The sequence below is a fragment of the Oncorhynchus clarkii genome, chromosome 18, assembly GCF_045791955.1.
Source record: "Oncorhynchus clarkii lewisi isolate Uvic-CL-2024 chromosome 18, UVic_Ocla_1.0, whole genome shotgun sequence".
NCBI lineage: Eukaryota > Metazoa > Chordata > Actinopteri > Salmoniformes > Salmonidae > Oncorhynchus > Oncorhynchus clarkii.
In genome coordinates, this window is record NC_092164.1 from 48,395,365 (window position 1) to 48,539,543 (window position 144,179).

At 43.5% G+C, this 144,179-nt stretch overlaps 5 protein-coding genes across 5 annotated transcripts; 3 read left to right on the plus strand and 2 right to left on the minus strand.

Annotated features, from left to right (window-relative positions):
- Positions 1-7,471: 7,471 nt before the first annotated feature.
- Positions 7,472-35,703, plus strand: LOC139372685 (endonuclease/exonuclease/phosphatase family domain-containing protein 1-like). The gene is made up of 7 exons (XM_071112470.1): positions 7,472-8,720; positions 22,471-22,522; positions 32,008-32,118; positions 34,216-34,344; positions 34,517-34,661; positions 34,814-35,008; positions 35,248-35,703. Exons 1-7 carry the CDS (start codon positions 7,870-7,872, stop codon positions 35,433-35,435), a joined length of 1,671 nt encoding a protein of 556 aa, XP_070968571.1. The 5' UTR covers positions 7,472-7,869; the 3' UTR covers positions 35,436-35,703.
- Positions 35,704-40,840: 5,137 nt separating this feature from the next.
- LOC139372686 (putative tyrosine carboxypeptidase MATCAP2) lies at positions 40,841-51,381 on the minus strand. Its single transcript, XM_071112471.1, has 7 exons — positions 51,110-51,381; positions 48,939-49,699; positions 45,125-45,268; positions 44,350-44,482; positions 43,614-43,919; positions 43,288-43,385; positions 40,841-42,528 (listed from the first exon to the last, which is right to left on the minus strand). The coding sequence occupies exons 1-7, from the start codon at positions 51,132-51,134 to the stop codon at positions 42,370-42,372; spliced, it is 1,626 nt and encodes a 541-aa protein (XP_070968572.1). The 5' UTR covers positions 51,135-51,381; the 3' UTR covers positions 40,841-42,369.
- Positions 51,382-52,244: 863 nt separating this feature from the next.
- On the plus strand, positions 52,245-70,968 carry LOC139373591 (anillin-like). The gene is made up of 23 exons (XM_071114270.1): positions 52,245-52,381; positions 57,150-57,303; positions 57,736-58,227; positions 58,421-58,782; positions 59,676-60,174; positions 60,384-60,628; positions 60,821-60,928; positions 61,051-61,183; positions 61,373-61,593; positions 61,798-61,949; positions 62,195-62,339; positions 63,780-63,915; positions 64,092-64,271; positions 64,532-64,658; positions 64,751-64,799; positions 64,909-64,962; positions 65,457-65,483; positions 65,724-65,742; positions 65,901-66,013; positions 66,934-67,020; positions 67,167-67,274; positions 67,505-67,677; positions 68,002-70,968. The coding sequence occupies exons 1-23, from the start codon at positions 52,364-52,366 to the stop codon at positions 68,114-68,116; spliced, it is 3,717 nt and encodes a 1,238-aa protein (XP_070970371.1). The 5' UTR covers positions 52,245-52,363; the 3' UTR covers positions 68,117-70,968.
- Positions 70,969-75,934: 4,966 nt separating this feature from the next.
- Positions 75,935-90,817, plus strand: LOC139373592 (asparagine synthetase [glutamine-hydrolyzing]-like). The gene is made up of 12 exons (XM_071114271.1): positions 75,935-76,044; positions 77,108-77,363; positions 85,569-85,809; positions 86,127-86,312; positions 86,705-86,806; positions 87,033-87,160; positions 87,955-88,081; positions 88,384-88,490; positions 88,732-88,832; positions 88,997-89,078; positions 89,326-89,481; positions 89,593-90,817. The coding sequence occupies exons 2-12, from the start codon at positions 77,115-77,117 to the stop codon at positions 89,800-89,802; spliced, it is 1,689 nt and encodes a 562-aa protein (XP_070970372.1). The 5' UTR covers positions 75,935-76,044; positions 77,108-77,114; the 3' UTR covers positions 89,803-90,817.
- A 1,298-nt stretch (positions 90,818-92,115) lies between these two features.
- Positions 92,116-100,680, minus strand: LOC139372687 (protachykinin-like). Its single transcript, XM_071112472.1, has 5 exons — positions 100,135-100,680; positions 99,114-99,216; positions 98,861-98,884; positions 93,124-93,180; positions 92,116-92,953 (listed from the first exon to the last, which is right to left on the minus strand). Exons 1-5 carry the CDS (start codon positions 100,243-100,245, stop codon positions 92,907-92,909), a joined length of 342 nt encoding a protein of 113 aa, XP_070968573.1. The 5' UTR covers positions 100,246-100,680; the 3' UTR covers positions 92,116-92,906.
- Between the last annotated feature and the right edge of the window lie 43,499 nt (positions 100,681-144,179).

A 144,179-nucleotide genomic window follows, 5' to 3' on the forward strand; every position in this document is an offset into this window, starting at 1 on the left:
AAACTTCGGAACCGTCCTGTTGGGATGGATGATTTTGAGACAAAATAATGAATCGTTGGTAAGGTTTGACCTAAAATGGAGCAAAAGACAATGGTGATCTAGGAATTAGCTGATCGTAATAGTTCATCAGTAAAAGCCTGTCAATTGATATTGGGTCAACTGCAGACCGACACCCTTTGACACAGAAAGCTGTGTTGGCGTCGGTCCTTGGTGTCTGTCTGACCACATCATCCTAGCCAAGTCAAACTGGACAATGGTCAAGGTTCATTTCCTCGCTCTGTGCTCAGCACCCCTAGAGCCATGCGGTCCAGACTGAACATCCCTACTAACCAGGTTTTAGTAATGGCCATTGCACTAAGGGTACCGCCCAATTACTCCACTCAAAGTCATGGATATAAGTTCAGTTGTGCCATAGTGCATTTTGATCACATACTGTATTGACCTGCTAGGGAGCTATGAAGAAACTGACAGATCTTCCTCAAACTTTCTATCATCTCTATTTATTGTCACCTTGAGGTCCATTTAGTATAAGGCTCCCTAACTATTTACAGTGCCCCCATTCAGCTCTATGCCTCAGTGGAGTGGTTACTAATGCTAAACCACTCTCATCAGCAGTCTCTTGCTGCCTGGTCCATGGGAAACTGGATCCAATCTTTCTTACATAACACTACGACGCTTCAATTTATTTTCGCTGTCCACACCGCTCAGTGCTTTTCTCTAGTCTATCACCCCTGAGACCTCCTTCCTGCCAAATACTGTTCCATAGCTGGTGAAACACAGGAGGCTCTTGCTAAATTCAGTCCTCTGACTTGGCTTGCAGTGTTTGTTCTGCTAAATTGCTCATTTTGACGATGACCTTTGTGTTTTTGGAGCTCTGTGTGTGTGGTGTGCTGGAGTGGGTCCAAGTAGACAGCCTGCGGAGGGAGAAGATTTCACACTGTGGCTGTCAACGTGTTTGAGCTTTTTTCTCTGTGTGGCTTGGACAAGGCAACACAAACACACACTGTGTGACACACACGCACAGTACACACATTTTTACATATTACATTTTAGTAATTTAACAGACGCTCTTATACAGAGCGACTTACAGTTAGTGCATTCATCTTAAGATAGCTAGGTGAGACCCACATCACAGGCATAGTAGGTCATTTTTTCCTCGAAGTAGTAGCTATCAGTGCTTGTGGGGGGGGGGGGGTGATGTGTGGATTATTTAACCCCCTAAAGTTGATGTCTGTGCCACAGTGGAAATCTAAATAGCATTTATTTTAATTCCCCATAAAAATCTGTCAATTTAAGCTAGAGATGTTTTTTTGTTGTTGCTTTGTATGCAAAAGTGCGACATCAGCCTACAGTATGTTGCACTTCCGCACCTGTGGTGAAAGGTGACCGAGCTAGAGTGGTGTTTGTCAAACCATGGGACATGCCAAAAATGTGGTCTTCTCATAAAATCGTATGTAGCGTCCGAACGGTTTGGCCTACAAACTACACTGAACAACAATATAAACACATGGAAAGTGTTGGGCCCATGTTTTATGAGCTGGAATAAAATAGCCCAGAAATTGACCATACCAACAAAAGCTTATTTCTGTCAAAGGTTTGTGCACAAATTTGTTTGCATCCATGTTAGTGAGCATTTCTCCTTTGCCAAGACAATCAATCCACCTGACTGGTGTGGCATATCAAGAAGCTGATTTAAACAGTATGATCATTACACAGGTGCCCCTTGTGCTGGGGACAATAAAAGGCCAATTTAAAATATGCAGTTTTGTCACACAACATAATGCCACAGATGTCAATTATGAGGGAGTGTGCAATTGGCATGCTGACTGCAGAAATGTCCACTGAAGCGGTTGCCTCCAACATAATTTTAGAGAATTTGGCAGTACGTCCAACCGATCTCACAACTGCAGACCACGTGTAACCACGCCAGCCCAGGACCTCCACATCAGGCTTCTTCACCTCGGGATCGTCTGAGACCAGCCACCCAGACGGATGATGAAACTGTGGATTTGCACAACCTGATGAATTTCTGCTCAAACTGTCAGAAACTGTCTCGGGGAAGCTCATCTGCGTGCTCGTCGTCCTCACTAGGGTCTTGACCTGACTGCAGTTTGTCGTCATAACCAATTTCAGTGGGAAAATACTCACCTTCGATGACCATTGGCAAGCTGGAGAAGTATGCTCTACCCAGATGAATTGTGGTTTCGTGTGGGTGAGCGGTTTGCTGATGTCAATGTTGTGAACAGAGTGCCCCATGGTGGTGGTGGGGTTATGGTATGGATAGGCATAAACTGCAGACAGGGAACACAATTGCATTTGACAATTTGATTACTGTGTTGAGATCCCGAGGCCCATTGTCGTGCCCTTCATCCGCCACCATCACCTCAGGTCTTCCATGCCCTGCATACTCACCAGACATGTCACCCATTGAACATGTTTGGGATGCTCTGGATCGACATGTACGACAGCGTGTTCCAGTTCCCGACAATATCCAGCAACTTCTCTTAGCCATTGAAGAGGAGTGGGACAATATTCCTCAGGCAACAATCAACAGCCTGATCAACTCTATGTGAAGGAGATGTCGCGCTGCATGAGGCAAATGGTGGTCATATCAAATACTGACTGTTTTGCTCTAGGACACCCACAGGCCTCACAATACTCGTCTGAAGGTCCCCCGGTACCATTTGAAAAAATGAATGGAAACTGTTTAGTGCCAAAAATAAGGGTTCAAATACGTCAAGATGTTTTAATGTTTCCTCATCTTTCTTATATCTATCAGATATTGGACATATGCTTCAGAACAAACTTCCTTTAGACGTTTTTGGGGGGGACTATCTGTTGTTCCATGTAGGGAATATGTTATTCAATGTGTTTGGATGGGCTAGCAGAAGTAAGGCCAAAAAACATTTTTCATAAAATATTAGTATTATATTTTCGGGATACTTCAAGGGGTATTACAATTCTAAATCAAATAGCTAAATGATCATTGGTCTGATCTCCTTAAAACAATCCCAATCCCAATCCCTTCCAGTGCTGGTGGCTTGTCATTCAGTACAGAGGGAAGATTAGGGTTCTGCTCAAACACTAGCTGGCATGGGCAGTGACTCTGCTGTCCTAGCTTCAGGGGGAAGCTGGTTCCACCATTGAGGTGCCAGGACAGAGAAGAGCTTTGACTGGGCTGAGCGGGAGCTGCCCTCTCGTAGGTGTGGGAGGGCCAAGAGACCAGAGGTGGCAGAACGGAGGTGCTCGGGTTGGGTTGTCAGGTTTTAGCATAGCCAGAAGGTAGGGAGGGACAGTTCCTCTTGCTGCTCCGTGTGCAAGAACAGTGGTCTTGTAGTGGATGCGAGATTGGAAGCCGGTGGAGTGTGTGGAAGAGTGGGGTGACATGGGAGAACTTTGGAAGGTTGAAAACCAAGCGGGCTGCAGTGTTCTGGGTAAGTGCAGGGGTTTGATGGTACAAGCAGGGAGCCCAGAAAACACACACAGTGCACTCGCTAGGTGTGCCACACTCTCGTTGTGTCATACAATAGGGTAACACAGCAGTACGTTAGTCTAACGGGCCTCTCAGCTTTGGACCCACTAAGGGATCAGGGGCCAGATTCTATTTTGTATGTGGGTCTGCACTGTTTCACCGCCTGTGGTCTCTGCCACCATGGAGACGGGCCTTTTGTTAGCCAGAATCCCATTACGTCATTGGACCAGACAATGATTGTGTCTGTGTATCTTTGTGCATCTATGGCTACATTTACACATGCATCCCAATTCTGATATTTTTTTCTGAAAAAGATCTTATGTGAAAAGATCTGATGTGATTGGTCAAAATACCTATTGGTGGGACAAAGATCAGAAATGGACTGCCTGTGTAAACAGCCTATGTGTGTACCTGTCTCCAAAGCCACTTAGTTGGTGAGTGCGTACATTTTTATTATGTTGACCCCTGCGGGAATTGAACCCACTACCTTGGCAGTGCTAGCACCAGTCTTGCCTACTAAGACAGACTTCGTATACGTGTCTGTGTCCACATGGGCAAGTTAGTTTATGTGGTGATATGATCAGAGTAATTGAGAGAAGTTGGATAGGGGCCAAGAAGAGAAAATGTTGGTTGTGATCTGGTCATGCTACAGCTCCATGCTCGACAGGTCAGACAGAGCCTTGGCAGCCACAGCTAGAGTGAGTCAATATTGGCAAAGAAGTGGCATGGAATAGAGCACAGGGTTACTGGTAGGGGAAACAGGATCCTCGACATGACTGTCATCACTGCGTGATAGCTACATCTTTACAGCTGTTTTTGGCTGTGATCACTTTATTATGTTATCCTTTTGTGAATTCATGCTGTTTTGGTACATCTTGTTTTGTGTTTTTTATCCATCTGTAGACATCAGACAGCTTTATTACCTGTTGGTGTTTTCTCAGTGATTACGACCTCCTCGGTATTGCGAAATAAGAACAGGGTTCAAGTAAAGGTGGAAGTGTTTTGACTTTGAGCCATGCCATGAAACACTCTGATGCTATATAAAGAGGTGTGATGGGAACAGCGCATGCATGGCTTTCCCCATCAGTACTGGTGGTGGAACCATACCGGTGTATGCTGCATGGCACTCAGACATCTTCCTGTCTACAGCTTCCAGGGGAGGCCTACATTTGCTGAATAAGGTGTGCTTAGAGCAGGGCTAGAGCAAAAGCCTGCATACACAGTTCCAAACGGGAATTTCACTGCTTTGTTATGCTGAACCCTCACAGCATAACATCCACATTGCTTTTTATTAAGACTTCTAACATTCTAACAAAACACTAAGTGTTGTACAGCTCTGTTACATAGTTCAGAACTTGTTATACAGTTTGACAGCTTATCTGTCACCACCTTTATGTAGCCAGAGATGAAATCCAACATAATCCCCTTTTGGCTAATCTAAAATGCTAATGAGATGCTAATGAAATCAGAGGAGAAAAAAACCTGCCGTGGAGAGAACCAGACTGGTATTACTTAGCCTGGTTGTCCATTTAAACTGGCCACAATGCATCATGTTATGTAAAACTCTGACCACCTTCAGCACCTCTCTCTCATTGGTTGTTCTGTTGTCTGCATATTTCTATTTGACCAGAGAGGGAAGAAATGGGGCCTAGCTAATTTATTTCAGTTTTAGAGAGAATGAGAGAGCGAGAGAGACTGGAAGCTGTGGGCTATTTTAACCTTTGAAATACACATTTATATTCTATCCCTGCTTGCAGTGCACCCATACAGTGGGGAGAACAAGTTTGCAGGTTTTCCTACTTACAAAGCACATAGAGGTCTGTAATTTTTATCATATATAAAAATCCAGAAAATCACATTGTACGATTTTTAAGTAATTAATTAGCATTTTATTGCATGACATAACTATTTGATCACCTACCAACCAGTAAGAATTCCAGCTCTCACAGACCTGTTAGTTTTTCTTTAAGAAGCCCTCCTGTTTTCCACTCATTACCTGTATTAACTGCACCTGTTTGAACTCGTTACCTGTATAAAAGACACCTGTCCACACACTCAATCAAACAGACTCCAACCTCTCCACAATGGCCAAAACCAGAGAGCTGTGTAAGGACATCAGGGTTAAAATTGTAGACCTGCACAAGGCTGGGATGGGCTACAGGACAATAGGCAAGCAGCTTGGTGAGAAAGCAACAACTGTTGCCGCAATTATTAGAAAATGGAAGAAGTTCAAGATGACGGTCAATCACCCTCAGTCTGGGGCTCCATGCAAGATCTCACCTCGTGGGGCATCAATGATCATGAGGAAGGTGAGGGATCAGCCCAGAACTACACGGCAGGACCTGGTCAATGACCTGAAGAGAGCTGGGACCACAGTCTCAAAGAAAACCATTAGTAACACATTATGTCGTCATGCATTAAAATCCTGCAGCGCACGCAAGGTCCCCCTGCTCAAGCCAGCGCATGTCCTGGCCCGTCTGAAGTTTGCCAATGACCATCTGGATGATCCAGAGAGAAGGTCATGTGGTCTGATAAGACAAAAATAGAGCTTTTTGGTCTAAATTCCACTCGCCGTGTTTGGAGGAAGAAGAAGGATGAGTACAACCCCAAGAACACCATCCCAACCGTGAAGCATGGAGGTGGAAACTTCATTCTTTGGGGATGCTTTTCTGCAAAGGGGACAGGACAACTGCACCGTATTGAGGGGAGGATGGAAGCGGCCATGTATCGCGAGATCTTGGCCAACAACCTCCTTCCCTCATGTAAGAGCAATGAAGATGGGTCGTGGCTGGGTATTCCAGCATGACAATGACCCGAAACACACAGCCAGGGCAACTAAGGAGTGGCTCCGTAAAAAGCATCTCAAGGTCCTGGAGTGGCCTAGCCAGTCTCCAGACCTGAACCCAATAGAAAATCGTTGGAGGGAGCTGAAAGTCCCAAAACCTGAAGGATCTGGAGAAGGTCTGTATGGAGGAGTGTACCAAAATCCCTGCTTCAGTGTGTGCAAACCTGGTCAAGAACTACAGGAAACGTATGATCTCTCTAATTGCAAACAAAGGTTTCTGTACCAAATATTAAGTTCTGCTTTTCTGATGTATCAAATACTTATGTCATGCAATATAATGCAAATTAATTACTTAAAAATCATACATATGTGATTTTCTGGATTTTTGTTTTAGATTCCGTCTCTCACAGTAGAAGTGTACCTATGATAAAAAAATGACAGACCTCTACATGCTTTGTAAGTAGGAAAACCTGCAAAATCGGCAGTGTATCAAATACTTGTTCTCCCCACTGTATCTGTGTATTATATTTACTGAAAATAAATTAAGTGTTGTAACACTATTTGAAATGCAAAACTGAGAACACATAGGGCCCTCTGTGACCAAGATGGAGACAGGTTTGAGTATTATTTGTTGAAGTGTCTGTGTAAAAAAATGATATTGCACATATTGTTTTATATTATTATAGTCATCTATTACATCTTATATCTCAACTTTAGTTTTAATAATAGCTTATTTTGTAGAAGAGAAAAGAGAAACCTCATCATCATGCACACTTCTCCTTTTCATAAAGAGCACCTACATGTGAGTTGCTACCTTGTTTGAGTTTTTTCACCAACTCAATGAAAATAAATCCTGTGTACCACTTGTGTAACCAGAGGTGTCAAACATAAACCAATAGATCAGGAGTTTTAATAGGGTTTTGATGTGGATTAAGTGTTTTATAACCCGTTGTAATATTCCTTATAACACAAAGGGATTATATTAGTCTGCATTTTACATGTGAAAGGCTGTATTGAGAGCTCTTCTCTCTTTAGATTGTAACCATTTTAAGCATGTATTATAATGTAAAGTAGATCAATTGAGTCAGATCTGAAGTCCTCTTCAAGGACACAGTAAAACATGTGGACTGAAAAAAGGTTAGCGCCACGCCCCCCTGGTGTGATGACGAGACCAGCTGGCGTTTAACGCGAACACTGTGCTGCAGCACCAGCACGCCACCGGCTAGTTCCTCTAGGCAAGCTGACCGGTGTGGACGGTACCTGAATATTCAGCAAGGACAGGCTTCATGATAAAAATGGAGTGAGACAGACCGCTAAACGACTAAAGAATTGGACCTGCAGTTTTGTGCGTATTTTCTGACTATTTTAATCCCGAAAAAACAAACACACGGTACAACATACTACGGCTCATATGTCTGTAAATTAGTAGAACTGTCACATCTACAACTGTTTTGCATGTCTGAGCAGGAGTCAATCAATCACACTGTAGGCTACTTTTACACGTTGTACGCCTGCTGTTGTGGTGCTGCTGCCTTCGCCGCTCTGTCCGGTCTACCCGTGGTCTAGACTGTTCCAAGCCCCGGTGGATTGACCTGCCAACTGAGCCGCAGCCATGGGAGGGAATTTGGGGTGCCACCGTTCGATCCCCAAAGACCCGACGGATTTCAACAACAGCAAGCGCAAGTTTAGCGCCGCGTGTAACTTCAGCCACATCCTCGTGAACCAAGAGCGGTTGAATATCAACACGGCCACCGAGGAGGAGCTGATGACTCTACCAGGAGTGAACCGCACGGTAGCGCAGAATATCGTGGAGTACCGGAACTGCATTGCGGGGTTTAAAAAGGTAGAGGACTTGGCTCTCGTGAGCGGAGTCGGTGCCGGCAAACTGGAGATCATCAGACTGGAAATATGCGTCTCGAGCAGGACAAGTTCGTCCCAACACTCGCCGTCGTCTCTGCGTAAAGACTTCGAGCCCCATCTGTCATGCACAGGTATGAACATCAACACCGCCACACCAGCGCAGTTCATGAGCATCCGTGGCATCACGGATAAAATAGCGAAGAACATAGTAGAATACCGGATGGAAAACGGTCCGTTTAAAAGCATCGAAGACTTGGTGAGGGTCAATCACATAAACTCATCTTTATTGGACAAAATTCGCTTTCAAGTGTTCGTAGAGCGTTCCACAACACCTTCCACCAATACCAACGGGGGGTTGGCATACACTACCAAGTCTCACCCGAGCCCCACATCATTCAGTCTCCGGAGTGAAGACATGGAGCTTCCACCCGGGGGGCCGACTCTGATCACGTCTGTGCGGCCCAACGTGGAGCCTCCGTCGGGGATGCGGGACGGGAAAGCGGTGGTCAGGGTGGCTACCTGGAACCTCCAGAACTGCTCTTGTGAAAAGGCCAACAACCCGGGCGTCAAAGAGGTCGTGTGTATGACATTGCTTGAAAACGAGTAAGTATTGATCTGGACCCTACTGACAAACGGTCCACTTTATAGACGTAAATTGTCCATTATACATTGTAGATTATATGCCAATGTATGGTGATCAAATCATTTCACTTCCACCGAATACAACAGGTGTGTGTACCTTACTGTGAAATGTTTAGGCCCTGAACGCAGTTCAGGAAATAGTTTTATTTTGTCAATATTTTCTTAACACAATAACAGTAAAGAGGCTATGTACAGGTTAGTTAAGGTCATTTGTACATTGTAGGTAGGGGTAAAGGGACTGTGCATAGATATTAAACAAAGAGTAGCAGCAGTGTAAAAACGTGTTGTGGGGTGGGTGTCAATGTAACTAGTCCGAGTGGCCATTTGATTAATTGTTCAGCAGTCTTATGGCTTGGTGGTAGGAGACTTTTGGACCTAGACTTGGCACGTCGGTACCTAGACTTGGCACGTCGGTACCTAGACTTGGCACGTCGGTACCTAGACTTGGCACGTCGGTACCTAGACTTGGCACGTCGGTACCTGGACTTGGCACGTCGGTACCTGGACTTAGACTTGGCACGTCGGTAGCGCTTGCCATGCGGTAGCAGAGAGAAGTCTGACTTGGATGTTCCATCTGTGCTAAAAAAAGTGGACATGCGAAACATGGCCTGTGCATGACATGACACCTGTAATCCAAATAGATTTGTTAGATAAGGGAAGTGCTTGTCACTTGTTTTGTGTCCCTGGGGGAAAACACATCTGCAGGTGGTAGAGAACAATCACACTGTTGGATTAACTAATGTAGCCTGTCTGGACACTCAGGATGGTTCCTAAATGAGGTCCTGCCAGGTGAACACCTATCACAGACCAGGTAAACTGTGTTAAGGGATAGAGCAGTCTGATCAGTAGTCTCGTTAGAAAGCCAGACCCTTAACTCACCACTGGGTTCAGCTTTATTTATAGATCGGAGACGATCAATCGTTGAGTGTTTGGTCTTCGGTGGCTTTGATTGTCCCCAAGGCTACTCACAGAGACGTTCATGAACTCTCACTCTCTCCCTCTGTGGGCAGTGGGTGTGACTTCCCCAGTCGACTCAGTGCCTTAGCACTGTGTGTGTTTAACACTGAACACAAATATTAACGCAACATATAAAGTGTTGGTTTCATGAGCTGAAATAAAAGATCAGATATTCCATATGTACAAAAATATTATCTGTCAAATTTTGTGCACAAATTTGTTTACATCCCTGTTAGTGAGCATTTCTCATTTGCCAAGATAATCCATCCACCTGACAGGTGTGGCATATCAAGAAGCTGATTAAACAGCATGATCATTACACAGGTTCACCTTGTGCTGGGGACAGTAAAAGACCACTCTAAAAATTAGCAGTTTTGTCACACAACACAATGCCACTTTTTAAAGTAATTTGTGACGACAGATACATGTCTGTATTCCCAGTCATGTGAAATCCATAGATTAGGGCCTTGTTTATTTATTTCAATGGACTGATTTCTGATTTCACATGAACTGTAACACAGTAAAATCAATGAAAATGTTGCATTTATATTTTTGTTCAATATAGTTCAGTGGTTGTTTTATATAATCCCCAGACCAGGACAGTGTGATGCAGCAGTGAGTCTAGAATGTCTTTCTGGGCCTCCTCATTGAGAGGGGGGACACACATTCCGCCTGGTGGTGTTAGGACACAGACACAAACACACACTGTGTGTTACAGATTGAAACTATCCCTGGTGTTAAGACTGAAACGCAGTGGCGGCTTCTGATTGGCTGAATACCCGCGGTGCAAGGTGGTTGCAGTTAATAACAAAGCAGCATGACAGAAATATCATGCCAAGTTTTCAAACTACTGCTAGTTTCTCTGAGAAGATGTGTGTGTATGAAGTGATCTGTGCATTTGAACAACACCATATAATCACCTATTTAACTTTTTCATGTCAAACCAAATGACCACTGCAGCAGATGGTGACACTGTTTTGAACAGATTAGATTATACTATTATGAACGAACAACCAGTTTACGAATGAGTGCACCAGGGAGAAAGCAATAAGCATGCAGATGCAATAAGTGAAAACACATGCTCTAACTGGGGATAGCGAGCTAACATTTTACAGTGCATGATGCGCTAGCCAGTTAACTTTCATTCTGAAATAACTTCAAATTCCCGAGTTAGCCAGATATTAGATTAGGAAGCTCCCATGCCAATTTCAAGTCGAACTAGCAAGTAAGCTACCAGCTAGCTACACTGAGTGTACACAACATTAAGAACGTTTTCCTAATATTGAGTTGCACCCCCCCTTTTGCCCTCAGAACAGCCTCAATTCTTCAGGGCATGGACTCTATTGAAAGCGTTCCACATGGATGCTGGCCCTTATTGACTCCCAATGCTAACCACAGTTGTATCAATTTGTCTGGATGTCCTTTGGGTGGTGGGCCATTCTTGATACACACGGGAAGCTGTTGAGTGTGTGAACCCAACTGGTGCGCCTGGCACCTACTACCATACCCAATTCAAAGGCACCTACAAATTTTGTCTTGCCCATTCACCCTCTGAATGGCACACATACACAATCCAGGTGGCATCAATAAGGGGTAATCGCATTCACCTGGTCTGTCAAAGAAAGAATTCCTCAGTGTGTCTATTTTTTTTAAATAAAAATCTGTTTACAATTGGTAAAAAAACAATCACAGGTGGGGCGCCGCCCCTTGTGTGCAGGTTGCCGCTACTGAAGCTACTTCGATCAGTCGAGCATGTTATGGTAATTTTGGCACCTAGAGTCAAATCTTCCGCGTGGTCCCAAATCCAGTCTCACGAGAGTACTGTCATCATGCATACAGCACATGATCCTCGTGTCTGTCACTTAATGCAAGAAAGAACACCAAATATAATACTGCCCCACCCTAGTCTCAAACAGTACAGTCTCTCTCTCACACACGCACACACACACACACAGTTGTGTTTTACTCACTTTGTGGGGAGACAATTGTTTCCCATTAAAAATCATTTTTTGTGACCTTAACACCAAACCCTTAAATTTACCCCTAATTCTAAACCAAAACACAACCCCTAAGCCTAAAAATAGCAAATTAGTTTGATTACTATTCTTGAGGACTTCTGGTCCCCACAAGTATAGTTAAACGTGTGTGTGTGTGTACACATATATATGTAAAAGTCCTACAGGCACAGCAATCAGAGAAAACAAAGCCCTTTCCAATGATTGACCAGCTTTAGCACAGTACTTTGACCCCAGGTACTTCTCTTCCTCTTCTGTACTGTTTGTATGTGCATGCTCTTTCTAAAGCGGTGATACTTCCCCTGGCTGTCTCTCCCTCTTCCTGTGTTCTGTCAGACTATAGGTGAGTGTTATGGCTGGGGACATTGAGGCACAGGGCGGGAGGAAGGTGGAGGGAGAGGGATAATAAGGGGAGAGGAGGTGGAGGGGAATGGAGAGAAATGGAGTTGAAGGGGAGGGGTGTTGTCTGTTTGCTTAGCGCTCAGCTGTGGAGAAAAATATCAAATGCAATCACATACTTGAGTTTACAATACAAGCTGGGGCGTGTTGTTTTGGCCTGCCTCCAGCTAGCACAGGGAGCGAGTTACTGGAGTTCAATGAACTCCGCTCTGCACCACACGAAATCAAAGGTCAAACCGACAGACCATTGGCTACCAGTCCCACCAGCCAGCCTGACACAGTCTTGGGGGAAAGGACCCCCCCCCTCCAATTATTTGTACTCAGTTGAGTACTGCCACTCCCATCCCCTGGCTGAGGGAACAAGGAAGCGGTTTCACCACGCTGACTAGCTAGCTAGCTGCGAGAGGGAAGTTACTCTTGGCGAGCAGGGAGTATGGTTATAACAGTTCAACAGTACAGGGAATGTGTAGACTGGAGCTGCTGACACACAGTTGACTAACATCTCTGGAAGAAAAACAAATGAACAGCTCTATTACTGACAGACTCCAGGGATAACCTCTGTGTACTATGTTGTCTGTGAACGGTAGGAAAGGGAACGATAGGCCACTTTCTATAATGTCGGTTTTGCAAGATCAGTAGTGTGCCATACTACGCAATATCTATTGTGCAATTGTTTAACCTTGGCTTTCACGAGCGGCAACTTCAGGGACATAGACCGACGCTAAGTGAACAAGGAAGGCTGACTAGCTAGCAGGGAGTAAGGTTAATACAGGATTTTGTCTTGTTCAGTGTTGTGTAAAACCTACTGTACTGTGGAAATAAGATTTGGATGTAAATGAGTCAAACCTGTTGAGAAACCACAGGTTAACCGTGGATGTGCAGTGCTAACGAAAACCCACCAACCCACCAACCCACCTGCCACCCTAAACACATTCTCTCACCCCAGGTCAACCTCTACAGGGTTAGTGGAAAAGGGCTTCCACGGTTTAAATGGGTCTGAACTGACTTGATCTACCGAGTAAACCACTCTTGTTCTCCCCCCCCCCCCCCCCAAAAAAAAACCTCCCCCCACCCCAAGACATATTTGACACACTCAAGACGGGCGTGGATTAGAGACCTGTTGTAATGTGTTCTAATCTTCATCATTAATGAGGTTCGCCATTAGAACCCTGACAGTATTTCTAATCTAAATCGATTTGACCAGACTGACCCGATAACAGAAACAATGTGTTCTGTGTTGATCTGTAGCTAGTTGGCTATTCCAAGGTCAATCGATCAATTTGGTAATGCAATCATCCAATGATTCCCATCACCACAGTCTATGGACAAGATCTTCTCGACTTCTAAACAGATTACCGGTATTACAGATCAACTGGGTTTTCTCGCTTCTAATGTTGAAGAAGCATGTTCTGTATTGAGTCATTCCATTTGATTTTGAATCACTTTTTGACTGTACCCCTTTTTGGATTTGAACAACTTTCCATATGTATTTGCCCATGGGGGAAGTGATCAGAAAGGGATTTGTTTTGGACCTGAATGCCAAAATGTTTTGGAGATGGAGGTGCTCAAAGTTGACCCATTTTGCATACCCATACCATGAGACCTCCATGTCTTCATCACGGTAAAAGTTAAATGGTTGCGTTTGACATCATTTTAAAGCTTACAAACAGGGTTGCCAAACTATATATATTTTTAAACCTTTTAACCAATGGCGGTCAGTGCCATTTAAGATGAGGGAGAACTTTTTTTTTTTTCATGAGCATGGCCTAATTTCTATTACAGCATATTGGATAACTCTCATTCATATTCAATTAACCCAGTTCAATGTAACAGCGATAGGTTTAGGCTACTACATGATACTCTAATTTTCTGTTATTGTACAGTCAGTAAGCAGTTACACCGGAGGGCCCCGGTGGCAATAAATTAGTAAAACCAGAAGCTTACCTTGACTTGGAAGAGTTCCAGTGTTATGTTGGAAAGCGATAGCCAGCTAGCTAACATCGCATCCCTCTTTTTGAGCAGGGTGTTTCAGTAGGCTAAACTAGCTCGCTGCATTTGCTAACTACAGTGGGGCAAGAAAGTATTTAGTCAGCCACCAATTGTGTAAGTTCTCCCACTTAAAAAGATGAGAGGCCTGTAATTTTCATCATTGGTACACTTCAACTATGACAGACAAAATGAGAAAAACAAATCCAGAAAATCACATTGTAGGATTTTTAATGAATTTATTTGCAAATTATGGTGGAAAATAAGTATTTGGTCACCTACAAACAAGCAAGATTTCTGGCTCTCACAGACCTGTAACTTCTTCTTTAAGAGGCTCCTCTGTCCTCCACTCGTTACCTGTATTAATGGCACCTGTTTGAACTTGTTATCAGTATAAAATACACCTGACCACAACCTCAAACAGTCACACTCCAAACTCCACTATGGCCAAGACCAAAGAGCTGTCAAAGGACACCAGAAACTAAATTGTAGACCTGCACCAGGCTGGGAAGACTGAATCTGCAATAGGTAAGCAGCTTGGTTTGAAGAAATCAATTGTGGGAGCAATTATTAGGAAATGGAAGACATACAAGACCACTGATAATCTCCCTCGATCTGGGGCTCCATGCAAGATTTCACCCCGTGGGGTCAAAATGATCACAAGAACGGTGAGCAAAAATCCCAGAACCACGTGGGGGAACCTAGTGAATGACCTGCAGAGAGCTGGGACCAAAGTAACAAAGCCTACCATCAGTAACACACTACGCCGCCAGGGACTCAAATCCTGCAGTGCCAGACGTGTCCCCCTGCTTAAGCCAGTACATGTCCAGGCCTGTCTGAAGTTTGCTAGAGAGCATTTGGATGATCCAGAAGAAGATTGGGAGAATGTCATATGGTCAGATGAAACCAAAATGGAAAATCTCAACTCGTCATGTTTGGAGGACAAAGAATGCTGAGTTGCATCCAAAGAACACCATACCTACTGTGAAGCATGGGGGTGGAAACATCATACTTTGCGGCTGTTTTTCTGCAAAGGGACCAGGACGACTGATCCGTGTAAAGGAAAGAATGAATGGGGCCATGTATCGTGAGATTTTGAGTGAAAACCTCCTTTCATCAGCAAGGGCATTGAAGATGAAACCTGGCTGGGTCTTTCAGCATGACAATGATCCCAAACACACCGCTTGGGCAACGAAGGAGTGGTTTCGTAAGAAGCATTTCAAGGTCCTGGAGTGGCCTAGCCAGTCTCCAGATCTCAACCCCATAGAAAATCTTTGGAGGGAGTTGAAAGTCCGTGTTGCCCAGCAACAGCCCCAAAACATCACGGCTCTAGAGGAGATCTGCATGGAGGAATGGGCCAAAATACCAGCAACAGTGTGAAAACATTGTGAAGACTTACAGAAAACATTTGACCTCTGTCATTGCCAACAAAGGGTATTTAACAAAGTATTGAGATAAACTTTTGTTATTGACCAAATACTTATTTTCCACGATAATTTGCAAATAAATTCATTAAAAATCCTACAATGTGATTTTCTGGATTTTTTTCTTCTCATTTTGTCTGTCATAGTTGAAGTCTACCTATGATGAAAATTACAGGCCTCCTCTTTTTAAGTGGGAGAACTTGCACAATTGGTGGCTGACTAAATACTTTCTTGCCCCACTGTATCTCTCTTTTCTATTTCTCTCTTGCTTCATTTTGGAAGAAATGTATTTGTTCAACTATTGTCTTTTTCTCTTTGAGTCAATTACTCACCACATTTTACACACTGCAGTGCTAGCTAGCTCTAGCTTCTGCTTCCTGCAATCAGAATAAGAGAATGACATGTCAGTTCATGCTGCAAGAGCTCTGATAGGTTGGAGAATGTCCTCCGGAAGTTCTCACAATTACTGTAAGTCTCTGGAAGGGGGTGAGAACCGTAAGCCTCCTAGGTTTTGTATTGTAATCAATGTACCCAGAGGAAGATGGAAGCTAGCTGTCCTCAGGCTACACCATGGTGCTACCCTACAGAGTGCTGTTGAGGCTACTGTAGACCTTTGCATAATAGTGTGTTTTAATCAATTATTTGGTGACGTGATTATATTTAGTTTTATATAAAAAGGGTAACTTTTAATGCTTAAATATTCATATTTTTATGAAATTCACTGAGGATGGTCCTCCCCTTCCTCCTCTGAGGAGCCTCCACTGCTTTTAACGTCAATTATCTATCTGTTTCAATTTCGCGTATGTTGTAGTTGAGACCCTATTTGACATATTCTGAGGTGTTTGTTGTTCCCACCATCTGTTTAGACACAGCATGCTCTTAAATACAGGGTGGGTGTCATTTCAATCATAGAAATATAATTCATAGAATGGACATGACCATTGAAATTTTAATTGACTAAAAATGCTCACTTCTAATTACTATCACAAAGACGCCGGACCACCCACCGTCAAATGTCAATTTAAATGTGAATATCTCTATTTCAGTAGATTTCCTATGGAAGATTGATGGTATTTAAAGCAACTGATATTCCCATTCAAGTTAACATTCTCTAATGTGTGGTCCTCCAACTGTTTTTGTGCTACCATTTTGAAAGTTGAAATATCAACTTTCTCATTTTAGTACAGCCAAAACATGACACCCACCCTGTGTTCAAGAGCATGCTGTGTCTCAACTGTTGGTGGGAACAACACGAACCCCTCAATGTAAAATAGGGTCTAAGCTACAACATATGCAGAGTTTACGTGTTTTTAGATAATTTACATAAAAAGTTCAAAAATGTATTTTCTCTCAAGAAATATAGAATAGTTTGATAAGCCTTTTTAAAGGATATCATTCTCAACCATTTATATTTTCCAGTTATTAAGACATGGAGGTCTCGTGGTAGGGTGGGTAATGGATAATTGGTCAACTTTTAAGACTTCTATTTCCTAATTGCTTTGGCATTCAGGTCCAAAAAGTCATTTTCTAATCTTCTCCCATGGGCATGGCAAGTTTTGTTTGAAACAAAAGGGATTCTGTCAAGTGATTGAAATCAAATGGAATGACCCCATTTAGCAGGCCTGTTCTAGCTGACAGGCCCTTAACCCAGACGATAAGGGTATGATGTTGGTAAATGTGTGCATGCCTGAATGACATGGCTAGTATAGATCTCACCTACTGAAGCTCCTTTGTTAACTGTCACAACACTCACATGTCTCTCTCTACCAATCTAGCTGTCCAGCTTTTCCAGGTATGTGTGTGTGTGAGAACACTTACAACTTCCAGCCAGCTGCAGTAGTTGAGATTTTACCTCCCCAACCCACACCTCAGTCCTGACCCAGCAGGTCTGAATTCCAAGCAGGGAGGCGGGTGTTCAGCACCCGGGGGTTGGGTGTTGTTGGCGCTGCCTACCTGCCACTAACCATGTTAATCCCTGTCATAGTGCATGATGGGAAGGTCTGCTACATCTCACCTGCAACAGCAGGTCTGTTCCCCCGACTCACAGAACTGCCAGAACGGAGCAGACTGACTGCCAGAACAGACATCATGACTATGTGCTGGACTCTGCTGCTATGGTAACACCCTCTGTGTATCCCAATGAAATCCAGAGCTATCAGAGAGGCACAGTTTCTCTCTCAGCCCTGTCAGCGTATTATGTGATTGTGTGTGTGTGTGTGAGAGTGACTCGGGATTGATGCTGAGGTTGTGTGTGTTGTTGGGAAGGTTGTGCTCTGTGTGTGTGTGGCTGACGCGGAGTGTTAAGAGCACAGAGGGAGAAGGCGCTCATGTGGAAAATTCCATTAGGACAGCAGTTTGTGACCAACAGAAGGACAGACCGTGAGTGAGAGGCATTACCCAGAAAACACTGCTATTGTCAGTGCCAGTCCCTCTAACTGTAACCAGTTAGCCATTTTACACTGGAACACACTAACCTGATTCTCAATTGATCCAAAACCAGTCTACACTGATACACCATCTCACAAACCAGATTGCACTCATACACCACGATCTAGTACAGTACCCTCTGAGACAGGATTAGTCCAAGGTGACTTTGGTGCTGGAGCTCATTACTTTTAGTTTACACAATTTATAGTATGTCCTATCAGATTTACTATAAGTACAGACTTAATTTCCTTCATTGTGTATGTGTAGTTTTCCTCACCTGGTAAATCATTCTAAGTGTCTGCCTGACATTGGTTATTTTCTTCATTGTAATGATGACATTGAGGGATTCCAGTTTCTCTGAGTTGCATATAGTGTGGCTCTGCTATCTCTCTGTTTCTCTGCGGCAGTGTGGATTAGAGGTCGACCGATTATGATTTGTCAACGCCGATACCGATTTATTGGAGGACCAAAAAAAGCCGATACCGATTAATCTTCCGCTTTTATTTATGTATTTAATAATCTTTTTACATTTATTTATTTGTTATAATGACAATTAAAACAATACTGAATGAACACTTTTATTTTAACTTAATATAATACATCAATCAAATCAATTTAGTCTCAAATAAATAATGAAACAAGTTCAATTTGGTATAAATAATGCAAAAACAAAGTGTTGGAGAAGAAAGTAAAAGTGCAATATGTGCCATGTAAGAAAGCTAACGTTTAAGTTCCTTGCTCAGAACATATGAAAGCTGGTGGTTCCTTTTAACATGAGTCTTCAATATTCCCAGGTAAGAAGTTTTAGGTTGCAGTTATTATAGGAATTATAGGACTATTTCTCTCTATACCATTTGTATTTCGTATACCTTTGACTATTGGATGTTCTTATAGGCACTTTGTTATTGCCAGTGTAACAATATAGCTTCCGTCCCTCTCCTCGCCCCTACCTGGGCTCGAACCAGGAACACATGGACAACAGCCACCCTCGAAGCATCGTTACCCATGCAGAGCAAGGAGAACAACCACTCCAAGTCTCAGAGCGAGTGACGTTTGAAACGCTATTAGCGCGCGCTAACTAGCTAGCCATTTCACATCGGTTACACCAGTCTAATCTCGGGAGTTGATAGGCTTGAAGTCATAAACGGATCAATGCTTGAAGCACAGCGAAGAGCTGCTGGAAAAACGCATCAAAGTGCTGTTTGAATAAATGCTTACAAGCCTGCTGCTGCCTACCATCGCTCAGTCAGACTGCTCTATCAAATATCAAATCATAGACTTTACTATATTATAATTAACACATAGAAATATGAGCCTTTGGTCATAATGGTCAAATACAGAAACTATCATTTTGAAAATAAAACGTTTATTATTTCAGTGAAATACGGAACCGTTCCGTATTTTATCTAACGGGTGGCATCCGTAAGTCTAAATATTTCTGTTACATTGTACAACCTTCAATGTTATGTCATAATTACGGAAAATTCTGGCAAATTAGGCAGCCCAAACTGTTGCATAAACCCTGACTCCATACCAAGTGACAAATTCCCTAGTTTAATATTGCCTGCTAACATGAATTTATTTTAACTAAATATGCAGGTTTAAAAATATATACTTCTGTGTATTGTTTTTAAGAAAGGCATTGATGTTTATGGTTAGGTACATTTGTGCAACAATTATGCTTTTTTCGCAAATGCGCTTTCGTTAAATCATCCCCTGTTGGCTGTCTTTGTTAGGAAGAAATGGTCTTCACAGTTCACAACGAGCCAGGCGGCCCAAACTGCTGCATATACCCTGACCCTGAAGAAAGGCGTTGATGTTTATGGTTAGGTACACATTGGTGCAACGACAGTGCTTTTTTCGCAAATGCGCTTGTTAAATCACCTGTTTGGCGAAGTAGGCTATGATTCAATGATAAATTAACAGGTATCACATCGATTATATGCAACGCAGGACAAGCTAGATAAACTGGTAATATCATCAACTATGTGTAGTTAACTAGTCATCAAATCAAATTTATTTATATAGCCCTTCGTACATCAGCTGATATCTCAAAGTGCTGTACATAAACCCAGCCTAAAACCCCAAACAGCAAGCAATGCAGGTGTAGAAGCAAGTAGTGATTATGTTGAGATTGTTTTTTTTACAAGATACATTTAATGCTAGCAAGCACCTTACCTTGGCTCCTTGCTGCACTCGCGTAACAGGTAGTCAAGCCTGCCATGCAGTCTCCTCGTGGTTTGCAATGTAATCGGCTATAATCTGTTTCCAAAATTACCGATTTGTTATGAAAACTTGAAATCGGCCCTAATTAATCGGCCATTCCGATTAATCGGTCGACCTCTAGTGTGGATTTTTGTATGACCTTTGCTGCAACCCTTCTCCATCCTTTTACGTGTGTGTGTGTGTGTGTGTGTGTGCTTGTGGTCTCTCACTTTGTACATTTGCAGTAGAGCTTTTCTTTCTGTCATTCTTTATATTTTTTCAGTGCCTGCCTTCGTTTGTTACCCTGCCCATCCTGTCGGGCTGTGGGGAGGATTTGAGGAGTTTGAACAGGCTATCATGTCTCACACACACACTCTCCTGTATGGTCACATCAGGCCCTTTCCCTGCACTGCGGCCAGGTCACCTGTGGTCAGTGCAAGGGAGGCAGTGGAGCCTCTGTGTGATCACACCTACAGTGGGGAAGGGGTGTCGTCACCCTCCTACAGAGCTCTGGCTCCAGACCTGTTTCTATTCACAATCACTGATTCCACACTTCCTGTTTTGATAAGAGACCACAAACATCTATCTCTCACAATCTATTATGAAAGAATTTGTGTGTTAGGGCAGGGTGGAAAACGATTGTGGTGGGTAAACAAAAGCATCAAACCATTTTGAAGATGGCAACAAAAGCATCTATTTGTAGGATAAAATAAATGCTTCTGAAGTGCTGGATTTGGAGTGTTACTTTTTGCAAATGGGTCCATTGTACATTGTAGTAATTTGTCTCCGTTTACTATCAGTCTATATACGACTGTGAAATAGTCTCATCCCTGGGTGGGGACTCTTGTCTGTTATCAGCTTAGTCTCATCTGTCGTCTGTCTTTTTATGCTCTTCATTTCATTCCCTCCCTCCCTCTTTATGGACGAGGTGCTCCAGTGACCCACCTCCACCCAATCATTCCCGCACAGAGCAGACCGGGAGGCTAATGTTCACATGTGCATTGTTACCATTGATATTAGCAGATGCTCTTATGCTGCGTGGCATAAAGGGTCAAAGTTCGAACAGACTCAGCAGCCGTGTTGCGTAATGTCCTGTAATAACCGCTGGGAAACCACCGACCTACTGAGACGCGTTGGGAGTAGAGGGAGGCAGGGCACTGATCCTGCTATTCCCAAGGTCACCAGTCTACTTCTCCATTCACATCCACGGTGACTGAGCTGTATGCTGGAATTAGAATCAATCTAGGTGTCCTGTCTGCTGATACTGCTGATAGTCTACATGTTTTTTAGCCTGGAGAAAAGTCTCGTTTTTCACTGCCTTAGATTTAATGATCTAATTAAAGTTAATCAGCCTTGATCAATACTGTGGACAGAGGGCCATAAAACACTGTACTTGGTTGCTATGGTGACCGAGGATGTGCAGTGCAGTTATGCGTGAGGAGACATATCCACACAGGGGGAGGTGTGTGTGTGTAATCCCGTCTGTGAAATAGGCCAAAGTGTTTTTACCTCTTCTGTTACAACTGTAGTCCATAGTCTAAGCTCTCTGTTGAAGTTACCTTTTTACATTAAAAAAAATGCTATTACCAAATTAGGTTTCTCTGGGGTTATTTTAAAAACTGAGTCAGTGAACCAATGAGGAATATTTTGTTTGCTCATTTAGTTAATAGCCAGCAGTTGTGTGAATCTGAGTGTGTTAGGGGGAGTTGAGAACAGTGTGTGTGTGCAGCAGGATGGAGCAAAAGGAGGACCAGGACGGGGGAGAGAAAATAGTGCTTAGGCTTTGCCATTTTGTTTTATCACGCTGACTAGTAGGCTGGAAAAACAATTAGAAAGTAAACAGATGAATGTTTATGGGCTCGTAAAGTAGGTTCCACCCCATCTCTGCACCAATGTGTTTGTATGTACAATCTCCTGGGCTTGCAGTCCAAAGTCTACTCTTCCCCCTCTCTGCTTTTCTCTGCATAATAAATGTTGTATGCATCCGAAATGGCACCCTATTCCCTAGTGCACTACTTTGGATGAGAGCCGCTGTGTATAGTGCACTATGCAGGGACAATAGTATTCCATTTAAGACACAGGGAAAAGACTGAGTCGTGTTATGTGTTGTAGAATCAGGAGGATCCTGGATGTGTAGGGAGGCCCTCTGTGTTAATAATGCAGTGGCCTCCTCTATTACCAGAACTGGTGTGTGTATATACTACCCTATCATATGGCTAATAACACAAAAGTCAGCTTCGATAACAGAGACAATTCTCTGTTTTGTTGATGCATCCGTGTCTCTCTCTCTCTCTCCAGCATCAAGTTACTGGCAGTACAAGACCTGGTAGATCGGGAAGCCCTTGACAAGGTACAGTGTAGCAATCCCTTTCTTCACCTACTAGAACAAATAACTTATTGATTTGGGGAGCAAAGTTCTGTGTACTGATTAGTCCACCAGTACAGAATCTTTATGTTCGTGATAATTATGAGAGGCTCTTGTCATTAAAAACATGTAGAGAACCTCCATTGTTCTCTCTCACCCACCCACTTAACCTTCTGTACTTTCTCAATTATGCACAATTCTTTCTCGCTCTATCTCCTGCTTTTTCTCCTATCTCTTGTGCTCTGCCCCTCGCTCTCTTGCGCTCTGCCCCTCGCTCTCTTGCGCTCTGCCCCTTGCTCTCTTGCGCTCTGCTTTGCGCTCTGCCCCTCGCTCTCTTGCGCTCTGCCCCTCGCTCTCTTGCGCTCTGCCCCTCGCTCTCTTGCGCTCTGCCCCTCGCTCTCTTGCGCTCTGCCCCTCGCTCTCTTGCGCTCTGCCCCTCGCTCTCTTGCGCTCTGCCCCTCGCTCTCTTGCGCTCTGCCCCTCGCTCTCTTGCGCTCTGCCCCTCGCTCTCTTGCGCTCTGCCCCTCGCTCTCTTGCGCTCTGCCCCTCGCTCTCTTGCGCTCTGCCCCTCGCTCTCTTGCGCTCTGCCCCTCGCTGTCTTGCGCTCTGCCCCTCGCTCTCTTGCGCTCTGCCCCTCGCTCTCTTGCGCTCTGCCCCTCGCTCTCTTGCGCTCTGCCCCTCGCTCTCTTGCGCTCTGCCCCTCGCTCTCTTGCGCTCTGCCCCTCTCGCTCTCTTGCGCTCTGCCCCTCTCGCTCTCTTGCGCTCTGCCTCTCGCTCTCTTTTGAGCTCTGCCCCTCGCTCTCTTTTGAGCTCTGCCCCTCTCGCTCTCTTTTGAGCTCTGCCCCTCTCGCTCTCTTTTGAGCTCTGTCCCTCTTGCGCTCTGTCCCCCTCTTGCGCTCTGCCCCTCTCTCTTGCGCTCTGCCCCTCTCGCTCTCTCTCTTGCGCTCTGCCCCTCTCGCTCTCTCTCTTGCGCTCTGCCCCTCTCGCTCTCTCTCTTGCGCTCTGCCCCTCTCGCTCTCTCTCTTGCGCTCTGCCCCTCTCGCTCTCTCTCTTGCGCTCTGCCCCTCTCGCTCTCTCTCTTGCGCTCTGCCCCTCTCCGCTCTCTCTCTTGCGCTCTGCCCCTCTCTCGCTCTCTCTCTTGCGCTCTGCCCCTCTCGCGCTCTCTCTCTTGCGCTCTGCCCCTCTCGCGCTCTCTCTCTTGCGCTCTGCCCCTCTCGCGCTCTCTCTCTTGCGCTCTGCCCCTCTCGCTCTCTCTCTCTTGCGCTCTGCCCCTCTCGCTCTCTCTCTCTTGCGCTCTGCCCCTCTCGCTCTCTCTCTCTTGCGCTCTGCCCCTCTCGCTCTCTCTCTCTTGCGCTCTGCCCCTCTCGCTCTCTCTCTCTTGCGCTCTGCCCCTCTCGCTCTCTCTCTCTTGCGCTCTGCCCCTCTCGCTCTCTCTCTCTTGCGCTCTGCCCCTCTCGCTCTCTCTCTCTTGCGCTCTGCCCCTCTCGCTCTCTCTCTCTTGCGCTCTGCCCCTCTCGCTCTCTCTCTCTTGCGCTCTGCCCCTCTCGCTCTCTCTCTCTTGCGCTCTGCCCCTCTCGCTCTCTCTCTCTTGCGCTCTGCCCCTCTCGCTCTCTCTCTCTTGCGCTCTGCCCCTCTCGCTCTCTCTCTCTTGCGCTCTGCCCCTCTCGCTCTCTCTCTCTCTTGCGCTCTGCCCCTCTCGCTCTCTCTCTCTCTTGCGCTCTGCCCCTCTCTCTCTCTCTCTCTTGCGCTCTGCCCCTCTCGCTCTCTCTCTCTTGCGCTCTGCCCCTCTCGCTCTCTCTCTCTTGCGCTCTGCCCCTCTCGCTCTCTCTCTCTTGCGCTCTGCCCCTCTCGCTCTCTCTCTCTCTTGCGCTCTGCCCCTCTCGCTCTCTCTCTCTTGCGCTCTGCCCCTCTCGCTCTCTCTCTCTTGCGCTCTGCCCCTCTCGCTCTCTCTCTCTTGCGCTCTGCCCCTCTCGCTCTCTCTCTCTTGCGCTCTGCCCCTCTCGCTCTCTCTCTCTTGCGCTCTGCCCCTCTCGCTCTGGCTCCCTCGGTGTAAACTATATTCTATTTCCAGGCTTAAATTTAGAGTGAACTTGTGAGGCCAGTCTCCTGTGCTTTCACCGCTATAAATAAGTTGGTGGTTGCTACGTGTAGAGAGAGAGAGGGTGTCTTCTTTATGAGAGTGAGGAGATAAGAGACACTGCCCTGGAAGAATAACCTGATTCTCTATTACTGAATGTTATGTAATGTCCTCAACCCATTAGGGGTTCTCTATGTATGTCTGCGCTCTACTTTGGTCATGAGGTTAGGATAATGTAGCTGTGGACAGAGAAGTCAGAGAAGGTCCTCTCTCTAAGGACTGCCTGATGTACGATAATGAAGCAATATGAGACTGTCTGGTGAACATCCACTCAATTAGTTAAATAGATCTATAGATGTCAGATCTAGTCTGAAGATCATTTGTGTGTTCAGAAGTATACCATGTGTTTCAGAAAGTATTCAGACCCCTTGACTTTTTCCACATTTTGTGATGTTAACATAACATCAATCGACACAATGTCGTTCTAAAATTGATTAAATGTTGTTTTTTTCCCCCCGTCATCAATCAATACACAATACCCCATAATGACAAAGCAAAAACTGGTTTTTAAACAATTTTGCTAATTTATAAAAAAATAGAAACCTGAAATATTACATTAACATAAGTATTCAGACCCTTTACTCCGTACGTACGTTGAAGCACCTTTGGCAGTGATTACAGCCTTGAGTCTTCATGGATATTTCATTTTAACTTTTTAAAATGGAACCTTTATTTAGCTAGGCAAGTCAGTCAAGAACAAATGTACAATGAAGGCCTACACCGGCCAAACCCGGACGATGCTGGGCCAATTGTGCGCCGTCCTACGGGACTCCTAATCACGGCCGGTTGTGATACAGCCTGGATTCGAACCAGGGTGTCTGTAGTGACGCCTCTAGCACTGAGATGCAGTGCTTTAGCTTGGCACATCTGTATTTGTAGAGTTTCTCCCATTCTTCTCAGCAGATTCTCTCAAACTCTGTCAGGTTGGATGGGGAGAGTTGCTGCACTGATATTTTCAGGTCTCTCCAGAGATGTTCAAGTCTGTGCTCTGGCTGGGCCACTCGAGGACATTCAAAGACTTGTCCTGAAGCTACTCCTGCGACGTCTTGGCTGTGTGCTTAGGCTCTGTGTCCTGTTGGACGTTAAAACCTTTGCCCCAGTCTCAGGTCCTGAGGACTCTGGAGCAGGTTTTCATCAAGGATCTTGCTGTACTTTGCTCTGTTAATCTTTTCCTTGATCCTGACTAGTCTCCCAGTCCCTGCTGCTGAAAAACATTCCCACAGCATGATGATCGAACAAAGCCATGAGGTTGACGGAATTGTCCGTAGAGCTCCAAGACCGGATTGTGTTGAGATCTGGGGAAGAGTACCAAAAAATATCTGCAGCATTGAAGAGCCCCAAGAACACACTGGCATCCATCATTCTTAAATGGAAGAAGTGCTGCCGAGATGGTTCCCCAGATCTGTGCCTCGACACAATCCTGTCTTGGAGCTCTACGGACAATTCCTTCGACCTCATGGCTTGGTTTTTTCTCTGACATGCACTGTCAACTATGGGACCTTATATAGACAGGTGTGCCTTTCCAAATCATGTCCAATCAATTGAATTTCCCATGGGTGGACTCCAATGAAGTTGTAGAAACATCTCAACGATGATTAATGAAAACGGATGCACCTGAGATCAATTTCAAGTCTCCTAGGAAATGGTCTTTTTACATTTGCCAAAATGTCTAAGAACCTGTTTTCACGTTGTCGTTCTGGGGTATTCTATGTAGATCGCTGAGGATTTTGATTTAATGAAGCACTTTTAGAATAAGGCTGTAACAAAATGTGGAAAATGGCCAGGGGGCTGAATACTTTCAGAAGGCACTGTATGTTGGCATTGGAGATTATTATGAACCCTGTCTAGGTCCTAAACCAGTGTCTGTAAATTATATTTAAGTAATAAGGCCCGAGGGGGTTTGGTATATGGTCAAAATACCACGGCTACGGGCAGTTCTTAGGCACAACACAAAGCCATATACCACAATCCCCCGAGGTGCCTTATTACTATTATAAAATGGTCACCAAAATAATTAGACCAGTAAAAAAAAAATCATGTTTTGATACACCAAAATTGGCTGTCAGCCAATTAGCATTCACGGCTCGAACCACCCAGTTTATAATGTTGTTTATATCAGTGCTGGAGCAGACTTTTAGTAACAGCTGTAGGAGCTGTTTGGGATGAGAGGGAGAGAGATGAGCCGCCCGTCTGTCGGTCTGTCTGGTACAGTATGTGAACGTGAGGCGCTCCTGGAGAGAGAACTAGGTCGACAGAGCAGAGCTGCTGTCTCTCAGAGAGAGAGAGAGTTAGAGTGAAAGCTCCTCTCTGAAGAGAGGGATTGATCATTTCTTTCTAAAAAAAAGAGAGGAAATGAGAGCGGGAGAGAGAGAGAGAAAATGGAGGTGAGAGGAAGATATTCTTTCCTAAGGAAGAGAAGAGAGCTGGATTGGAGGATGCTTTATAAAGAAAAATGATCCATCTCGCTCTATTTCTCTTTCCTCATCTTCTACAGATAACATTTTCCCTCCCTCTATCGCTGCAGTACAGGCAGCCAGTGAGTCACGAAGTGTGTGTGAAATCAGAACCATTATGTCCAAACCCTCAAGCTCCCAGAAATGGTTTCAGTCACGACTCCAACACCACACCGGTCTTCCTTGTCTTTTCCCTCCGTTCCTCAACTCCCTGTAGAGATTTAACTGCCCACTGAAATTACACAACTTGGAATATTCCGTAAAATTCTAAAACTGAAATCACCTTTTCTGGTTTCATAACTTGCAGTGGAGAGTTCCCCCATGATAAGACAAAACAAGAAATAACTGTAAATACAGGCCTACATGGGAGTAACATTAAAATGTCAAAATACATACACTGAGTGTACCAACATTAATGGTACCTACTCTTTCAATAACAGACTGATCAGGTGAATCCAGGTGAAAGCTATGATCCCTTATTGATGTCACTTGTTAAATCCACTTGAATCAGTGTAGAGGAAGGGGAGGAGACAGGTTAAAGGAGTTTTAAGCCTTGAGACAATAGAGACATGGATGTTGTATGTGTGCCATTCAGAGGGTGAATGGGAAAGACAACAGATTTATGTGCCTTTTTGAATGTGGTATGGTAGTAGGTGCCAGGCGCACCGATTTGTGTCAAGAACTGATTTAAACCGATTTAAAGATTCTAAAATGAGACGGGGAGATGAATGAGAGGGATAAAGTGAGTGGTGGAACGGGGGATTGAACTCCAGGACAATGTGGTTCAGGGACGGCAACACTACCACTCGACCAACCCCCCCATAATGTTTACCTTTAATCTCTATATAGTCAACACATCAAAGGTCTACATCTGTGATGCTGCATCACGCACCACACACTGACTAAACCGACAGTTTGAGTTGGCATGTTTACTAACAGTTGACATTTTTCACTGTTTAGTCACTCTAAGCACGTGAAGCAGTCTTAGTCACTTTTTTTTCCTGTTTTGTAGCTAAGGAACCTTCTGTGGTTTGGTGAATTACTGAGCGATGAGGAGTCTTTCCCCCAAAAATATCAGTCTTGGTCTTATTCTAGTTGTTTACCAGACTTCGCTAGTTTGAAGTTCAAAACCACGACTTTGTCCACCTGAGTGACATTAGGGACTTTCACACACACACATTTTCTTAGCGCAGTGTTATCCTTAACCCTGGGTTAAATCTGACCCAGAGGTGGCTTAAACAACATGCAGGAGTAGAGTAACATGGTGGGGTAGCCATCATCTAGCCAGTTGGTTACATCACAACACACCCACACTATTTACCATTTCACTCTCACACACACTAATACACACCCACACTTTCTCTCTTCCCATTTGACACTCCTACACACTTCCTTTGTATTCTTTCCCTCAGACCTATAATATCTATTGACGCAACATGGTGGGCAATGGACATGGACATTCCTTATTTCCATTAAAACTTGTAACGATTGGAAATGAAGCTTAATTTCCTCTTACTCACTGCTGCTAAAACAAGCGTGTGTGTGTGTGTGCCAGCTAGCCAGCCAGCCAGCTGGACTGTTTTCCATACCAAGAGGATTCTGGCCACTGGAAATCTACGTCAGTAGCAGCATATCGGTTAGAAACAACAAATCGACAGGGCCTGGAAAATCTTAACTGTTATGCTTTGAATCCCAACCCTTCTGAGTGTGTGAAGTGGTATGTTGTCTACTCGTGTTTCAAGCGTTGCTGCAGAGTAGAGACTGAGGAACTATAACTGAGCTGGAGAAAATGGACTGTCAGTCTGCCTGTAGTTGTAGGGAGTAACCTGTTAAAGTCGTTTGATTTTTTTTAACAATGCGACTCAATCATATTCAGAATAAACACATTCAGGAGAGATTTAAGAAATATTTCACAGTGCCTCCCTTTTTACTGCACTACACATCTGTGGTCTCCATGGTGACCAGAAATTATTTTCTGGCCCCCATTCACAGTATTGATCAACACCGATCAACTTCAATTAGATAATTACCTTTACGGAATTGAAAAATTTGACTCCATTTTATTCCGGGATAAAACATTTCGTTTACTGTAGATGGCAATCTCCATCTGTGTGCTAACTAGGTGATTACACACATATAGTACCAGTCAAACGTTTGGACACACCTACTCATTCAAGGGTTTTTCTTAAATTTCTCTGTTTTCTACTTTGTATAATAAAGACATCAACTATGAAATAACACATGGAATCATGTAGTAACCAAAAAAGTGTTAAACAAATCAAAATATATTTGAGATTCTTCAAATAGCCACCCTTTGCCTTGATGACAGCTTTGCACACTCTTGGCATTCTCTCAACCAGCTTCATGAGGTAGTCACCTGGAATGCATTTCAATTAAGAGGTGTGCCTTGTTAATTTGTGGAATTTCTTTCCTTAATGCATTTTAGCCAATCAGTTGTGTAGTGACAAGGTAGGGGTTGTTTACAGAAGATAGCCCAATTTGGTAAAATACCCAATTCCATATTATGGCAAGAACAGCTCAAATAAGCAAAGAGACAACAGTCCATCATTACTTAAAGATATGAAGGTCAGTCAATCTGGAACATTTCAACAACCTTGAAAGTTTCTTCAAGTGCACTCACAAAAACCATGAAGCGCTATGACGAAACTGGCTCTCATGAGGACCGCCACAGGAAAGGAAGACCCAGAGTTACCTCTGCTGCAGAGGATAAGTTCATTAGTTACCAGCCTCAGAAATTGGCAACTAACTACACCTCAGATTGCAGCCCAAATAAATGCTTCACAGAGTTCAAGTAACGGATACATCTCAACATCGACTGTTCAGAGGAGACTGTGTGAATCACAGGACACCAATAAGAAGAGACTTGCTTGTGCCAAGAAACATAAGTCCTGGTGGAAATCTGTCCTTTGGTCTGATGAGTCCAAATTTGAGATTTTTGGTTCTAACTGCCGTGTCTGTGAGACGCAGAGTAGGTGAACGGATGATCTCTGCATGTGTTGTTCCCACCGTGAAGCATGGAAGAGGAGGTGTGAGGGTGCTTTGCTGGTGACGTTGTCTGTGAATTATTTAGAATTTAAGGCACACTTAACCAGCATGGCTACCACAGCATTCTGCAGCGATACCCCATCCCATCTGGTTTGCGCTTAGTAGGACTATCATTTGTTTTTCAACAGAACAATGTCCCAACACACCTCCAGGCTGTGGAAGGGCTATTAGACCAAGAAGTAGAGGTGATGGAGTGCTGCATCAGATGACTTGGCCTCCACAATCACCTGACCTCGGCCCAATTGAGGGTTTGGGATGAGTTGGATTGCAGAGTGAAGGAAAAGCAGCCAACAAGTGTTCAGCATATATGGGAACTCCAAGACTTTTTGGAAAAGCATTCCAGGTGACTACCTCATGAAGCTGGTTGAGAGAATGCCAAGAGTTTGCAAAGCTGTCAAGGCAAACAGTGGCTACTTTGAAGAACCTAATAGAAATATATACAAAATATTTAGATTTTAACATTTTTCTTTGGTTACTACATTATTCCATATTTGTTATTTCTTAGTTTTGATGTCTTAACTATTATTCCATAATGTAGAAAATAGTGAATAAGAACCCCTGGAATGAGTACTGTAGGTGTGTCAACTTTTGACTGGTACTGGGTGTAAGATATGTCTGTATATCTCTCTCTCGCGAGCACACACACACACACACACACACACAGGTTTTGGGAGCTGTGCCAAGGCCTCTTCTATACCCACGTCTTGGTTCATCACTGGTTGAATTATGGCTGTGGGTTTGTTCAACCTAGAAATAGCTGCCTTCCATCCATCCTCATCTCTCTCCGCTTCTGCCGGATCCAGGCGTCATGACGATAGTAAATTGTTTGTTTCTACCGGCTGCCATTTTGAAATGTTATTAGCGTCCTTTATTATAGGCTGCTTGGCACTGTGTCAGCTGGAGTTGGTGCTTGACATTAATATAGGGCCTGCAGGAGAGAATGATGGGGTATTTATTGATGATAGTCACTGGTAAAGGTACCTTTCTTTCCCCAGTCAGAGAGATGGTATTAGCAGACAGTGAGGGGACACACACACCCCTTAGTAGGAGAAAGTCAGACTGACAATAGGAGCAGTATGAGAGACCGGGAACTGACCTGATCAATGACAGTTGCTGAGGTGTCTCTTTCTCTCTGAACAGGAAGACAGGGAAGTGAGTGGATATAACCAGCATGAAATGACAGCTGTGCTATAGGTTAATTCATGTCACTGTCTTCAACAATCTCCCTGGGTGGGGTGGAGGTGAGGGCTAGGTAAGAGCCAGGGAAGGGACCCTCTTCTTATGCCCCCATAGGGAAGCTCTCCCTCTGGGACCTAGTAGCAGGTCAGTCAAGGAATGCCAGACAGTCTCAAAACCAAGTTTTCTTCTCCCATTCCATCACTGCCAACTTCTTCAGTGACCTCTCACATTACACCACTGCTGGTGTCTGAGGCACACTAAAATACATTTGGTCATTTTTCTTCTCTTTCCAAATCATATGGTACTATTTTAGGTCATTTCAAAAGGTGTCATTTGAGGAGTCATTTCACTTCATACCAAAAACGGTGCTAATTTCAAGTCGTTAAATATCTGCTGTGGCTATTTTAAAAACAGATTGTAGCGGATAAATAAACGCAGAGACAAAAATAGTGTGTTGACAGTAGTTGTGATCTACTACTGCTATGTCCAGTCAGCTGCTGTTTAACATGCCCCTACATCCATTGCATTGCCCACTGCATAGAAATAGAATGACTGAATGACTACTACACTATTTCTATGGTCTTCTGTCCACTCTGGTGTTGTGTAATAATACAAATCTCTCTATTGTGTTGCAGTTCTGTGTGGAACTGAACCAGGGCTCGTTGGACAGCGTGAGGAAGTGGAGAAGACCACGGGGGGTCTGGAAGAGTACCGTCTCTGAGAAACCCACAGTACTGTCCAACAAGGTAAGGATACTTGTGACCTCACTGCACGAAACACAAATTTCTTCTGTCTTTCATGCTTCTCTTCCCCTCTCTCTCTCTTTCAGTCTCTCTCCTGCTCTGTTTCTTCCACCCCAGCCCCTCTTACAATCTCACATCCCATCTGAAACAGACCACCCATCTCAATTAGTTCACACAGCCCAGAAGTAAACAGACATTATCACTGAAAAATTTGCTAACCCTTTACGCTCAAACATAACCTCTTTACTAAGGGTCTGTTAACAGTGACCAGATGTGGCACAATAGATCCCTTGATCTAAGGCCTGCTGTAGTGGTCAAAGGTCAGATGGTCTAGTACAGTATGATTTAAAGCTGGTTGATTTATGGGACCCTTAGAGAGGCCCTTTCTGTTCCCATAATGTCTGTTCAACACCATAAAGAATCTCTGAGGGCACACACACTCTGTCTTCCCAAACACCACAAGGACTAGATAGCAGTGTTTAACCTCCAGGGAAGCCCGTCTTGAAATTGACCCTTGAAGTAAACTTGAGCTTTATTCTGTCTCTGTGCCTGATGGCTCCTGTCAAGTAAGAAGGATCATACAGATAATGTGGAGGGGGTTCAGTAAACAAACCCTCCTAGTCCTCCCCTCTGACCACACTTACTGTCAGCCTCCCAGCCCTGTCCTCACCTCTGACCTCTAGTACTGTCAGCCTTCCAGCCTCCATCTCCTAGTCCTGCCACTGTCAGCCTTCCAGCCTCCCTCTCCTAGTCCTGCCACCGTCAGCCCTCCAGCCTCCATCTCCTGCTCCTGCCACTGTCAGCCTTCCAGCCTCCCTCTCCTAGTCCTGCCACTGTCAGCCTTCCAGCCTCCCTCTCCTAGTCCTGCCACTGTCAGCCTTCCAGCCTCCCTCTCCTAGTCCTGCCACTGTCAGCCTTCCAGCCTCCCTCTCCTAGTCCTGCCACTGTCAGCCTTCCAGCCTCCCTCTCCTAGTCCTGCCACTGTCAGCCTCCCTCTCCTAGTCCTGCCACTGTCAGCCTTCCTGCCACTGTCAGCCTCCCTCTCCTAGTCCTGCCACTGTCAGCCTCCCTCTCCTAGTCCTGCCACTGTCAGCCTCCCTCTCCTAGTCCTGCCACTGTCAGCCTCCCTCTCCTAGTCCTGCCACTGTCAGCCTTCCTGCCACTGTCAGCCTCCCTCTCCTAGTCTTGCCACTGTCAGCCTTCCTGCCACTGTCAGCCTCCCTCTCCTAGTCTTGCCACTGTCAGCCTTCCTGCCATTGTCAGCCTCCCTCTCCTAGTCCTGCCACTGTCAGCCTTCCTGCCACTGTCAGCCTCCCTCTCCTAGTGCTGCCACTGTCAGCGTCTGCAGTTTGTCAAGGAGCCGTATTGTATTGTGAAGATGCTCTGGAATGGAGCTATAACTCTGCTGCTGCTCTGACCTGTTCACTATAGAGCAGGATCTCCGTGTACGATTCGATTAGTTTTTATAATGGCTTTTGGTGTGTGTGTGTGTGTGTGGTGTGCAATTGTTTGTCTGCTTTCTGCACACGGTTTAGAAAGCTCCATTGAATTAGCAGCAGGAAGATGTAGCCAGTGGCTATCATATCTGTCTGAGGCTCCGCTGCAGTGGCCTTGTTCTCTGGCTTTAATTATCTATGACACACGTCTGTCTGTTTCTCTCTCTCTCTGTCGCTCTCTCTATCTGTCTGTCTCAGTCTGTGATGCTGATCATGTCTCACCCTCCTGTTAACCCCCCCCCCCCCCATTACCCCAGCACATGATCCCCTCCTGCCCCAGGGGCAGACCCACCAGAACTCAGAGAGGCCTATACTTCCCTAGGTGAGAGACCTCATTTAACTAACAGAGAGGAGAACTGAAGATACAGCCATGCCTTCATCTTCAGTATACAGGCCAGACATCCCCAGGCTCTCTATATTTAGAGAGGGCAGATCAGGAAACACTTAGCCTCCCCCTTCTCCCTAGTAATATAGAGACTGAGCTCAGGCTTTGGGAACTTCACTGAAAACTGAGTTGACTCCAATTCTGGTTCAAGGGTTTTCTGGAAGTTTGACTAGTCTCCTTTCTTCACTGCTGTCTGTCTGTTGTCATCTCTTCCATCAGGGAGTCAGTTATTCTGGGTTCCTGTGGGACAGCTCTTCTGGGATCGACCTGAAAGAGGCTTCTGTCCTGGAGAGTCCTGTTGTCAACGGCAACGAGAAACACGCCCGGCCGTATCTTGCCCACTTTTATGTAAGTCAACAGGGAGTGTGTGTTTTGTGGGATCTCCCTAAGCTGAAATGTTGATCATAAAATGACTGTAACAGAATGCATTACTCATTGTATTGCCCCTATCAATACCATTATAACCATATAATGTCCTCCGGAGAGACTAACATTATGTTAATGATTAATATGTGACTAGATTGGATCGTCTGAGCTGACGATTGTCAATGTCCACATGAGAGCTCCGGCCGTGTCTGGGGCTGAGGAGTCCAACGTTAGGAACCACCACTCGGAGGAAGTCAAGGCCCACAGACTGACCTCTAGTATCCAGAAGGCACTGAAAGGTCAGTAGCTAAAGGTCACCCTATTCTGTCTTTTCAAAACTTATGTTCTCTTTCATTATTCTTACCCTCTTTCTCTTCCTCAGTGGGTTATTGCATTAGGTTATTTGATGTCGCTACATGGCTAATGTCCATCTGTGGTTTCTGTGTGACAGTTCAGAAGGGCCTGGTGGTGTTGGGGGACTTTGGCCTTTCCCCCCAGAGCAGTGAGCTAGATCAGCTGAGGAAGGAGCGGCTGAGCCCCCTGGTTCCCCCCAACATGTTCACCAACATCAGCACCCGCTTCCCCCAGGGCTCCCTCTGTCTGGACAACATCTGGGTCAGCAAGTCACTGAAGAAGATCTACGCAGGTACGTCTGTCTGTCTTCAGATGTAACTGTGTGTGTCAGAATATGTAGCATTCTTACCGTTCTAGTTATGCCCACTGCAATAAGATACCAATCTAACCATTGGCACATGAATGCTCGATTTGCATGTCTGTTATTGTGATGAGCTTGGCTATGGGGTGATTTGAGTGACACCAAGAATTTTATCTGAATGTTTAACCTCTGACGTGTATGTATCTCCATGTATATGCTGCTCCCTGCAGGTCATTGCGTGGTGGTGCGGGAGGGCCTGACCAACCCCTGGATACCTGACAACTGGTCGTGGGGCGGGGTGGCGTCCGACCATTGTCCTGTCATGGCCGAGTTCTTTGTGGACGTGGCGCTGAAGGAGCTGAGAAACAGAGTTAGCGTGGTAGAGAGAGGCGAAAGTATGTCGAAACACGAACGGTGACGACCACTCGCCGGCGCCACGGACATACAGATGTGGCGGTTGTGGAGGGAGATTGTGACATCATGACATGTCAAACTGACCTGACTTTGCTCTGGACTGGATCCTGCTTTGGTCTGGTTTTTGCAGTGGAGCAAAGGGTGGATTTACCTGACAAATGTGAATTGAAGCACCGAGATTGCCTTTTTAGTTTCCTTTATCAATGTACAGTAGACTACCATGACATTGTTTTGGAGTAAATCATTTAAGAGGTGTGTGTGTGTGTGTGTGTGTGTGTATATATAATGTATGTATGTATGTGTGTATGTGTATGTGTGTGTGTGTGTGTGTGTGTGTGTGTGTGTGTGTGTGTGTATATGTGTATATATATATGTATATATATGTTATAGACAGACATGAGTGTGCCAAAAACATTTTTAATATGTATATGAAATAAAAGGAAATTAACAGACATTCCCTTTGTGTCCAGTTGACTGATCTTTAATGAGATCCAACCACAGATCCAACCTAGCTTGTTCAATACAATATGATACAAGCAAACACAACTAATGTGAATTTCACATGATTCTGTTGTACTTGTGCCTGTGACCTACCTAGTGGCTGTAGCTTATAGCTTGCACACTGCTGCGCAGTAATACTAGTACATTTAAGTCAGTGAGTGAAATGGGAGGTTGGAGCTTAGCTGTTGAAGCCATTTAAAGCTGTTCTATTAATGTGTGTGTGTGTGGAAAAATTAGGAAATTTGGCATGGAGCCCAGCAACCAATTACTAGCTCCTTTCAACACAGTCTGACCAGATGAAGATAGCATCCAGTGTGTGTATGCATACACACAAACAACGCTGAACTACTGTATACAGTGCCTTCAGAATATATTCACACCACTTTATTTTTCTACATTTTGTGCTATGTGTGATTAAAATGGATTGAAATGTCATTTCTTGTCAATTACACAACATACTGTTTTCTTTTTAAATGAAAAATAAAACCCTAATATATCTTAATTACGTAGGGGGTTGAACAATTGAGTCAACATGTTAGACTCGCCTTTTGCAGTGATTACAGCTGTGAGTCTTTCTGGGTAAGTACCTCACAAAAATGTACAGATGCACCATTGACAGCATCCTGTCAGGCTATATCACTTCCTGGTACTGCGACTGCACTGCCCACAACCGCAGGGCTCTCCAGAGGGCGGTGCGGTCTGCACAACGCATCACCATGTGCACTGCCTGCCCTCCAGGGCACCCGATGTCGCAAGAAGGCCAAAAAGATCAAGGACATCAACCAGCTAAGCCGTGGGCTGTTCACCCCTCTATCATCCCGAAGGTGGCCAGTGCATCAAAGTGGAGACTGAAAAACAGCTATCTTAAATAGCCATCACTAGCTGGCCTCCACCCAGTACCCTGCCCTGAACTTCTTCACTGTCCGTAGCTGGCTACCACCCGGTTACTCGACCCTGCACCTAAGATGCTGTTGCCCTATGTACGTATATAGACATGGAATCACTAGTCACTTTAATAATGTTTACATACTGTTTTACCAATTTCATTTAGTAGCAGTCAAAAGTTTGGATACACCTACTCATTCAAGGGTTTTTCTTTATTTTTACTACTTTCTACGTTGTAGAATAATAGTTAAGACATCCAAACTATGAAGTAACACATGGAATCATATAGTATTTTTTTTTTAACAAATCAAAATATACACTGCTCAAAAAAATAAAGGGAACACTTAAACAACACAATGTAACTCCAAGTCAATCACACTTCTGTGAAATCAAACTGTCCACTTAGGAAGCAACACTGATTGACAAATTTCACATGCTGTTGTGCAAATGGAATAGACAACAGGTGGAAATTATAGGCAATTAGCAAATCTCCCAATAAAGGAGTGGTTCTGCAGGTGGTGACCACAGACCACTTCTCAGTTCCTATGCTTCCTGGCTGATGTTTTGGTCACTTGAATGCTGGCGGTGCTTTCACTCTAGTGGTAGCATGAGACGGAGTCTACAACCCACACAAGTGGCTCAGGTAGTGCAGCTCATCCAGGATGACACATCAATGCGAGCTGTGGCAAGAAGGTTTGCTGTGTCTGTCAGCGTAGTGTCCAGAGCATGGAGGCACTACCAGGAGACAGGCCAGTACATCAGGAGACGTGGAGGAGGACGTAGGAGGGCAACAACCCAGCAGCAGGACCACTACCTCCGCCTTTGTGCAAGGAGGTGCAGGAAGAGCACTGCCAGAGCCCTGCAAAATGACCTCCAGCAGGCCACAAATGTGCATGTGTCTGCTCAAACGGTCAGAAACAGACTCCATGAGGGTGGTATGAGGGCCCAACATCTACAAGTGACGGTTGTGCTTACAGCCCAACACCGTGCAGGACGTTTGGCATTTGCCAGAGAACACCAAGATTGGCAAATTCGCCACTGGCGCCCTGTGCTCTTCACAGATGAAAGCAGGTTCACACTGAGCACATGTGACAGAAGTGACAGTCTGGAGACGACGTGGAGAACGTTCTGCTGCCTGCAACATCCTCCAGCATGACCGGTTTGGCGGTGGGTCAGTCATGGTGTGGGGTGGCATTTCTTTGGGGGGCCGCACAGCCCTCCATGTGCTCACCAGAGGTAGCCTGACTGCCATTAGGTACCGAGATGAGATCCTCAGACCCCTTGTGAGACCATATGCTGGTGCGGTTGGCCCTGGGTTCCTCCTAATGCAAGACAATGCTAGACCTCATGTGGCTGGAGTGTGTCAGCAGTTCCTGAAAGAGGAAGGCATTGATGCTATGGACTGGCCCGCCCGTTCCCCAGACCTAAATCCAATTGAGCACATCTGGGACATCATGTCTCGCTCCATCCACCAACGCCATGTTGCACCACAGACTGTCCAGGTGTTGGCGGATGCTTTAGTCAAGGTCTAGGAGGAGATCCCTCAGGAGACCATCCGCCACCTCATCAGGAGCATGCCCAGGCGTTGTAGGGAGGTCATACAGGCACGTGGAGGCCACACACACTATTGAGCCTCATTTTGACTTGTTTTAAGGACATTACATCAAAGTTGGATCAGCCTGTAGTGTGGTTTTCCACTTTAATTTTGAGTGTGACTCCAAATCCAGACCTCCATGGGTTGATAAATGTGATTTCCATTGATCATTTTTGTGTGATTTTGTTGTCAGCACATTCAACTATGCAAAGAAAAAAGTATTTAATAAGAATATTTCATTCATTCAGATCTAGGATGTTATTTTAGTGTTCCCTTTATTTTTTTGAGCAGTGTATTTTAGATTCTACAAAGTAGCCACCATTTGCCTTGTAGACAGCTTTGCATACTCTTGGCATTCTCTCAACCAGCTTCACCTGGAACACTTTTCCAACAATCTTGAAGGAGTTCCCACATATGCTGAGCACTTGTTGACTGCTTTTCCTTCACTCTGCGGTCCAACTCATCCCAAACCATCTCAATTGGGTTGAGGTCGGGTGATCTGATGAAGCACCATCACTCTCCTTCTTTGTCTAATAGCCCTTCCACAGCCTGGAGGTGTGCTGGGACATTGTCCTGTTGAAAAACAAATGATAGTCCCACTAAGCGCAAACCAGATGGGATGGCGTATCGCTGCAGAATGCTCTGGTAGCCATGCTGGTTAAGTGTGCCTTAAATTCTAAATAAATCACAGACAACGTCACCAGCAAAGCACCCCCACACCATCACACCACCTCCTCCATGCTTCACTGTAGGAACCACACATGCGGAGATCATCCGCTCACCTGCTCTGTGTCTCACAGACACGGCGGTTGGAACCAAAAATCTCGAATTTGGACGACTCAGACCAAAGGACAGATTTCCACCAGGATAATGTCCATCGCTTATGTTTCTTGGCACAAGCAAGTCTCTTCTTATTGGTGTCATTTAGTAGTGGTTTCTTTGTAGCTGTTACGGTTTTCCTCTATCTCCTCCTCTGACGAGGAGGTGTAACAAGGATCGGACCAAAATGCAGCGTGGTGTTCTTGATACATGTTTAATAAAGAATAAACACGCACAATACAACAACAACAACAAACGTAACGTGAAAACCTATACAGCCTATCTGGTGCAAACTAACACAGAGACAGGAACAAGGACAATCACCCACCAAAACCCAACACCAAACAGGCTACCTAAATATGGTTCCCAATCAGAGACAATCACTAACACCTGCCTCTGATTGAGAACCATATCAGGCCAAACATAGAAAAGACAAACCAGACACACAACATAGACCAACACTAAAACAAGGAAAACACACACGAACGATGGTCAGAACGTGACAGTAGCAATTAAACCATGAAGGCCTGATTCACACAGTCTCCTCTGAACAGTTGATGTTGAGATGTGTCTGTTACTTGAACTCTTTGAAGCATTTATTTGGGCTGCAGTCTGAAGTGCAGTTAACTCTAATGAACTTCTCTGCAGCAGAGGTAACTCTGGGTCTTCCTTTCCTGTGGCGGTCCTCGTGAGAGCCAGTTTCATTATAGCGCTTGATGGTTTTTGCAACTGCACTTGAAGAAACTTTCAAAGTTGTTGAAATGTTTCGGATTGACTGACCTTGATGTCTTAAAGTAATGATTGACTGTCATTTGTCTTTGCTTATTTGAGCTGTTCTTGCCATAATATGGACTTGGTCTTTTACCAAATAGGGCCATCTTCTGTATACCACCCCTACCCTACCAACTGATTGGCTAAAATACATTAAGAAGGAAATAAATTAGACAAATTAACTTTCAACAAGGCACACCTGTTAATTGAAATGCATTCCAGGTGACTATGGTTACTATTGCTCAATACTGCCGTTCACATTGTGATTGAATGTGTTCAAAGTAAAATGCTCCTTTTGTAATATTCATGATTCTACTTTCATCATTGACATGATGTTGTGGGCTAAGTTTACGCTTTATTTCAGTCAAATCATATCTCTCCCTTATGGAGTTGTGGAGAAAGTAGCAGACGTGACGGTCCTCTAGTGGTGAAAAATGTGGACTGCAGAGGCCTCCCCTCCTTCAGCCCACCCACACTTCAGCTGTCACCCCTGTCCTAAAAACATCTAACCCACTTCGACCAAACAAGCCACTAAAACAAAATGTCTCTGTGAAATATTTATGGTTGGCTTCCAAGCCATGTGAAATACACTTCACGCCCTAACAAAATTAAAACTCTTAACTGGAGCAGAGTGGAAGCCCATGATAAGAGGCCCTGTTCTTGTGGGTCGTCTCCTTGTGGACAGAGGCCAATTGTCCAGCATGTCAGTGCTTGTAGGTGCCTTTCAACATGGAGCCCCAATGGAGTCCAGTTTCACAGTGAAACCTGAGATGAATGAATGGGACAAGGCGACTTCAACACCTCTGGCCCCAGATTAAGAACAGACAGAGACACAAAGCCAAGTCTCCAAGGTGATAAACCCACTTTATTAGGGATTCCCAGGGCTTCAGTGACCATCAGGAGGCATTAAAATACAGTACAGTTACAGTACAATACAATACATAGCACAATGTCACTTATAAACACTAGTGCTCATCATACAGTTAGATCATACCCAGGGCCATTTGTGGTGAAGTAGCGGCAGCAAACATGCTACCTACATCAGGTCAAAGTTATCCTGGTCCCAGATCAGTTTGTGCTATCCTGCCAACTCCTATGGACATTGTAAATAACTATTGGCAAGAGAGCACAAACTGATCTCGGACCAGGCTAGTTGAAAGTGTCAATTGAACAATATTTATCAAATATCACAGTGTTCAGTTCTCAAAACAGGTACCAAAAGCCAGAAAATCAACAACCTGTCAATCATGTTTGACAAAAAGGAGAAAAACATTACAGTACAATATTAGTTACACCCTGCCTTTAAAAACACTATGCCTATTGGTTTGTTTTAAAATGCAGGAGGGAGAGTTCATCAGTGTAAGGTTATAAGGTTATCTCTAAGGAAACTGCCAGAAATAAAGCAGTTCAACGCTGGAGAAAAAAGAGCAAATCGTAAGAAAGTGGTTGTTTTGGAGGGATTGCTGCGCCAAGGTAACCTCTTGCAGGATATGTCAACAGGGCACAAATACATATGATTCGCAATGCATTTCTATGCTGTCCCAATCCTACTAACTCAGCACTATGCTGCCGTCTTGTGCTTCATTAGTTTTGCCTCTTCCACATGCCTTTCTCCACTGTGACCTGGCCACATCATGAGTCAATGTTGTGCTTTTATGATACCATAGCCGTCTCTCTTCTGTATGTCTCTCACTGCAGCCCGACCCTGACAAACACACACACTCTCTGGTTCATGGGTCATTACCTGAACATCAACTATAACAACAGCAACCAACCAGTACGGTAAAACTCTGTTTAGAAACATTAGTATAGGAACCCCTTAGTCTTTTGAACAGGAGATTGAAAATGCAATTACACTTGGCTTTGGGGTGCATATAGAAATGGAGAGAGAAACCCTACATACAATACAGTACACTGCACAAGTCATGTCACGTCACACAGCTACCATATGTGGTGGAAAGCCAGTTTACAACCAGGAAATGACATCATCATGATGCAACATGCAATTTTGCCTGTTGGGGATGGTACTGGTGGTGAGATGCAGGAATGTCACTGTGAATGATGCCACTGACTTTAATGAGGTTCCGGTAGCTCATTAGCTTGGTGGAGGTAAGGTGTGCTGGAGGGTCAGGGGTCATCTATTTCTGGGCATGCTCAGATGAGGAGCGTATCATCACTTCTCATGGGGTACCCGGGCCAGAAGGACCCGCACATTCACTTACTCCAACACATACCTCATAACAACCTCTATGCCTTTGTTATATACATAACGTTTCAATCCCAAATGGATCTCGGTCAGGTTGCTGTTAACCTGTACAAGCTATGTGTTGGAGTAACTGAGTGGGCAGGCCCTCTACTCCTCCATGTCTCAGATGAGCACCCTGAGCTCCTCGTCAGTCAGCTGGTTGACCTCCATGATCTTCTCCAGCTGTTCAGAGTAGCACGCCATGTCCTGCAAGAAGTGAGGTATCCTCACATGCTCCATCAGCGCCAGGCCTTTCAGACGATCCACGTCCTCGTACGACACCTGGGCAGGCAGGCAGACAGAAACAATCAAGATGGAAATCATGCGAATGTATTTTAGAACAAGCTAAATAAAACAGACAGACAGAAACAATCAAGATGGAATTTGTGCTAATTTAATAAAATAAGGTTTCTATTAAGCAGGGAGTGCCAGTGGCCAACCCCCTCCTGTCAGGCTTTTGTTCCAGCCTTACTTTAACACACCTGGAACTGCCCTGATGAGCAGCTCATTGATGTGTTCGAGCAGGGCAGGTACAAAAGCCTGCATACCAAGTAGCTCTCTCGGAGGGTTGGCCACCTGTGCTATACAGATAAGCCTAGGAGGACAGACAGCAGTAACACTGGAAGCCCACACATTGTGAGTCATGTGTTCCCTCCCTATGCCTGAAGTCATTCTTCTTCTCAGGCAGAATCACATGGTCTGCTCTGCTCTCTCATACAGCTGTAGTTACATAAGCTTGTTCAACCTGGCATCTCATTCAATTTCATGTGCAAATAAGCATTGTCGTTATGGTGAAGGAGAGAGGAAGAGAGGAGAATAATATGAAAGCTGTGCAGTCAAACACATCCAACCTTTGTCTCCTGTCTGCAGTGTAATGCAAACCCTTTGAAAAATAATAATTATGCACAAAAAGGCATAGGATGCAGACCATAGAATAAGAATTGGTTACCTTGTTAGCCGGTTAGGTAGCCTCCTGATAAACCTACTCTTGCTATGTCTACGGGTTCTAGTCTGACACATTAAACAGACCCCGTTACCCACCTTCCCCAGGGACATGAGCAGCTGGAAGTTAATCCTCTCTCTGTGTCTTAGGATCTTCAGGATGCCGTCCAGGTACACCTGGTCCTTCCTGAAACAGCCTGAAATATACAACAAGCCCATCAAGATGACAGCAGTACGTACTGAAACAAGCTGAACTATACAACAAGCCCATCAAGATGACAGCAGTACGTACTGAAACACCCAAGGCCTGGTAGAAAATGCTGACTCCAGTAGGATACAAGGCGAAAGCTAGAGATAAGTGTGTGCCTGCATGCAGGAATGCCTATGTATGGGCGTGTGAACAAACGTGTGTCTGTGTTAGTTACCAGGCTGTGCGGTGTCGCTCTGCCCCCTCTTGGCTCGTACACAGTAGTCCCAGCGTGTGTTGGGGTCCTGGACGAAGCGTCCCAGGCTGTGGAACAGCTGAGAGAAGGACATGCGGCTGGCCTGGTACACAGTGTAGTAGAGCAAGGCAGCCCTCCACAGGGTAGGGTCCTTACGGAACAGGACAGAGTGGATGCTGGCCAGCCCCTCCTCAGTAGGGTTCAAAGGTCGGAGGTTGTGCTTTTTCCTGCCTACTCCGCTGCTCCACGGCTGCTGGGCGTTGTTGATGCCCCGGAAGTAGTGTGTGCCTGGGGAGAGGGCACAGACACAGGAAATGACCACAGTGGCTATACTGCACCAACAGGGTGAAGAGACCCATTGACAATGTATTTGGAAGCTGAACTCATCCTCGAAAAAATAACTGTGCTGCTGAGTACAGCAGAGCAGACTAGTGGGCCGAGGCAGCACACAGCAAGTTCAGTATTGAGTGGTCCAGTACCATGAGTAATGATTGTGTTCATTTAAATGTGCTGTGGTTGCGTATGTGCTTCTTATGAACCAAGACATGTTTTGAACCTAACACTCCTGACCCATTCTCCATGATCCAGGAGAAACTGTGCATCGAAAGACCCTTGAAAGACATTACTGTGTGGCTGTAATACTGGAAAAACACTGGGATTTGTGCACCTCTTGACAAAACTAAGCATGATAGAGGTATAATGGAGTTATACCACTCACTGATCTCATGTCGTAGCATGCCCTCCAGCCAGTGTTCCCGGGCTGTGGCAATGTTGATGGTCAGAGTAGGCCGGCTGTTCACCACCGTCATGGACGCTCTGGAGAGGAGGTCGTCTGTCACATTGACCACTATCTGACAACAGACAGAGGGAGTGATGTTGAGACTCACTTTATATGGAGCACAATCTGGCAAAGACAGCACAGAGAGATATGTAGTTATGGAATGTGTACCTTAATAAGCGCTACGGTACCAAAGCAGGATATGGGGTTGCTATGTGAGGAGGGGACTGTGTGGCGGTTACGTCATATGAGTGCAGAATGTTAATTATAGTGATTTTGGGGGAGGGGGTTTAAGAGGAACATGACGAACCAGCCCCTGGCTTGGCGAACCAGCCCGTCTTGGCAGCCTGGTACTTTATTCTGGCTGTTTCTTGTATTCTCTATGACCTTCATGGCTCAGAACATGACAGAGGCTGTTATTAATCTATTCAGCAAAAACGACAGGGCCAACAGAGGAGTCAGGAGGATGTGTTAAGGGAAACGGAAACCTTGTACAAGCTGCCTGTCACCGAGGGGATGTCGGCCTTCTCCTGTATCTGTGTGGCTGTTCTTTTATACCCAGGAGTACCTGGGAACTGCTCTCTGGCATAGCCATTAGATGATTAAAACATAGCTGACCCAGGATCTGTGGTAAGGGGTACCTTCTACCTTTCTCCAGGTAAAAGTTGCCCTTGACCACAGATCTAGGATCAGATTACTCAAGACGCTCTCTCACCTCCCCAATACAGCCCTCCTTTTCCATGTACTTCTTGACCAGGTACCAGATCCGGCCCTTGGTGAGCAAGTTTCCCCCTGTGGCCTGCTCAAACTTCTCATAGTTCCCATACTTCTGGAGGGCCAACTCCATGATACGCACCGCCTGTAGGGAGAAACACAATGATATGCCGTCAACTAACAGACAACATTAGGCTCAAATCTAATGATGGACTCCGGTATTATCTTGGTAAGGATACAGCTATAAAGGCTTGATTCCATTCGAGTGCAACTTGTGTTCAGATGATATTGAGGGAAATAACAAGAACTTGTCTCTTCCTTCAGTTGATTTGTTTGAAGGGACATACTGCATAGAAAACAGCTCCCTATAATTAGGCTATATCGGGGATGGGCAACTTTAATGGGGGTTGGGAACTCCAAAAATCTGAACTCATCATGAGGGGCCACAGTTGCCCCTAAGTTTTAGAGTTCATTTTGTGCAATTCCACACATGTTGCCGTAGGGTGTAGAGAAAATGCAATTTTACAGTTAATTTGCTACAATTCTACACATTTCACCACAGGGCTTTAATTTGCCCTTGATTACTTCACATTTAGATAGCAGTTCGCTAGAATAACTTAACAATCGACAAATGTTTTGCTGACATGGGCTAATTGAGTGACTATCAGTGACTGACATAACAATAGAAAAACTGTTGATGCACAACCAAATTTTGAATTTGCACCTTGAGCAGGACTCTGTGGGCTGCCAGTTGCCCCTCCCTGAGCTACAGTGCCTTGCGAAAGTATTCGGCCCCCTTGAACTTTGCGAACTTTTGCCACATTTCAGGCTTCAAACATAAAGATATAAAACTGTATTTTTTTGTGAAGAATCAACAACAAGTGTGACACAATCATGAAGTGGAACGACATTTATTGGATATTTCAAAAAAAAACTGAAAAATTGGGCGTGCAAAATTATTCAGCCCCCTTAAGTTAATACTTTGTAGCGCCACCTTTTGCTGCGATTACAGCTGTAAGTCGCTTGGGGTATGTCTCTATCAGTTTTGCACATCGAGAGACTGACATTTTTTCCCATTCCTCCTTGCAAAACAGCTCGAGCTCAATGAGGTTGGATGGAGAGCATTTGTGAACAGCAGTTTTCAGTTCTTTCCACAGATTCTCGATTGGATTCAGGTCTGGACTTTGACTTGGCCATTCTAACACCTGGATATGTTTATTATTGAACCATTCCATTGTAGATTTTGCTTTATGTTTTGGATCATTGTCTTGTTGGAAGACAAATCTCCGTCCCAGTCTCAGGTCTTTTGCAGACTCCATCAGGTTTTCTTCCAGAATGGTCCTGTATTTGGCTCCATCCATCTTCCCATAAATTTTAACCATCTTCCCTGTGCCTACTGAAGAAAAGCAGGCCCAAACCATGATGCTGCCACCACCATGTTTGACAGTGGGGATGGTGTGTTTAGCTGTGTTGCTTTTACGCCAAACATAACGTTTTGCATTGTTGCCAAAAAGTTCAATTTTGGTTTCATCTGACCAGAGCACCTTCTTCCACATGTTTGGTGTGTCTCCCTGGTGGCTTGTGGCAAACTTTTTACTACACTTTTTATGGATATCTTTAAGAAATGGCTTTCTTCTTGCCACTCTTCCATAAAGGCCAGATTTGTGCAATATACGACTGATTGTTGTCCTATGGACAGAGTCTCCCACCTCAGCTGTAGATCTCTGCAGTTCATCCAGAGTGATCATGGGCCTCTTGGCTGCATCTCTGATCAGTCTTCTCCTTGTATGAGCTGAAAGTTTAGAGGGACGGCCAGGTCTTGGTAGATTTGCAGTGGTCTGATACTCCTTCCATTTCAATATTATCGCTTGCACAGTGCTCCTTGGGATGTTTAAAGCTTGGGAAATCTTTTTGTATCCAAATCCGGCTTTAAACTTCTTCACAACAGTATCTCGGACCTGCCTGGTGTGTTCCTTGTTCTTCATGATGCTCTCTGCGCTTTTAACGGACCTCTGAGACTATCACAGTGCAGGTGCATTTATACGGAGACTTGATTACACACAGGTGGATTGTATTTATCATCATTAGTCATTTAGGTCAACATTGGATCATTCAGAGATCCTCACTGAACTTCTGGAGAGAGTTTGCTGCACTGAAAGGGGCTGAATAATTTTGCACGCCCAATTTTTCAGTTTTTGATTTGTTAAAAAAGTTTGAAATATCCAATAAATGTCGTTCCACTTCATGATTGTGTCCCACTTGTTGTTGATTCTTCACAAAAAAATACAGTTTTATATCTTTATGTTTGAAGCCTGAAATGTGGCAAAAGGTCGCAAAGTTCAAGGGGGCCGAATACTTTCGCAAGGCACTGTATATAAATAGCTCCCTATTGGGAATAGCACATTTTGTCCAGTAGCCAGGTCAGGGCAGAACAGGTCAGTGCTTTCTCCATTCTCTCTAGTGTGTGTTCAGGGCTGTGGACTAGGCTTAAGAGACAGTCCCTACTCTCTACAGGTCATTAGAGATCATCCTCTCTCTCGCCCCAGCACACACACCACAGAGATCAAGTAGAGACCAGAAATCAAGTCAGTTCTGTGAAATGTACAGTAACTGGAGATGTTATGCAATAGTACAATTACCTGTTCACATCACATAGAGTAAATCAGTTTCTAAAGTTGGGCAGATAGCTTAATTTGTGTTTCATCGTTTATTTAAGTTCAATAACAGTTAATTCTGATCATGGAGTATGTAACAAAAAAAGGTGTCCTTTTCTACATTAAATCTACATCAGTAGAATGAATGGACACACAGTTGTATATACTGGGAGTGTGTAAAACAAGACTGGTGCCAGGAGTGGAAGAAAGAAAACATGATAGCACAAACTGCAATATCCTCCACAGGATCACTTTACAGTGCATTTCCTGTAGTCTTCACTCAACTAAAGAGGCTGCCATATGTTACTATCAGTATACTAGTGTTACCCAGGTAGCTAGTATGCAACAGAACACCTCAGGGGATGCTACTAAGTTCAAACCGCACTCGAAACACTAGACCAGACTACATTCTATTAATTCTACAGAACTATGATTTAGACAGCGGCCTATCTATTACAATCCTTGTGATTTACAGTAGTACTCATTACTTTAAAGCATAAACCTCGGGCCTTTTATTGGAAACGTATTTGTCCCTCAATTCATTCTTGTAGCTCCGCTAACTATCTATGTATCGTACAAAGATGTGCATTCCTATTCATGTATCCATTAAGCTTTACGGCGTCTGATTTCTATTGTCTTTCCTGTTGGCGTAATCACAACATGACTTTTAACATACTCAACTATTGATCTGTCGGTAGAGTAGCTTGTTGGATATCTGCCCAGAATAAGGGCTATTGTGGATATCCATTTGATACATACTAATGTGGATAGATATTTTCTGCCTCAACCCTACAGCTCAGACAGAGAGAGCACTGGTGTCTTTTTCTATCTCCACTGGTGTGCTAAGCTGGAGTTTTAAAGCAAGTTTTTCCCAAATAATCCATCCAATCTTGTCTGACAGGATTTGTCTGCTACTTGGTTACGTGGCTTTCACTGAGTGGCCAGATTTACTTGGTTTACTTTACAGCTCAGTCTACCTCTTGCCTTTGCTGAAAATAGTTGTATAAAACCTGTGTCCCGTTCCTGGCCTTACACTTACCTGTGACAGTAATTGACATGGTAGTTCACTCCTCACCTCTCCACTGTGTTAGCTGATGTGTAGGTAGATTTCTGGTTTAAAATGGCCGAAAAGTGCTATTAATTCATTAACATGGGTCTCACCTGTGTCAGAAAGCGGTCGGAGGCGTTGTTGTGGCGAGCCAGCACCAGCGGAGACACAGGGTTGCTGTACTCAAACTGAGGATTGTAGCTGAAGTCCGACTTGAAGAACTTCACCTTCTCCTTCTCCACATTGGACGGCTTGATGGCAGTGAGGATGCAGAGCTTCTTGACCCCGGCATTCTCCCCTTCGCGCATCACCCCTCCTCTGGGCAGAGACGGCAGCTTGGTACGGGGTGAGCTGGTGAAGCATGTTTTCCGGGGCCGGGAGACAGGGCTGGGGGACAGGCACGTGGTGCTACCCAGGACCTTGATGCTGTGGGCTGGCTTGGGTCCGCTGGGGAAGCCCCCTGAGGCGGAGGAGAAGACATGGTGGTGGGAGGAGAGCCTGGTGTCTCCGCTGCCCTGCTGGCCCAACAGTAACAGAGGAGTTACAGACGGACGGCGGTGGCTGTCGTGTGACCTGCAGGTTGTAGAGGCACATCTCACAGTCTTCTTGGGCCTGCGGTACGGGGAGTGCTTGGGGCTCTGTCTCTCCTCCTCCTCGGCCTGCAGGAGTACATTGTAGCTGCTGGTTCCCGTGGTGAAGAGGTCCTTGAGGATGCTGGATGACAGCTTCTCCAGGCACACCTGAGTGGGGCTCACAGGCCGCTTGTCTGGCACCCTGGGGCTCGAGTACTTCTTAGAGATCTCCATCTCTACCGGCACCATCGAGCTAAGGAGGAACTTCTTAGACTGCTCCATCTCTGGCCAATGGAGCCTTTCTGAAACAACAAGTGATGATGACTGACCGAGGGTTGAGTCAGTAATGCTGTCGCAGCAGCTTACTTATTTTAGATTCTCTCACTCACTCGCTGAACAGTACCTACATAGAATAATCCTCTTACAGAACAAGACACAGAGGAGTGTCTTCAGTCTGCAGCCAGTTCAGCTCTAAAGCTAGACTTATGTGAATTCTGTCATGTGTGCGTGCGTTGTTCAGAGAACCCTAACAGAGGTGTATTCAATAGCTCAGAAGGTGATATCATCGGTTTGGGTTTGCAATGCAACACTGACTCAATCAGCCTCGGGTAATAAAGGCTGCTACTATCCTCTTCCCCTTCATAGAATCACAGTGCATAGACCTCAAATGGACATATCCAACATACTCTGCAGTTACAACTTTATAGCAATCGTATCAGCAGTCCTTAGTGGGACTAGCAACTATGCTTCATTGATTTCTCTATGCACAAAGCACAGTCAGTTATGATGTAGGCCTAGTCACCTAATTATTCCCATCATGTCTCCAGAGTCTGACAGTGTAGCAGCCCTTGTGCAGAGCCTTGTGTCCTGACCTCCAGTGGGATGGCTGGATGACCAGGAGCATCATCACACTCTGTATAACCACTCTGTTCAGACAGGAGCACTGATGTGGAAGTTATGCAACCACTGCACTAACAACACAACCACTTCAGGGCTTCAGCAGATCACATGGCAACAACAGATTTGAAAACAAACCATTCCAGATAACATTGCCAAGCTGAATCATTCCAAAAGATAAGGGAGTCAGTAGCTAGTCACAGAACAAATACATTAAGAATGGATAAATATCCCTTTTGACCATGTCAATGTTTTCTGCTTTATTACAGCAACAGGTGTCTTTTGCAGTTCTTCTACAAAATAATTGTCGTGGTGCACTGCAAAATAGCTTCATTTAGATTTTTGAGGAAGTATAGTACCGACAAGTAATGCAGTACAATAGCTACTGGAAGTTAGAATGCATATTTAGACTGTTATAACAATTTGGCTGTACTTTTATATAGCTATTTATTTAAATGTGTGATTTTATTTAAAGTGACGTTGGGCGTCTTGAAAAGCGCTTAAAATAAAATGCATTATTATTATTAAGCATGTAATTACTTTATGACAGCTTTGTAATTATGTCTAAAATAACTTAGTGTCAAAACAGTTGCAGAATGATAGGAAAATGGAGCATATATGCAGCACAACTGTTATAAACCTAATAACGAAGACACTTTAAAATCATCATAAAGTATGCTTAGCTACATAACAGTAACCAATAAAGCATTGTATCTGTTTGAAGTTCCGTGTGTTTCTGTTGCTGCCGGCGTTCTGACCAGGTTGGACATATTCAAGTGAATTCAAGGCATAACACAGATCAAGTGCATACATACCAGTGACGTTTATTGATTCGAGCATCCTCTTGAGACTTTGTTCTGCGGACAACCACTTGACAACGTCTTCCAAGCAAAAAACAAGTAGCTTGCTATTATAGCTAGCTAACAATTAACGTTAGCTAGCTAACAAGCTTGCCAACAGTCACTAACCTAACCTAGCTCGCTAGTTAGCTAGGTCAAACTGAACAAGACTAGCTGGCTATGGTCGATAACAGCAGCTACCCAGCTAGCAGAGAACGTCCTTCGTTGAGCTCCTCGGCATCAGTCGTGTCGCTGTAGTTCTGGAGCTGTGACAAGATACGAGCTGTTTCCATGGTGCCCCGGCAACGTCACACAGAAACATTTTGTGCTTCTGTGAGATTGTTAATTTCAGTAAAAATAAGAGACAATATTTGTTGTGTCATTATAGTTTATACATAGTTTATACTAATGTATCGCTGAATAAAGGGCCTTGAATGTGCAGGATACAGCTAAGTAAGCTGTCCCATTGGCTTTGTGTGGTTGAGAGAAAGTACAATCGACAGACACAGACAGACAGACAAACTATTCTGTTCTATTCTAGAGATATATATAGAACAATTCAGCTGATCAGATTCAGAGATATTTCTCTACATGTGAAATCGGCTCTAAATGGTCTCTATGTACTGTGTGTGTAATGTTTACTGTTCATTTCTGATTTCAAATCAAATCAAGTTGTATTAGTCACATGCGCAGAATACAACAGGTGTAGGTAGACCTTACAGTGAAATGCTTACTTAAGAGCCTCTAGCCAACAGGGGGGTAGCCATTTGACTAGATGTTCAAAAGTCTTATGACTTGGGGGTGGAAGATGTTTAGAAGCCTCTTGGACCTAGACTTTGTTATTTCACTTTGGTTTATTATCTATTTCACTTGCTTTGGCAATGTAAACATATGTTTCCCATGCCAATAAAGCCCTTTGAATCGAATTGAGAGTGAAACTTGAATCTGATTGGCTATAATGCGTCTGTCTACGCCCATTGTGTTCATCATTGGCTGTTTCGTGAATCCTGCGCGATTCCAACCGTCGGAGTCTGCGCAGTGAACAAAGCGCTGAAATTCAAATCTTGAACAGATGTTTCTTAAAAAAAAAAAAAAACAGGAACGGAGGCGACTGGTTTGGAGAAACGTCGGCTCATAAACTTTCCGCGTTTGTGGAATTAGAATAGATAAACGATAATTATTTAATATAGCTAAGTCAGTAGATTTGAACAAAGATAAACTATTATCGGAATGGATCCGTTTACCGAGGTGAGTGCACATTTTCTTTATTTTATCTACTATAGCTAATAAGTAATGGTTAACATTTGCTAGCTAACGTTAGCTACCATGCCATGGCCAGCTAATGTTAGCTATCAAAAACAATTTGCTTGTTGCATTGCAGTAAGATGTTAAACTGGTTTGATAACCAAAATACTCAGTGACTGTCATTAAACTACATATTTGTAGCACTGAAATAATGTTGTAAAACCTGCATGCAAGCTGGCGTTAATCGCGTGTTAACTTAGTGGGGGTTAGGTAGCTGTTAACTACCTCGTTCATTTGTTCTTCAACAAAAGGGAATTTAAATATTTTGTTAACTAGCTAAAACTGGCCGATTTCAAATGTATAACCTCAACTGAAAGTTGTTGGAAACGTTGCATGTTAGATAGCCAAGTCAGCTGTTATAGAAGTTACATCTAAACCCTGACACCTTCAGTGTGAAAAGTGAAAGACTAAAGTTACATACATGGGATGCTTTAGTGAATTTCAGAATGTCTGGAATAGAAAAGGCAGAAATAAAACAATTCAATAAACAGTCTCCTGTAGCTCCTGTTCTGAAGGTATTTTTCCTCTTCATAATTATAATGCTGTACGTTACATGCCCGCATAAAGCAGTCGGGTGATTCTTCTTGTCAACAAGCCCCTCCCTTAACGTGCGAGCAGGGAGAGAGAAATCTACAATTCCCTTATTGGGAATGAATGAATGGATTCCATTCTCCCCAGGACAAGTTGGAGCTTGGAATAGTTCCAACCGTTGACTCCTTTAGTCAAAACTACTATGACAAAATTAAGAGTTTGAATATGAATACAGGAATTAACGTTTAGTGTTTTAGTGTTAGTGTTTAGTGTTTTCAGTTACACTGGGTGTTTTAACCTTAATTTCCATACAGCAGCTGCCTGACAATTTCACTATCAATTTTACCAAATGCACCATGAGGACTAGCTAGATTTAATTTTAAAATTCACCCTGGTTTGGTACTGGTTGTGTTCCATGACAACTCAGATATAGAAGAAGCAGCGGCCATCGGCAGTATACAAAATCCCTCAAATTTCCACTCCAACCAATAGAAAGGCCTTGGGAGATTTCAAATCCAGTAGCCACAACATGACAGGGGTGGCTCATTCCTAAGGAATGACGACCACTTTAACAAGTTTTCCACACAGCTTAGCCGGATGAGAGAGCTGTTAAGGGAACTCTGAAACAGGCAGGAATGTGTTGTCTTGCACTGTAGCAGCCAGGGCTCTGGCCCAGGGCAATAAATCATGCCTCAGGACTGTTTGCCTTGGACTGGGGGGGCAGCTAGGGTTTTAGTGTACAGATGAGAAGAACAGACATGACATGAGGAGGCCAGGGAGAATAAGTTTAGAGGCAATGACAGCCTTTTATCGCCTTCAGACCCAGTAGTTTTTGTTGACCCTGTGATGTGGACGAAAACGTTTTCACTATTTGAAAGCCATAGACCCCCTCCATCCACTGTTCACTATGGGTTCAATAAAATAGAACAGAAAGGAAAACATACTAAAATGGCACCAACTTAAAGGGCAACTCCACCACTTTTCAACCTCATGTTCATTATCTCCAGCACCAAACCAATGTCTACATATGTGAAAACAGTGTGTTTCTGATGATGTGGTTAAAAAGATGAGAAGGTCCTAATCAATGTTTCTCTGTGATATCAGTGCAGAATTTAAACGTAAGAAAGTGATTTTCAAAACCTGCAACGAGTTTCTAGCCAGGGGGAGTGTATTTTCTTGCCCACCACATCACTGCAAGTCTGTGTTTGAAAATAACTGTCATTGGGTAGAACTTTTTAAAGTTATATTTTTCTAGAAATGTGCCACTTTAAGTTACAGTACCAGTCAAAGGTTTGGACACACCTACTCAAGCGGTTTTCTTTATTTTTACTATTTTCTACATTGTAGAATAATAGTGAAGACATCAAAACTATGAAATATCACACATGGAATCATGTAGAAACCAGAAGGGTGTTAAACAAATCAAAATATACATAATATTTGAGATTCTTCAAAGTAGCCACCCTTTGCACACTTGGCATTCTCTCAACCAGCTTCATCAGGTAGGTTAATGCATTTCAATTAACAGGTGTGCCTTAAGTTAATTTGTGGATTTTTTTCCCTTAATGCGTTCAAGCCAATCAGTTGTTGTGACAAGGTAAGGGTGGTATAGAGAAGATAGGCCTATTTAGTAAAATACCAAGTCCATATTATGGCAAGAACAGCCAAAATAAGCAAAGAGAAATGACAGTCCATCATTACTTTAAGACATGAGGTTCAGTCAACCCGGAACATTTCAAGAACTTCAAGTGCAGTCGCAAAAACCATCAAGCGCTATGATGAAACTTGCTCTCGTTCATTAGTTACTAGCCTCAGAAAGCGGCAATTAACTGCACCTCAGATTGCAGACCAAATAAATGCTTCACAGAGTTCAAGTAACAGACACATCAACATCAACTGTTCAGTGTGAATCAGCCTTCATGGTCAAATTGCTGGAAAGAAACCACTACTAAAGGACTCCAGTAAGAAGTGACTTGTTGGGGCCAAGAAACATAAGCAATAGACCTTAGATCGGTGGAAATTTGTCCTTTGGTCTGATGAGTCCTTATTTTAGATTTTTGGTTCCAACTGCCGTGTCTTTGTGAGACGCATTTTAGATTCTTCAAAGTAGCTATTATTTGCCTTGATTACAGCTTTGCACACTCTTGGCATTCTCTCAACCAGCTTCACCTAGAATGCTTTTCTAACAGTCTTGAAGGAGTTCCCACATGCTGAGCACTTGTTGGCTGCTTTTCTGTTACTCTGCTGTCCATCTCATCCCAAACCATCTGATGCACTCCTTCTTGGTCAAATAGCCCTTACACGGCCTGGAGGTGTGTTGGGTCATTGTCCTGTTGAAAAACAAATGATAGTCCCACTAAGCGCAAACCAGATGAAATGGCATATCACTGCAGAATGCTGTTAGCCATGATTGTTGTGTGCCTTGAATTCTAAATAAATTAGCGTCACCAGTAAAGCACCCCCACACATCACAATTCCTCCCCCATGCTTCACGGTGGGAACTACACACGCAGAGATGATCCGTTCACCTACTCTGCACCTCACGGCGGTTGCAACCAAAAATCTCAAATTTGGACTCATCAGACCAAAGGACAGAGCCTCTCAGAGCCTGGTTACTCTCTAGGTTTCTTCCTAGGTTCTGGCCTTTCTAGGGAGTTTTCCCTAGCCACCGTGCTTCTACACCTGCATTGCTTGCTGTTTGGGGTTTTAGGCTGGGTTTCTGTATAGCACTTTGTGACATCGGCTGATGTAAGAAGGGCTTTATAAATACATTTCATTGATGAAATAAATGTGATACTCTATGTAGACATAGGGCTGGGCGATGTGGCCTAAACATCTAGATAAAATAATAAATACAAAAAAATAGATTTTTTAATTTTATTTTACTTATGGGCAATCCAAAATATCAAGATTTGTGAAATGTTAAATGTAAAATGCACTGTATTCAAAAAGTCAGCAATAATCTATTAATTCAGGTCTTGTGAAATTATGCCTAGGTTAAGAGTAAGCCTTCCACAACCATACAACCCACTAATAATTTGTTGCAATAATCACTGATCTGACTTTCAAGTACCCTTTTGTTTACACATTTTACCAGAACCATGCATAATGGACCAACTTCTTGTAGCAGGCATTATGGAAAATTAACACAGGTCTCATAAACAATCTCTCAAGCAACAACCCACATGCTCGTGAGTAGCAAGCTGATCTTTATATTTAAAGTATAGCTAACTTGGATCTATTTGCTAGCTAACAAGATAGAACAGTTGAATTGTTATGAACACACCGTTCTGTTCGTCTCCAACTGTTTGAACAGCATGTTAGCCTGTCCACTTTGTTCAGATGTTGAAATCAAGTGGCCTACCTTATTTCTCAGAATGAGAATGAGTTGCCAATTCCTTTGTTTTTGTAATGCTTATTGCACATTTACAAACAGACTAGACAGCTACTATAACAGTCTGTGGCTAAAATGCTTCTAGTTGTATGTTGGACTGAGCATCAGAAAGGTAGCATGAATTTTCCAGAATCCGTGTTCATTGATACTCCCGTTTTAGTGCGGTCTGCTCTGGAGGAGTTTGAATTTGAGGAGTTGATACATAAAAAGGCTATTGGTAATGTTAAATTCTCCTTTATTACAGTAAAATGTCTTCATGTGTTTGTGTCCATATGACCGATTCTGTTGGACCAAACGTCAAATGCAAATAGTGAGTTGAAAGAAGTGATCGTTCATATTTGTTACTGTGAGTGGGATGGGCTTGGTGTGCATGTGTAATTGGGAAGATGCTCAGTAACGGTAGAAGGGGCGAAGGAGACGAGACCAAAAAGACATGAACAGGCGAACATAAACGCTCATCAGAAAATATGGAATATCGCACAAAAACATGCATTAGAATTAATCAAATGAATTTGATATCGCCCAGCCCTATGTAGACACTGGTTGGGTGTTGGAGATAATGAATGAGGTTGAAAAGTGGCGGAGTTGCACTTTTACAATGGTGTGGAATGTCCCTCAGGATGTCACTTTTATGTGCTAGTCAATGCTGACTGGACAGTACGGTGGCTACTACTAAGTCCTGTTCTGATTAGATTCAATCAAATTAGAAAATATGAAAAAATGCACACAGTGCTCTAAATGTAAATGTTATGTCATAATGAAGTATTGTTTTTCTTCCCTGTTCAGAAACTCCTGGAGAGGACCCGTGCTCGCAGGGAGAACCTGCAGAAGAAAATGGCAGAGAGGTCCACTGCTTCCAACAGACAGATGGCCAAGAGGGCTAGGGAGCCTCTGGCTGAGACCTGCAACAGCCTGGTCACAGAGCCCGTCGTCGACAAAGGTAAGGAAGGCTTTCCTACAAAAAGATCATGCATTTTATGTTGTATCCCTTTGAGAATAAAAGTGTACCAATTATTATTTGCGAGCGCAGTGCTCCCTCTGGTTGCGAAAGTGAATATAGCGTAGATTAGTTTTGTTTTATTTGAAACGCCAGATGGTTCCATTAGCCTTCAGGAAGTGGTTGAACTTCCTGACCTGCATGTGCAGAGCTTTCCATACAGGAAGCTTGACTGTTGAAACTGCTCAGAGAATGATCTGATCAAATCAGAGTGGGATGTGTCTAGTCTTGCAGCTTTCCCGGTGCTGTGTACAAAAATAGACAAAATGGGGACGTTTCAGATTGTCTGTATATCAAATACTTATATTCATTTTATGGATTGGAAATCTTCCAGTGTGTAAACTTAACTCGTGGTGTTTCTTACTTGTCCCCCAGGCCCCCAACATTCCACCAAGCACTCTCCCTCCAAGCGGAGTCGTTCAGGTGAACTTGACAAGCCCACCATTATTGGTGAGGAGAACAGGGAGCCTGCAATGCCTCCTCGCACCCTGACCCCTACTCTGTCAGATCCCCAGACTGACCGGAAGCCCCCAACGGGCCCGGCCAGCATTCTCTCTGCCTCTTCTCTAGAGATGGTGGATGTCTGCCCTGCTCTTCCCGTTCCTGAACCAGAGCCCATGGTGGCAACACGGCTTGTCCCAGAGCAGGTCAGGGCCACGGAGGTAGAGCGCCCTGCCCCAAAACCAGAGAAGGTGGCTGTGAGTGCTGCTCCACAGAGGACCAGGGATGTGGAGGTGGTGCCTACTAGCACAGTTCTTCAGAGGAACAGAGAAGAGCAGGGGGAGGCTCCCACCTCCTCCACCCCTGCTGCCATGAAGTCTCGCCTGGCCAGACTAGCTGAACAGAGGCATTACTGGGACTCTGAAGGTAAGAAGCATGATCTTTTGACTAGCTTGATCATTTCATTTGTACATGCAGCACCTGCTTAACCATTTATAGATGACCTGGAAAAAACATTTTTTATGCAACTTCTAATATCAGTTTTGAATTATACTACAACAATCATACTAAACAGTGTTTTGGGCTGACACATTTGAATATCTATGTTTTTCCTTCCAAGGTACCTCTGAGGTTCCAGACATCCCAGCAGCTCTGTCCCCAGTGAAGAACCAGACCCAGCCGAGGCAGGCCTTAGCCCCAATCCCCACACCCGTCCATGCTGCTGCGTCCTCAGAGGCCCCTGTAGGCAGGAAGGGTCGGCTGGCCAACCTCGCAGCCACCATTGGGTCCTGGGAGGATGACCTCAGCCACGCGGCCCCTCGCAGCAGAGACTATGCACAAGAGAAGCCTGGTAGTGTTAGTAACGCCACCCCTGCTTGGAGGAGAGAGGCTGGTGCTGGAGCCAAACCCACCTCTGCTGCTGCAGACCGTCCACAAATGACTCAGTCATCAAACAGAAAGCCTGCTCTGGATTCCAACCAGGTGAGTCACCAATCAATCAAATGTAATTTTAAAGCCCCTTTTACTTCAACCGATGTCACAAAGTGCTATACAGGAACCCAGCCTAAAACCCCAAGCAGCAAGCAATGCCGATTTTAGAAGCACGGTGGCTTGGAAAAACTCCCTAGAAAGGAAGGAACCTAGAGAGGAACCAGGCTCTGAGGGGTGGCCTGTCCTCTTCTGGCCGTGCCGAGTGGAGATTATAACAGAACATGGCCAAGATGTTCAAACGTTCATAGATGACCAGCAGGGTCAAATAATAATAATCACAGTGGTTGTAGAGGGTGCAACAGGTCAGCACCTCAGGAGTTCATGTCAATTGGCTTTTCATAGCCGATCATTCAGAGTTTGAGACAACGGGTGCGGTAGAGAGAGAGAGTCGAAAACAGCAGGTCCAGGAAAAGGTAGCACGTCCGGTGAATAGGTCAGGGTTCCATAGCCGCAGGCAGAACAGTGAAAACTGGAGCAGCAGCACGACCAGGTGGACTGGGGACAGCCAGGAGTCATCAGGTAGTCCTGAGGCATGGTCCTAGGGCTGAGAGATTTTTTTTTTTCTCACACCAGATAAGATGGGAGAAATACTCCAGATATAACAGACTGACCCTAGCCCCCCGACGCGTAAATACAACAGTTGACTTAGGAACATTATGATTAGTAACTAACTGTATGTCAATATGTCAATGCATGGGAGAAACTGATTCTATACAGCCATTTTGAATGTGAAAAATAAGAAATTAAGATATGTATTGGTGATGCTTTGCAAGAATGCAGTGTGCAATAACTTATTTTAAATAGTTATGTTTCAACGCACATGCACAGGACTTTGAGATTTACTGAACAGTTTGGTTAATTATTTCCCTCTTGCATTTCTTCAGCAGCATGTCCACTCCCCAGTCAAGTCCACCAGAGCATTTCCCCCCAGCCCTCAGAAGACTGAAGTACCTGAAGCCAGACCAGCTCTACGGACAGGCAGAGGTCTCCCCTCTCCTGTATCCAGTCCCCAGAGGAGTTACCAGGGGAGAGCCTCAGCCTTCACCCCCAGCCCCGAGAAAGGTGCTCTCTCCTCAGCCTCACCTGTGCCTCAGAGCCCCCTGAAGAACCAGGCCCTGTCCCGAGCCATGGAGGTCAACGATAGCCCAGAGAAGCCAGAGCTCCCCACACAGCCCTCTACCATCAGGCCCACTGGACCCTCTGTCCTGCAGACCAGGGAGAGGTTCACAAAGGAGACCACCCCGGCCACTCCCCTGCAGCAGAGAGGCACAGCTGGAGCAACTGGACCATCTGTCCTGCAGACCAGGGAGAGGTTCACAAAGGAGACCACCCCGGCCACTCCCCTGCAGCAGAGAGGCACCGCTGGAGCAACTGGAACTCCAGGTGAGCGAGAATTAGCACTCAACTTAGCTTTGTTGTTTCCTACGCTAAAGTCGACAGCTTATTAGGATGTTCTGAAATATCAGATGTTTTAATACACCGTCTCTGCTCATTTGACAATTGCTGGTCAAACCATTGCTGGTTTCAAACATGTGTATGTCCACTTCCATGGTCCTCCAAGAGTTACTGAATATTTTCTATTCGATTTCCAGCAGATGTCAAGTCGTTCATGGAGCGTTTTGGGGAGAGGTGCCAGGAGCGTTCTGGCCTGAGTTCCCCTGCTACCTGCCATGGAGCAGCCACTCGTAACCCAAACATAGTGAACCCGTCTGGGGCAGGCCTGGCTGGTCGTACCCCTGTAGTGAGCCAGTCTGTGACCCCCAACACCAGGCTGGTGCAGGAGAGGCTGAGAGCTGCCAACACTGCCACCACTGCCCTTGCACAGAAACAGAAACTGGTATGTACAGTTCACTTTATTTACCTAGACCATCTACCTTAATGTCTTTAGTTTTGCCTTTGTACAGCACTTAGGTGTTTCTTTTTGTAATAAATAGCTTATTTAATTTTTTTATTAAAAGTATTACATTTATGACATTTGTTTTGTGACCAGACTGATGGAAAGTAGTCCTTTTCTTGTTCTTTATTGCAGGAGCGTGAGTCAGAACTGGCTCAGATTCGTAACCGTTTCCAGAAAGGGAACAACATTTGGAAGAACAAGGAGGAGGTGGTAGACACCAATAAACTCACACAGGCCAAGGTTGGTGGGGAAGTATATTTCTTTCGATCCCGCTTGGACAAAACTTAATATCTGGTGTATGATGGACGACTGCAAAGCACTTATGAAGGAAATGTTATTGAGCCTGTAATAATTTTTCTCAGGATCTGATTGAGCATCCTGAGGAGAGAGGGCCTGTTGTCTCACAGCCTGATGAGCCAACAGCTTCCCCTCTGGATAGCCTGAATGCTGCACCCAAGAAACCTTCTGAGGAAGAAACACAGGAGGAGGAATCGGGTACTGTATTTACTGAGTACACTACTTGATCATACTGACTTGGCTTTCTTAAGATTACACTGATCATAGAGGTCTTCGGATGCTTTAATTGGATGCTTTAATCGGAAGTTTTCGGTCATTAACAAACTTAATCATAGCAGTCCCCCTTATAGTTTAAGTAACATTCCACTCACTATTGTCTCACTGCAGATGAAGAAGAGAGTCATGAGATGGAGATGAAAGTGGACCAGTCCAACAACTCTGAGATCAACAACTTTGACGGGTTCCATGATCAGATTGAGGAGCTGAGTGGTGAGGAGGGTGAAGGAGAAGAGGAGGAAGATAAACTGAACATCTCCTCGATGTCCATCCTGGCCCCCTTCTCTGAGTCGGTGGCTGCTGTGATCAAGAGCCCAGTAAGGAAGATGATGGTGAGTTACAGTACAAAGCTGGAAACAAAATGGGGGGGAAAATGCTAAGCATACAAGGTATAATAATCTTTCAGCTATTTAATGTATTGGACTGCTTTTGAATGGAAGCGTGTCTTATTTTGTTTGTGCCCATGGACTAATGTCATGGCTAATAATGACATTTTTGGGCCAACCTAATACATTTTTATGTATATCCCTGCCCAGACGTCGACCCCAGCCAGTTCATTCAACGCTAAGAGCCAGACTCCTGACATTGTTTCCAGACCCAGTAAGTTCCAAAGGGCTCGCTTGCTCCGGGCTGGGTCATCAGACAGCCTAGAGACAGATGAACATGAGGACCACAACCTGCCCTACAGGTAACCAACCAGTCAACGCCACATATCCTAACTGGTGCCTTACTGACTTGATGGTATCTCTAATGTAACTGTCTGAGTTTCACCCCTTCAAATGATACGTCAACTACTTTTTTTATTTGTCACTTTAGTTTCACTGAGTTCAAGATACGACCCCTAACTATTTTCTCTTAGGTCGTTCAGACTCTTGTATCCAATTAAAACTCTGATACTTGTTCACTCTCTACATGTTTTCCTTTCTCTTCTAGTATTGATGCGTACAGGTCGACCAGGATCAAGGAGAGTACCGAGAGGCCCTGTGTGAAGCAGGTCATCGTGAAGGAGGACGTGTCTCGGAGAGCAGCAGAGGAGCCCAGGAGTCAAGGACACACCAGCATCAAACAGAAGATGAAGGTAAAGGCACGACAGACTGCTCCAAAACCGCCATAAAAAAGCCAGACTAAAAATAGAGCTGTTTGGCCGTAATGACCATTGTTATGCTGGGGGGGGGAGCTTGCAAGCCGAAGAACACCATCCCAACCGTGAAGCACGGGGCTGGCAGAATCATGTTGTGGGGGTGCTTTGCTGCAGGAGGGACTGGTGCATTTCATAAAATAGATTGCATCATGAGGCAGAAAAGGTATGTGTATATATTGAAGCAACATCTCAAGACATGAGTCATGAAGTTCAAGCTTGGTCGCAAATGGGTCTTCCAAATGGACAATGACCCCAAGCATACTTCCACGGTTGTGGCAAAATGGCTTAAGAACAACAAAGTCAAGGTATTGGAGTGGCCATCACAAAGCCCTGACCTCAATCCCATAGAAAATTTGTGGGCAGAACTGAAAAAGCGTTGGCGAGCAAGGAGGCCTACAAACCTAACTCAGTTATACCAGCTGTCAGGACGAATGGGCCAAAATTCACCCAGCTTATTGTGGGAAGCTTGTTGAAGGCTACCCGAAACGTTTGACCCAAGTTAAACAATTTAAAGGCAATGCTACCAAATACTAATTGAGTGTATGTAAACCTGACCCACTGGGAATGTGATGAAAGAAATAAAAGCTGAAATAAATTGTTCTCTACTATTATTCTGACATTTCACATTCTTAAAATGAAGAGGTGATCTTAACTGACCTAAGACAGGGAATTTTTACTAGAATTAAATGTCCGAAATTGTGAAACTAAGTTTAACTGTATTTGGCTACGGTGTATTTAAACATCCGACTTTCCTTTTGTCAAGATGGGAAAGGGCAGCGTTGAGTGCAATAGAGATTGCATCATCTGTTGGGGTGCTATGCAAATTGGATTTGGGTCTAGGGTTTCTGGGATGATGCCTCAGACGTGAGTGCTACTGGTCGGTAGTCATTTAGGCAGGTTACCTTAGTGTTCTTGGGCACAGGGACTATGGTGGTCTGCTTGAAACATGTAGGTATTACAGACTCTGCCATGGACAGGTTGAAAATGTCAGTGAAGACACTTGCCAGTCGGTCACCGCGTACTCGGAGTACACGTCCTGGTAATACGTCTGGCTCTGCGGCCTTGTGAATGTTGACCTGTTTAAAGGTCTTACTCACATCGGCTACCGTGAGTGTGATCACTTCAGAGTGAATTTCAGAGGTGTCCCTGTCATACTGTTGGGAATAGTAAGGGATGTAGTAGTAGAGTATAAAATGTCATTCTGTACAAAAACTTCATAGATTCAAGGTGTAAGTGCTCTGAGTGCAAAATATGTTACTACTTATAAGTACATCCCTTGGGATCTATTCCCCCTCATTCCATGTTGGTTCTTCTGACCACCGATGTTGATTTCCTCGTGACCAATAAGATTTATTCTTTCTGATTGATTACTTGTAGGTTCTGACCTATGAGATGAACCTGCAGCAGACTGTGATCAGCCAGGCCAGCCAAGCCTTGAACTGCTGTACTGATGAGGAGCATGGGAAAGGCTCGCATGTGGAGGCAGAGGCTGAGCGGCTGCTGCTCATAGCCAGTGAGTTCCCTTCCACCCCTACAACATCGGTGCCCACACTGACAGCCAATCCCAATTTGCTCCATACCCCTTGGGGATGGGCTTTTATATCTTAAGACTATCGACATGCATTTCTCATAAACACTGCATTCTGTTTTCTTCAGTCTTTCTTACGTTTTTTTCTTGTCACCCTCCAGCGGAGAAGCGGGGGGCACTGAAGGCTGAGTTGGACCGTCTGAAAGGAGAGGGTCCTAGTGGTCATAGGAGGGGGCAGGGTGGGGACATGGGGGTATCCGCCTCCAAGGGATCCATCTCTCTCCTGGAGCTACGATTGCCCCTCAAGGCTGACTTTGTCTGCTCTGCTGCTAGCAAGCCAGGTAGAGACCCAACAATTGTTACTTAATTATCTCTTCTAACCACCTTTTTTTATTTTTGTTGGTGAATGATGTATGTCTTTAGTGTGCAATGTGCCTTCAACCAAATTGCCTTTGTGGACAATACAGTTATATTGATCTCCTGTTTTCCACATTGTACTGTCTGATACAAGTACATTGTTCATTCCAATTGTAATATACATCATGTATAGTGTTAGACTGAACTCATTACATTTTCCACTCAATGTATGTGTTTATTCCAGAGTGGTCCAGCCATTACTTCTTCATCATGATCCGTGCTGGAGCTGAGAATACAGTTGCTACTCCCCTAGCCAGCACAAGTAGCGCTATCAGTGGAGACGCAATCACCTTCTCTACCAAGTTCACCATGTGAGTTAAACTGCACTGATTCTCTCTCTGAAATTCTGTAGAATAGTACCACTATTATGTTCTAATGCCTTTCTCGCTCTCTTCCATTTTAGGCCTGACGTCTCTAACGACTTTGCAATTGATATTGAGGTTTACTGCCTGGTGAGTCTTTGCTGCTTTTTGTAAATGCAAATGTGGTGATTGTTATTGTTTGAGGAGGACTCTGACTGAGCTGAGATATTACTCACTCTAACCCTGGTTATTTCTTCAGGTGCAGAAGCGTGAGTTGAACCCTGACAAGAGGAAGAAGCCCAGCAAGTCAAAGGTGTGATTTAATCAAATATAGTGTAACAAACTGTACAATTCAGTTTATTGAATATTTGAACTGGGAATAGTCTTCTTTCCTTCTAGTTTCTACTTGAATACAGTGCAATTGCTATGTATCAGAATATGCATTTAGACCATTGCATTTAGAGATATGTTTAAACAACATCCTGTCTCTAAGATGAGATTTGGTGGAGCCGTGTTCACGAGGCCCATGAGTTGTGCTTGTCAGTAGGGACTCATTTTAAAAACCCCACTCACCTTTTGGTGTGGGTGTACTGTAATTTTCCTGCTCGGTAGTAGAACAGCTAGCTGTAGGCATACCTGGGCCTACTGCTTCCCAACACACATTAGGCTCCACGTTCCATTCCAACACACAGTGAAGGGTCTCTTTGGCAGGGTTGGGTTAGTCAGTGTTTTGAATTACCCATTCATTCACTTGTCTATGTCCTGACGTAACCACTTCTGAAACTGAATCACCTTTTCTCTTTCTAGGCCATCACTCCCAAGAGGTTCCTCTCTGTAAGCTTTCATTCTTACCCTCCTTCTCCAATACTGCCTTCTGGTCATGTACAGAATGTTTGTTTGAACACTTATCCTATCTGTTTGGTAGGAATGATCGCCACATGGAAAATGTAGAAATGCATTATACTATTATTCTGTTACTGTTGTCATATATGATGTATGCAGTACGTAAAGTCAGCGATCTTGTAAATGATTCTAAACATGCCTCCTCTTCGTAACCTCTCTTTGCCCCTATAGAAGAGCAGTTTGACTCCAGGTAAGGATACTTTTTAAATAACTGCTGCTGGTGGATAATGTTAATGGTTTTACTTGCAGTAATTGTGATGTGTGGTTCAGTTGAAAATTCTAGTTCATTTTGCAAGTCTCGATGTGACAAATGTAGCTTAAACAAAAAATCCTCTTCTCTCTTTGCAGTGGTGGCCAGTCCTGGGGGCCCTAATACTGTCCGCACCAGTAACTTTGTCCTGGTCGGGTCTCACAAGCTGACTCTTGCCTCAATTGGGAAAAACAAGTTCCTATTGGAGAAGGTAAAATCCGAAGACTTTTGTAACATTTTAACTTTTCTCTTCTGACTCTTCACTTCCATCTCTATCCTGAATTCACCCTCTATTTCCACTTAGGCTGACCTCTGCTGTGTCTCTGCACATAATACCAGCTGTCCAGGGTAATCGTAGGGTAGGGGGTAACATTTGTACAAGTTAGAACTGACAGTCCTGATAGAGGCCGGACCAGGGAGGCAAGGCCTCCAAATCTGAAACACAACACACACACACAGTCTTCCACCTGCACTGTCTGTGTGCTGCCTGCCCGCCTGCACTGTCTGTGTGCTGCCTGCCCGCCTGCACTGTCTGTGTGCTGCCTGCACTGTCTGTGTGCTGCCTGCACTGTCTGTGTGCTGCCTGCACTGTCTGTGTGCTGCCTGCACTGTCTGTGTGCTGCCTGCACTGTCTGTGTGCTGCCTGCACTGTCTGTGTGCTGCCTGCCCGCCTCGGACGCTTATTTACTCACGCACTCTCCTTGTTTCTCTCTTTTAGATCAAATATGAAGGCATTGAGAGAGCGCTTCTTAGAGACATGTTTCACAGCAAGGTTGCTACTCCATCCATGACCACTTTTTAATATTTTGGTGTGTGGTGGTTTGTGACAAAAGAATCTGCTTCTGTTGTGGCACTAACATTTGTAACCTCCATCTACAAGTTGGTTGGTATTGTTGTGAGGAAAGTAAGTTGTGCTGGATGTCTTTTGTATGTTTTTTTTAGTGGGTGTTTCAGGCACGGTGTCCAGTAAAGTTCTCACCATCCAGCCAATTGACTCTTATTAGAAGACAACAGGCTTGCAATTCTGCCTAAAACCTCATTAACCCCATCTGTCCTGTCACCCAGCATTTTGTGGAGGTGTTTGTTTTTTAGCTGAGGCCTGTGTTACATGTCCTGTGTAATCTGTTCCAGGTGCCTTTCCTGTGCCCCATGGAGGGCCATATCTACCTGAAGATGCAGTGTGAGGTGGGCTCCCTGGTGGAGGAGAGAGGCTTCCTGGTGAGTACACAAATGCATCAGATGCAGTGTAAACATAGCCTAAACAGATCACCCATGCCCTCAGGTTGTCAGGTTGTGTTTGTTATTTAGAGGGGAGACGTTTGAGATTTCACGCTTTCTTAATCTGTATATTTTTTGTTTTACAGACTATGTTTGAGGATGTGAGTGGATTCGGAGCATGGCACAGGAGATGGTGTGTCCTGTCAGGATACTGTATCTCCTACTGGACCTACCCTGATGATGAGAAACGCAAGGTAGGAGGATGTTGAAGCCAACTATTGGAGTTTAGTTTTGAATGATGAGCCCTGTGAGTCTTAATTTTTCAATACCATAGGACCAGTGGGAATAGGCATTCGGGTTTTGTGGTTATTGTTGACGGTTTTAATGTACCAGTATGTCAATTCATGTTGCTACCAATTAGAGTAGCTTTTTATTTATTTTAATTGTCATTTACATTTCTTTGGGTGGGTTCATGTCTATCTAGAACCCAATGGGTCGCATCAACTTGGCCAACTGCATCAGTCGTAAGGTGGAGCCAGCCAACCGAGAGTTCTGTGCCAGGCCCAACACCTTCGAGCTGATCACTGTCCGGCCTCAGAGAGAGGACGACAGAGAGACGCTCGTCAGCCAGTGTAAAAACACCATGTGTGTCACCAAGTAAGTCACTGGTCGAAGTTGCTATAGTACCCTGTGTTGTTTTGTAGGCAAATACCTTGTGTGGAGCAGTTATTTGAAGTTATTTGAAGATTGATGGCTGATTTTATGACATTTGACACACTGAAGCTCAAGTTTTCTATTTTCTGTACTCTACTCCCTGAAGTGAGCACTTGTTCCCTCCCCCTCAGATTAAAAAACAATTGGATGTGTGTAGGCAGTGTCTAGTGTTACCATATTTCTTAAACCAATCCAATGCCTTTAAATCATTCAGGGAAGTGACTTGGGTCTCTGAAACGCATAATGACTCTTCCCGTGTACCTGCAGGAACTGGCTGTGTGCTGACACAAAGGACGAGAGGAACCTGTGGATGCAGAAGCTCAACCAGATCCTGGTGGACCTGCGCATGTGGCAGCCAGACTCCTGCCACAGGCCTGTGTGAGAGCACAGCTCCCCCACCTGGACTAGAGGGCTAACAACACTCTGCATGGTTCTGGGTCTCGCATATGGACGGTCACAATCAGTGACACTTACGATGACTAAGTGCAATACAGTATTCAAGTTATTAAATAGGATTTACATGTGTATTATATTTTTAGATGCTTTAGTGGACAGTCAAGACAGTTTAAGTCAGGGATGGGCAACTGGGTGGCCCCCTTTTGTAGCCCCCCATTCTCCAACTCATTCTGGGTCTCATCCAGGGTTTTCGTTAGGAAACTGTGGCGCTGGACGTTTGAACAGCCACATTTTAATTTACAAGACATTTTGAGAAATCTGCCGGACCCATATGTATTGGGTGCTTAATCTGATTATGGCGTCCACCCACATTGCTCAGAATGACGAATCACATTTTGTTTATGGTAATTCATATTAACAGAACATTCAAGTCAGATACAACGATGTGCGGTCCTGATTCTGATGGCCACTTTGAAAATGTTAGAATAAGTGTCTACATTTATCTTTCCTCGGCCAACAACATGAGCAACGGACAGCAAAACCACTAGCTATGTCAATCTGCTATCCATAGTAGAAATGTTTACCTATTTTATTGGTCAGCTTGTTGAGAAATAGCCTATTCCAAATAGACTCTGAGACCGTAATGGGAAGATGGTGCCCAAATTCATACAATCAGTAGGTCTAGGCTACATTTTAAAAAATTACCTTAAAGCGATGAATCTGAAACAACCAATCCAAACATTTAGCTTAATGTTGATAAACTATGATCCCATGGCGCTTGCAATGCCAGGGTTGTGGGTTCGATTCCCACAGGGGACCAGTGCGGAAAATATATGCACTCACTACTGTAAGTCCTACTGAAGAAGAGCGTCTGCTAAATGACAAATGTATTGACATTATAAGCTATGTGCACATGTTTGTTCCATAGTACAGTTAGTGGGAAAACACCAAAAGGGCACTGCACCTGCAAGCAGTTTCATGTGATAGATGAAAATATCTGTTAGACATTTAAAAAGAGGAGATCTAATAGGCTAGGTTCAGGTTTCAAACAATTAAGTATATGTTTTCAAAATGCATAGCCTACTGCCTCCAAAGTGGTGTGTGACGCGCTGCTGAAGCCTGCCTTCTTTTGCCGTTTGAGATGCTACAGCAGCTCTCACTGTGTCTGACATATTTTCCGCTCTGTCTGTATGCTTTAGGTGTGTGATAAATAAGATGCATGAAGAATGTACTGTAGCCTACGCATGCGCCAATTTAATTCCACTAAATGAAGCAAATGAACCTATAGACCTATAAGCATAACAAGTCAAATGTATTTCCATCAATGAATAGGTCCAACAAACAAAACAATCACAATGGGATCCTCCCCCCGGACAATTTGCAGGTGCAACTTTTATATCGGCTTTTCTATTTCCTGGTCTCAACTTACCGTTGAGATAAACATTTAGAAATTTGGTTGTGCATCAGCAGTTTCTGTTAAAGCAGTCACTCAATTATCCCATGGTAAGTTAGTCATGGTCAAATTACAGATGTGGGCCCCATTTAGATATTTTGTTACTCAGATATATTAACTGCAAACACTCCTCTCCGACCCCTGGCAAAATGTGTAGAATTGCCGCAAACTTGCTTTAAAACTCACATTTTATTTGTGCTCCATGGCAAACTGTGCAGAACATGTTCTCCCAAACATACTTTTCTTCTCTCCGCTGTCAAGGGGGGCCGTTTAAAAATATTTTTCTCTCAAGGTCACTGCATGTGTGTTTATGGATGTGGGTACTCAGACCCACAAGCCACTGGAGCCCCTCATGATGAGTTAAGATTTTGTGGCCCCCACCCTTATCAACGTTGCCTATCCCTGGTTTAAGTTGTGAGAGAAATATCAGTAAAGCCATACTTGTGTAGATATTTCAGTATTGACTAGGGCTGCTGGTGCTTTTACACAGTCCACACTGACCCTGTATTTTATACGCATGTCCAAAGTGTTGGGAGGCCATACCCTCAAATATTTGAGAGAATTGAGAAAGTAGCATTTTGGTTGTCTATGCTTATACTCCCACGATGCAGCTTGCTGACAAGATATGGCTTCATAGGTTGACTTTGTTTTGTCTGATTTAACGTTTTGAATCAATATTTAACTTGATGTGTCACAACCAATTCTAGAATTGTCTGCGTCGGTGCCAAGGTTATGCACCAGAATGTTGTGTTTTTTTGCTATTCCCTTTTTTCTTCCTTTGCAATCTTAGCTAACCTTATATTTATCATGTTGTGCACTGTGGGTAGAAACTTCTGAGCTGTCGAGACTACCGAACAAAAAAGCCTTTAATATTGTTTGTATTTATGTCAATGTTTTATATTTTTGTGTCCAGGTTTTAAAGGGTTACAGTTAAACAGGGGGTGTGGATCTGCAGGTATTGGTATAGTATACCACCATTCTATTGTAATGGAAAACTTTTACAGATTATTGCATATCCTTTTTTGTATGGGCAGATTTCTATTCTCATTTTAGTATAGCTAGCTCTACACTAAGTTGAAAGCTTATTCTCAGTTCAAGTTTTAAGCATGTGCTTGGAGGACTGAAGATGCTACTTACTCTTGTGATTTTACAGTGATGTTTTGGGGAGGATAATATGCCTTATGCCTACCCTTTAATTAGTGCACAAAATGTTAATTATTCTCCAAATGTTGACAGGTCTATCATATCCCCTGATCTGTCCTGTCTAAATGCCAGTCTTTCATTTGAATAACAAGCACTCCAAAGATTCATTGAATGTACTGGTATTTCTAAAATGAGACTTAAATAAATGCCAGCTTTAACCAAAATAGTTGGTTTTCTTTCAAGCTGATCAGAGTTGCAGTTTCATGTTCTTTAGGGTACTTTTTCTTGTTTTTAGACCATATAGAAGAGCATGTCAATATAAAATAGGCTATTAAGGGTGAGAAACTTTACATTTTTCTGTGTTTACTTGCCTGGAACCATGTACAATTTTAACTAAATAGAATGGCTAAATTTAAACTGCATGTCCTCGATAGAATAAAGCCGAAACCACACAGATTCAGTAAACGGTGTCGACATTTGCGTGAGAGTAGAGTGCGTTAATTCACACACTGCTTAGCTTAAGCCATGTGGAGTATGTGGACACCCCTTTTTTAAATGTGTGGATTTGGCTATTTCAGCCACAAACATTGGCAGTAGAATAGCCTTACTGAAAGCTCAGTGACTTTCAACGTGTCACCGCCGTAGAAACCTTTCCAACAAGTCAGTTCGTTACATTTCTGCCCTGCTCGAGCTGCCCCGGTCAACTGTAAGTGCTGTTATTGTGAAGTGGAAATGTCTAGGAGCAACAACGGCTCAGCCCCGACGTGGTAGGACACACAACTTCCAGAATGGGACTGGCGAGTGCTGAAGCGCTTAATGCGTAAAAATCGCCTGTCCTCGTTTGCAACACTTCACCACGAGTTCCAAACTGCCTCTGGAAGCAACATCCGCACAAGAACTGTTCAGCCGGAGCTTCATGAACTGGGTTTCCATGGCAGAGCAGACGCGCACAAGCCTAAGATCACCATGTGCAATGCCAAGCATTGGCTGGAGTGGTGTAAAGCTTGCCTCCCATTGGACTCTGGGGTAGTGGAAATGCGATCTCTGGAGTGATGAATAGCGCTTCATCTGTCAGTCCAACTGAAGAATCTGAGTTTGGCAGATGCCGGGAGAATGCTATCGGCCCGAATGCATTTTACCAACTACATTTTGGTGAAAGGAATAATGGTTCGGGCTAAGCCCTATAGTTCCAGTGAAAGGAAACTGTAACGCTATGAAATGCACAGTGACAGAATTCAGAACATGGTCTGTTCTTAGTGTTCTCCCTGTACACTCACACAGACAGTATAGTGAAAAAGGCGCTACAACGACTCTTCAACCTCAGGAGGATGAAGAAATGTGGCTTCTCATCTAAAACCCTCGCAAACTTTTACAGATGCACAATTGAGCACATCCTGTTGGGCTGTATCACTGCCTGGTACGGCAACTGCACCGCTCTCAAACGCAGACTAACAATAACGAGGCTATTACAGGGGGCACCGGTACTGAGTCAGTGTGCGGGGTACAGGTTGAGGTAATTTGTACATGTAGGTGGGATTGACGTGACTATGCATAGGTAACAAACGGCAAGTAGCAGCAGTGTGCAAAAGGGAGGGGTGAGGGGGCAATGTAAATTGTCTATTGGCGATTTTATGAATTGTTCAGCCAACTTATGGTTTAGGGGTAAACGCTGTTGAGGAGCCTTTTGGTCCTAGACTTGGCGCTCTGGTACCGCTTGCCGTGAGGTAGCAGAGAGAACAATCTATAACTTGGGTGACTGGAGTCTCTGACAATTTTATAGGCTTTCCTCTGACACCGCCTACTACATAGGTCCTGGATGGCAGGAAGCTTGGCCCCAGTGATGTATTGAGCCGTTCACACTACCCTCTGTAGCACCTTACGGTCAGATGCCGAGCAGTTGCCATACCAGGAGGTGATGCAACCGGTCAGGATGCTCTCAATGGTGCAGCTGTAGAACCTTTTGAGGATCTGGGGACCCATGCCAAATCTTTCAGTCTCCTGAGGGGGAAAAGGTTTTGTCATGCCCTCATCACGACTGTCTTGGTATGTTTGGACCATGATAGTTTGTTGGTGATGTGGACACCAAGGAACTTGAGACTCTCGACCCGCTCCACTACAGCCCCGTGAATGTTATTGGGGGCATGTTCGGCCCGCCTTTTCCAGTAGTCCACGATCAGATCCTTTGTCTTGCTCACATTGAGGGAGAGGTTGTTGTCCTGGCACCACACTGCCAGTTCTCTGACCACCTCCCTATAGGCCGTATCATCGTTGTCGGTTATCAGGCCCACTACTGTTGTGTTGTCAGCAAACTTAATGATGGTGTTGGAGTCGTGTTTGGCCATGCAGTCGTGGGTGAACAGGGAATACAGGAGGGGACTAAGTACACACCCCTGAGGGGCCCCGGTGTTAAGGATCAGCGTGGCAGACGTGTTGTTGCCTACTCTTGTCACCTGGGGGCTGCCCTTCAGGAAGTCCAGGATCCAGTTGCAGGAGGTGTTGAACGCTGAGGTCAATGAACAGCATTCTCACATGGGTGTTCCTTTTGTCCAGGTGAGAGAGCGGTGTGGAGTGCGATTTAAAATTGTGTCATCTGTGGATCTGTTGGGGCGTTATGTGAATTGGAGTGGGTCTAGGGTGTCCGGGAGGATGCTGTTGATCTGAGCCATGACCAGCCTTTCAAAGCACTCAATGGCTACTGACGTGAGTGCCAAGGGGCGGTAATCATTTAGGCAGGTTACCTTCGCTTCCTTGGGCACAGTGACTATGGAGGTCTGCTTGAAACATGTAGGTATTACAGAGTCTGTCAGGGAGAGGTTGAAAATGTTACTTGAAGACACTTGCTTGCATGCTTTGAGTACCTGTCCTGGTAATCCGTCTGGCCCAGCGGCTTTGTGAATGTTGACCTGTTTAAAAGTTTTGTTCACATTGGCTCCGAGAGCGTTATTACAGTCATCCAGAACAGCAGGTGCTCTCGTGCATGATTCAGTGTTGCTTGCCTCGAAGCGAGCATAAAAGGCATTTAGCTCATCTGGTAGGCTCACGTCACTGGGCAGCTCGCGTCTGGCTTTCCCTTTTGTAGTCCGTAATAGTTTTCAATCCCTACCACATCCGGCGAGCGTCGGAGCCGATGTTGTAGGATTCAATCTTAATCCTGTATTGACGCTTCGCTTGTTTGATGGTTCATCGGAGGACATAGCGGGGTTTCTTATAAGCGTCCAGATTAGTGTCCTACTCCTTGAAAGCGGCAGCTCTAGCCTTTAGCTAAATGCGGATGTTGCCTGTAATCCATGCCTTCTGGTTGGGATATGTACGTACAGCCACTGTGGGGACGACGTCATTGACACACTTATTGATGAAGCCGATGACTGAGGTGGTGTATTCCTCAATGACATTGGATGATTCCTGGAACATATTCCAGTCTGCTAGCAAAACAGTCCTCTAGTGTAGCATCCGTGTCATCTGACCACTTCCGTATTGAGCGAGTCACTGGTACTTCCTGCTTTAGTTTTTGCTTGTAAGCAGGAATCAGGAGGATAGAATTATGGTCAGATTTGCCAAATGGAGGGTGGGGGAGAGCTTTATGCATCTCTGTGTGTGGAGTAAAGGTGGTCTAGGATTTTTTTTCCCTGGTTACACATGTGACATGCTGGTAAAAAATTGTTGAAACTGATTTAAGTTTGCCTGCATAAAAGTCCCCGGCCACTAGGAGTGCTTTTTTTCCCTTTGCTTTTGGCATTCTAGAATTGCTTGAGGGTGGTCTTAGTGCCAGCTTTGCTTTGTGGTGGTAAATAGATGGCTACAAATAATACTGATACTCTCTTCGTAGATAGTGTGGTCTACAGCTTATTATAAGGTACTCTACCTCAGGTGAGCAATACCTCGAGACTTTAATATTAGACATCGCACACCAGCTGTTATTGACAAAAAGACACACGCCCCCACCCCTCGTCTTACCAGAGGTAGCATCTAAATACCGCTAGCTCTATATTGTCTATCTTCGTTCAGCCACATCTCGGTGAAACATAAGATGGTATAGTTTTTAATATCCCGTTGGTAGGATAATCTTAATCGTAGGTCATCAATTTAATTTTCCAATGATTGCACGATAGCAAGAAGAATGGAAGGCAATGGGAGTATACTTGCTCGCCTCCAGATTCTCAAAAGGGTGCCTGATCTACGGCCTCTTTTCCGGGGTCTTTTCTTCACAGAAAAGGTATGGATCTGGGCCTGTTCCAGTGAAAGCAGGATATCCTTCTCGTGGGACTCAGTCCACAGTGATAATTGCTTTTCTGGTGTCCACAAGTTATTTTTGATCATAAGAGATGGTAGCAGCAACATTATGTACACAATAAGTTAAAAAAAACACAAGTTAAGCAAAAAAAATAGCACAATTGGTTGGGTGAATGAAAAACGTCATCAATGTTCTTCAGTGCCATCTTATAGCCTCAATCATTGGCCGCTTTAATAAATGGATCACTAGTCACTAAATAATGCCACTTTGATCATGTTTACATATTTATTGGATGCGAAACCGCCATTAAACATCATCGAAGAAGACAAAGACCGAATAAGCCTGAAGGAGGTGATTACTGGAAACGAACTGGGGTTGCCCTTTATCTGTGGAATAGTAGAGGAACTTGTATTTCAGGTAAAACAACAACCCAATGTTTATATCCCAGGACAAATTAGCTAGCAACAACAAGCTAGCTAAATTGCTATTATGTTAAATGCTTTTCGACCTGTTTCCAAATTAACATAGTTGGTTCAGAGTTCGTTTTGATATTTCCACCTGCGTGTACAGTTCGCGTCTGTTGTGGGTGGACAAAATCAACATGCGCGCGATGACTGACGCGCCGTAGAAGCTCGCGGCCCGTCTGTTTCCGCTCATTCACCACGGCGCATTTTAATTCACGTTTGTTCACGTCCGTTATTCCCCCCCACCAATTAGAGGAACAAATATAAGAATTGGTCTGCCTGTGTGAACTCAGCCATATGAGAGACCTTTTTTTATTAGGTTGACCCCATTTTGCCATGTTGAGATCTAATACCATTCGCATTATATATGTATCTATGTTTATATAAGAACATATGTCTATTGTCACATGTCACCTTTGGCTGGAAAACTAACTAGAATGTATGTGAAATCTGATCATCTCAAATTTAAGCGTAAATTGATGTAATCTTAACCTGATGTTGCAAGTCACGCCCATCTTCCAGTTCAGGAAGTACGTTTTCAGTGTACTAGTTTTTCCTCGGTTGCATCTTCCGCCGCTGAGGATAATAATTCTGCTTCACCCTTTTGTGTCCACGAAATAAAGGTATGTATTTCAGTAAACTCTCTGCCATGCCTTTTAATCGAATGTGTCTTTCATTTCTCGTATGGAGGTAACTGTTACTCGTTCTTTCTATTGCCGGGTGTTTTGTGCGTCATGATAAAGCCAAATGGAATATACCTTTACACAGTATTTGTTTATTAAATGTGATGGGGACTCACATTATGAAACAGTTTCCGGTGTGTAACTTGCCTAAACGGTTTATTTTTTTCTTTTTTGTATGGTTAATGATCTGGACCCAACTGTGTTTTTTTGTGTGTCACGAATCGATAAATAATACTAAGTAACATGACGTCAATGATACTGTAAAGAAACAGGCAGGGAGCTGGTCTCGAACCCTCAACCTTCTGGCCCGAAGTCCAGCACGCCATCAACTGTGCCCCAAAAGTATGCTCAAGGGGTGAAGTCGATATCAGCGCTCATAAACCCAGGGTCGTTACAATACATTTATCGTGAGGCTTGTCCAATTCTATCATCGGCATTCCTGGATGTGATTCAGCACTACAGCACTTGCTACAGCAAGTAGGGAAAGCTGTTTTAAAATCTCACTTACTGCTGAATTATATATATATATATATATCCACAGCATAATACTTTTTTGGCATATATAGTTTAGTAATAAAGTATGATAGTGGTATTTTATTGAACCTTTATGTAACTAGGCAAGTCAGTTAAGAACATTCTTATTTACACTGACGGCCTACACTGGCCAAACCCTGGGCCAATTGTGCGCCGCCCAATCACGGCTGGTTGTCATACAGCCTGGAATCGAACCAGGGTCCATAGTGACCCCTCTAGCACTTAGATGCAGTGCCTTAGACCGCTGCGCCACTCTGGATATAGCCCCTCTTATAGTTTCCTATCTGATTTGCAAAGGTGCAATATGTCCAACCCTTAACCCTTAAGGTTTTTCTTCCTTCTAAGTTGAACATTTGAAAAGAACAGTTGCTGAAGGGGCACTAGTCTCTTGTTGCATGTATTTATTAACCCCCTGTCTCTCTCTCCATTTATCCTTTCCCTCCCCCTCCCCTCTCTCTCACCTCTTCAGCTCCAGGATGTGTGGTATTTGGGCCTTGTTTGGCAGTGATGAGTGCATGTCGATTCAGTGCACCAACGCTATGAAGATCGCCCACCGGGGCCCAGACGCTTTTCGTTTTGAGAATGTCAACGGCTTCACAAACTGTTGCTTCGGCTTCCATCGCCTGGCTATCATAGACCAGCTGTATGGCATGCAGCCCATCCGCATCAAGAAGTTCCCCTACCTGTGGCTCGTCTACAACGGGGAGATCTACAACCACCACACGGTATGTCTAGCCTGGAATCCACATTGTTTCACAAATCCCAGGCTCAATAGGTCTACAAACCCCACAGTAGTTATGGCCCATAGACACAAGGTATAGCCTGGAATCCACATAGCCTGGGAATTGTGATGTGAAACTACGTGGATTCCAGGCTATACCTTGTGTCTATGGGCCATAACTACTGTGTGGTTTGTAGATCTCCTACCATAGCCTGGAATTTGTGATGTGAAACTAGGGTAGGAGATCTACAAACCACATAGTAGTTATGGCCCATAGACACATACGGTATAGCCTGGAATCCAAGCTTCTTGACCCCAGGCAACTGTCGGTATGGAGATGGGACTAGGCCTCTGAGAACTGGACACGTTTTGGTGTGGAACATATTCAGTTTCTACTTGCTAGTCACGAAGCAGGGACATACTAGCGTTAGTGGGTTGATGGCTTTAGGCCAGGCAACTCCTCTTTTCTTGAAAAGGCACTATCTTTTTGCCAAAGGGACTTAAAGTACCAGTCAAAAGTTTGGACACACCTACTCATTCAAGGGTTTTTCTTTATTTGGACTATTTTCTACATTGTAGAATAATAGTGAAGACATCAAAATATGATATGACGTTTTTGCCCTATATGATATCTGATATTTTCCTTGCCAAAAAAAAGATACAGATAACCAATATAAACATATTTAGGGGCCTTTTTAAGTGTTCTAGTACAGTTAAATAGTTAACACACACACATGGACACAGCTGTCTAAGCCACAGTCCCTGGTTCAAATCTAGGCTGTATCGCATCCGGCCGTGATTAGGAGTCCCATAGGGCGGTGCACAATTGGCCCATCGTCGGCCGGGGTAGGCGGTCATTGTAAATAGGAATTTGTTCTTAATAAATCCTCTTAAGTATTGGCCCCTTTTTTCAATTTTCACCTAAAATGACATACCTAAATCTTAACTGCCTGTAGCTCAGGCCCTGAAGAAAGTATATGCATTTTATTGGTACCATTTGAAAGGAAACAGTTTGACGTTTGTGGAAATATGAAAGGAATGTAGGAGAATATACCACATTAGATCTGGTAAAGAAAATACAAATAAAAATACAACCTTTTTTTGTACCATCACCTTTGAAATGCAAGAGAAAGGCCATAATGTACAGTTGTGGCCAAAAGTTTTCAGAATGACACAAATATGAATTTTCACAAAGTCTGCTGCCTCAGTTTGAATGATGGCAATTTGCATATACTCCAGAATGTTATGAAGAGTGATCTGATGAATTGCAATTAATTGCAAAGTCCCTCTTTGCCATGCAAATGAACTGAATCCCCCCCCCAAAAAAATTCCACTGCATTTCAGCCCTGCCACAAAAGGACCAGCTGACATGTCAGTGATTCTCTCGTTAACACAGGTGTGAGTGTTGACGAGGACAAGGCTGGTCATGCTGTCATGCTGATTGAGTTCGAATAACAGACTGGAAGCTTCAAAAGGAGGGTGGTGCTTGGAATCATTGTTCTTCCTCTGTCAACCATGGTTACCTGCAAGGAAACACGTGCCGTCATCATTGCTTTGCACAAGAAGGGCAAGGCTAGGATATTGCTGCCAGTAAGATTACACCTAAATCAACCATTTATCGGATCATCAAGAACTTCAAAGAGAGCGGTTCAATTGTTGTGAAGAATGCTTCAGGGCGCCCAAGAAAGTCCAGCAAGCGCCAGGACCGTCTCCTAAAGTTGATTCAGCTGTGGGATCGAGGCACCACCAGTACAGAGCTTGCTCATGAATGGCAGCAGGCAGGTGTGAGTGCATCTGCACGCACAGTGAGGCGAAGACTTTTGGAGGATGGCCTGGTGTCAAGAAGGGCAGCAAAGAAGCCATTTCTCTCCAGGAAAAACAGGCAAAAGGTATTTTTATTTTTTTATTTCACCTTTATTTAACCAGGTAGGCTAGTTGAGAACAAGTTCTCATTTGCGACCTGGCCAAGATAAAGCAAAGCAGTTCGACACATACAACAACAAAGTTATACATGGAATAAACAAACATACAATCAACAATACAGTAGAAAAATCTATATACAGCATGTGTAAATGAGGTAGGATTAGAGAGGTAAGGCAATAAATAGGCCATGGTGGCGAAGTCATTACAATATAGCAATTAAACACTGGAATGGTAGGATGTGCAAGTTGAGATACTGGGGTGCAAAGGAGCAAGATAAATAAATACAGTATGGGGACGAGGTAGATCTACAGATGAGCTATGTACAGGTGCAATGATCTGTGAGCTGCTCTGACAGCTGGTGCTTAAAACTTCTTAGGGCTGCAATCCCGTTAACGGGATCAATATGACAACAGCCAGTGAAAGTGCAGGGCGCAAAATTCAAAACAACATAAATCTCATAATTAAAAATCCTCAAACAGGCATGTATTTTATACTGTTTTAAATGTAATCTTGTTGTTAATCCCACCACAGTGTCCGATTTTCAAGTAGGCTTTACAGTGAAAGCACCAGAAAAACCCAGCCATTTTTTCAGCCAAAGAGAGGAGTCACAAAAAGCACAAATAGAGATAAAATGAATCACTAAACTTTGATGATCTTCATCAGATGACACTCATAGGACTTCATGTTACACAATACATGTATGTTTTGTTTGATAAAGTTCATATTTCTATAAAAAAAATCTCAGTATACATTGGCGCTCACTAGTTCCTTAAACATCCGGTGATATTGCAGCGAGCCACATCATTTTACAGAAATACTCATTACAAATGTCGATGAAAATACAATTGTTAGACATGGAAATATAGATATACCTCTCCTTAACTTGTTATGGCTGCAATCCCAATATCGGGATAAGTGTCATCAACAACCGCTGAATAGCATAGCGCTACATACAATAAATATATATAAATATTTATATTCATGAAATCACAAGTGCAATATAGGAAAACACAGCTTAGCCTTTTGTTAATCCACCTGTCGTGTCAGATTTTGAAATTATGCTTTACAGCGAAAGCAATCCAAGCATTTGTGTAAGTTTATCGATCGCACGATAAAACATTAAGTACACTTAGCATCAGGTAGCTCGGTCACAAATCAGAAAAGCAATCAAATGAATCGTTTACCTTTTGATCTTCGGATGTTTTCACTCACGAGACTCCCAGTTACACAACAAATGTTCCTTTTGTTCCATAAAGATTATTTTTAGATCCAAAATAACGCGACAAACAAACAGAGGTATGTTCAGAAATCCATAGGAAAGAGCGGTCACAACAACGCAGACAAATTCCAAATAGTTTCCATAATGTCCACAGAAACATGTCAAATGTTTTTTATAGTCAATCCTCAGGTTGTTTTTAAAAATATATAATCGATAATATATCAACCGCAAATGTCTTTCACAGTAGGAGAGGGAAAAGCAATACCTATCCAAACTCTGTTGCGCGAGCAAAACTCATGTGACCACTTGACGTTATCGTTCTGGCTCATTTTTCAAAATAAAAGCCTGAAACTATGTCTGAAGACTGTTGACACCTTGAGGAAGCGATAGGAAAAGGAATCTGTTTCTTATCCCTTTAAATGGAGCAAAGGGAGGCTATGGAACATGAAGTTTTCAAAATAGAAGCCACTTCCTGCTTTGATTTTCCTCAGGGTTTCGCCTGCAATATCAGTTCTGTTATGCTCAGACAATATTTTGACAGTTTTGGAAACTTTAGAGTGTTTTCTATCCAATACTAATAATAATATGCATATATTAGCAACTGAGACTGAGGAGCTGGCCGTTTACAATGGGCACCTTTTCATCCAAGCTACTCAATACTGCCCCTGCAGCCATAAAACGTTAATGCAACCGCTGTGTCAGATTTCAGAAAAAGCAAACCATGCAATAATCTGAGACAGCGCTCAGAAAAAAAAAATTGTCCGCCATGTTGGAGTCAACAGAAATAACATTATAAATATTCCCTTACCTTTGATGATCTTCATCAGAATGCACTCCCAGGAATCCTAGTTCCACAATAAATGTTTGATATGTTCGATAATGTCTGTTATTTATGTCAAAGTAGCTACTTTTGTTACGGTGTTTAGTACACAAATCCAAACGCTCGTGCAGGTCCAGCCGAACGTCGGACGAAAACTTCAAAAAGTTATATTACAGGACGAAGAAACTTGTCAAACTAAGTATAGAATCAATCTTTAGGATTTTATCGTGTATCTTCAACGTTCCAACCGGATAATTCCTTTGTCTGAAGAAAAGCCTTGGAACGCAGGTCGCTATCATGTGAAATGAGCGTGACCAGGACCTGGCTCTCTGCCAGACCACTGACTCAAACAGCTCCCATCCGGCCCCACATCACAGTAGAAGCCTCATTCAAGTTTCTAAAGACGGTTGACATCTAGTGGAAGCCTTAGGAAGTGCAACATAACCAATATCCCACTGTGTATTCAATAGGGGCTGGGTTGAAATTGACCAACCTCAGATTTCCCACTTCCTGTTTGGATTTCTTCTCAGGTTTTTGCCTGCCATATGAGTTCTGTTATACTCACAGACATCATTCAAACAGTTTTAGAAACTTCAGTGTTTTCTATCCAATAATAATATGCATATATTAGCAACTGGGACTGAGGAGCAGGCCAATTTGTTGAGTTGGGTGTTGGAGGCCACAGAAGGGGAGTTGTATGGCATTGAAGCTCATCTGGAAGTTAGTCAACACAGTGTCCAAAGAAGGGCCAGAGGTATACAGAATGGTGTTGTCTGCGTAGAAGTGGCTCCAAGAAGCACCAGCAGCGAGAGCATCATTGATGTATACAGAAAAGAGTATCGGCCCGAGAATTGAACCCTGTGGCACCCCATAGACTGCCAGAGGTCCGGACAGCAGGCCCTCCGATTTGACATACTGAACTCTATCGGAGAAGTAGTTGGTGAACCAGGCGAGGCAATCATTTGAGAAACCAAGGGATTGGACTGCTGAGGACTGGAGTAAAGTCATTTTCTCTGATGAATCCCCTTTACGATTGTTTGGGGCATCCAGAAAAAAAGCTTGTCCAGAGAAGACAAGGTGAGCGCTACCATCAGTCCTGTGTCATGCCAACAGTAAAGCATCCTGAGACCATTCATGTGTGGGGTTGCTTCTCAGCCAAGGGAGTGGGCTCACTCACAATTTTGCCTAAGAACACAGCCATGAATCAGGAATGGTACCAACACATCCTCCGAGAGCAACTTCTCCCAACCATCCAAAAACAGTTTGGTGACGAAGAATGCCTTTTCCAGCATGATGGAGCACCTTGCCATAAGGAAAAGGTGATATCTAAGTGTCTTGGGGAACAAAACATTGATATTTTGGGTCCATGGCCAGGAAACTCTCCAGACCTTAATCCCATTGAGAACTTGTGGTCAATTCTCAAGAGGCGGGTGGACAAACAAAAACCCACAAATTCTAACAAGCTCCAAGCATTGATTATGCAAGAATAGGCTGCCATCAGTCAGGATGTGGCCCAGAAGTTAATTAACAGTATGCCAGGGCAGATTGCAGAGGTCTTGAAAAAGAAGGGTCAACACTGCAAATATTGACTCTTTGCATCAACTTAATGTAATTGTCAATAAAAGCCTTTGACACTTATGAAATGCTTGTAATTTTACTTCAGTATTCCTTAGTAACATCTCACAAAAATATCTAAAGACACTGAGGCAGCAAACTTTGTGGAAATTAATATGTATTTTGTCCACGACTGTATTATTCCAGCCCACGTACAATTTAGATATTGGCCACTAGATGGCAGCAGTGTATGTGCAAAGTTTTAGTCTGATCCAATGAACCTTTGCATTTCTGTTCAAAGTTTTACTGCCCAAATGTGCCTAATTTGTTTATTAATAACTTTTCTTGTTCAAAACTGTGCACGCTCCTCAAACAATAGCATGGTATTCTTTCACTGTAATAGCTACTGTAAATTGGACAGTGCAGTTAGATTAACAAGAATTTAAGCTTTCTGCCATTATCAGGTATGGCTATGTCCTGAGAAATGTTCTTGTTACTCACAACCTCATGCTAATCAAATTAGTCTACGTTAGCTCAACCGTCCCGCAGCGGACCCACCAATCCTGAAGAAGTTGTTCATCTGACTTGCCTAGTTAAATAAAGTTTACACACACACCACACTAACCAAAAATATATTTTGTTGGTATTTACGTATGTCCCCATTACTAGTAAAACATAATCAAAACCTATTTCTTTCACTTACTTGCTGTGCAGTTTCATTCATTTGTTCAGTCGTTTCATTCTAAACCAGGATTCATCATACTATGGAACGCCGTTTGGGTGTTTGCGTGTCAAATAACACTGTTTGACATGTCAAATAAGCTTGTTGACCAATCAAGACCTGAATATGACTGCATATCACAATAATTTAACGCATTCATTATTTTTTACGTAGTTATTACACTCCCTCGTATTTCATATGTCACAACTATTCATCGATACGTATGCTATGATGCTGGTAAAGTTGTCTCGCGCATCTACAGTGCTGGTCATTAAAAAAAAAGCTATCTAGCTCTTGGATGCAAACAATGTTCTTTCCCAAAAACATAGCAAAATGACATCTGTTTCCATAGCTATAGTAAGCTAACTTTTAACAAGGCACACCTGTTAATTGAAATGCATTCCAGGTAACTACCAAGAGTGTGCAAAGCTGTCATCAAGACAAAGGGTGGCTAATATGAAGATTCTCAAATCTAAAATATATTTTGATTTAACACTTTTTTTGGTTGAGTAGGTGTGTCCTAACTTTTGACTGGTACCAGTGTGTGGCCAAAGAAGTTTAGGCAATCTTTTGTTCATGTGAGTTTGAGAACCAGGAGCGAAGATGGTAGGAAGATCATATTGATAATGGTATTCTCTGTCTTTAAAAACAATGCACTAATTTATTATATTACACATCTTATGTACCCTGGGTTTGTTGGATTTGATTGTGCATACCCTTCCTACAATCCATTGTGATTATCAGCCTGTATGCCATGAGCATGTACACTCCCCTATGTATTTATGTAGACAGTGAAGCTGTAACTTTTCACTGGGCTCTATACTCCATACTCCACCTTTTATTTGAGGTTATTTTCATACATATCTGTTTTACCGTTTAGATAATGAAGAGTGACCGCAATTACATTTTATAATACCTGGCAACCTTTCCTATCCTTTGTAGGAGAAATGGACCCAGCTAATTTCACAACTCCATAAACCAACCCAAATTACAATATATCACCTTTTTAACAACGTTTTGTTTGATTATATCTTTGTTTCTTTTGTTATTTGATTATATTACTGAAATTCTATATCATGCCTGCTTTAAGTCTGATATGGGGATGGGGGGGGTGTGGTAGGGGATCTGTGTGTATTCTGTTGGAGTGGGTTTAATGTGGTAGGGGATCTGTGTGCGTTCTGTTAGAGCATGGGGTGGTTGGAGTGGGAATGATTTGGTAGGGGATATGTGTGCGTTTTGCCCTCTGCCTGTGCTCTCTGTGTTATCTGTATAATCATTCAAAATGCCAAATTAAAAAAACATTTGAGAAATGAGAAAGTAACAGAAGCATAAAAAGCATACCCCCCAACTGAAAATGCTAACCGCCCTTGTTATTTGTAGTAGTGAGAGGATGGGATGTTCTGGTGGCATGATCTTTGTCACTCATCATTATTTAAGATTTCAATCATGATTATCTGTAATCATGGTAGCATCCACATTAATGTAGAAGTTTTCCGAAACAATTCCATTGTTAATTGCAATAAAAGTGATTCCAAAATGACACTACATTATTTACTATTAATTTCTATTGGGCACAAACTGCAAATGCATCCAAGTTTGTAGTCACAAGCTTGGTGCAGTCATTACGTGCTAGGAATATGGGACCAAATACTATACTTTTGACAATTTAATAAACTATAAAAAATGTGTCCAAATACATATGACCCCTTCAAATGGGGAGACTACATACATAAGGCACATTCATTTCTAATCGGTAAAACAGATATGTATGAAAATACCTTGGTGGTATTTGTCGCCTCATAGAAAACATTTCATCTCAAATCCAAAATGCTGGAGTATTGAGGCAAAAAAATGGTGCTTCACTGTACAAATAAATATGTAGGGGAGTGTATGTCATGAGCATGTATGATCACTTGTAATGTCTTATCTCATAATAATCCTGATACTTTTCTTCATCTTTTTCCTTCTTTAGCTGAAGAAGCAGTTTGAGTTTACGGACTACCAGACCAAAGTAGACGGTGAGATCCTGCTTCACCTGTACGAGCGGTTCGGCATTCAGAAGATGGCCACCCTATTGGACGGAGTGTTCGCCTTTATCCTCCTGGACACAGCCAATAGGAAAGTGTTCCTGGGGAGGGATACGTATGGCGTGCGGCCCATGTTCAAACTACTGACCGACAACGGCTTCCTGGCTGTGAGCTCTGAGGCTAAAGGTGAGGGGGGACTACTTACCTGACATCTCATTTGGGGTTGAGTGGTTTTAGTTGTTACACAAATGGATTAAAGAACAATCCCTATACAGAAAAGAATGAACTTTAATGTTTGCGTAAAAAATATATATATTGTGTAATTACAAAAACGGCTCAACTCTATTGCTATGCAACTGAAATTCAATTAGTAAAGTACAATGTAACAGCTTGTTAAAGATGATAGTAGTGTCTAATAATAGTGTTACTACACGTTTAACAACAACGTCATGTAAAGTGTTACCATGTCAGTTGTTAAACATGTATTGTGTGTTTGTTCCCAGGTCTGACTGATATCACCCACTCCATGTCTTCTCCTCCTAAGATCACTCCGTTCCTCCCGGGGCACTTTGAGGTGTTTGACCTGAAGCCTACTGGGAAGGTAGAGTCTATTCAGATGGACCGCTTCCACTACTGCACCCAGGAGCCCAGCCACGCTGTCTATGACACGGTAGAAATGCTACCCTCCGGTACGCATGCACACACACACACACACACACACACACATCCATAGTATTTCCATAACGTCAGCATCTTGATTGACAGCAACCATAATGTGGGTCAAAGTGACTGATTATGTAACATTACCACTACCTGTAGCTAGCTATCAGTGAAATGTGATAAATGTTGTTTGACACCTAAGATGAAGGGAGGAATGGCTTACTGATTATTGTTTCAGGATGCACGTTTTTGGTATTGAGGGTATTGCCATGAATGAAGCCTCTTGTCCAACTGAAACCATTGTAGTCACTGACAATAGGAGTTGGATGTGTAGTATGTCGGAGTTGATTTGCCGGTCCTTAACCATTCAGTTGACCGGTCCCTGTGTGATGACAGTAAGATCTCGTGCTGTCCTCTGTAGGTTTTGTCCCAGAGACAGTGAAGAGCAACATTCGGTTGTTGTTTGAGAACGCTGTCCGGAAACGCCTCATGGCCCACAGGAGGATCGGCTGTCTTCTTTCAGGTAGAAATAATGGCTATTGCAGAGTATTTTTGTCTTCTTTGTGTAGTGTCACACATGGAATCTTGCGTAAGTAATGCTTCAGATCTGTTACTTGTCTTTTTTCACTATTGCTTGTCTGTGCAAATACATTAGAATACTTGCTAATTATCATTACACCAAAGGTCAAATTACATGTTTGATAAGCTAGTAAATCATGTTCATGACTGTTACTATATATTTCTACCAGGTGGTCTGGACTCCAGTCTGGTGGCAGCTATGCTGGTCAAACTGGCCAAAGAGGAGAAGTTGAAGTACCCCATCCAGACCTTCGCTATCGGGGCTGAAGACAGCCCAGACATACTGGCTGCTCGTATGGTGAGAGGCTCCCTCCAGACTCTTATAATAATGATGATTATGATATTGTGATGAACAGTTTGGGTAGGTTAGGTCTTAGCAGCATGATTCAACACTTCCACACTCCATCCCCCAGGGGGCAGCAGCAACTGTGTCTAGGTTCTCTGTCTAGCCTTGATGAAGCGCAATCAGGTGCAGGCGGGATCCTTCAGAGGTGGCCGTAGAGCCTGCCGGTCTTTGTTTTTATGTTTGATATCTTTAGTTTTGGAGCGGCTTTAGAAGTTTATTTTTGTAAGTATCTATGTTGTTCACCCTTTTCAACAACAAACAATAATCCTCTTGGGCTAGCCAACCCATAAGAGTCAGGACGGAGCCGGCCCTGGATCCTGGTAAGTTTGCTGTCTCCTGGGCACATGTACATACAACACGGTCCTCATACGCTGATTTCTCACATAGATGCACACCTTAAATCTAGTACTCCTAGACTTAGCTAGTGCAACAATATTAGCAGGCTAGTCAATTGGTTTCATAACAGTATAACGTTATAATCAGTAATAATCCAACTTTATTTTTGTAGCATCTTTTACCAGGTACATTACAGCTCACAGGCCATTACAAATGAGCGTTTAAATTAATACAGAAATAACAGAATAGAATACAAATATAATGATAAATACTCCTTTGTGAAGCCGCTTGTGAACTCACTGCTCCCTCTTGGTCAGGCCGTAATTGGAAAAGAGAATTATCTTAAGTTGAAGGCAATAAATAGATAATACGTGAATGAATGTCTTGGTGAATGTCTCGTGGTGTTCCAGGTGGCGTCGTACATCGGCAGTGAGCACCACGAGGTCAACTTCACCCCTGAGGAAGGTTTCAAAGCCGTGGAGGAGGTCATCTTTCACCTGGAGACCTATGACATCACCACCATACGCGCCTCTGTCGGTGAGAGAACACTATCCCGTCTTACATCAACCTCAATCTCCAAACACCAAGCAGAAGTGGTGTCCCACTTAAGCTAAATGAATAGGTTACGAGGGTGACGCATTTGTGAAATACCTAGACACTAGACAGTTTTGTTGTACCTTCTCAATGTGCCCACTGACCTGGACGAAGGGAGTCTGGTCAGGCTGCATACCTTTTCCTTCTGATTGGCTGGTTTGAATCCTAGTGGAATCCTGGGAGATTAGTGAGTGTGGCCTACTTCAACTCAATCCTGTTTCCAATAATCTTTTCTCATTTTGCAGGCATGTACCTAGTGTCAAAGTACATCCGTGAGAAGACTGACAGCGTGGTGATTTTCTCTGGGGAGGGCTCTGATGAGCTAACACAGGGGTACATCTACTTCCACAAGGTAAGTTTGTTCCACATCAGAGATGTCATTCTCTCTCACTCACCAATTTCCATGTACCAGTCAGGGTTGTGGTGAATGCAGTAGTCAATTCAGGAAGTGCATGAATAAAAAAAAAAAAATGGAAATCAATGGAAATCAAGGAAATTTGTGGTTAGACTAAATTGAAAATGGAATTGAACCCAACCCTGGAACCAGTTGTTATGTCTGGGAATATGAACTGAGTTGTTGCTTCCTGCTCCAGGCTCCCACGCCCAAGGCAGCAGCAGAGGAGAGTGTTCGTCTGATGAAGGAGCTCTACCTCTTTGACGTCCTGAGAGCCGACCGCACAACCGCTGCACACGGGCACGGGCATCTTCTTTTTCAATACATTCATTCCTTTTTACATCCTTTCCTCAAACTCATCAGACCACTATCTGCTCTCTTTCTTTTGAGAAGCTATAGATAATTACAGAAGATGTACGTTTTAAAGATGGCACCTAACTGACTTCCTCTTCTCTCCTCTACAGTCTGGAGCTGAGAGTGCCTTTCCTGGACCACAGATTCACAGCGTACTACCTCTCCCTGCCTGAGGAGATGAGGCAACCTAAGGTCAGTCTTCTCCGCCCCAATCACCATATCCTCACTCCCTATCCTGTAGATGTGGCTCTGATGAGGTAATGGAGTATGAAAGTCATGTATTATTGCAAAAGTCTCTTGAGGGATTGTTGTCAGTGTTGTGTATCCAAATCCGAGTCCTTGAAGCAAATATCAGTTTCCAAACATGTAAAGGATTCCGGTGCTATAATTCCAAACACGGTTCAGTTTCACTAAGGGGTGTATGTGTGTGTGTAACCAGGAAGGAGTGGAGAAGCACCTCCTCAGAGACTCATTTAAAGGTCTGAACCTGATCCCAGACGAGATCCTATGGAGACGTAAAGAGGCCTTCAGTGACGGAATGACTTCTGTCAAGAAGTCCTGGTACAACAGCCTGCAGGACCAAATGGAGTCTGAGGTACACACACACACACACACAGCAGGCACGCACGTACACACACAGGCACGCTGGCATACATGACATATGCACACACACACACATTCTGACTCCTTCTTTCTCTCCTCCAAGGTGAACGACTACGATCTGGAGAAGGCTCCTAAGACATTTCCGTTCCTCCCTCCCAGAACCAAAGAGGCGTACTTCTACCGCCAGGTGTTTGAGAAGCTTTACCCGGGCCAGGCTAAGTGGCTCAGCCACTACTGGATGCCCCGCTGGATCAATGCTACAGACCCCTCAGCCAGAACCCTCTCCATCTACAAGCCTGACAAAGACCAGTGATACAGAAACAACAGTGGCTCTTTTCCAATACCCTCACTAGCGTAGCACTTAGAATGAAGCAGTCCATTGAGCATGCATGCATTATAAGTGTTATGCTAGTATGGATATTGGAACCTAGACCGTGTCAGCTGTCAATTACCTCTGTCACCATTACTACAACTCCCCTTCACAACAAACCTATCTAGAATTTGTCTCATGCTAGAGTTGTGACGATTGTGGGATTTTAGGGTGACAAATTGTAATTTTTGTTGAAAAATGTTTTTGACCTTGTAATGCTTTAGCTACTACATACCTAATGAATACAACACTGCTTTGGAACTTTGGAAATTAAGCTTCTCCTACTGACCGTGCTGCTAGCAAAATGCTATTGGATAAACTATGTCTACTTGAATTTAAAGTTGAATCCCCTCTTCTCCTAAAATAAATGCATTAAGACTATGATGAAAGGGATTTTTTCACAGTTAATGTCAGTTAGATGATTATATGATCATTGTGCCAGGCCTATGCAGGAATCATCTAGTTCTTGGGATCAGTGTGAGTTACAGGGTCAGTTCTGATTTGGGGAAACTTGTTTCAGTAGGAATAGTCGATAATATTAGAAGACTGGAATGATGCTTAGTTAAATTAACAATGCTGTCGTTTATCTCGCTGGGGTTCAGTAGCACTACTACTGAAATGCTTTCATACATTATAGTACCATACCTAGATATGATTACATAATACATAGATGTAAATTACATACATATTTTAACAGCTTCAGACATAAGCCAAACCTTAACACAATTCTTAACCGTTCCTAATGAGTTATGTTGGCAAAATATGCCTTTTCCTCTCATTCACATTATGAAGTTGGATGCATATAACAGGTAATGTAAAGATGTGTTTTTTTAATATAGCCACTTACCCAGAGGTTAGATATAACCTGTGATTTCTGTCTGTTTGCCTCTGACCCAGACAGGAAGGAGGCAGCCTTTTAAAATAAAGGACATTTTTCTTTCCTGCCTGCTGTAATAGGTGACATTTGTCAGGTCCAGTTCTGTGCAGATGAGGCTGGGCTAATTGTAATGGCTGGAATGGAATAAAGTCCAACGTGATTGCCATGTGTTTGATACTGTTCTGTTTATGCCATTCCAGCCATTACAATGAGCCTGTCCTCCTACAACTCCTCCCAAACTGACAGAGAGGTACCCTAATTGAACTAATTTACCTTTTAAAGATCTTTAACATGTCAGAACAGTGATGATGAAACGTAAGCTTTCATGCATTGATCAAGCCCCAAAGTTATCTTTCTTATTGAAAAGGAAAAGGCACAACATTCACTCACCATTAAAAACACGGTTTATTGAATCAACTATTGAAAGCTTGATTGTTTGTCCATCGGGATATGAATTTGAACATTTCTTACTCTTTTTGTCTCCCCTCTGTTTTTGTTTTAACTAGTCATCATACTCATGTCATATGAGAAAGGCTAATGCTTCTGATATGACGTAGCCATTCTGTACTTAATAAGTGGCCACACAAACTGATCAGACAGATCATGTATCTATCTGGAATAGCGATGACAAAAGGACGAGGTGTTTGTTGCCCGTTACATACTGTCCTTTACTGGAGTGTGTTGTGTTAAAGAGAGCAAGACCATGGCATGCGCGTAATAATGGTCTATAAATCATTTTCACGAACGTTTAAGGAAAGTGTGCGATGCGTGTGTTCTTGCGTGAGCGTGTCATTAAGATAATGATAGAATGTGTAACAGATTGAATATCACGCTGGGAACAACATGAATCAATTGAAGATGAAACATGATTGGGACAGGCTGGTATAATGGGTTCCATAAGGGAGCCCACTCAGACCAAAACAGGTTGGATGCTAAACATAGTGCATTGATTGCACTTTGTTTTCTGAACTGCAATCCATCTAGACTCTAGATGGAAATGTATGAAACTATAGCATTACATGTCTAAAGTGATAGTGTCTATCTACTGTATTAAACTGCTTCTGAAATAAACGTGCTCCACACCCTTGACAATATCTATCTCACTTGTTATTGTTTTGTTTTTTGTGTGGTCATGATCATACGTTTTGCATTACAATATTCACACTGGTATACCACTTAAGTACAAAGCAATATATTGGGCATGCATTCTAAGTGGTATGGATATTGGATCATATGCACTTGTGTGAGAGGGAGGGTTTGCCCAATTTGGCAACTGTGTGCTACTTTCTTTGTCCACTAGAGGGTGGACCACTCCACATTATCAACACCCTCGACACAGCATAGTCCACCAGTGAAAATAAGAAATTAAAGTTCCACCAATAAAGAAAATAGTTTTAATATATCAAGCCACAATTACATACAAGTATTCTGTCATACCATACGTCTTGGTTTCATAAACATGACAGTTTGATTTACAGTCAATTTAAATGAGAGCATGTCCTGATGGAACAGCATGTCTGTAGTGTACCAGAGTATTTAGTTTATTTACAGCACAATCAGTTGTGATTAAAACAGTTGAGGCACTAGACAGTGGGATTGGCAGTGCAATTTTCTACATACCCTGGGGTAGAGCTTTGCTTTGATGGTCCACGACAACAGTATTCTCTGGAACCGATGATATGGTGATGGTACTAATACTTTGACATACATTAAATAACAGAATGTTTCTGTAAGGTACGGTAGGAGTATCAGTTCACACCGAGGGTGACAACAGTCCACTATCTTCCACACATTTACCAGGTTTTCCCAGAAATCCTAGTTGGAATATTCTGGAAATGTCCGTTTTATGATTTCCCATCTAATTCCAATCTTCAAACCGGAATTTCTGGAAAACCCGGGAATGATTGGGAAAACGAACAGAATTTTGTAACCCTATTCAGATCACACTCCTGCATTCTTCCTGAACAAGTCAAATTGGCACAGTCAGGTACAGTACAGCTACATCACCACGATGTGAAAACAGACATTTTATTACGGGAATTACAATCAATTTGACGACACATATTTTGGAGGAAACAAAACTACGCATCAGACACCCCTTCCGATCTTCTGTAGGAATGACTTGTTGAGAAGCGGACCAATAGCAGAGGACTGCATACAGATTAACTGGTTAGCGGCGCTTGTTGTAGTTCTGTTGTGTGTTCCACTCAAATGAATCTATAGTTGAAGAGAAAGCTTGTAAATAACACAGCACAGATTATTTTTCAGATTGTAATTTTTAGCCCAGTTCCAGCAATTATTGTGGATTCGTAACCAGGCCAGCTAAGAACAGCTTGGTTCAGCTCGGTTCGACTCAGTAGTGTAAAAAGCCAATATGAGGCCTGTACCTGGTTCGTCTTGGCTCCTCTTGCCCATCAATCCAACAAAGGAGTTAATTTTATGCCCTGAAAGAGAAGACCAATACCATTGACACTGCAGTTATAGACAATGAGTGATGCAGTGACTAGTGTGCAGAGCAAAAAGGTGAGAGTTATTTCAGTAACTGCCAATATTGTTTACATCCTGACCCTAACCTTAACCCTAGCCATAACCTTAACCCTTACCCTTATTCTAACCCTAACTGTAACCGTAGCAAGCGGTTGCTTATCAACAGATAGTGTGTTGACTGTACGACCATCTGTAGAACATCTATCTGGACTATCCAAATAACGTGTGACCAATCATTTTCGTCAGTGATGCAATGAATAGTGTATAACCTAAATGGTGAGAGGAGAGTGTGTAGAATCATATCTACACTCCTCCTACTCTGGCAGATATCTAGTCTTGTGCAAATTGATGGATGGACTCAGTCCCCGTCCTCTTGCCCTAGTGACTGAGAGATATAGAGGCGGCCACCCACACGTTTTGGAAGGAAGGGTAGTGGTTGGAGATTGTTTTTCCTAGGAAGGCGGGATAGGATGCATGTACTGAGGGGACACTTGCGTCACAGACTGACGGATGTCTCTGTCAGACTCTGTCAATCACACTAATGGAATAGAATATAAAAGTGGAGGGAATGGGGGAGACAGGGGAGGATGTGGGGGAGAAGGGGGAGTGGTGGGGTAATAAAACTCTGCGTAAGACCCCTGGGATACCCTATCTGTCAACATACCCTATCTGGCAACACATCAGGGGTTTGGGAATCATGATGATCGTAACGGGGCGACGGAATCCTGTGCAATTTCCATTGGTGGTCTAGTCGCGAGTCACTTGCAATTTTCCCTCCGGACGTCATAAGTGCTTGGCCCCTCCATTGTGTGTTATATACTGTAATATATTATAATGTATATATTATATGTATACTGTATAGTGTATATTTTATATTCAACAGTTTGTGTGGAAGGGTGAGATGCTCGGGTCCATCTTTCCATCATCCGCGTAACCAATCTAATTTAATGCCTAAATGTCCTTGGGGCATTGATTGAAGCACTCTCTCTCTCCCCCTTTCTCTGCCTCCCTCTCTCGCTCACCTTTGCTCTCTCCCATCTCTCTCCTTCGCTCTCTCTCTTCTTCCATTCCTCTCTCTACCCTCTCTCTCTCTCTTCTTCCATTCCTCTCTCTACCCTCTCTCTCTCTCTTCTTCCATTCCTCTCTCTCCCCTCTCTCTCTCTCTTCTTCCAATCCTCTCTCCCCTTTCTCTCTCTTCTTCCGTTCCTCTCTCTCCCCCTCTCTCTTCTTCCATTCCTCTCTCTCCCCTCTCTCTCTCTCTTCTTCCATTCCTCTCTCTCCCCTCTCTCTCTCTTCTTCCATTCCTCTCTCTCCCCTCTCTCTCTCTCTTCTTCCATTCCTCTCTCTCCCCTCTCTCTCTCTTCTTCCATTCCTCTCTCTCCCCTCTCTCTCTCTTCTTCCATTCCTCTCTCTCCCTCTTCTTCCATTCCTCTCTCTCCCCCCTCCTTCTCTCTTCTTCCATTCCTCTCTCTCCCCTCTCTCTCTCTTCTTCCATTCCTCTCTCTCCCCTCTCTCTCTTCTTCCATTCCTCTCTCTCCCCTCTCTCCCTCTTCTTCCATTCCTCTCTCTCCTCTCTCTCTCTCTTCTTCCATTCCTCTCTCCCCTCTCTCTCTCTCTTCTTCCATTCCTCTCTCTCCCCCCTCTCTCTCTTCTTCCATCCCTCTCTCTCCCCCCTCTCTCTCTCTTCTTCCATTCCTCTCTCTCCCCCTCTCTCCCTCTTCTTCCATTCCTCTCTCTACCCTCTCTCTCTCTCTTCTTCCATTCCTCTCTCTCCCCTCTCTCTCTCTTCTTCCATTCCTCTCTCTCCCCTCTCTCTCTTCTTCCATTCCTCTTTCTCCCCTCTCTCTCTCTTATTCCATTCCTCTCTCCCCTCTCTCTCTCTTCTTCCATTCCTCTCTCCCCTCTCTCTCTTCTTCCATTCCTCTCTCTCCTCTCTCTCTCCTTCCATTCCTCTCTCCCCTCTCTCTCTCTTCTTCCATTCCTCTCTCTCCTCTCTCCCTCTTCTTCCATTCCTCTCTCTCCTCTCTCTCTCTTCTTCCATTCCTCTCTCTCCCCCTCTCTCTCTTCTTCCATTCCTCTCTCTCTCCTCTCTCCCTCTTCTTCCATTCCTCTCTCCCCTCTCTCTCTCTTCTTCCATTCCTCTCTCTCCCCTCTCTCTCTCTTCTTCCATTCCTCTCTCTCCCCTCTCTCTCTTCTTCCATTCCTCTCTCTCTCCCCTCTCTATTTCTCTCTCATTGCTTCTAATGATGAGTGATGTACAGTCATGCCTGCATTAAGGCTCCTGCCACACAGTGGTCTGTACCAGATATTCAGTCAATTCAGAACATATTCAGACCCCTTGACTTTTTCTAAATGTTGTTACGTTACAGCCTTATTCTAAAATGGATTGTTTTCCCTCAACAATCTACACACACACTACCCCATAACGACAAAGCGAAAAACAGAAATACCTCATTTACATAATAACACAATATTAAATCAAATTGTATTTGTCACATTTTTTTTATTTTTTTTTTATTTAACCTTTATTTAACTAGGCAAGTCAGTTAAGAACAAATTCTTATTTTCAATGACGGCCTAGGAACAGTGGGTTAACTGCCTGTTCAGGGGCAGAACGACAGATTTGTACCTTGTCAGCTTGGGGGTTTGAACTTGCAACCTTCCGGTTCCTAGTCCAACGCTCTAACCACTAGGCTACCCTGCCGCCCCATGCGCCGAATACAACAGGTATTACCACGAAATAATTACTTACAAGCCCTTAACAATGCAGTTCAAGAAATAGAGTTAAGAAAATATTTACTAAACAAACTAAAGTTGGAAAAAAAGGCTATATACAGGGGGAACCAGTCCGGCAACATTTTCTAAAGACCCCATGGGGAATATCACATTTACATAAGAATTCAGACCCTTTACCCAGTACTTTGTTAAAGAACCGTTGGCAGCAATTACAGCCTCGAGTCTTTTTGGGTATGACACTACAAACTTGGCACATCTGTATTTGGGGAGTTTCTCCCATTCTTCTCTGCAGATCCTCTCAAGCTCTGTCAGGTTGGATAGGAAGCGCCGCTGCACAGCTATTTTCAGGTCTCTCCAGAGATGTTAGACTGGGTTCAAGTACGGACTCTGGCTGAACCACTCAAGGACATTCAGAGACTTGTCCCGAAGCCACTCCTGCGTTGTCTTGGCTGTGTGCTTAAGGTGCGTCCTAAATGCCCCTGGAGCAGGTTTTCATCAAGGATCTCGTAGTACTATGCTCCATTCATCTTTCCCTCGATCCCGACTAGTCTCCCAGTCCCAGCCGCTGAAAAACATCACCACAGCATGATGCTAGCACCACCATGCTTCTCCGTAGGGATGGTCCCAGGTTTCCTCCAGATGTGACGCTTGGCATTCAGGCCAAAGAGTTCAATCATGGTTTTATCAGACCAGGGAATCTTGTTTTTAGGTACCTTTTGGCAAATTCCAAGCGAGCTGTCATGTGCCTTTTACTGAGGAGTGGCTTCCGGCTGGCCACTCTAACATAAAAGTTTGATTGGCGAAGTGCTGCAGAGATGGTTGTCCTTCTGGAAGGTGCTCCCACCACCACAGAGGAACTCTGGAGCTCTGTCAGAGTGACCATCGGGTTCTTGGTCACCTCCCTGACCAAGGACCTTCTCCCCCGATTACTCAGTTTGGCTAGGCGGCCAGCTCTAGGAAGAGTCTTGGTGGTTCCAAACTTCTTCCAATTGAGAATGATAGAGGTCAATGTGTTCTTGGTTTTTGCTCTGACATGCACTGTCAACTGTGGGGCCTTATATAGACAGGTGTGTGCCTTTCCAAATCATGTCCAACCAATTGAAATTACCACAGGTGGACTCCAATCAAGTTGTGCAAAAAATTCAAAAAATCAGTTTTTGATTTGTCATTATGGGGTATTGTGTGTAGGTTGATGAGGATAATTTAAAAGGCAGAATTAACACTACCATCCTAGCGAAGAACTGGAGTGGTCTTCAAGGCAGAATTAACACTACCATCCTAGCGAAGAAATGGAGTGGTCTTCAAGGCAGAATTAACACTACCATCCTAGCGAAGAAATGGAGTGGTCTTCAAGGCAGAATTAACACTACCATCCTAGTGAAGAAATGGAGTGGTCTTCAAGTCAGAATTAACACTACCATCCTAGTGAAGAAATGGAGTGGTCTTCAAGGCAGAATTAACACTACCATCCTAGTGAATAAATGGAGTGGTCTTCAAGGCAGAATTAACACTACCATCCTAGTGAAGAAATGGAGTGGTCTTCAAGGCAGAATTAACACTACCATCCTAGTGAAGAAATGGAGTGGTCTTCAAGGCAGAATTAACACTACCATCCTAGTGAAGAAATGGAGTGGTCTTCAAGGCAGAATTAACACTACCATCCTAGTGAAGAAATGGAGTGGTCTTCAAGGCAGAATTAACACTACCATCCTAGTGAAGAAATGGAGTGGTCTTCAAGGCAGAATTAACACTACCATCCTAGTGAAGAAATGGAGTGGTCTTCAAGGCAGAATTAACACTACCATCCTAGTGAAGAAATGGAGTGGTCTTCAAGGCAGAATTAACACTACCATCCTAGTGAAGAAATGGAGTGGTCTTCAAGGCAGAATTAACACTACCATCCTAGTGAAGAAATGGAGTGGTCTTCAAGGCAGAATTAACACTACCATCCTAGTGAAGAAATGGAGTGGTCTTCAAGGCAGAATTAACACTACCATCCTAGTGAAGAAATGGAGTGGTCTTCAAGGCAGAATTAACACTACCATCCTAGTGAAGAAATGGAGTGGTCTTCAAGGCAGAATTAACACTACCATCCTAGCGAAGAAATGGAGTGATCTTCAAGGCAGAATTAACACTACCATCCTAGTGAAGAAATGGAGTGGTCTTCAAGACAGAATTAACACTACCATCCTAGCAAAGAAATTGAGTGGTCTTCAAGGCAGAATTAACACTACCATCCTAGCAAAGAAATGGAGTGGTCTTCAAGGCAGACTTAAGACTAGTATCCTAGTGAGGGAATAGAGGTCTTTAAGGCATAATTAAAAGGATGTACCCTAGTGAGGGAATTTTGGTGTTTTCAAGGCATTGAAGACTGTCTCCTACTCCTACTGTCTCCTTAAATCCCTCAAACGACCTGTTAGCTGTGTGGGTTGTGATTTAATTAAAACATCTGAAACATTTTTTTCTCTCTCTCCCTCTCTTTCGTTTGACTTTTACTTACCATTATGCAAAATAAATATCAATTTTCAACCCATACATTTTCTTATTTTTCTGCTGGGCAACATTTGGTGTGTGTTCTCCCTCCCACGCATGGTTAGCACAAACCTCTACAACCAACATGGTGAAGTACGTCATCAAACGTCATAACTTGTAACACCTGACCTGATGTGCAAATAATCCTCAACCTTGCCTGACAGGCTACCAGCACCTGCCTAGCCTACACACGTGTGCCTCACTTGCTCAGTTATGCACAGACCTTGTGCCTTTGTAACATGTCAGTAAAACTAATTATAACTTAATAAATAAATCATGGCTTCATATTTCGGTATGCAAGGACAATTATTGGGAAATATTCTCCAATATTAATGAAAAAGATGAATTAATTATGAGTTTGTCACTTACTTTTTCGGGTTATCTGTGCATTCGCTGTTGGAAGAAAGGTGGAAAAACACAATCAATGTAGGCCTACAATAATGTAATTTCCTTTATGAATAGGCAAAAAAAGTGCGTAAAGATATTAATATACAGTTTGTAATTATGAATTGCAATAATAATGCATATCAATTAATGTGATTCATTTTAATACAAACGGGAAAGTGTCTTATAGAGACTGAAGAATGGCGACAGGGCGAGGCGCGAGGAGGCACGGTCTTACCGGAGGAGCGTTTCCCCATCAGGCCAAAGAACTGATGAGGCCGCGGTTTCCGCGTCATCCTCCGCAGTATCTCTCTGAACGGGTCAGACGACAGCCACTCGTCCTGCACGAGGGAGGAAATCAAATTAACGGAACATTAGACATAGGGTATAGGAGGAGGGGGAGACAGACTCCTTTATAGCCTACAAGCCTATAGCTCTGCGTAAAATATCGTATATTTTTATGGCTCTAGATCTAATCTCGCAGGGCAATCTATATATATCAGTAAAGACACCCCGTGTGAACTTTCATATCCGATCCTATTTTTATCTGACGGTGTAGCCTATATTTCTAGAGTCAACATTAGTCTAAAAGCAGGGGCCCAACAGCTGCTAATGACCACGGGCTCATTAAAGTGTCCATCACTTATCCAAGACATCCCAGGTCCTTTGGTTCCTTCCTTATTGAATAATATAACCCACCCGCCTTGTTACAACGCTCTGTGTTTCCTCAGCGGCGAGGCAATGATTACATAGGCCTACCTGCTGAATGTTCCCAATCTGACTGAAGTTTATGAGAAATATGCCCCAAGATCCGCCCAGAGATTTGGCAGTCGCCCAACCCGCAATGTCAAAGGTTGAACGTGCGCTACATGTGAATGAAGCTTCAATCTGGGACTAAAGTAATGATCGCTGTACACTGAGCTAAAAGCTCACAATTTACGCCCAATGAATCATAACAAATCTTTCACCCGACATTATGTTTAATCCCTATACATGCTTAATTACGCATCACCAAACTCTCCGAAACAGGTGAATTATCCTATAACAGACATCAGCATACAAATATTTTATAACATGTGTGATAAAAAATAGGTTGAAACAATTTAAGGCTGTGCCATTAAATTAAACAATATTTTTTGTCCAATAGTTAAGCAATCATACCTTTTTACATTTTCATTTTTTAAATTCGTTTAATAGACTATTCTAACGAAAAAAATATATAATTGTCTTGTTATGTCAAATCATTAAATCATTCCTACCGTAATTTGATCGTTTGTCCAATAATCAAGATCTTCTTTTGGACCAATTTCTTCACAAAAAAATTGGGCAATAGCAATAAAAGCTATCACAAGCGGTAGAAGTAATTTCATGATGCAGCTATCTGTTGCGCGCAACTCTTCCGCCCTAAAACTATTCTTTCTTCGTTTGTTTCTATTTTAAAAAGTATAAATAGGTTATTAAAGCACTTGTAAACTGAGTTTAAATGTTTTTCAACCCCTCTCTATGACTTTTGAGAGCTCGATGTTTACACCTGCGGAAATTGGTATCGTCTCCTCTCCACATAAGTGTCTTAAGCGTACGCAAAAATGAAATGTTCCTTCCTTGGTTGAAACCTCCGCGCAGTTCCCTCTCTGCTCCAGTCCGCGCGCTCTGCCGCTCTACAGCGCCTACACCTTGGTCCTGTTGGGTCTTTGTGACCACACTGTAGTACTGCACTAGGTTATATAGCAAGGGGTAGAAGTGCGACATGTATCTTAATTCGCTTTAAATCAAGTACATTTACTTGACATGTACTTCCTCGGAGCTGTGTGATGACTAACATCCGTAGTGGTATTTTGCATATGGTCGATATTACTTTCAAACGTTCCCCTATGACCCTCCTTAGCACTTTGCTTATTGTTCCCGTTGTAATCGGAATGGCCATGTGAAGAGAATGGAGTAGGAGAGTCTGATGACGCACTGAAGTTCAAGGTTTCTACGTAAGTACTTATGACTGTCCTACGCCAAAGCAACAAAATCATTATAAAACGAAAATTGATGTGCATCTTATATATCAGTGGAAGATGTTTTCAACAAACATTCCAGAATCTTCACATTGCAGTTGACAAGTTTGGATTCTAAGTCACTTTTCTAAACTTTTGTAAAAATGAACAGTTGTAAATCGAATAATTAGAATTGCTAAACCATGTTAACAGGAGTCTCATCTTTTTTTCGGATTTCATATGTTACTTTAGAAAGTAAACATGTTTAAATAAAATCTTAGATAGGCCTACAGAACTTTATCATTTTTGAACCCCCCTAACAACTCTAAAATCACACAGACAAGGTCCCCCAATCACTTATAGGCACTATAGGCTTCTCTCAGAAGAGGATGCTGTGTGCTTTCTTCCTTTCTACCCAGATATAGGCTATTTGACAATGGTTCTGGACACATAGTGCTGTAGGCCTACATGACACTCCCACAGAGCTTTTAAACAAACTCTAAATCATGGAGGTTGAAAGAAAGAGAAAGAGAGAGAAAGAGAGAGAGCAAAAACATATATAGTCCCTTGACCTTTTCCAAATTCTGTTACTTTACAGCCTTATTCTAAAAATACATTCAACTGTTTTTTTCCCTCATCAATCTACACACAATACCCCATAATGACAAAGCAAAAACAGGTTTTTAGAAATTTTAGCAAAGTATTAAAAATAAAAACTGAAATATGACATTTACATAAGTATTCAGACCCTTTACTCAGTACTTTGTTGGCAGCGATTACAGCCTCGAGTCTTCATGGGTGTGACTCTACAAGCTTGGCACACCTGTATTTGGGGAGTTTCTCCCATTCTTCTCTATAGATCCTATCAAGCTCTGTCAGGTTGGATGGGGAGCATCGCTGCAGAGCTATTTTCAGGTCTCTCCAAAGATGTTAGATCAGGTTCAAGTCTGGGCTCTGGCTGGGTCACCCAAGGACATTCAAAGACTTGTCCCGAAGCTACTCCTGCGTTGTCTTGGCTGTGTGCTTAGGGCCGTTGTCCTGTTGGAAGGTGAACAGTCCCCAGTCTGAGGGACCTGAGCGCTCTGGAGCAGGTTTTCATCAAGGATCTCTCTGTACTTTGCTCCGTTCATCTTTCCCTCCATCCTGACTAGTCTCCCAGTCCCTGCCACTGAAAACATCCCGACAGCATGATGCTGCCACCACCATTTCTTTACATTTTTTATTTATTTATTTCACCTTTATTTAACCAGGTAGGCCAGTTGAGAACACCTTTATTTAACCAGGTAGGCCAGTTGAGAACACCTTTATTTAACCAGGTAGGCCAGTTGAGAACACCTTTATTTAACCAGGTAGGCCAGTTGAGAACACCTTTATTTAACCAGGTAGGCCAGTTGAGAACACCTTTATTTAACCAGGTAGGCCAGTTGAGAACACCTTTATTTAACCAGGTAGGCCAGTTGAGAACACCTTTATTTAACCAGGTAGGCCAGTTGAGAACACCTTTATTTAACCAGGTAGGCCAGTTGAGAACACCTTTATTTAACCAGGTAGGCCAGTTGAGAACACCTTTATTTAACCAGGTAGGCCAGTTGAGAACACCTTTATTTAACCAGGTAGGCCAGTTGAGAACACCTTTATTTAACCAGGTAGGCCAGTTGAGAACACCTTTATTTAACCAGGTAGGCCAGTTGAGAACACCTTTATTTAACCAGGTAGGCCAGTTGAGAACACCTTTATTTAACCAGGTAGGCCAGTTGAGAACACCTTTATTTAACCAGGTAGGCCAGTTGAGAACACCTTTATTTAACCAGGTAGGCCAGTTGAGAACACCTTTATTTAACCAGGTAGGCCAGTTGAGAACAAGTTCTCATTTACAACTGCGACCTGGCCAAGATAAAGCTAAGCAGTTTGACACATACAACAACACAGAGTTACACATGGAATAAACAAACATACAATCAACAATACAGTAGAAAAATCTATATACAGCATGTGTAAATGAGGTAGGATTAGAGAGGTAAGGCAATAAATAGGCCATGGTGGCAAAGTAATTACAATATAGCAATTAAACACTGGAATGGTAGGATGTGCAGAAGATGAATGTGCAAGTTGAGATACTGTGGTGCAAAGGAGCAAGATGAATAAATAAATAAATAAATACAGTATGGGGATGAGGTAGATTGGATGGGGTATTTACAGATGAGCTATGTACAGGTGCAGTGATCTGTGAGCTGCTCTGACAGCTGGTGCTTAAAGCTAGTGAGGGAGGTAAGAGTCTCCAGCTTCAGAGATTTTTGCAGTTTGTTCCAGTCATTGGCAGCAGAGAACTGGAAGGAGAGGCAGCCAAAGGAAGAATTGGCTTTGGAGGTGACGAGTGAGATATACCTGCTGGAGCGCGTGCTATACTTCACCATAGGGATGGTGCAAGGTTTCCTCCAGACGTGACGCTAGGCATTTGGGCCAAAGAGTTCAATCTTGGATTCATCAGACCAGAGAATCTTGTTTCTCATGGTCTGAGAGTCCTTTAGGTGTCTTTTGGCAAACTCCAAGCGGGCTGTCATGTGCCTTTTAGTGAGGAGCCAGGCTCCCCAGCATTGAGCACTCCTGCCATCATCATTACGCACACCTGCCTTCCCCCGTCACGCGCGTCAGCGATTATTGGAGTCACCTGGACTCAATCATTACCTTCCCTATATCTGTCTGGTTCCCTGCTCTGTTCCCTGCTTCTGTATTGATTGTCATATGTTCTTGTATACCCGTGTGCTGACGCTGTTCCTGTCTTGTTTTCTGTGTTTCCTGATTATATGTTTGACTCCCCGTACCTGCTTCTCATCCCCGGCGTCGGTCCTTACATGTGGGGTTGATGGTACCCTAAATTCAATTATAAAATATACAGACCACACATTCCAATTGGCTATACTTAAACTCTTTAACATCATCCTCAGCTCTGGCATCGTCCACAATATTTGGAACCAAGAACGGATCATCCCAATCCACAAAAGCGGAGACAAATTTGACCCCAATAAATACAGCGGGAGATGCATCAACAGCCACCTTGGGACAATCCTCTGCATTATCATTAACAGCAGACTCACACATTTTCTCAGTGAAAACAATGTAATGAGCAAATTTCAGATTGGCTTTTTACCAAATTACCGTACGATAGACCACGTATTCACCCTGCACACCCTAATTGACAAACAAACAAACCTAAACAAAGGCAAAGTCTTCTCATGCTTTGTTGATTTTCATATGAGGATCTGCTATACAAATTGATGGAAAGAGAGGTTGGGGGAAAAACATACAACATTATAAAATCCATGTACACAAACAAGTGTGCAGTTTTTAAAAACACAGCCCATGACAACAAACCTTAGTAAGACAAAAATATAGGCTTGCCAGTTGCCAGGACCACAAATACAAGTTCCATCTAGACACCGTTACCCTAGAGCATACAAAAAACTATACATACCTCGGCCTAAACATCAGCGCCACAGATAACTTCCACAAATCTGTGAACGACCTGAGAGACAAGGCAAGAAGGGCCTGCTACGCCATCAAAAAGAACATAACATTCAACATAACAATTAGGAGCTGGTAAAAAAATACATGAATCCATTATTGAACCCATTGAACCCTTTATTGAACCCACTGTACCCTTTATTGAACCCACTGAACCCTTTATTGAACCCACTGAACCCTTTATTGAACCCACTGAACCCTTTATTGAACCCACTGAACCCTTTATTGAACCCACTGAACCCTTTATTGAACCCACTGAACCCTTTATTGAACCCACTGAACCCTTTATTGAACCCACTGAACCCTTTATTGAACCCACTGAACCCTTTATTGAACCCACTGAACCCTTTATTGAACCCTTTATGGCTGTGAGGTCTGGGGTCCGCTCACCAACCAAGATTTCACAAAATGGGACAAAGACCAAATTAAGACTCTGCATGCAGAATTCTGCAAAAAATATTCTTCCTGTACAACGTAAAACACCAAATAATGCATGCAGAGCAGAGTTAGGCCGATATCCGCTAATTATCAAAATCCAAATTCTACAACCACCTAAAAGGAAGCAATTCCCAACCTTCCATAGCAAAGCCATCACATACAAAGAGATGAACCTGTAAAAGAGTCCCCTAAGCAAGTTGGTCCAGGGGCTCTGTTCACAAACACAAACAGACCACACAGAGCCCCCGGACTGCTACACAATTAGACCCAACCAAATCACGAGAAAATAAAAAGAGAATTACTTGACACATTGGAAAGAATTAACAAACAAAAAAAGAGCAAACTAGAATGCTATTTGGCCCTAAACAGAGAGTACACAGTGGCAGAATACCTGACCACTGTGACAGACCCACAATTCAGAGAAGCTTTGACTATGTACAGACTATGTACAGTGAGCAGAGCTTTGCTATTGAGAGAGGCTGCCATAGCCTATCTTCTCTTGGGAGCCATGTCTGCCTATGTGCACACTGCCCAAAAAATGAGGTGGAAACTGAGCTGCACTTCCTGACCTCCTGCCAAATGTATGACCAGATTAGAGACACATATTTCACTCAGATTACACAGATCCACAAAGAATTAGATACCAAATCCAATTTTGACAATGTCCCATATCTATTGGGTGAAATACCACGGTGTGCCATCACAGCAGCAAAATGTGTGACCTGTTGCCACAAGAAAAGGGCAACTAGTGAAGAACAAACACCATTGTAAAATACCACCCATATTTCTGTGTATTTATTTTGTATTTCAACCATTTGCCTGATTGAATAACCCTGCAAAGTGGAGAGGAGCCAGGTCATTTGTTTTGCAGAAAGTTGCTGGCTGTGAAGAGAGCGATACACCGACAACACACATTCCACATTGTCCACGCAGCTCAATTCGTGCTTGACAACTCAAGTGCCTTTATCCCAGCAATAATGGACTCCTTTTATTCAATCAATGGCAAAATGCTAATGTTAATTTGACTCGAAAATAACACGTGAGGTGCAAAGCCTGTCTGTCATTCGCAATAGATGGAATGTCATTGTCATGTACATGTACTGTATCTATAGTCTATGGATTATATAAAAGGTCACCCAGTGACTATTAATCACATAGTGGGATGTGTGCATTTCTAATACATAAACCTTGATGTAAATAGTCCTGAGTACATGTACAGACAGAGATACAATGATGATGTTATGTCTGAACTGAAATCCACAGGTTTTTCATGTACTTTAGGATCGACCCAGTCAGAATGTGGCCATTTTACAGAGATCCAACCTATAGGATGTGTTGTAATGACACCTGAATCTACTCCTCTTTTTGACATTTGACCTTTTGCCACGTCACATTGTGCCTGTCGTCAGAGCACATGCATATATTATTAAAATGTTCCGTTTATAAATAACAAATATTACATTTATGGATCAGGATTAATAAATCAGCAGTGACTTAAAATTCCCTGCTGCCTGGCGGGTCTGGAGACAAAGTTATGGTGGATCGATTTACGCTGCTGCTAATATTAATGACATTATCTGTGATGCCATGGTATCTGTGGTCACCAAGACGCTTTAGATGGATATTAATCATCTGATTAACAGAGGGAAGAGGAGAGGGAGGAAGGGGAAAGGGCTATTAAATCAGAAGAAGCGGGTATCCTGTGGGAGAAAAAAATGGGAGATGGATACTGAGAGAAAGAGAGTATGAAAGAGAGACGAGGAGAGGCAGGGGGGTAGAGGGGAGGGGTGGGAGGTAGAGGGAGGTAGGGGGGAGAGGTGGGAGATAGAGGGAGGTAGAGGGAGGTAGAGGGAGAGAGGTGGGAGGGGGAGAGATGGGAGGTAGAGGGAGAGAGGTGGGAGGTAGAGGGGGAGAGGTGGGAGGTAGAGGGAGGTAGAGGGAGAGAGGTGGGAGGTGGGAGGTAGAGGGGGAGAGGTGGGAGGTAGAGGGGGAGAGGTGGGAGGTAGAGGGGGGAGGTAGAGGGGGAGAGGTGGGAGGTAGAGGGAGGTAGAGGGGGGAGGTAGAGGGGGAGAGGTGGGAGGTAGAGGGAGAGAGGTGGGAGGTAGAGGGAGGTAGAGGGAGAGAGGTGGGAGGTAGAGGGAGGTAGAGGGAGAGAGGTGGGAGGTAGAGGGAGGTAGAGGGAGAGAGGTGGGAGGTGGGAGGTAGAAGGAGGTAGAGAGGTGGGAGGTATAGGGAGGTAGAGGGAGGTAGAGGGAGGTAGAGGGAGGTGGAGGGAGAGAGGTGGGAGGTAGAGGGAGGTGGAGGGAGAGAGGTGGGAGGTAGAGGGAGGTGGAGGGAGGTAGAGGGAGGTGGAGGGAGGTGGGAGGTAGAGGGAGGTAGAGGGAGAGAGGTGGGAGGTAGAGGGAGGTAGAGGGAGAGAGGTGGGAGGTAGGGGGAGGTGGAGGGAGAGAGGTGGGAGGTAGAGGGAGGTAGAGGGAGAGAGGTGGGAGGTAGAGGGAGAGAGGTGGGAGGTAGAGGGAGGTGGAGGGAGAGAGGTGGGAGGTAGAGGGAGAGAGGTGGGAGGTAGAGGGAGATAGGTGGGAGGTAGAGGGAGGTAGAGGGAGAGAGGTGGAAGGTAGAGGGAGGTAGAGGGAGAGAGGTGGGAGGTAGAGGGAGGTACAGGGAGAGAGGTGGAAGGTGGGAGGTAGAGGGAGGTAGAGGGAGAGAGGTGGGAGGTAGAGGGAGAGAGGTGGGAGGTAGAGGGAGGTGGAGGGAGGTAGAGGGAGAGAGGTGGGAGGTGGGAGGTAGAGAGAGGTAGAGGGAGAGAGGTGGGAGGTAGAGGGAGAGAGGTGGGAGGTGGAGGGAGTATAGACATAGATAGAGGGGGAGGCAGGGGTAGAGGGAGGTAGAGGGAGGTAGAGGGAGAGAGGTGGGAGGTAGAAGGAGAGAGGTGGGAGGTAGAGGGAGAGAGGTGGGAGGTAGAGGGAGATAGAGGGAGAGAGGTGGGAGGTAGAGGGAGGTGGAGGGAGGTAGAGGGAGAGAGGTGGGAGGTGGGGGGTAGAGGGAGGTAGAGGGAGAGAGGTGGGAGGTAGAGGGAGGTAGAGGGAGAGAGGTGGGAGGTAGAGGGAGGTAGAGGGAGAGAGGTGGGAGGTGGAGGGAGTATAGACATAGATAGAGGGGGAGGCATGGTGAAGACAAGGAAGACATGTGCAGCAGGGTGGAGAGGCAGAGAGAAACAGACAGAGATATGCTTATTATATAGAGAACTGTGGTGATACGATGGCATGATACGACACGGCATGGCAGGTGACCGGGGTGAGGCTCTATGTCACCACCATGTAGATAACAGAATCAGCTTGATCCCCAGCTTTATCTCCATCTGATAACAGGACAAGGGATCGAATGGGACTCTGAGATTATAGAATCACAACCCATCATCATCAAGTTGACTACCATGTCAGAAAACCTGGTGGAAAAAAACAGTTCATATTTCTGTGTTTGGGCTTTAACTTGAACAAAATCATGTTTTCTTGCTTTTTTATCATTCTACCTCTCTTTCTCGCTCTTTCTTTCTCCCTCTCCCTCTCCCTCTCCCTCTCCCTCTCTCTCTCCCTCTCCCTCTCCCTCTCCCTCTCCCTCTCCCCTCTCTCTCTCTCTCTCTCTCTCTCCCTCTCCCTCTCCCTCCTTTCAGAAACAGAGTCTCTCCCACAACAATGAATCATAAAATATATATAACATGATAATGTCTCTTGGCTGGGATCATATTGTGGTTTTTATACCATATTGAAAATGTCAGTGGATTTGAAGTGCAAGCCATTACGTGGTGCATAAAATGTGTAATGAACAAGTCAGCCTGCTGCAGATAGATACAAACAGCCGGTAAGCATAGAGGACAGTCTTATTGTGTGGACATTTTTACACATCCCACATTGATGCTGTTTGGCAAAACGGAGTGAATTCTGAATTATTCTGTCAAAAAAGACCGATTCCATCAGATTGAGGTAACAGCTTTGTTCGACATCCGCATAGCAGATGTTTAGGCAGCTTTGCAGCTGTAACTACGGTATGAACTGACATATCGGTGAGCCGCTGCTCTCCTGAGTCACAAACCACTCCCTTCCTTATTATCCCTACTGCATTAGAAGTTCAAAATGGTGCTGGAAAGTGCAGGCTCTATTGATGTGAGAAGTAATGACTCTCAAATGTCAAGCCATTGATGTTAGGATAAGGCATGTCTGTGTTTGTCCTGTGGTTTCTTTTCATACGACATGTGGGAATTGAAACAAATTCAGCTCCATCTGTCCATGATAACTAGGGTTGTGTCTGAAAGGGCACCCTATTCACTATATAGTACACCACTTAGTGCACTATATAGGGAACATTTAGGATGCAACCTTGGGTCACAGCAGGGGAAACTGCTCTCCATTCATGTGCGTCGTCTCTTCTGTCACTTGATTCATTGTAACAGTGTTGAGTAATGAGTTTGAGGGAGATGATTGATGACTGGGCTCAGTTCAAGCAAAATGGCGTCTCCGTCACGAAGGGATGACATCAGTGTTCATGCTAACAAGGTGACCAATCATACCGGACTGGTGGTCTGACCACACTGCAGTGGTTCACTCTATATTTAACAGTATGGTTATTTAGTCTGGTCCGACCACACTGCAGTGGTTCACTCTATATTTAACAGTAGGGTTATTTAGTCTGGTCCGACCACACTGCAGTGGTTCACTCTATATTTAACAGTAGGGTTATTTAGTCTGGTCTGACCACACTGCAGTGGTTCACTCTATATTTAACAGTAGGGTTATTTAGTCTGGTCCGACCACACTGCAGTGGTTCACTCTATATTTAACAGTAGGGTTATTTAGTCTGGTCCGACCACACTGCAGTGGTTCACTCTATATTTAACAGTAGGGTTATTTAGTCTGGTCTGACCACACTGCAGTGGTTCACTCTATATTTAACAGTAGGGTTATTTAGTCTGGTCCGGGCAACAGATTTGTGGTGGATGAGGTGACTTTCTCCAGTATTATGTAAAGCACTTTGAGGTATATGAAGTTTTAATTTCCTTTTCAATAACTTTCCATCTTGACCAACTGAATCACAAACATGAACTGGCTCCTGTAATAATCTCCAAGCAATAGTTTTCAGTTTATTAACAGTTTCGGTTGTCAACTATTTCACCTGTTTCTCCTATTCATTTCAACTTCAGCCCAGGACTGACTGTCCCGCCATCAGCCACCTTATATGGGGAACACAAGACAAAGATCCTATTAATGTATGCCTGTTTCTCAGAGGGAGCCTCATCATCATTCAGATTGTGGTTGGTGAGTCACAGACAACATCACTACATTGGCTCCGCTCCAGTGTTGTCATTGATGGTGTGCCTGTGTGTGTGTGTGACAGGTTGTGTGTGGCGGAGTGTGTGTAAGAATACAGAGGAGGAAAAGGAAGTTTGCTGATGGATATAAAGGTTGAGGACAGTCCATAGACACATACTGTGTTGAATATTGAGTTCTTTGTTTCCATCCATAGATTGTTAAAGCCTCAAGCCTCTTTGAAAGGCAAGTCAGCAATATTCTGCTTTAGGGAAGCATATACTTATTGGTTCTTGTTTGTATCCCAGTAGATATCTGAAGAGTGATCAACAACACAGACAATCCTCTTAGTTGCCAATTAATTCAACCTTCCCATTAATATTTATGAGTTAGAGGGGCCGATAACACCTTATTTGGAATGTGGCCTACAGGTGGTTTGTAGATGTTCAACTAACTATCTAGCTACCTTTACTCTAAACCTACACCAAAAAGCTTATTTTTAGTGTTCATACATTTTCATGATGTAGACAATTTTGTCTTTGCAGCTTGCCATATGGGACCTCAGTCAGAGAGGGATGAATGGAGGGCTGGCTACAGAGGGAGGGGATGAGAGTGACTGTGTAACAAATCTCTTCTTCATCTGAGGAAGAGTAGTCAAGATGGGACCAATATGCAGAGAGGTAAGTGTCCATGTTAATGAATTAGAACTGAACACACAAAACAAAATAACAAAGTGAATGAAAGAAACTAAACAGTCCTGTCAGGTGAAACAACACACTAAACAGAAAATAACTACCCACAAATCCTAGTGGGAAAACAGGCTGCCTAAGTATGGTTCTCAATCAGAGACAACGATCGACTGCTGCCTCTGATTGGGAACCATACCAGGCCAAACACAGAAATACCAAACCTAGAAGAAAAACATAGAATGCCCACCCCAACTCACGCCCTGACCAAACTAAAACAGAGACATAAAAAAGGAGTTAAGGTCAGGACGTGACAGACTGAGTACCGTGCTGTACCTCCATTAGACTTGGCAAGCCCTGCCGTCGCCCGTCGGCGAAGTTCCACCGCCAGCCTAAGTTGCCCAACCACCTTAATTAAAAGCACTCCACTAATATAAACTCTGCTATCAATGATCCTGAATGGAACGTGACCCTGAGCGGAATGCTGTCCAAAAACCACTTCCTAGTGTCTTTTATCAATATTTCCTCCACAACAGCCTATCCTCCAGCTACAGACTAGACTGACTCCTTCAGATGTATCTCAGAAGACCATCGAAAGCAGAAGGTCACATCATTGTCCAGGTAGAAGAGGAGCAGACAAGAGCAGAGTGGCAATATTGATCTTGTCTGAAAGGCCATTGTATATCACTAGCCCACCTGACACCCTCGTCTTACTTATTCCCACAGATCCAGTCAAAGAGGCAAACTTGAAGACCCGGGAGAATCAATTCTGGAGAGAAATAGAATATGAATGAAACAAAGACTCCACCAACCAGTGCCTTGGCTTTACCACTGATCTATGCCACCACAAATAGTCCCTCCAGGCCATGTTTAAGAGCCTGAGGAACAATAACGTTTTTATGTCTCGCGTTAGTTTTACAGCCAGTGTTAAAAGTTAACGTGAGGAAGAGAGAAGGCTGTGTAAGTGTATATTTGATAAGGTTATTGATCAGAAGGGATTGATTAGCTATGCCTGAAGCTGTGTGGTACGGTGCCATATTTGTTCCTTTATTCTTCGTCTAGTACAGTCTTTTGGTCAACTAGTTCTGGATCCAGCATACTGAGACATGACGTGCCTCCTCTCTGTTCTATCCGTTCTCTTGAGCTGTATGCATTTGTCCAGAATCAATCTAACCCAACCATTACATTGTATGTAGCTTATTGAGAGACCAGAGAAGGAACTTTTAGATGTCAGGGAATCCAAACGGTGGTGGATAAAGTAAGTAGAACATTGTAAGAGATGTCCTCCTCATGTCAAGAGAGAGATCAGATACACCTTTGATGGGAAGGCCTGTGCAACTGGCCCCAGACATCATCACTTACTGTCGGACAGAGAGGGGAATATGCAGGATCTCCCCTTGGGAGAGGGGGAGAGAGAGGAGGGGGAGAGAGATACAGAGAAATAGAAAGAGAGTTTTGGGGACTGGTTATAGGGAGGGAAAGAGAGAGCGAGAGAGACAGAGAGAGCGAGAGAAAGAACGATAGAGAGAGAGGGGGAGAGAGAGAGAGTAGGATTAGGGGGAGAGAAGTTGTGAGGATGGAAACAGAAAGTGCCGAGGGTGTGTTGCACTCGGTAGGTTTGCAGTAGTAGGCTGCATAGCATGGACGTATGACATGCCCACTTGTGTCAACAGAGGAAAAAGAGAGTACTCTGAACGTCAAACTACCCCAATTATACTAAAGAACAACAGTAAAGACATTTTCTACCTTACTGGTTCTTTTGTCTTGTCTCTAAAGACACTGTAGCTGTTCCACTTCAGATTGAATACGAGTGACCACTACTGATCCCCTTCATGTCTCCTTTATGCCTCCTTTGTTGCATGTTTGGTCCTTCTCAGAGCCAGATCCATACATAGAGATTCCCTATATAAAGAGATGTCTATAGATATACACTGAGTATGCTAAACATTAGGAACGTTTTCCTCCTTCACCTTCTGAATGACACACATACGCAATCCATGTCTCAATTGTCTCAAGGCTGAAAAATCCTTCTTTAATCTCCTCCCCTTCGTCTACGCTGATTGAAGTGGATTCATCAAGTGACATCAATAAGGGATCATAGCTTTCACCTGGATTCACCCGGTCAGTCTGTCATGGAAAGCGCAGGTGTTCTTAATGTTTTGTTTACTCGGTGTACATAATATACAGTATGCTTGTATAGAGAGAGATGTATTATGGCTCTGGTCCTATTCATGTGCTCTTCATGCACGTCAGTTCAGGTGGATTGGATTATAAAGTCCCCAAATAGACAGACATGGCTCTCCTCTCTTTTCTCTGGAGCTTTGGCAAAGTAATCAGATTCACAGATTGTCTGTCAGAGTGAATCAGGTGTGGGACTGCTTGATTGCTTTATAATATGCAAACTAGACAAAAATAGAAAATACATTCTGAGTGAAATTTTACAGCCTGAATGATTGTGGTCCAATAAGAAAGGTTTTGGGCCATATTGGAGGGATTGTTGAACCAGATCAACCTAGACCTTTGTGCTGTTGCTATCTTTTTTTAGGTGATTCTAGACTCGATAAGACTGTAAGACAAAAATCCTGTCCCTGTACATGACTACAAAGTACCTACCAGAGTGCATAAACACTTGATAATAGCTTCTTATTTCTGCTTGTCTACTTTTTATATAAACCCCCACCCTAAGCTTCTGAACCCCTGAATAACCTTTTGGTTTCTCAACAATGCTTTTTGTTAAAAACAGTTGACAAAGCCCATTAACAATAAATGCATGTCTATTTAACTCGTCACTTGTCTCTGTTCCATTGTCTTTGTTATAATTACACTGCAATTATGTGATGCTTGTGGAATTCTGTTGCTCATTTCGTGTTCACAAGGCTGTGGAGTCATTGACTAATATACAGTATTATCCGTAGTACACAATATGCAGTATTATGCTACACGTTACATGCTACAGATCACTCTTATTGTTATTGGCTTATGTCTATGCTACTGTAGGGTGTATGATTGGCTGGTTGAGCACATGCAGTATATTGTGCTTTGGAACAACGTAAACATGTGAAGCATCCTTAGCTTCATTACTCCTCTTTGACCCTGTAGTGGAGAAGTGCCTGTGATACAATGTCAGTTGTGTCAAATGAAATGTCTATCGCCATGAGTCTCTTGACCGCTTTCACTGCTTTCAGTTATCTGAACTCTTGTTTTCAATGTATTTGCTGAAACAATATGCATCAGAGAAATCCCAATCAGAAAGAGATACAGTAAATTGCTCTGTGCAGTGCATCCCTAGTAGGTATGAAATTCCATGGAGTGTTAACGCAATAGAGTACCGTGAGGAGATTGTTTTTCAACCGAACACAATCTTTGCATATGACACCATTTTATTGACTCGTAAAAAAAGGACAACCTGAAAACATGTCCTTCAGTCCATGCACAGAAAAATACGTTGATAAAGGTAGTGCATACGCCCATAGACACAGTTGAAGTCGGAAGTTTACATACACCTTAGCCAAATACATTTGAACTCAGTTTTTCACAATTCCTGACATTTAATCCTAGTCTAAATTCCCTGTTTTAGGTCAGTTAGGATCACCACTTTATTTTAAGACTGTGAAATGTATGCTTGGGGTCATTGTCCATTTGGAAGACCCATTTGCGACCAAGCTGTAATTTCCTGACTGATGTCTTGAGATGTTGCTTCAATATATCCACATACTTTTCCTTGCTAAGGATGCCATCTATTTTGTGAAGTGCAAAAGTCCCTCCTGCTGCAAAGTACCCCCACAACATGATGCTGCCACACCCGTGCTTCAAGGATTTTGATGGTGTTCTTTGGCTTGCAAGCCTCCCCGTTTTTCCTCCAAACATAACGATGGTCATTATGGCCAAACAGTTCTATTTTTGTTTCATCAAACCAGAGGACATTTCTCCAAAAAGTACGATCTTTGTCCCCATGTGAAGTTGCAAACCGTAGTCTGGCTTTTTTATGGCGGTTTTGGAGCAGTAGCTTCTACCTTGCTGAGCGGCCTTTCAGATGATGTCAATATAGGACTCGTTTTACTGTGGATATAGATACTTTTGCACCTGTTTCCTCCAGCATCTCCACAAGGTCCTTTGCTGTTGTTCTGGGATTGATTTGCACTTTTCGCACCAAAGTACGTTCATCTCTAGGAGACAGAACGCGTCTCCTTCCTGAGCAGTATGACGGCTGCGTGGTCCCATGGTGTTTATACTTGCATACTATTGTTTGTACAGATGAACGTGGTACCTTCAGGTATTTGGAAATTGCTCCCAAGGATGAACCAGATTTGTGGAGGTCTACAATGTTTTTCTCTGAGGTCTTGGCTGATTTCTTTTGATTTTCCCATGATGTCAAACAAAGAGACACTGAGTTTGAAGGTATGCCTTGAAATACATCCACAGGTACACCTCCAATTGACTTAAATTATGTCAATTAGCCTATCAGAAGCTTCCAAAGCCATGACATCATTTTCTGGAATTTTCCAAGCTGTTTAAAGGCACAGTCAACTTAGTGTATGTAATCTTCTGACCCACTGGAATTGTGATACAGTGAAATAATCTGTCTGTAAACACTTTTTGGAAAAATTACTTGTGTCATGCACAAAGTAGATGTCCTAACCGACTTGCCAAAACTATAATTTGTTAACAAGAAATTTGTGGAGTGGTTGAAAAACTAGTTTTAATGACTCCAACCTAAGTGTATGTAAACTTCCGACTGTACACATGTGGGGGAACATCCTTGACTCAAGGGTAGGTTGTAATTTGTCATTTCTCTGTCACTGAATGGATTACTTTTAAAAAATAGCTTTGTGAAATATAAAATAGCTTTGTGAAATATAAGACTACACTAAACCTAATACCCATAAAAAATCTGAAGAAGGAAGGAAAAGTTTTATTTTGGAAAGGACCTTGAAAAGGGTATTTTTCTTCATTCCAATGAGGAAATATATGCCTATTGATAAAAGATAATGGCAAACATGTCCAGTGAAATGTTTGTTAAGGTTTCTCTCAGTATCAACATCAACATCCATGTTGTAATAAAGTAGAATTAAAGTAGATAAATCCAGGAATGTCCAAAAGCCTGAAAGAGGACGGCTCTCCTACAAACATCTGTTTCCCATTCAGCCAGATATTGACTTTACAAAGCCCAACTTTAGAATTGTTCAAAATAGACCTCTCTGTTTATGACTTTTTAAAATCCCAGCCACATAGGCCTACAGGTAGGCAATATTAAATCCATGAACACACACACGTACGCACGTATGCACACACGCGCACACGCACACACACACACACACACACACACACACACACACACACACACACACACACACACACACACACACACACACACACACACACACACACACACACACACACACACACACAGCTATCTTTAGCACAGGCCATATCTTCCTCCTGTGTCCACATAAAATATCTAATTTCCTGGCTGCTGACATTGTACACACAAACTCACATTGTACACACAAAGCTGAGCCAGAGTCATTCAATTGATATTGGCAGATTTTAGGGCAAGAGATTAAACTATTGAAAAACGTTTTTATGGTGCTCGGCATTAAATGTACTTACAGAAAGGTATTTGATCTTATTGTTGAAAGACTGTGAGTCTGTCAACGGAAATGACCTGTCTTACTGTATTTACTTTACAGTACTTTACTGTGTTACTGTATTTGCTGACGTGTCTCGTTACTGTGTAGTCTAGACTGCATACCCCTGTCTACGGCCAAAATGTAAGCCACATATTGTTCTATATACCAAACCATAAACGGTAGACTATTAAGATAAGAGTAAGATACTTGACATGTTATTGGCATGGTTTAAACAGCTCTACAAATAAGGCCATGTTTTAGTTCTTTAAGAGGTAACAGAGGTGTATGTATAGTTTGACAGACCCTTCTTCACGACAGTGTCCATTATTTGATGTGGAAGTAACCCCCCCCCCCCCCCCACTTTAGCTGATAGAGTACAAAATAATTTACATGTGATTAAAACGGCGGTCAAGACACAATATCCCTTTTACAGCATTAGCCTATGAGTTGTGTGTCGAAAACCTCACTCTGTTTAAATAGCTCAGGTGTTCGGAAAAGGGTTTTTATCTGAAAGCTTATTTCCGGTTTTCTTAGAACTCAACCGTGTAGATGAAGTGACCAGCAGTGCAGACAACTAATCTACAATGCACCTGCGCCAACTCCTACACAGAGAAGGGTTTGTGATCTGTGATCATGTGACATCTTAACCTTCAAGTTCTCGATAAGTCGAGTACATGTTCTGTTCCAATTTGAAGATAAGTCCTATGAACAAAGTCAATGTCACAAACCTCCTCTATTGCCTAACGTCACAACACATTCTGCATCATTGGTCACACTTCAAGAACGGTTGCATGTCTGATCCCTTGTACTCTGATCCCTGTGCTCTGTGAGTCAACGATCCATCGTTTTGTTAAAGGTGGCAGGGATTAACCTGGGATAGCTGTCTCTAAAGAGGCCTCTTTCTCCTCGTGCTATTTGACTTGGTTACTTGACACGTACAGTACATTGGCCTGTAAAGAAACCCAACAACTCTATCGTTCATCAGAGTCACATTAATATGGATCAGTACTATAGGTTAGGATAATGCTAAACGTATGCTGTTGATCATGGCCTTGATGTGGCCTCTTCTCATCCCTTTAATGAAATGTTTTAGTGTTCTGTGACGGATGGCTGTTGTAAATAAAGAGTTGTCTCGTTTGGGAGGATGGAAGGGGGATGGTATGAAGATCTTTAGCTGCTTGTAATGGATTGGACAGGGACATGGGGTATGTGTCAAAATGCTACAGAGTTATGCATTCACAGAATACGTGTCATGCTTGTTGATGGTATACCCAGTACTGTGGCAGATGTGACACCATGGACGTTAACATAATGTATACAAGTATATGAAATATGTACACTTACAATCAAGTGGGATGTGGCCTACAATACAATATCATCTTGAACACGGATTTTTCATTATACAGCAATGTATCACTATCAATGGAGTTGATAGAGAAGCAGTGACTAAGAATGATTGCATGTTGCTTTCAAGAGACGATTTTGAGCTTCACCCACTTTGAGTGCTGCAAGTTTGAGCACAGCTAGTTAGTCACGAAGCACCTGACACATAGGTTGTGTCCCAAATGGCATCCTATTCCATATACGCACTAAATTTAAAGAACGACATAGGGAATAGGATGCCATTTGGAGTGCAGACGTCTTTAATCGAGTTTTTCCAATTTCTGAGTAATGTTATTCCCTTACGAAGCGAAGCCCACATCTGAGGAGTTTTTGGCATCCATTCTCCCCATCCTATCTTTTCATTGTTACACTAATGTTGTTGGTATAAATCATTGGCATCGCCATAGACAGTGTCATCCACCAAACAATTTAAGCCGAGCATCGAGGCAGAAGGAGCGAGAGTGAATATTCTCATTACTTAGTGCACACTGGCATGCAGTGTATCCTCTCCTTTCCTCTCCCTCACTAAAGCTAAATGATTGACTGTGTCTCGGAAAATGTATTTGCTTTCTATCCTCCTCACTGTGTCCCTTTTTCTTTTTACCAGAGTTGATAGATCTTGTGAGCGCTTTTGCTCAAATATTTTGTGCTACATGACCTAGTGTAAAACATTGTCATCTGGCCATCTCTTTTCTCCCCCTCAGAGCATGCCTTCTTATATTTTAAAGACTATTGTTTCAGGTTTGATAGATAGATGGATGTAAGCCAAGTCCTCGCCCCAACTTTACAACCCTGCTTTACTCAAGGGCTCAGTAATTTGTTGTCTAAAGTTTCCTCTGGAGAGCTGTTGACGTGTGCGTGTGTGTGTGTGTGTGTGTGTGTGTGTGTGTGGTGCATTGTGTGCTCTGCTGAAAATAAGGTTTAGCACCGATTAATATTTCAGACCCTCACCCTGCAGAACACAATAATTATAGTAGATATTATTATTAATCTTCACAGCTATACCAGACACCCTTGTACTGCCATGGGACACAGTGTTTACAGTCATTGTACAGTCATTGAGTTATATAATGCTTTTAAATGGCCATATTTTTACTGTGATGATTAAGGATCCTCGCCTGCCTTGAGGATGGCCATTTTCTGTTTGGCATTCCGGACAGACATCCTTCACAGAGTCTCAGACAGTTTAACTGCAACCACTCAAATGGCCCTCTAAACTCTCTCTCTCTCTTCATCCTGCTCTCTTGTTCTCCCTCCCTCTCCCTTATCCTCTCTCCCTGTTTCTCTCTCTCCATAGCTTGATCTCCCTTCCCATCTCACTTTCTCTCTCCTTCTCTTTCTTCCCCCTCTCTCTCCCCCAGAACTCTGTCCAACAGAAGTGAATATTTCCCTTTAAATGCCTATTCCCAGGAGATGTTCAGTAAAATGCCAGTGCCCGCTATGTGTCACTCATGTAATTCATCAGCCTGGTTTGGCCGAGCAGAGAGCAGGAGCCTCATCTCTCTCTCTCTCTCTCTCTCTCTCTCTCTCTCTCTCTCGCTCTCTCTCTCTCTCTAGATTTATGTCCAAGATTATTAGGTGAGCCATCACTGCTGTGGCTGTGACACACTTCGACAGTGCTTCATCCCCACTTCAGATGTGTCAGGAAAAACAAACGATTGAAGTAGGTTGTGATGAAGAGTAGGGTGTTAAAGAGTTAAATCAATCAATCAAGGGCCAAATACCAATGTGAGGTAAAGTTGCCATGCCAATCTCAACATCAATGACAGAAAGTTGAGTATCATGTGTAGGATTCAGCCATAGCTCACTGCATTGCTCCTTGCAGTATCACCTTTTCTTTTTTTTATTTTGTTAGTTTTTGAATTTTACCCCTTTTTCTCCCCAATTTCGTGGTATCCAATTGTTGTAGTAGCTACTATCTTGTCTCATCGCTACAACTCCCGACGGACTCGGGAGAGACGAAGGTTGAAAGTCATGCGTCCTCCGATACACAACAAACCAAGCCACACTGCTTCTTAACACAGCACGCATCCAACCCGGAAGCCAGCCGCACCAATGCGCCGGAGGAAACACCGTGCACCCGGCCACCTTGGCTAGCGTACACTGCGCCCAGCCCGCCACAGGAGTCGCTGGTGCGCGATGAGACAAGGACACCCCTACCGACCAAGCCCTCCCTAACCCGGGCGACGCTAGGCCAATTGTGTGTCGCCCCACGGACCTCCCGCGGCCGGTTACGACAGAGCCTGGGCGCGAACCCAGGACTCTGATGGCACAGCTGGCGCTGCAGTACAGCGCCCTTAACCACTGCGCCACCCGGGAGGCCGCAGTATCACCTTTTCAATAACATGTTTGTATTCAGTCCAACATTTTTTTCTCAGTCCTCTTACTTCCTTACAGCCTTCAACAAAATTCAATTAATTTTGCATTGAAAACATTTCTGTGCCCTTGAGAGCTTCTTCAGGATGAATGTGGGAAACATGTCTTTTGTTTCTGACCACACTGACAGTCTTACCGCAGCTAACATTCCACTGACCTAGTACTGTGGCGGATTCAAGGCTAGAGTTTTCAGCCTCGGTTAGGAAGTTGGTGTGTGTGTGTGTGTTTGTATGGTGTGTGTGTGTGTTTGTATGTGTGTGTGTGTGTGTGTTGGAATGAGAGGCATGCACCTTAGAAAGGGGGGTCTGTTCTCATCAGGGTCATTATGCTCAAGATAAGTTAACGTCCCTGAGCCAGCAGGGATGATGGAGTTTTGTCCTTTTATTTGAAAAGAGGCGTGTGTGCTTGCGTGTGTGCGTGCGCATGTGTGTGCATTGCATGTTTGGGTGCGTGCGTGCACGTGTGTGTGTGGTGTGGCGAACGCACTGTGGAACAATAGCTTCTTGTGCTTCATGAATTGAAGCATTCTTGATATATTTGACCTCAGTACTGTACAGTACGTGCTTTCATGACGTGTCTGACTCAGTCAGTTCTCAACAGGTTATATTCAATGAGCACTTAATCGGTGGGTAGTGATGGGTTGTAGTGGCAGGTGTGTTTGCACAATGGTTTGCTGTGTTTATCAAGAGGAAAATTTGATATCGAAAGAGCTGGTCTGTCACCCACACAGAAGCCATGTATCTAAATTAAAACAAATAACGTGATCACACATTTAGACGGGATGTAATGTCCTTTATCTATGTTAGTAAAATAAAACAATCATCAAAGTATTACTTCTCCCACGCAGTGGTCTATCTCAGATTTCTCCATTATTATTTGTCTAGAGAGTTGTGCCAAGTCCTTCTGCCAAGCCCTTCTGCCAAGCCCTTCTGCACTTGGACAATAAACCTTCTCCTGAGACGTGGAAATGCATTTTTGTCCTATCGAATAAAGTCCCCTCCAGTAGACATCAAGATGCACAACGTTTGTTTTTTACCTACTATCCTCCTTTACTGTAATGTAAAATGTTTCATATTTACTATTAACCAAGTCCTAATTGGCACTACAGTGCAATAACAAATAAATACAATTATTCTTTCAGATTTTGTTCTTTGTAACATGTTTGTTTTCACCCAACACAAATAAATGAATCCTAAACCTTTTTTTCTCTGGGTCTGAGGAGGATGTAATACACTCACAACATGTTTCACAACCTTGTAAAGAAAATCTTGAAGTTTACCAAGAGTGAAACATAACACATTTATAGTTGCTGTCTGAATATCTGTCACCAGCAACATACTGTATGTACTTTTAGTCTGTTCCTTTCACTTCAGTTCTCTGTACTATATTCCAGGCATACATAGGTAAACGTCATTATACAATACAGACCACCTGATCGCCGGGTCGTTGTGACTCACAGAATGCCGCCTTCAGTGGTAGGCTATGTGTGACCACAGAAACTCAGTTACCTCAGCCCTCCATCCCCTCATCCCTTCACCCACTCATCCCTCCATCCCTTCATTCCCTCATCCCTTCACCCACTCATCCCTCCATCCCCTCATCCCTTCACCCACTCATCCCTCCATCCCCTCATCCCCTCATCCCTTCACCCACTCATCCCTCCATCCCCTCATCCCTCCATCCCCTCATCCCTTCACCCACTCATCCCTTCATCCCCTCATCCCTTCATCCACTCATCCCTCCATCCCCTCATCCCTTCATCCCCGTAACTTACAGTCCTTTATATGGTTTTCTTTCATAAATATGGGATGGACCCCAGAGACAGGCAGTAATGAAAACAGTTTCTCTTGAAAGCAAGGAGCTTCTCGATCTGACTATGTACAGTATAAAGGGTTTTTAGGGATGGGGTTTGGGTGGAAGGTAGCAAGGTAGCAAGGTCCTTGACAGCTGAAAGCACTTGCATGTCAAATGCCATGATTCCCAAGGTAAAGGGAGAGAGAGACAGTCGCTAGAGTGCAATGGTACAAGGACATCCCGACCAGTCAAATCCTCCCCTAACCCAGGCCAATTGTGCACCGCCTCATGGGTTTCCCGGTGGCTGGCTTCGAAATAGGATCGAACCTGTGACTGTAGTGATGCCTCTAGTGCGTCACCAGTGCCTTAGACCGCTGCGCCACTTAGGAGGACAAGTACTACTTTTCAATACGAAAGGTGTTGTCTATTGAGACATTTTACTGAGATATGACGCCATTTCCCTCCTTTTTGGTGGCCCGAAAAGACGGGACACATGAAATTGGGCTGATCTGTCCCAGGAAAAATGGGATGGTCACCCTAATACACACTGTCAACTGACTAGACTGGGCTACAATGGGTATTACCATGAACTTCACATAGGCCTACCGGTAGTCAGTGATGTAGTGTAAAGTGTAAAATTGGTGGGTAAACTCGGATTGCTGGTCGTGGTGAAAAAAGTAAGCTTCCCTACACTTTCAATGCATTTTCATGAAATTGTTGGGTAAATGACGTTTACTTGAGTTTAACACAGGAGGTTTGTGGCACCTTAATTGGGGAGGACAGGCTCACGGTAATGGCTGGAAGGGAATAAGTGGAATGATATCAAATTCATGTTTAATGCAATTGCATTTTCTCCATTCCAGCCATTATTATGAACGGTCTTCCCCTCAGTATCCTCCGGTGGTTTACCTTCCACTAGGCCTACACCACTGCCCATAGCCTGCCCACTCAGATGAGGCACACACATGAACATGAACACAATCAAAACATGTTTTACACCCTAGTTCTCCATAACTCATGAGTTATTACTTGGAGTCTTCACAGATCGTGTGACATAAAACGCTACCTTTCTTTCCTTACATTAATGACATTTATGACAGTATTATTTGTCATTATTAAGCATTTAACATTTTAATTAGTGCATTGAACTTAATTAAACCCTGTGGATCTTGGAGATCTGGGAAAATGCACTGAACGTGTAACTATACCTTCGTAACATGTTATGATGTTTCACTGTAAAAACAGTTCTCATGGGCACACAAATTCTAAATAATGTTGGCCTATGCCATTGCAAAATCAAATGCTTCTAACCGAAATAATCAACTATAAGCCTAATGTCTTAACATATACTTGTTGGATGAATTGGATGCACATTGGTGTCTAGCTGTAGGATAGTTGTCTAGTGATATTGTCATCCATCGTCAATGGATCCAGGAAAGAAAACAAATATTGACAGAAAATAAAAAAGTGAAATAAATGGACACGGACGGCACGGACGGCACGGACGCCACGGACGCCACGGACGGCACGGGCGGCACGGACGCCACGGACGCCACGGACGCCACGGACGCCACGGACGCCACGGACGCCACGGACGGCACGGACGGCACGGACAACACCATTAACCACACCCACCTGAAAACCAAAGCAATGAGCGCTCTAAACAGCTGACTGACTAAAGCAAACAAGGATAAATGTAATGCATTGGAATAAAGGCTATTTTTTTATCAAGGGACACATGGCAAACAAATGGCGAAAATGAGGAAGTACAAAGGAAAATCTATGCGTAAAGGAGCTCAGCTGAGGTGGAAATTCAGCACTACTGAGTGGACAGCGCCTCCACATAGAAATAAATGGTTTAAACCACAGGTGTCAAACTCATTACACGGAGGGCTGAGTGTCTGGTTTTGCTCCTCTTGATTGATTAATTAAGGTCAGTAATTAATAAGAAACTCCCCACACCTGGTTGTCTAGGGCTTAATTGAAGAAAAAAGAAAAAAAATCTGCAGACACTAGGCCATCCGTGGAATGAGTTTGACACCCCTGGTTTAAACCATGATAGAGAGGTGGGGGTGTTTATTTCATTTGTAAGATTTTATTTTCATATTTACCACTGTAAAACCTATTTACCAATGCTTTTGAACCAAACAGAAGAATGATTCAATTAGCATTATTTAGAGATCCCCCAAAGTTTGACCTTTGTTGCATTTAGGGGAGCTAACGTCTCATTCAGTGGAGCCAAGCCTCCTCTTGCTCCACTGTAATTCCTACCCTGCTTTAAGGTCATAATAAGTGGACCTGCTGCTAGCATGTTGACATCATAATAAGTGGACCTGCTGATAGCATGTTGACGTCATAATAAGTGGACCTGCTACTAGCATGTTGACGTCATAATAAGTGGACCTGCTACTAGCATGTTGACATTATAATAAGTGGACGTACTGCTAGTATGTTGACCATAGAGACCATAGCCTCAAGTGGCCAAAATGCCGTATTAGTATGGGCAGTGCCATTGTGGGCTTGCACCATTTTAATATAATCAACTGGGTGGGACTTCCAACCTCATTGGCTGATCCATCCTGGTGACCCTGTTGGAGTCATGTCCAACCGGGTCGTCAGGTGGGATCAGCCAATCGTGAAGAAGAAAATTGACTACTTATTGACTACTTGGAGATAGCCTCAATGGTGCTGCCCATGCTGTCACAGACACCATAACGGCACAAATAGAAAGATGAGTATCTATCTATCTCTATGATGTTAGATTGTAGGATATTCTCTCTCTTGGCTGGTCATATGACCCCCAGCTGACAGGATAATTGCGGCTGCATGGAGATCATGTAGGCAGTGTTTATGAAGGCATTACTATCCTTGTCTCCCTTTCTCTCTCAGGGGGATGTTGTGTTGAACTCCCGTGACTTTACCCATAGTAATAAAGAGCTGGGCCATGCATGTACCTACGCTCATAGGCACATCATCACAAATATGCATGCAGGCACATACACAGACACGTACACGTGAACACACACATATACACACATACACACATCAAAACATTCTGGTGCTTTAAGCTCACGTTGGCACCAGTCCTCATTGACACAATTGGCTCTATCTATTCAATCAGATCCGCTTTAGCTGACAGACGCATAGTGGTTGTTTTGATGGTGTCAGAGGTGGAACTGCATTAGAGCTGTCAAATCCACAAGAGCCTCCTGGCATTACACCTAAAGCTGACTTTGCCATTGGCTGCACAAAGTCGCATTAACAGAAATCCCAAGCAGCCTTGTTTACAACTTGGAACACTGGAATGTGAGATGTAATCTACACCTCAATTAGGATGATAGAAACCCTCATTATTTTGTTTAATGATTTTTTCATTTGAGTGTAATTATTTCAATATACTCTACACCAGGGATGGACAACTGGTGGCCCGTGGGCCACATCCTCCTTTTGAAGGTCCTCAGATAACCCCCCACCCCCCTCTCAGCCGGGGTCTCAACTTACTGTTACAAGTTAGAATATGTTATCATCCCCACAGTGACCGTACGTACACATCTGACCGAGTCTGTAATACCTACATGTTTCAAGCAGACCATCATAGTCCCTGTGCCCAAGAAAGCAAAGGTAACCTGCCTAAATGATTACTGCTCCGTAGCACTCACCTCTGTAGCAATGAAGTGCTTTGAAAGACTGGTCAAGACTCACATCAACACCATCATGCCAGAAACCCTAGACCACTCCAATTTGTATACTGCCCCAACAGATCCACAGATGATAGAATCTCAATCGCCTTCCACAATGTCCTTTCCCACCTGGACAAAAGGAACACCTATGTGTTGCTTATGGTCTTATTGAGCTTGTTGAGTGCGGTCTTATTGCCACATTGGTTTGTGGTGGTAAATATATGGCTATGAATAATATAGATAAGAACTCTCTTGGTAGATAGTGTGGTCTACAGCTTAACATGAGGTATTCTACCTCAGGCGAAGCAATACCCCGAGACTCCTTTAATATTAGACATCGCCCACCAGCAGTTATTGACAAATAGACACACATCCCCACCCCTCGTCTTACCAGACGTAGCTGTTCTGTCCTGCCGAAACACAGAGAAGCCAGCCAGCTCTATATTATCTGTGTCGTCGTTCAGCCAAGTCTAGGTGAAACATACGATAATACAGTTTTTAATGTCCCGTTGGTAGGATAGTATTAATCGTAGATCGTCCAGTTTGTTTTCGAATGATTGCACGTTGGCCAATAATACGGAGGGAAGTGGTGGTTTACCTACTCGTCAGCGACCTACCTCGCCCTCTTCCCCCTTTTCCTCCGTCTTTTCTTCATGCTGATGGCGGGAATTTGGGCCTTGTCTTGGCAACAAAAATCTTTGTCCAGTTCTAAGTGAGTAATCACTGTTCTGATGTCCAGAAGCTCTTTTTGGTCATAAGAGACGGTAGCAGCAACATTATATACAAAATTAGTTACAAGCAATGCGAAAAAACAAACAAAATAGCACATTTGATTAGGAGCCCGTAAAACTGCAGCCCTCCCCTACGGAGCCCCAGCTATTCCGCTTAACGCTTGATCTGATTGAATCTAGGACTAATTGTGACATAAAGGGATCATCCAACGTCTCCCCCAGCAGGGCCAAAGCTCATAGCCCAGTAGGTGCCGATCCAATAGAAGGAAGTGTCTCTGATGTCTGCCTGACTCTCATAAACCCCATGTAGACCAATTATCTAATTCACACTGAGCAGGCTGCTTTATTCTCAGGCATTTCTATCAAAGTGGGACAAATGCCATGTCACTAACTAGAATAACCTAAACCTGCTGTGGTCTCTTCTGAATTTCTCATGGATGTTCCATCAAACTAGAGATGTGATTAGAATGACTTAGTGATTAGGTGATCATCTCATGACCTGGTTAAGAAAATTAAAGCTACACTGTTTGAAAACAGGGTTCCAAAAGGGTTCTTTGGCCATCCCCATAGGAGAACACTTTTTGGTTCCAGGTAGAACCCATATTGGTTCCAGGTAGAAACCTTTTGGGTTCTGGAAAGGGTTCTTCCTGGAACTGTAACATTTCTCCTCGTCATCTGAGGAAGAGTAGTCAAGATCGGACCAATGCGCAGCGTGGTATGTGTCCATGTTAATATTTAATAAATCAACTGAACACTGAATAACAAAACAACAAAGAGACAAATTCCCACAAATCAAGTGGGAAATACAGGCTACCTAAGTATGGTTCTCAATCAGAGACAACGATTGACAGCTGCCTCTGATTGAGAACCATACCAGGCCAAACACATAGAAAACCAAAACTAGAACAACACAGAGAATGCCCACCCCAACTCACGCCCCGACCAACCTAAACAAGAAACATAACAAAGGAACTAAGGTCAGGACGTGACAGGAACCAAAAGGGTTCTACCTCGAAGCAAAAAGGGTTCTTCAAAGAGTTCTCCTATGGGGACAGCCAAAGAACCCTCTAGATAGCACCTTTTTTCTAAGAATGTATGCTTCAGGTAAGAGTATGAAAGGTAAAGAAATACATCTGTAAGACCTTATCTGACAGTACAGAAACGACCAAGTATAGGCAGTATTAACATAACACAATAGTATGATAACCAACCAATGTTAATTTCCATTCATTCAAAAAGATACTACGTTCTTTAAATTCTTAATTCATCACTTCACTGATATTTTAAAAAAAGTATTCCATACAATGTACGCAACATTCTAATTCATAGTCCCCAGCATAAGCACTAAACAAAAAGGAAAGAAATTAGAGTCCTAAGTATTTGCTTATCGAAAAGTTCAACAACTTGAAGGTACATTTTTCCTCTCAAAGAATAATGAATTGATTGGTATGCTGAGAGAATTGAGGCATACATAGATTAATACACAGCATACATTATCCATGCATCCCACATACATAGAACTGCAGTTGGCCAACAATGAAAGGTTTTCCTCTCAGTCAATCAATATGGCCACCAGTCCAGTAGCAGCTTATTACCCTGAAACCACCAGTCCAGTAGCAGCTTATTACCCTGAAACCACCAGTCCAGTAGCAGCTTATTACCCTGAAACCACCAGTCCAGTAGCAGCTCATTACCCTGAAACCACCAGTCCAGTAGCAGCTTATTACCCTGAAACCACCAGTCCAGTAGCAGCTTATCACCCTGAAACCACCAGTCCAGTAGCAGCTTATCACCCTGAAACCACCAGTCCAGTAGCAGCTTATCACCCTGAAACCACCAGTCCAGTAGCAGCTTATTACCCTGAAACCACCAGTCCAGTAGCAGCTTATTACCCTGAAACCACCAGTCCAGTAGCAGCTTATTACCCTGAAACCACCAGTCCAGTAGCAGCTTATTACTCTGAAACCACCAGTCCAGTAGCAGCTTATTTCCCTGAAACCACCAGTCCAGTAGCAGCTTATTACCCTGAAACCACCAGCTCAGTAGCAGCTTATCACCCTGAAACCACCAGTCCAGTAGCAGCTTATCACCCTGAAACCACCAGTCCAGTAACAGCTTATTACCCTGAAACCAGGAGTCCAGTAGCAGCTTATCACCCTGAAATGGTGCAATACATTTATGTGATTATGAAATTCAATGCAAAAAATGTATCCTGCATTAGCTAAACATATGCACGACCGAGAACCAAATTGGAGATCCACCCACTTCCATAGTATGATGTTTGAGGAGCTTTCTGAAGAACATTCTTAATTAAGTGGCGAAGAGGAGGGAGTGAGACCTCACAATGTGTTTGTGCGTACGTGCACAGTAGGAAACGTGGGCCATATCGGATGACACGTGGCGCTGTGCAGAGACCATACGAGTGTCCAGAATTCTAAGCAGCATTCTTCCATTGATCCCTGGTGCTCAGTTACAGCGGGTGATATCTCTCTCAGACCTGTCTGGCAGGGGGGAAAGAGGAGAGAAGGAGAGGAGGAGAGGAGACCCACTCCCCATCACAACGATAATTACTCAGGTATTACTCAATGTGTGTGTGTGTGTGTTTGTGTATGATAAATAGTTTGGTCCCTCCAGCACTGTGATTAGACCCAGTGGATTATGCCCACAGCCACATGAGAACAGTATTACCATAGGTGTTAAAGGTCAGTGAAACAATGTGATCCACACAGCATCTTACATCAAAACACACTGACTAAGACCAGGATATGAAAACGTCATAGTTGCGTCATTTTATGGGATTTTTCTCTCTTCTATCCTTTTTTGGAAGACACAACCAGACACTGGTTGTTGTTGAAGAACAACGTGTTCAAATAGTATTTTAATGCTGAATAACAGTGGAAAGGCATATGAATGTAATGTTTGAAACCTACTTTTTGTTCCCGACTCAGCAGGCGGTGGCACCAGGTGTTTCATCACAAGACAAGGGACATGGTATTCTCACAGCAATTCATACAGAAAGCGTTCCGGTTCTGCCCATTTTAAAAGGGATGTTTTCCTCATCAAATGGAGATATCTCCAAGACATGATAATATCACCGAAATAGGATAATTGCTTCTGTTTCTTTCTGAGGTGACTAACTTTGTGAGTGTGTGCGTTCGTTCCAGGTGTTCTTTTTCTAGGAGTCCTTATACCTTGCCCCTATTTGACCCTCTTCTGAAACCTCTCTCCCACTCCTTCCTTTCTCTTCCCTTTCTTCTTTAAGTCATCATCCTCCCCTTGATCCACTTCTTGTATTCATTCATTCCTTCCTCCACTTCCATGCCTCTCATCTGACCTGGCTCTGAGCTCTGAGGTCATGATGGATCATGTTTCTCATGTGTGCATTTCTGGATGTGTGGACATTAGCATCTTACAGGATCATAATTCACTTCCGATGTCTTTATTGTATTACTCTCCCCAGTTTGTCCTTGGAGTGATGCTAACATGTCCATGTTCAAGGACCGTGTGGTATCTGAATCACCTCCATTTTTTATAATAACAGTAAATCAAATCTTGGTTTGTCATTTGTCACCGTGCATGAGTGGGTTTGTTAACAAATGCCAGAAAGTGAGCCTATTCAAAATTGTGTCATTGTTTGTTGATGTTTGAGTAGGTTTGTTAACAAATGCCAGAAAGAGATCCTATTGAGAGCTGAGTCATTGTTTGTGATGTTTGTTTAACGTCTTGGTCGTATCGTCCGTGCAAATTAGAAAAGAAAGGATTAGAATTAGAATTAGATTTAGAAAGGACCAACAGTAAGGTGTGTATTTAACTTCTTTATTCAATTATTCAAGTAAACCCTCCTCTTACCTCTTCGACAACCTTGCTAGATGAAGGTTACAGATATTGATATTGATACACATGTGTAATCTGTAAATTGTAAACTCATTGTCCAATACTATACTCCCCAACTCTGTTGAACTGGCATCCAGGAAGAAAAGGATGTTTGGTGCATTCAATAGGAAGAGATGAACACCTGATCCAAATGACAGCTGCTCCATGGCATCTCCAGTGAAATTGATTAATTGTTTACAAAATGTCTATGAATATTCATATACTGTGGTCCATGTACACGCACCAAATTACATTTCCTGGAATTCCGTCCAATCATCACATGAAAAAAGACCTTGACCAAGTCTGCACATGTGATAATAACTTACTTTCGTAGAACCTTACTATAGGGCATTTGCTAAAATAGTGTTCAGATCGTATTTGACATCTGGTCACACCCTGACAGCAGTTCCTGATGAAATAAATATTGACTGAGTCTACAGTACATGTGATGACTTATACGCGTCGCCACAATCATTACATAAAGCTGTACCATGATTGTTACATTGCTACCCCTAACCATAACCATATTCTTCCTGACACCTAAAGAGAACATGAAGATGCTCTAACCCTATCTCAGACTATCAGATAGATCATCTTGAGTGTTGGAACCTGTCTGTTCAGAGTGGTATGTTGTTGAGGCTCCGTACTGATTGAGTTGTCGCTGTGCTGTGTCTGTGTCCCATGATGCTGGCCTCATCATCTGTGTGTCGCCATGGCAAGTGTGCGGAAACATGGGGATAGATGGAATGTCATGCCTCCTCAATGAGGTGTCACTCACAACGCTGACTCTATTCTCTCCGCTGCCTCTTTACATTAGCCTTCTGATTAGCCGCAGGAGGATACACTCTGCCCCCTGTCTCCTCTCCTCTCTCTGTGACGGGGTCAGTGTGTGTGTATGTATGCATGTGTGTTCATTTAGGGTGAGACATTCTTCCTGTCTCTGTATGGCCCAGCTTCTCTGATGCTCTATCTGTGGCACAAACATGGTGACCTCACTGCAGCTTTGTTTCTTTGATCAGGGGGTAGAGTATGTGTGCCGCCTATGCAGAACCTACAGAACCCTGCATTACTTACTAATTAACGCTGTCCGTGGTGCTGAATCTGTGATGTAAATTTCCTGTACAACACTGAATGCGGAGCTATCCACGGTGCTGAACTCTATACTGTCTATATATGGACACACTTGTGGTTACTTCAGGATAGTGATATGTCATTACCTCGCCGCTTCTCAAAATCTGTATAATGACTGTCAGTGTCTCTTAGTCTGACACCTACACTCTTAGGAAAAAAAGGTGCTATTTAGAATCTTAAATTGTTCTTTGGCTGTCCCCATAGGAAAACCCTTTGAAGAACCATTTTTTGTTCCAGATAGAACCATTTTGGGTTAAATATAGAACCCTTTCCACAGAGGGTTCTACATGGAACCAAAAATAGTTCTCCTATCAAGACAGACAAAGAACCCTTTTGGAACCCTTTTATCTAAGAGTGTAGTGCAGTATAATATCTAACTGCTTCAGTATAAATGTGGCCTTGCACTCCTCCATGAAGCCCTCATCTGACCTGGTATATTATACAGCTGATCTGAGATAGGGCTGCTGTGACCGCTGACCGCCTGGGTCTCCTACTAGCCACAAGACTATGTTATCCCGCTAAACTAAAGCCTGGGCAGCATAGCCCAGGGGAGCTAACACAAGTCATTGGGTCTCACAGAAAGTTTACTCAACATGAGTGTGATTCACCGAACCACGTCTGTTACAGCGTCCAGAGACACTGTGGACTGGAGGAAAAGGTGGGCTGGGTGGAGAAATAGGCCCGTCAGAAGAATTAATGTTAGCTCAGTAAAACGATAGTTTTTCTCCCTTCCTGAACAGATGGTGTCTGTAATGAAATTGCCTCTGCTCCTCAGAGTTTTGACCGTCTGTGCTGAGAAAGGCCTTTGATAGTGTGAATACCACACTTTTACCTTGAGAGATGCTCTCGTCTGGGCTTGGATGTTTCCCTGCAGAGTATTCCTGAGAAAGTATTGTTAGTGAAGAGATGTTTGTTGAGAACATGGGATGACCCACTGTTCCCTAGAAACCATGCTTTCACAAATCAACCTCCATTAAGATTGTCCTCTCAATTCTTATCTCTTTTAACAAGGGAACGTTGGAATTTGCTTTTTTCAGCTCAGGAAAATGTGGTTGTTCATTGAGCTTTAAAGCAATCATGCTTTTTAAACCCTATTTCTTTCTGATTTGCAAAAACAACCAACAGGTGATTTTATCACAAATAAGTATTGTCTGGATCAGTGTGTTGATTTTTACGTCTTAGTATTGTCATTCCTCCAAAATCCTTTAAGTGGATGATGTACATTCTGTCTCAAGATGGCTGACGCCGTGTATCACTCCAGAGAGAGCATCTCTTGGGACTCTTACTTACTTGTATCAATGCCAAGTCACCAACAAATCAATGACATTATCAATGCCTTCATTAGAATCACCTCTTACCTCTGAACATTTCTCTCTACATCTCAAAAAGAGAGAGAGAGAGAGAGAGAGAGAAAGTGAGTAGAATGAGAGGAAAAGGGAGAGAGAGAGAGAGAGCGTAATGAGAGAGCAAGAGCGAGAGAGAGAAAGGAGAAGAGAGAGAGAGCGAGACCATAGTTATCCAACATGTATGGTAAAAATAACTGAAAGAATCGCAACTCCACCAAGGAATCCTGTTGAATTAATTGACTTTTAATAATTAATAGATTTTCACATATTAATTCTGTTGAAGGGTAAGTGTTACTGCTCAAAAGGGGATGAGAAGAGGCTGAACTATGATCATTGCTCAGTCTGAAAGAAGTAATGCATGCAGGGAATTCAGAAATAGAGAAGAGAGTGTCAGAGCGAGTGAGAGAGAACGAGAGAGAGATGGGGGGGGGGGGGGAGTGAGAGGGGGAGAAAGAAAGATTTCCTTACATCAAACATGTAGACGTGTGAATGTAGCAGGCTGAGTTGAGGAAAAAAGCTAATCTGAAAAGAAACTAAAAGCATAGTATAGTATAGAAGTAGTTTCCATAAGTATTTCAGGCAGCAACTCCGTAAATGACTTGTATTCTCCACAGCTAAGCTAAACAGTAGGTCTGCCTCTTGTATTTGTGATCAATTAACTATAGAACATGACACGCCACCTGCATTGTTGGATTGGGACAAAGACAGAAGAAAACAACATAACACACAAACAACAAAACACCTAATGCTTACAATACATTGGAGCAAATGAAGCAAATGTAATATAAGGCACGACAGCTTTGTGTATTTAGGATTTCAACACACATCTGTAAACAAATTCAACGCTTGGGCAGAGGGGTTGATTGTTCACACTCAACATTGCATGAAAAGGGAACATCATTCATCTTGAATGGAAATGCGTGGACAGCGTTCTAGAATAGAGGCTGAGCCCTGTTGCAGAGTGACAATAACAAGCGCGTGAGGACCAGGAGTGGGTGTACAGTATGACGACAACTGCCGTGAACTTTACATAGTGATAACAGACTATGCTGTTTTCACTAGTGCCTACCCTAAATACAGTGGATTTAATTGCCATTTTTTGTGTCAAAAATCTACACAAAATACTATGTAATATTTATATATTTATTTTATAATTTAAAAAAACTCATAACTAAAATATAGTAAATACCCTGTGGATGATGTATTAAACCACCCAGACACATTAAAGATACAGTCATCCTTCTGAACTTAGCTGCAGGACAGAATCACTGAAGTGGTCTTCCTGTCTGGGTTGGCGCCCCCCCCTTGGGTTGTGCTGTGGGGGAGATCTTCGTGGGCTATACTCGACCTTGTCTCAGGATGGAAAATTGGCGGTTGAAATTATCCCTCTAGTTGTGTGGGGGCTGTTCTTTGGCAAAAGTGGGTGGGGTTATATCCTGCCTGTTTGGCCCTGTCCGGGGGTATTGTCGTACGGGACCACAGTGTCTCCCGACCCCTCCTGTCTCAGCCTCCAGTATTTATTCTGCAATAGTTTATGTGTCGGGGGGCTAGGGTCAGTCTGTTATATCTGGAGTATTTCTCCTGTCTATCCAGTGTCCTGTGTGAATTTAAGTATTCTCTCTCTAATTCTCTCTCTCTTCTTCTCTCTTACTTTTTCTCTTTCTTTCTCTCTCTCTCTTGGAGGACTTGAGTCCTAGGACCATGCCTCAGGACTACCTGGCCTGATTACTCCTTGCTGTCCCCAGTAAACCTGGTCGTGCTGCTGCTCCAGTTTCAACTGTTCTGCCTGCTGCTATGAAACCCTGACCTGTTCACCGGACGTGCTACCTGTCCCAGACCTGCTGTTTTCAACTCTCTAGAGACAGCAGAAGCGGTAGAGATACTCTGAATGATCAGCAATGAAAAGCCAACTGACATTAACTCCTGAGGTGCTGACCTGTTGCACCCTCTACAACCACTGTGATGATTTATATTTGACCCTGCTGGTCATCTATGAACATTTGAACATCTTGGACATGTTCTGTTATAATCTGTATCCGGCGCAGCCAGAAGAGGTCTGGCCACTCCTCAGAGCCTGGTTCCCCTCTAGGTTTCTTCCTAGGTTCTGGCCTTTCTAGGGAGTTTTTCCTAGCCACCGTGCTTCTACAACAGCATTGCTTGCTGTTTGGGGTTTTAGGGTGGGTTTCTGTACAGTACTTTGTGACATCAGCTGATGTAAAAAGGGCTTTATAAATAGATTTGATTGAATGAAACTGCTCAGAGATGTTACCATGAGGCCAGTGGTGATTTTAAAACAGCTACAGAGTTCAGTGGCTGTGAAGAAAACTGAGGATGGATCAACAACATTGTAGTGACTCCACAAAAAGACAGAGCAAAAAGAAGAATACAAATATACAGAATAAATATTCCAAAACTTGCATCTTATGCAACAAGGCACTAAAGTAACAGTGCAAACAAAACACAGCAAAGGAATACACTTTTTGGCCTAAATGCAAAGCCTTCTGTTTGGAGCAAATCCAACACAACACATCACTGAGTAACTTCCTCCTTATTTTCTAGCATAGTAGTGGCCGCATCATGTTAAGGGTATGTTTGACATCAGCAAACCCTGGGGAGTTTTTCTGGATAAAAAAAAAACGTGATGGAGATTCCTAAAGAGGAATTCACCTTTCAGCAGGACAATAACCTACAACACAAGGGCAAATCTACACTGGAGTTGCTTACCTTAAAGAGAGTGAATGTTCCTGAGTGGCCATGTTTGAAAATGTATGGCAAGACTTGAAAATTGCTGTCTAGCCATGATCCCCAACATCTTGAACAATCCCTGTCTGCAAAGCTCTTCTAGACTTAACTAAGAAGACACAGCTGTAGTCGATGCCACAGGTGTTTCTAACGTTTATTGACTCGGGAAGATGAATACCTATGCAATAACTATATTTTAGTTCTTTATTTATATTAATGAAAAAAAAATAGAATGTTTCTTCCACTTCGACAGAGTATTTTCTGCTAATTTTAATCCCACTTTTTAACACAATAAAAATGAAGAAGTCCAAGGGGTCTGAATAGTTTCTTGAATACTTTATTCATTTTGTCGGGGATTGTCACGATCGTCAGAATGAATGGACCAAGGCGCAACGTACCTGGAGTTCCACATGTTTAATAAAGATGAAAATCACCAAAAACAAACAGAAGAAAACGACACGTGACGTTCTGGGCTGCTCACAGGCAGCTACACAAAAACAAGATCCCACAAACAACAGGTGGGAAAAGGCTGCCTAAATATGATCCCCAATCAGAGACAACGATAGACAGCTGACTCTGATTGGGAACCATACCAGGCCAACAAAGAAATAGAAAACATAGATTGCCCACCCTGGTCACACCCTGACCTAACCAAATAGAGAATTAAAAGGATCTCTAAGGTCAGGGCGTGACAGGGATCTTAATAATAATAATAAGATTATTTAAATTTTCACATTGTTCATGACCATATTTTTTATAATATTAATGTTTTATCTTTTTTGTCGTATTTAGTTGTCTAACAATTTCTGATGAAATTATTAAATACAACTTCCGCATAAAACGCTTTAGAAATAATAAGAAAAACTCCTTCAAATGCACTTGAACTCCATGGTGCATTGTGAGTAGTGTGTCGTGCTTCAGTGTGTATTATTTATTTATTTATTTTTAAGAGAAAAAGCGAGAGAAAGAGAGAGCGAGAGAGAGAAGCAGCTCTTTAGCCTACATGTTTGTTAAACACTAGTGCAGAATGACAAAGACGAGGTAGAAAAGGAGAAAGAGAGAAAGAACGAGGGAATTAAAGGAAGAGAGAGAGCTCTTCAGCCTACATCCTTTGTTTTGTCAACAACACGGCTATAGTGTCACTGATGACCCTAACACCCTCTGGTCCTCCAAGTCAACCTCTCACACACTCCTCTTTCTAAGGTGACACAAACTATTAACATTTGAGCCGTTTCTTTAATGAAAAGTAACAATTATCCAAGGTCTGCGGAGATGTCAAGTAAAAGTTACGTAAGGCTTTCCTTTCAAAGCACTGTGAAAAGCCTTGAATCCCCAAATGAATGCCTGTGTTTTGGAAGCAAGTGTCCTTGTGTCGTCCTTCAAAGAGTGAGTGAATGAATTTGCACAATACTTTTGGAGTTTAGAATGAGTTATGAAAGGAGTCTTTAGAAACGAGTTGAAGGACTGTCTTCACAGAAATAGAATTACAAACTGATTATAGGTCTTGATGAATTCACCATGGTTACACACTTGAGTCATAACGTTGTATTGTAGTAGTACTAATTTAAGACCTTATCACACTTTGGGCATCCAAAATATCATTTTGTTTACCATTGGGATCCCAAAATATACAGTAATTGTACAGTGCCTTGAAAAAGTATTAATCCCTGTCACACCCTGGCCTTAGAGAGACTTTTATTCTCTATTTTGGTTAGGCCAGGGTGTGACTAGGGTGGGCATTCTATGTTGTTTTTTCTATGTTTTTGTATTTCTTTGTTTTTGGCCGGGTATGGTTCTCAATCAGGGACAGCTGTCTATCGTTGTCTCTGTTTGGGAACCATACTTAGGTAGCTCTTGCCCACATGGGTTTTGTGGGTAGTTATTTTCTGTTTTGTGTGTCTGCACCAGACAGAACTGTTTAGTTTGTTCCGCTTTGTTATTTTTTGTTCTAGTGTTCAGTTTTATTAAAAATCATGAACACGTACCACGCTACACCTTGGTCCACTTCTTCAAACAGCCATTACAATTCCCCTTGGCGTTCCTTTTTTGTTGCATTACAAATTAATTGAAATGTATTTTTATTTGGATTTCATGTAATGGACATAAACAAAATAGTGCAAATTGGTGAAGTGAAATTGAAAAAAAAATAACTTGTTTCAAAAAAGCCCCTAAATAAGATCTGGTGCAACCAATTACCTTCAGAAATCACATAATTAGTCAAATAAAGTTCACCTGTGTGCAATCTAAGTGTCACATGCTCTCAGTATATATACATCTGGTTTGACAGGCCCCAGAGTCTGCAAAACCACTAAGCAAGGGGTACCACCAAGCAAGCGGCACCATGAAGACCAAGGAGCTCTCGAAACAGGTCAGGGACAAAGTTGTGGAGAAGTACAGATCAGGGTTGGGTGATAAAAAAATATCAGAAACATTGAACATCCCACTGAGCACCATTTAAATCCAGTATTAAAAAATTGAAAGAATATGGCACCACAACAAACCTGCCAAGAGAGGGCCGCCCACCAAAACTCCCGGACCAGGCAAGGAGGGCATTAATCAGAGAGGCAACAAAGAGACCAAAGATAACCCTGAAGGAGCTGCAAAGCCTCACAGCGGAGATTGGAGTATCTGTCTATAGGACCACTTTAACCGTACACTCCACAGAGCCAGGCTTTACGGAAGAGTGGCCAGAAAAAAAGCCATTGCTTAAAGAAAAAAAAGAGCAAACACTGGGACGGAGGTTCACCTTCCAGCAGGACAATGACCCTAAGCATACTGCTAAAGCAACACTCGAGTGGTTTAAAGGGAAACTTTTAAATGTCTTGGAACTCAATCCAATTGAGAATCTGTGGTATGACTTAAAGATTGCTGTACACCAGCGGAACCCATCCAACTTGAAGAGGTTGGAGCAGTTTTGCCTTGAAGAATGGGACAAAATCCCAGTGGCTAGATGTGCCAAGCTGATAGAGACATACCCCAAGCGACTTGCAGCTGTAATTGAGTGAATGCATGCATGCTCAAGTTTTCTGTTTTTGTCTTATTTCTTGTTTGTTTCACAATTAAAATATTTAGCATTTTCAAAGTGGTAGGTGTCTTTTGTAAATCAAATGATACAAAACCCCCCAAAATAAGTGTTAATTCCAGGTTGTAAATCAACAAAATAGAAAAAATGCCAAGGGGGGTGAATACTTTCGCAAGCCACTGTAATAAAATTAGAAGGTAATGGTTAAGATGGGAAACTGGGGACATCATTTACAAGAAAAAACCTAGCAAAATAAACTAAAGGAGCAATCTTTGGTCTGCATTGTGGATCGAGCAGCAACTGTACTGCTCCTGATTATGGTAAATTAAAAAGTGACCCTTAGAGTGATGCTTAATGCTCCCTCAAATAGACTATTTCCATTGAGAAACATTGTGTCAACCATAACTCAATACTTTCCCATCTCCTTTTGTCACGCTACGTTTTTTACTTGGCCTGAGTGTTGTTTGTTGTCCCCTGTTCATTAATTATTCACTGTGTAAACAAGTGTGTCTCTGGGCCCCTTCAGATAACACACACACATGCAAGCACACACACACATACGTCCAGTGGACCAGTGGAGGCTGCTGAGGGGAGGACGGCTCATAATAATGGCTGGAATGGAGTCAATGGAATGGCATCAAACACATGGAAACCATAGAAACCATGTGGTTGATACAATTCCATTGACTCCGTTCTAGCCATTATTATGAGCCGTCCTCCCCACAGCAGCCTCCACTGGTGAAAGCAGAAGGACAGCATGCATCGCAGGAGGCACTGACCTATTTAGTCGTTATTTCAGGTACCCTGGCTAATTACAGGCTGTGTGTGTGTATGGAGACTTTCCACACTAACAGTATGGAACATCACTAAGAACATCTATCCTGAAACTAAGGAACATTTAAATGACTGTAATAAATCAATGCTGTCTCAATTGCTTCCTTCCTTATGGATGGTGTTCCAAAATAGAGACAACCTCCTTCCTTACAGACAGATCTACCACTTCTTCACCTCAAAGCTGCAACCTATTTTACACTGAACAAAAATGTCAATTTAAATGCAACATGTAAAATGTTGGTCCCATGTTTCATGAGGTGAAATAAAAAAAAGCATATTTCTCTAAAATGTGGGGCACACATGTGTTAACATCCCTGTTAGTGAGCATATCTACTTTTCCAAGATAATCCATCCACCTGACAGGTATGGCATATCAAAAAGCATGATCATCATTACATAGGTGCACCTTGTGCTGGGGACAATAAAATGTCCCTCTAAAAGGTCCCTCACACAACACAATGCCACAGATGTTTCATGTTTTGAGGGAGTTTGTGTAATTGGCATGCTGACTGCAGGAATGTTCACAGGAGCTGGTGCCAGACAATTACATTTTCATTTGTCTACAATAAAATTTCTCAGTTCCTCCATGTCCTGCATACTCACCAGACATGTCACCCAATGATCAGGTGTGGGATGCTCTGGATCGACGTGTACGTCAGTGTGTTCCAACAAATCGTAGTCACACCAGATACTGACTGGTTTGCTGATCAATGCCCCTACCTTTTTTTAAGGTATCTGTGACCAACAGATGCATATCTGTATTCCCAGTCATGTGAAATCCATAGATTAGGGCCTAATGAATTTATTTCATTTGACTGATTTGCTCATATGAACTGTAAATCAGTAAATTCTTAGCAAATGATTGCCTGTTGCACTTAGATCTGAAAGGGTGTCCCTGCAGATAGATATACTGACTTGTATCACAGGTTTCGACATCAATCCATATCTGAGGATGTCAGGAGAGGACATGGACACTGGTCACTACGGGCAACAGTGAGCGCAGTTACCTTCAAGTAGGTTTGGGTTTAGCTAGGGAGTTGTGGATTGGTGAAACCAAGTTGGAATCCAGTGATAGAAAGTTGTTTTTGCGATTTTTGTTTTAAGCCTATCCTAAATCTTAACCCTTACCTTAACCATTCAGAGTTAATGCCTAAACTTAACCTCAAACACTTTTACATGGATGAAGATCTACAGTGCATTCGGAAAGTATTCGGACCCCACAACTTTTTTCACATTTTGTTACATTACTGCCTTATTCTAAAATGGATTAAATTAATTGCTTTCCTTATCTACACAAACACACACACACTCACACAGACAGTATCCCGTAATGACAAAGCGACAACCAGAAATAACATATTTACATAAGAATTCAGATCCTTTGCTATGAGACTCCAAATTGAGCTCAGTTGCATCCTGTTTCCATTGATCATCCTTGAAATGTTTCTACAACTTGATTGGAGTCCATCTGTGGTCAATTCAATTGATCTGACATGATTTGGAAAGGCACACACCTGTCTATACAAGGTCCCACAGTTGACAGTGCATGTCAGAGCATAAACCAAACCTGAGGTCAAATTAATTGTCCGTAGAGCTCCGAGACAGGATTATGTCGTGGCACAGATCTGGGGAAGGGTACCAAAAAAATTCTGCAGCACTGAAGGTCTCCAAGAACACAGTGGCCTCCATCATTCTTAAATGGAAGAAGTTTGGAACCACAAAGACTCTTCCTAGAGCTGGCCGCCCAGCCAAACTAAGCAATTGGGGGAGAAGGGCCTTGGTCAGGGAGGTGATCAAGAACCCAATGGTCACTCTGACAGACATCCAGAGTTCCTGGATTGATGGAAGGATGAACAGAGCAAAGTACAGAAAGATCCTTTATGAAAACCTGCTCCAGAGTGCTCAGGACCTTAGACTGGGGTGAAGGTTCACCTTCCAACAGGACAACAACCCTAAAAACATAGCCAACACAATGCAGGAGTGGCTTCGGGACAAGTCTCTGAATGTCCTTGAGTGGCCCAGCCAGAGCCAGGACTTGAACCCGATCTAACATCTCTGGAGAGATTTGAAAATAGCTGTGCAGCGACGCTCCCTATCCAACCTGAGAGCTTGAGAGGATCTGCAGAGAAGAGTGGGAGAAACTCCCCAAATACAGGTGTGCCAAGCTTGTAGCGTCATACCCAAGAAGGCTCGAGGCTGTAATCGCTGCAGAAGGTGATTCAACAAAGTACTGAGTAAAGGGTCTGAATACTTATGTAAATGTGATATTTCAGGTTTTTTTAAATACATTTTCAACTAAAATAAAAATCTTTTAATTTGTAATTATGAGATATTGTGTGTAGATTGATGAGGAAAAAAGTAATGTAACCCCTTTAGAATCGTAGTAATAGTAACGTAACAAAAACAAAGGTCAAGGGGTCTGAATACTTTCTGAATTCACTGTAATTCTGATGTGAGACTAAGAGCAAGTTGGTCTCTTTACTTCCGGTCTAGCTCTCATATCGATACATAGCCTCTATCACGATGGTAGATTAGACACACCATACTAATGGAGGCTATAGGGGAAACTGTATGAGAAACAGTACATACATGGACTAAGAACTGGAAATCCATCTAGAAGAAGACACATTTCTCTTTTTGACACGGGGGCTGGGATTCCAACCAACTCGGATAAACAAGCTGTGCATTGCGGTGTACTTTTAAAGGGGATATGCACAGGCTGTTGATCTGTGTTGGCTTGAATCCTGGCCAGTCTCCTGTTTGACATATTTGATCCAGGTCGGTTTTTGATCCAGTCTTCCTCCACCATTGCCATTTAACTCCAGTATCACTATGCTTCTAAACTATGGGATCATGATGCAGGAGCGTCCTTGTTTGTCTGTGCTCTGGGTATCTATTGGTCTCATCAAGATGTTAGTATTACCACATTGACCGGAATTGACCAGTGCACGCGGCGAGTGGGGTTAAAGGGAACATTCCATCCTTTACATTCTGCTCACATAAAGACAGCAAATAAAGCTGTACTGGGGCCATTGATTTCTGTCTCTTTATTCCAGGATCCTCTCCTCCCTCTTTTCTCCTCTCTACAGTAGAAGCAGCAGCAGTGTGTCTAAAAAGTTGACAGAGAACAAGCCTGGTTTATCACCATTTTCCTCCTCTCCCAGTGCTCACAGACAAACAGAGAGAGAGAGAGGGAGATTACCCAATACACCGCTCCTCTCACCTCCTAATCCCCTGGCTTGTCAGAACTGCTCAGAGCCAGGTGACATGTCCTTCTGCTGTCTGGTTCCGTATCGATCTATCCCCCACTCCCTCAGTGTGTGAATCTTGTTAAAGTAAAGAGCGCTGCTCTTTATGGCGTGTGTGTGTATGTGTGTGTCACATTATGCGTGTGTGTCAGTTTGCGTTTCCTCAGCAGGGTGTGATCTTTAAGACGTATTGATACCTATAGTTGAAGTTGGAAGGTTACATACACTTAGGTTGGAGTCATTAAAACTAGTTTTTCAACCACTCCACAAATTTCTTGTTAACAAACTATAGTTTTTGCAAGTCGGTTAGGACATCTACTTTGTGCATGACACAAGTAATTTTTCCAATATTTGATATACCGACAAATTATTTCACTGTATCACAATTCCAGTGGGTCAGAAGTATACATACACTAAGTTGACTGTGCCTTTAAACAGCTTGTAAAATTCCAGAAAATGATGTCATGGCTTTAGAAGCTTCTGTTAGGCTAATTGACATAATTTGAGTCAATTGGAGGTGTACCTGTGGATGTATTTCAAGGCCTACCTTCAAACTCAGTGCCTCTTTGCTTGACATCAACAAGTCTGGTTCATCCTTGGAAGCAATTTCCAAATGCCTGAAGGTACCACGTTCATCTATACAAACAATAGTATGCAAGTATAAACACCATGGGACCACACAGCCATCATATCGCTCAGGAAGGAGATGTGTTCTGTCTCCTAGAGATGAACGTACTTTGGTGCGAAAAGTGGAAATCAATCCCAGGACAACAGCAAAGGATCTTGTGAAGATGCTGGAGGAAACAGGTACAAAAGTATTTATATCCACAGTAAAACGAGTTCTATATCGACATTACCTGAAAGGCTGCTCAGCAAGGTAGAAGCCACTACTCCAAAACCTCCATAAAAAAGCCAGACTACGGTTTGTAACTGCACATGGGGACTTAGATTGTACTTGTTGGAGAAATGTCCTCTGGTCTGATGAAACAAAAATAGAACTGTTTGGCCATAATGACCATCGTTATGTTTGGAGGAAAAAGGGGGAGGCTTGCAAGCCGAAGAACACCATCCCAACCGTGAAGCACGGGGGTGACAGCATCATGTTGTGGAGTTGCTTTGCTGTAGGTGGGACTGGCGCACTTCACAAAATAGATGGCATCATGTGGGAGGAAAATTATGTGGATATATTAAAGCAACATCTCAAGACATCAGTCAGGAAGTTAAAGCTTGGTCGTAAATGGGTCTTCCAAATGGACAATGACCCCAAGCATACTTCCAAAGTTATGGCAAAATGGCTTAAGAACAACAAAGTCAAGGTGTGGCCATCACGAAGCCCTGACCTCAATCCTATAGAAAAGAACTGAAAAAGCGTGTGCGAGCAAGGAGGCCTACAAACCTGACTCGGTTACACCAGCTCTGTCAAAAGGAAATTCACCCAACTTATTGTGGGAAGCTTGTGGAAGACTACCCAAAACGTTTGACCCAAGTTAAACAATTTAAAGGCAATGCTACGAAATACTAATTGAGTGTATGTAAACTTCTGACCAACTGGGAAAGTGATGAAATAAATAAAAGCTGAAATAAAT

Coding starts and splice junctions, on each gene's coding strand:
- LOC139372686 (XM_071112471.1), bottom strand. CDS start 51,134: ATGCTCGAATCAATAAACGTCACTG. Junction 43,386..43,613: donor GAGCGACACCGCACAGCCTG/GTAACTAACACA, acceptor TGTATATTTCAG/GCTGTTTCAGGAAGGACCAG. Junction 42,529..43,287: donor TGCTCATGTCCCTGGGGAAG/GTGGGTAACGGG, acceptor CTGCCTGCCCAG/GTGTCGTACGAGGACGTGGA.
- LOC139372687 (XM_071112472.1), bottom strand. CDS start 100,245: ATGAAATTACTTCTACCGCTTGTGATAGCTTTTATTGCTATTGCCCAA. Junction 93,181..98,860: donor TGCACAGATAACCCGAAAAA/GTAAGTGACAAA, acceptor CTTCTCTTTCAG/GGCATAAAATTAACTCCTTT. Junction 92,954..93,123: donor GAGGAGCCAAGACGAACCAG/GTACAGGCCTCA, acceptor CTTCAACTATAG/ATTCATTTGAGTGGAACACA.
- LOC139372685 (XM_071112470.1), top strand. CDS start 7,870: ATGGGAGGGAATTTGGGGTGCCACCGTTCGATCCCCAAAGACCCGACG. Junction 22,523..32,007: donor ATCGGGAAGCCCTTGACAAG/GTACAGTGTAGC, acceptor ATTGTGTTGCAG/TTCTGTGTGGAACTGAACCA. Junction 32,119..34,215: donor CCACAGTACTGTCCAACAAG/GTAAGGATACTT, acceptor CTCTTCCATCAG/GGAGTCAGTTATTCTGGGTT.
- LOC139373592 (XM_071114271.1), top strand. CDS start 77,115: ATGTGTGGTATTTGGGCCTTGTTTGGCAGTGATGAGTGCATGTCGATT. Junction 88,833..88,996: donor CGCACAACCGCTGCACACGG/GCACGGGCATCT, acceptor TCTCCTCTACAG/TCTGGAGCTGAGAGTGCCTT. Junction 89,482..89,592: donor AGGACCAAATGGAGTCTGAG/GTACACACACAC, acceptor CTCTCCTCCAAG/GTGAACGACTACGATCTGGA.
- LOC139373591 (XM_071114270.1), top strand. Junction 60,929..61,050: donor ATAAACTCACACAGGCCAAG/GTTGGTGGGGAA, acceptor AATTTTTCTCAG/GATCTGATTGAGCATCCTGA. Junction 66,014..66,933: donor ACAAGTTCCTATTGGAGAAG/GTAAAATCCGAA, acceptor AATCTGTTCCAG/GTGCCTTTCCTGTGCCCCAT.